This window comes from Pinus tabuliformis, chromosome 6, assembly GCF_031772625.1.
Source record: "Pinus tabuliformis cultivar Carrire ecotype Pingquan chromosome 6, CPIR1, whole genome shotgun sequence".
Lineage (NCBI taxonomy): Eukaryota > Viridiplantae > Streptophyta > Pinopsida > Pinales > Pinaceae > Pinus > Pinus tabuliformis.
The window spans coordinates 1896270136-1896414314 of NC_142292.1; the positions used below are offsets into that span (position 1 = coordinate 1896270136).

General features: G+C 36.2%; 1 protein-coding gene across 1 annotated transcript; it reads right to left on the minus strand.

The window, feature by feature from the left end:
• Positions 1-19332: 19332 nt before the first annotated feature.
• Positions 19333-20174, minus strand: LOC149266766 (uncharacterized). Its single transcript, XM_089397384.1, has one exon. The coding sequence runs from the start codon at positions 20000-20002 to the stop codon at positions 19613-19615; it is 390 nt and encodes a 129-aa protein (XP_089253510.1). The 5' UTR covers positions 20003-20174; the 3' UTR covers positions 19333-19612.
• Positions 20175-144179: the final 124005 nt, after the last annotated feature.

Genomic DNA, 144179 nt, shown 5'->3' on the forward strand with positions numbered 1-144179 from the left:
TTTCTGACTAGAGTGAGACATAGTTTTGACGAAGAGAGAATGGGCTCTAGAGAATGTTAGGCTCTGATATCCTTGTCAAAATGCAAAATAAGATTAAATGATAACCATGAGATTTTTATTCACATGGTGTATATTTTTTAAGTACAAAGGTCATCGTCATGATAAACCCTTTGAGGACACCCTCGCACTTGGAAGTTAGATTGAAAGGTCACCATGCCTCAAATTTTGAGCCTACCAAGTATTTAGAAAGAAAATTTAATAATTTTATAGGGCAGTCATCTAGCGATTTAGAGACCCTAACCCCTACTCCAATTGTGCACTGTTCAGGTCCTCTAGTTTTAGCCAACCCAAGGCTCGAGGCCATTTGCGAGGGGATGAAAAACTCTTCTTGGGGTTGTCTAGATTTGAGTTTGGTTTCCCTTTCGTCCTAGAGATCAGAGAAAGGCATGAAATGTATTATGACTTTCTTAGGGTTTTTAGAAGTTTTAGAAGTTACGAATTTCTCCAGTTTGTTTTTTTCTTGTCCTTCATCTCAAGTGCCACTGGCCTTGCCCTCCTTGGACGAATTGGTGAAGGAGAGCCTTGCACCAACGACGAAAGAAGGTCAAACCGATGTTGAGAATATCTGAATCCATTTCAAAATTTAGAGACAAAAGGGTATTTAGAATTTTAACACTGTAGATGGATTCAAAGACCCCCTTTTCTCTAAATTTTAATGCTGCAAGTGGATTCAAAGACCCTTGTAGTGAAATGAAACACTTTAGTATCAAAATTGCAATTTTCCATTTCCAGAGTGACACAATTAAAAGTTACTAACATAAATGATTAATTCATATACTTGTTGTACTTATTATTTGGTCATATTTTTATTCTTGGACTATAATAGTCATTTACGTTAATCATTATTAATTTTGTCCCTTATTATCTAGTCATATATTTTATCCCTAAACTAAATTAGTCGTTTAAGTTAGTCATTTTTAGTTCGGTCTCTCAAAATTGCTCAAATTTAGTGGTAATTTACTTGAAATAATTGCGGTGACTAACATTTTTAGTCACCTAGTCACTAATTTCATCATTTTCTACTAGTGTAGGAAAAACTATATAAACACATATTTGTCAGTGTCTCCCAAATCCCCATTGAAATGTAAGCCAAACATTCAATTGCATTCAAAATTCAAACACCATGGTGTTTATCAATTATTAATCTCATTCTGATGTAGGAAATGTTCCCTCTACGGACAGAGGCAACCCCTCTAGCCCTAAAGTGGGTCTAGTCACAGCAAAACAAAACAACAACTTATCTCCTTAAACAGTCATTGTTGAAAGAGCCTACCTCAAATCGATTTTCGATGGAGCTTTCATTGCACTGCTTCAACTATCATTTCCTTCTCGTCAATCAGCAGTCAACCTGAAACAACACAAGAGAAGAACAAAACACGTAATCGAGAACAACAATGATCTATTTACTTTAGAGTCAAGGAACCATAAGCTATCAATTATATTTTACACAAGACATAGGAAATCATCATTGATTGTATTAAATGAATCAAAAGCAAAGCTTACAACCAAGCCTTGACGTCACAAGCCTTCTCGAAGGGTCCAGTCAGTATGTTTCTTCAAGTATTCACTCTCATAAAGGGTCTCCCAATGGACGATAACTCTCTCTCTCACTCACAAGCTCTAGTACAAAGCTAAGGAAATCCACAACCAATTGCTAAACCATCAGAAATTCACACTACAAACTCACACCAAAGGACACAACCTTCATGTAGGGATCACTGGGCCCCACATCGAGACCCACTCTCTAGGCTTTACTGTACTTCCTATCTCGGGACTACTAGACCCAATAGAGAGCAATCCACCTCTTGGATTTACCATATATCCCGCCATCCACCGGAAAAGATTCCTAGGCCCACGAGGCACATAATCTTGGATTTACCACAACCCATAGTCTGGCTCAAGGGTTACTAGGCTAGTGGCTTTACCATGATCCACAGTTCAGTTCAGGGACCACTGGGCCATGTGTTTTTGATTTCAGAGATCCACCCCACTTAGCTTCGAATTCATCTAGTGATCCAACTCAACCGAAGTATGACAACCCATCTCATCAAGGCTATCCTGATATGGCATGGCTAAGCTGAAAATACTATAACACTTAGCAAAAGCCATGCCACGATAGAAAAGAATCACATGCAATACCATGCATGCCAAATATAGCATGGAAATCACACATGCAAATCAATACCTTCAAAGAATCCTATTGTAGTTGTTTGATCCTACTCTTCCTTGCTTGCTTTTTCCTTCCTCTTTCCTTCATTTAATTTCTTTTTCCAATGCCAAAGTGCTCCAAGAAAACTCTAAGTTTCCAAGAGTGAGAGAGAGAGAGAATAATTAGAAAACTCTAAAACTGAACTAACCAAAAGGTTACACTAACTAAACCTACCCACTAATTATCAGAAGCCTTTGTATTAATGAGGCCTTATTTCCTTCATTTTCCATTATTTTCCTTCAATTTTCTCTTCACATGAAACTTGTGACCTTTCACCTTCCTTTTTTCCTAATTCCCATTATTTTCATGAATAAATGTGCTAAAAATGCCTCATGCCTTTCCAAATCTTTTTCCATTGCATTTTCCAATTTCCTTAGCCATAATAAGCCAAATGAACACCCACTATGATGTTTTCCCCCACCATTCATCTTGGAATATGTGTCTCACCAACCGTGTTCTTATATATTTTTACATGAGCTTTTAACTAGGGTTGTTAAAGCTTCAGTCACTACATCTTAGCGAAAGGGAGGTGATCATGTCTTCCCCCTTCAAGGGTCATCTCTATGTCCTCTTATTGCAATGCTTTAAGAACTTAAAGAAAATGATATTGGCAATGTAATTGTGCACGAGACATTCATCACACTCAGTCAATGAAATTCAAGCTCAACAAAATAGCTGAGAAATGTCGAACACACATTTTATTCCGCTAATTAATATTCTAATTACACATTGCAATTTTTTAATATTAAATTGATAATTAATTAGTTGATTTGATTAATGCCCTTAATTCTCCATGTGGAATGCAATATGTCGAGGATAGCTATCCTACTCATTTTGGACAAGTTCGTTTATTTCGCACTAGATATGAATTAATAAATAAATAACAATAATTATAGTGGGCCATAAATCTACCTTGTGCTTATGCGGAGGAAGCTCTCTTGTGGGTAGGAAGCATTCCCTACACAATAAAAAAATCTTCCTCCAAACTTTAGCACAATTAAATTTTTAATCAATTTTGTTGAAAATTGGCAACAAGAAATTGCTAAAAATAGAAGTTCTATTTTTAGCAGTTCAAGTCGGATTCCTATTTTTAGACAGTCCCTGGTCTAAAATAGGAAGTAAAATTCGAATTTGGTCTTACTAGCAATTTGAATATTAATTAATTAATTCTCCATGAGTTAATTAGTTAAGGGAAATCAAACTTGAAGTCTTTGTGAGAACATGCAATAATTTCTCTGCTAATTGGGGAATGCGTCCTTGATTTGCTCTACTAATTGAGGAGTTATGGATGAGTTCTATATTGAGAGGATCAGTTGACATAGTTTAGCTTAGTCAAGTTCAGTTAGATTAATTTAACAAGTTGCTAAATTAATGAGATATAGTTTGTTGATGCTTGCATGCATGTGACAACTGTTATTTTCAGATAACTGAGTACTTTATCATGGATAACTGATGCATGGCAATTCAGACAGAGACCCAGTTGAGATCAGATGAGGGACAGTGTACTATCAGATGCTAGGATCTTCCTTGTGAATATTCCTCGCATGCAGGAGGAACTTGAGTCCTCAAGGATTGTGTAGTTGGACATGAGGTTGACAGCAGGTATGACTGGGGCCAATTCACATATGTTATGTAATTGGACCCAAATCAAAATTGTGCAAGGAAATAGGGGCTTGGAGGACTTGTGAAGGCTATAAATACAGGCCTAGATAGTCCATGAGCTACATCATTAGAGTGCAGAGCGAGCAGAATAGCTTTTGAGCTGATTCTTTTTGTAGGTTGTTGAGGATTTCCACTTGATTGATAATACAGTGTTGGGGTTTTATGTTGGTGCTTTCCCCAGTGATATATTATGTGTTATATGTGATTGATTCCTTCTTATCAATTTTATGTGTTCATGCTTGATATTGCTCATGTTCAATTAAGCTTCCGCTAAGTTTATGGTAGATGTAGATATGGTATTATGCTTTAGTACATTGCATATATCAGTTGGATCTGCAGGTGAAATTTCTACATGATATCAGTGAGCTAGCTGATTTGTAGAGAAAATTCTACATGGTATTGGAGCACAGGTGATCAAGGAAGAATAATATACAAGAAGGAATTTGAAGTTTATTATTCGGGATATATATCTCAACTTCTTATAACATCTATTTCACTGATGGCATTCTATGGTTTGAGGCTTGAGTATGTCCTTGAGGGTAGCTCAAACTATATAGCTTGGAAGGATCAAATGGAGGCAGTATTGGAAGATAACGACCTTAAGGACTTCATTGATCAAGAAGTCCCTAAGCCTATTGATGCTGCTTAACTGACGGAATGGAAGAAGTGTGTGGCTAGAGCTAGGAGAATTCTCTTGTGAGGGAGTGCGAGATCACATTGTCTTGAGCCTCCATGGGAAGGAGACTCCATTTGCAATGTGGAAAACATTGAAAGATTTATATCAGAATAGCAGTGATCAGAGGAAGCTCACACTGAAGGACAAACTTCGAAAGATCAAGTGTGAAAACGATGAGACGATCTCTATGTATCTGACCAAGCTCATGACATGCATGGATAAGCTTGCAAGTGTAGGGGTCATGACAGCTGATGATGATATGGTGAGTCTAGCAGTCCTTGGCCTTCCTAAGAGCGAGCATAGCTACCAAGACTCGGTTAATGGAAGGGATAAACTACTAGATTGGGAATGACTATGGTCGGATTTAATGCAGGAGGAGATCAGACGGAGCACTAGAGACGGTTCTTCATCCATGGGAGATGAGGAAAACTGTGCCTTAGTGAGTAAGGCAAAGAAGGGGAAGGAGAAGGTTTCTCTTTCCAAATCCAGTTCTTCCAATGGTGGGAAGAAGGTTGAAAAATCAAAAGTGCGATGCTTTCGTTGTCAGGAGGTGGGCCATTATGCTGCAAATTGTCGACAGAGGAAATCCAAGGGATCCGAGGAAGGATCTGAAGGTGAGGCACTTGCTTCACAGTTTGAGTTGGATTTCACACTCTTAGCATGCATGGTTTCATCCATGGTGGGAAGTGGTTGGTTTCTTAACAGTGGAGCTTCTTTCCACATGACCAGCGACAAGAGTTTGTTCAATACTTTGGAGGAGAAAGATCTCCAGATACTCATAACGATGGGTAATGATGAAAAATATAGTGTCTCAGGTGTAGGCACGGTTATTTTTCAGAGGGAGCATGGAGCTCGCCTTACTTTGACCGATGTCAAGTATGTACCGGGACTAAAGAGAAACTTGGTGTCAATCGCGATGCTGGAACATTGAGGCTATGATGTAGTCTTCAGTAAGGGAAAGGTTTTCCTTAGACACATCATCACTAGATAGGTGAAGAAGATTGGTTCACGGGTCAAGAACCTGTATGCTCTTGAGGTTCAAGATGCATGCAAAGCCTTGAGCAACACGACAACTGATGGAGACTTGGTGGTTGAGAGGGAGGGTATATTACCTCTCAACATGCAGTGCCAGAAGAAGTCTCAGATGATTGTCGAGGAGCTACGATTGGTGCAATAGCTTCAGGAGGTTGTGGAACAACCACAACAGGAGAAACTGAGTGGAGATAAAGGAGAGACATCTACTCATGTAGAGACCTCCAGTAGGGGGAAACTTCGAGCCAAGTGGGCAGAGGGATCACATGCAGCCATACCTCCAGGTAGGAGGTGGGGCGATATAGAGTGATCGTCCCAAGGAGGAGGGGCAGGATCCTTGAGGTACCCAACCTCTTGGATGAGACCTTGCTACAAGAGCCCCGATGTGGAGTAGCAGGAACTAATTGATTGGGGAGAGACAGATGCGGATGGAGCGGAAGAGAGAGCTACAGTGCAGGGAATCCCGGGATAGCGCAGAGCATGCAAGCTGCAGCAATGCGAGAGGCACAAGTGTGTTGCATAGTGCAGGGTAGCACATAGAAGGGTGCAACGGTGCGAGATGCATGGAGATGTTGCAGTAGCGTAGAGGTCAGAGAGGGAGCACTTGTCAGCAATAGGTAGAGCTTCAGAATTAGAGTATGTTTCTAGCCCAACAGAGAGGTCAGTTGGGAGTTTTTTTTGTTCTGAGAGTTGCTGGAGCAACCACACTTGGTAGATGTGTTGTATTCAGAACATTTCAGAGGTACAAGATCAGGTTCGAGAGGAAGCCTTTCTTGTTGAGAGGGAGTGTTGAAAATTGGCAACAAGAAATTGCTAAAAATAGCAGTTTGGGCATCAGTGCTGGATTGGGCAACAGGGAATGAGAAATGGAAGTGCTAAAAATAGAAGTTTTATTTTTAGCAGTTCAAGTTGGATTCCTATTTTTAGACAGTCCCTGGTCTAAAATAGGAAGTAAAGTTTGAATTTGGTCTTACCAACAGTTTGAATATTAATTAATTAATTCTCCATGAGTTAATTAATTAAGAAAAGTCAAACTTGAAGTCTTTGTGAGAACATGCAATAATTTCTCCACTGATTGGGGAATGTGTCCTTGATTTGCTCCACTGATTGAGGAATTATGGATGAGTTCTATATTGAGAGGATCAGTTGACTTAGTTTAACTTAGTCAAGTTCAGTTAGATTAATTTAACAAGTTGTTAAATTAATGAGATATAGTTTGTTGATGCTTGCATGCATGTTGTTAGCACCTAAATCTGCCCTAGGCTGAAGGAAGGCAAAATTCAGGGTAACCACAAACCACGCTCAGTTTGGTAGCTAGCCCTACCAAAACAGGAGAGGGCTCTCTCCGAGTCACACTCAATGAATAGGTAAGCAAAAAACGGTCTGAGATGACTTACAATGAAATATTGATCTTAGGCTAGTAAGTGAATATGGATACAAGAAACATTTTTTATGAATGACTGGGCTTCTGGGATGGTAGGGGACCAACGGTCAGCAAAGAACAGAGAATTTAATACAAAGGCACAGATTACTTCGTGAGGCAAGGCAGGCGGAAAGTGTAGCAATTTATTTTGGAATAACGCGGAATGGAGAGATTTCTGAGGAGTGTGAAAAGGGCATAGGAACATGATTCCTTTTCAACAGAAAAAGAACACTGAACATGAAATTTTCCCACAGGAAGAGCAATAAAATTGAATTCTACCTAATCTCACTAAGAAAATTTCACTGGAAATGAACATGAATTGAATTATGAAACATAAAGAAATACATATGAAAACATAAGAGACACATTTGCTACACTCACAACCACAAGAATCTCATGAAACAGAGCCGCTCCCTTTCATTAATTCTCTGTCAAAAATACACAGTGAAGAAACAAAGTTTCTTTCCCATAGTCTCCCAGAAGTTACAAATCAATCAACCCTTTTCAAATAGCTTACATACAATATATAGAATGTGCCATGAAGAGATAGAACACCCAAGTGTTGGGGAGTTACTCGAATCATTACAAAATGGAGATGAAGAGCCAACCATCAGCTACAGGTGCAACGCTACAAACATGACATTTGGCTTCGGTGACCGTTTGCCTTCCTTCGCCACTTGGATAGAAGTCCATCTGGAACGAAAATGCTTTAAATGTTGCCTTTGGTGCCAAAAAACCGAAGTGTAGATGAGTGGGCCCACTTGGAGAAGTCGCGAATCGAAAATTCGCGAAACGGAAGCAAATTTGGCAATTTTTCCTTTGTGCGCCGCGCCATTTTCTCTGTGCGTCGCACTACTTTGGGGCCTATTTTGGGGAACTTGCAGGTGTCCAAAATTTGCCCAAGTGGGCTTGTTGGAAAGCTTGTCCTGTCTAGTTTCTAACCCAACTAGAATTTCTGAATTTGGTGCTCATTTTCCCCTCCAAATCTTCATTCTCCCAAGACTGCTTCCTGTGTGTCAAAAAAGGGGCAGAGAGGCCATTTTTTGGTTGTTTTTTTACCTCCTGGAGACACATATCTTGCCCAAATTTCTTGTCCGGGCACTAGTAGTCATGATTTTCCATGCTAAATCCAAAAATACAAACCATTCCTCATTTGGAGCTCTAGATTTTTAGAGCCGTGCGCACAGGGAGAAAAACCCTGTATTTTGCCCAAACATTTGTCATGTGACCCAAAATGCCCCAAAAATGCTCCAAATTTCTTGTCGGGCACCAGTGGTCATGATTTTTCATGCTGAATCCAAAAATGCAAACCATTCCTCATTTGGAGTTCTGGATTTTTAGCGCTACGCACTGGGAAGTGGCGTAGCGCACTGGGCTTGAGGCGCGACGCATATAGCCTGTGCGTAGCGGTTTTTGCAGGAGACTTTTGGAGGCCTTCCTGGTGTCCAAATTGGGTGAAGGGTAGCTCGTTGGAAAGGAAGTTGAGTCTACTTTCCAACCCAACTAGAATTTTTCAATTTTTAGTTCATTTTCCCTATCATAAATCAAATCTCCCAAGACTGGTCAAAATGTGCCAAATGAGGCTGCCTAAAGGCAGAGTGTTGTTACAGTCAACTTTTGAATGCCTTCCTCAACTCCAAATTTAGCTCATGAAAGCTCATTGGAAATCTCTTTGTGTCTAGTTATCATTTGACTCATCAAACAAGTCATTTGGCCAATTTAGCTAGGAGAAAATTTGATTTTCCCAAGGTCAATTTAGAGGTGCATCAATTCTCCTGAGGCAACTATATTTTTTACATTTCTCCAAAACCATGACACCTGTGTAAAACGTGAAGGAGATTTTCCTTCCCTGGCATGTTGTGGACAACTGAAACATGAACAAGGTGTAAAATGACCCAGTGGAACTTGACATGATGATGAAAACCCTTTGAATGATGGTACACTCAGTTGAATGGTGACATGGAATGTCATTTGGACAACTTTGACAAGGGTAAAATCAAACCCTAGACCTAATGCCTAGTGACCAAATTTTGCTTGAAGACTCACTGAAATGACAAAATTTGACCTTGACAATTTAAAATCACTTTGTAAGAGCATGTTTGATCACTGGAGGAAGGCTGCAAAGACTGACACTAACACATGTGACAACTGTTATTTTCAGATAACTGAGTATTCTCTCATGGATAACTGATGCATGGCAGTTCAAACAGAGACCCAGTTGAGATCAGATGAGGGATGATGTACTATCAGATGCTAGGATCTTCCTTGTGAATATTCCTTGCATGCAAGAGGAACTTGAGTCCTCAAGGATTGCATAGTTGGACCTGAGGTTGACAGTAGGTATGACTGGTGCCAATTCACACATGTTATGTAATTGGACCCCAATCAAAATTGCGCAAGGAAATAGGGGCTTGGAGGACTTGTGCAGCCTATATATATAGGCCTAGACAGTCCATGAGCTACATCATCAGAGTATAGAGAGAGCATGATAGCTTTTGAGCCTATTCTTTTTGTATGTTGTTGAGGATTTCCACTTGATTGATAATACAGTGTTGGGGTTTTACGTTGGTGCTTTCCCTAGTGATATATTATGTGTTATGTGTGAGTGATTCCTTCTTATCAGTTATATGTGTTCATGCTTGATGTTGCTCATGTTCAATTAAGCTTCCAATAAGTTCATGGTAGATGTAGATGTAGTATTATGCTTTAGTACATTGCATATATCAGCTAGATCTCCAGGCGAAATTTCTACATGATATCAGTGAGCTAGTTGATTTGTAGAGAAAATTCTACAAATTTCAAGTATTCCGGTTGTTGTTTTAATTAATTGCAATTTTTTCAATTTCATTTGATAGGTTTTCGCTATTGTTATCCTTCAACTATTTATCATCCATCAAATCCCCCTTCCCAACAAGTTAACATGGACTTTGGGTGTTTCATTTTTAGTAAATTCCAAAGAATTTAAAATTTGAAGATCACAGGGGTGAAACACAAGTTGATGTGCTAAATTAAGAAAGAAAAAGTAGAGCTCATTAATTTAGGTCGAGAGCTTCCAACGAACGACTTTTGTTCACAAACTCAAATTATAAAATGAATATTGAACATTGCAATGATATTTGCAATGTCATTGTGCACGAGACATTCATCACTCTGACAATGAAATTCAAGCTCAATGAAATAGTTGAGAAATGTTGAACAAAGATTTTATTCCGCCAATTACTATTCTAATTACACATCTCGACTCGTGTATGCACAATTTCTTAAATATTAATTGAAACTTATTTTTAATTAATCTGATTAATAGCCTCATTTCTTAGTGGGATGCATAGGAGGTGACCTTTCATTGTTGTGCAAAAAATTTTGTCCATTTTTTTTTTTTTAAATGGGGGTGGCTAGGCCCCTCAGAATCATTATAGGCCAACTGTACAAATTTATACATATGAATACATCTGAATACATCACATCATTCAAATTGACAAATGTGATGACTTTTTCTCCGTGTGCGGAGAGATTAAAGTAAAGATAAATGGTGAGGTAAAGGATTGTACATATTTGTTTATAATATGTCTATAAACAATATTTGTTATGAATTCCTAACCATTTATTTAATTAAAAAGCCCTAAATTCTAACCATGAACTTGAATTCTGTAGGCCTGAAAAATATTTAATACATTTAGGAAACCCACATTCTTATTCCATAAAAATATATATTAAAAGTTGAAAATCAAATTAAGAGTGAGCGGAGACTATTTTTCTATGAGATTTGCCGATATATCTCTATAATGTTAGAACTAGCATTTTCACCTTATGTTGCAAAGGAAACGCCGTAAGGCATAGAATGGGGAAGAATAGCATAGAGTGGGGAAGAATAGGTAATCAAATTCGTCAAAATTAAGATTAAATTGATCTATTAATTTTTCATTTACATACACTGAAATCGTATGCAGCATGGGATAAGAATCTCAAGAATCTCAAGTTATCATTCAGATAAATTTCTATAGTCCATGCTCTATTTTAAATATTTTACTCTTTTGTCATAATTGGAAGAATCTCAAGTTATCATTGAGATAAATAAATCTCCATAGTACATACTCGTTATATATATATATATATATATATATATATATATATATATATGAATGAAGATCTCTGCTATGATTTATATTAATGTGGCAATGCCATTTTTCTCTCGCAAAGTTGCATCCATTGGTTTTATTAAGACATTAAAAGAATCTAGCTGCTATGGTTTGTTATGATCGATGGGTTATCTTTCAGATTATATTGTAGATGATGTTAGATACATTAAATCATTTTGAAATAAACACGGAAAAGAACTCGAAACCTGCTAAATAAATAAATATGTTACATCTTTGTAGTTGCATATTTAAAATGATAAAATAAATATCTTACATCTTTGTAGCTGCATATTTGAAAGGATAAATGAGAATTCGAAAATATCGAGGGCATTGCCCACACTTCAAAAGATAACAACAATTAAAATTGCCTCTGGGGAAAATTTTATTAACTTGTCGTATGCTTAGGGCCAATGATCTTCACATTCAATCTTGCTTAAAATGAACCAAATTTTGATATACATCATGGCCTAAAATTATGGTTTAAAACCCTATGTATAAGGAGGATAACTTTTACATATGAATTGAGAAATGGTGCAGATGCATAGTTGGATCTTGTCACATTTTTCCCTATTATATTGGTTCCTTTTGTTACAAAAGGAAGCTTCACTGAAATATTTTGAACTTAGTATCCATATCACTTTTCTAATAAGATCTCCTTCTAGAGTGAGTTAATATGTATAAAAAAGTAACATGTCTTATCCTTTCTTCGAAAAGAGATTCTTACAACGCATTACTATTATGTCAGTACAATATCATACCAGCTATAACATCAACCAAAACCATGCCTGAAAGAAATTCTGGGTAGAAAGGAGCATGTGGAACTTCAACCCATTTCATGATATTTCTAATAGCCAAATGAAACATTTCTACCATGGTAGGTCATGGTAGGTCATAGGGAGTGGGATTATTCACATGATTAGAATCCAATTTATTTTTATTTGTAGTAGATATCCTTGTAGGCTAATAAGGACTGTGTAGAAATCCAATCACCAAATTAGTGCTCATCATGTGGGGTTGATTCCATCATGGTTACTCTTCGAGTGCCTCTTAAAAATATGTAGGTACTTGACTTCAATTGAGGATATGAAAGTGGGAACATGCCAAGCCATTTCAATCAATTAGATAACCTCCCTTCGTGGTAACTAAAACTCTAAAATTATTTCCGTTGACTTGAACAAACCCAATGTTACCTCTGCTTTCAAGAACAATTGTCACAGTATTTGGTTTCATTTCATCAAAAGATACCATATTAATTTAAAGTATCCATGAAAATAAACGCATAACCAAAAAAATTTCTACATCAATCATCAACAAATTTACTCATTTAATGATTGCATAATATCATTTCAGTAGGAAGCCCACAAACCAACATTACTGAAAAGACAATAAAGATTACCGATGTATACTTTAGCTTGCACAAAACTATACTAATAGAAGGATCCTTTAGGCAAAATTTGCAAGTTTTTCTCTGTTCAAGAGTGGAAAATGTGCCAATTAAGTCTACAATTGGATTCTAGAAATAAAAATAAGGTAGGGTCAGTAGGTGACAACATCATGGTAGTTTCCTTTTCACCTAAGTGAATGAAGCTAGAAGAAGCCAATGTTTACATTTATCCTTGTTGATATTTATGTTATAAAGCAAGGAATCATTGAGAAATAGCCACAAATATCAAGGAACACCAAGATTTTGCAAAAGTACTGATATTGATATTTTCCCACCTTTGTTTGCACTAACTGAAATGTGTGATCCATGTTACATTTCCTATTTTTTTGTGATTGATTGCTTGTACTGGTTACTACTAGTGTACACTTTTTTTGGGGGATGAAACTCAATGCTCACAATGATGACTACTCTACATTTCTTGGGACTCATTTATTGCAACTATTGGGTATCGTGTTCCCTAGATTTGTTAAATTTGCAAATTTGAGTAGTACACAAGTTTTATTTCTTATAAAATTAATGTAAAATTTAATCTTTTCGACTTGAAATAAATCTTTATACTCAAATATTCATATGATATCACATAAGGATTAAATTTTCTAAAAGTTTGGTTTGGAGACTATTGAACACAATTATCTAAAGTTTTGTTTGGAGACTATTGAACACAATTATCTAGATCTCTCTCCTAATTGCACACATATTCCTGGATAAATGTTAACCTTAAGCCGTGACATGATTTTTCCAAACAAGGTCAAAAGTAAAGTGTACTCACCCACCATGCTACTTAGTTTAAAGAAAATGAGAAGGTCACGATCATAAAGTCACTCCATTGAATGGTCCATGTTAATGAAAGTGAGGATTTTGTAGTCTTTTCGCATGGCTAATTACCTTGAAGATTGTCTTGACTTGTATGTGGTTGGGAAAAGATGGGGAAAATAATTAGGTACAATCAACCAATGCAATATCAGAAGGCACTCACACAGGAGAAAATGCATTTCTGTTTGGTGAAATGTATTTCCATGTATGCTACGGCTAGAAATGTTTTGGTTCCATATAATATACGATTGAGCTCATCTAGTAAGTTCGTTCATGACTGCCCAGAAGACTTAGAACAAAGCAATTGTGTCAAGAACATGTGTACACAAAAGAGGTATGGGTGCCTCTGAAGGTAACTTTGGAAGATGCGGAATAGGGGAATGCATCTTCTTAAAATCATTGCATTCTATTACTCTTGTCGGGTCCTGACTGTTTAGGAAGAACTATCAACCTCCTTCGCATATCAATTGAAAACGAAGTTGGAAGACTCCACGTTTATGAAAACTCAAATATTACTGTGAACATGCTTAATGGAAAATCTGCTTTGCGAAGAATTCAATCTGTTATGGATCACATTCTAGAAATGAAGACCAGATTACATTCCATCTCCTTTACTCATATTTTCCATGAGCCCAACTCCCAGGCAGATTCCTTATCCAAAGGTGGAGTGGACCTAAAACCCTATGTATAAGGAGGATACCTTTTACATATGAATTGAGAAATGTTGCAAATGCATAATTGGATCTCGTCACATTTTTCCTTATTATATTGGTTCCTTTTGTCACAAAAGGAAGCTTCACTTAAATATTTTGAACTTAGTATTCATATTACTTTTCTAATAAGATCTCCTTCTAGAGTGAGTTAATATGTATAAAAAGGTAACATGTCTTATTCTTTCTTGGAAAAGAGATTCTTACAACGCATTACTATTATGTCAGTACAATATCATACCAGCTATAACATCAACCAAAACCATGCCTGAAAGAAATTCTAGGTAGAAAGGAGCATGTGGAACTTCAACCCATTTCATGATATTTCTAATAGCCAAATGAAACATTTCTACCATGGTAGGTCATGGTAGGTCATAGGGAGTGGGATTATTCACATGATTAGAAGCCAATTTATTTTTGTTTGTAGTAGATATCCTTGTAGGCTAATAAGGATTGTGTAGAAATCCAATCACCAGATTAGTGCTCATCATGTGGGGTTGATTCTGAAGATCTTGCTTAACCTTATTATAGTTGGGTGGTTCTATTCATTTTTCATGAATGAGAATGTTCGTTTGTAGATCCTATTATGATTCTTATTTTGTGTTGGCAAAGCTTCGAGGTCCAATTGTATCTCATTCCCACCTTAGCTTGGGAGGTCGACACCACTCACTTCCAAATTTTTAACGTCGTAGTCTATCCCATTTTTTCATGCCATTTATGTCCATGCAATTGTGGTTTTGTAGATTAATCCCATGCAACCTTCAATGCAATTTAGCTAAGTTGAGTCATTCCAAATTTGATCTCCTCAATTTACTCCAGACACACCTCTCATAGAAGCACTATCTCACATCATTGCAAATTTATTCCTTGTAGAGACAATGATTGATTCCATTGACTATTGCTTGCTAGAAGAAAGCATTATCTCACATCATTGCAAATTTATTCCTTGTAGAGATAATGATTGATTCCATTGACTATTGCTTGCTAGAGGAACATTTGCAATTGCTTTTGAATATTAGTCTGAGTCTGATCACACTCCAGGGTTTCCTATATGGTATATCTTGCTATTTTGTAATCCCTGATTTCATGTAGATACATAAACATCTTGATGACTTTTCTTATAACTATTTGTAAGAAAATTATGGCTTTATTTAGATGTCATTCTAATTTGTGTTTTAATGATGGTTTCTTAGTAATAGATATATGTAAAAGTTTAATGGTAGTTTTTGTTGAAGATGATGTCATTCTAATTTGTGTTTTAATGATGGTTCCTTAGTAATAGATATATTTAATGGAAAATCTGATTTGCGAAAATTCAGTCTGTTATGGATCACATTCTAGAAATGAAGACCAGATTACATTCCATCTCCTTTACTCATATTTTCCATGAGCCCAACTCCCAGGCAGATTCCTTATCCAAAGGTGGAGTGTACCTGAAGGTTGGTATGATCGAGATCTCTGAAGTCAATGACGGAGTATTAATCGATAATCCTTTCCCTTTTTCTTAAGACTACTAGTCTTTGTATTGTTCAAGTTCTTGTTAGTGTTCTGCTATTTTAGAAGTTCTATATGGACAATAAGTGCTTCAAGGATTCGTTCACGACAATCGAAAATGCAGAAAAAGGATAATACTAGCAATTGTCCCAAAAGGTACAAAGAGAGGCCGATAGGATTATTAAATTGGAATTGTTGAATTTTTCTAGAAGAGATGTTGGTTCAAGCCTAACGGATGAGAAATTTGAGCTGGCTGAAGACTTTCTAATTGTTTTTTATTATGGTAAAATTATATTGATAAGTCATTGGTTTTACTTTCAAAAGCTTGAAGGAATTTGAAGAGCAGGTATAGATTGCTTTGTGGGATTTGATCCCAAAATCATTGATTTGTAAATACATACTCAATGAAATGTTAATTGGTTGAAACCCTGCACAAATGTTTGATATAAGCAAATAAGCCGAAAAGGTTGAAAGGCTTAATTGGTTTGTAGAAAACCTTGTTTTCTTGGACTGGATCATTGTGCAATTACTTTTCTTTAGATGTTTTGTTTATATCTATATTACAAGGAACACATTGAATGTCTTATTTCATTTTAGAGTAAGTTAATTACCCAAAATCAAGAGGTTAAGTTAATTACCCAAAATCAAGAAACCTCTATAGATGGCCAAGCATATACAAGAATATACGAAGCTTGCTAAGGCAATAACCACCATGACTATTCTCTACCAATATATTTCATTGAAAACCATAATTGTATATTGCATTTAGAAAGTCAAAACATAATATTAGAAAACATGTTGATATATTGCTATTAAAAAGTTAATTCCATTAGAAACCATGATATTATTATTATATTTTATAAAGAATAATATACATATATAGAATGATACTACATTGAAAACCATAATTGTATATTGCGATTAGAAAGTCAAAATATAATATTCGAAACCATGCTAAATATGACATTACAAACCTTGAATGTCAAAGGGAGAACTTAGAAGTTGGAAATTAAATGACCACGGCCATTCTGAACACCATGTCTATAGAGACGTTAAAAAACCATGGTCAATGCCAAATTAGGAGGCACCATGGTCAATGCCAAATTAGGAGGTCGGAAGGCAAAAAAAAAAAAGAAAATACCAAATCGTTGCTAACATTACATGTAGCAAGAATAATAGAAGCACTTCTTCCCCATGGATGCCTTCCTGATTGTGATCTCACGCTGGCCTGAAGACGGCCATGCCTGAAGACGACCATCTAAACATGATCTCACGCTGCCCTGAAGACGACCATGCCTGAAGACGACCATCTAAACATGAACACACACGCTCGCCTGAAAATAACCATGCCTGAAGACGACCATCTAAACATGAACACGCACGCTTGAAAGGAGGAACAACACACCAGACACTATTCAGATCAGCTAATGAAGTGAAGCAGTGATATATTGGAAAGTCTCAAAGATGCCGACTTGAACAACGTTTCATGAAGGACAACATAAAACCGATATCCCAACTCATTCATTTCATTATCCCAACTGATTCATCTCATGATAAAACGAGAAAATACATTGTCACTAAAATCAATGGTTTCAACATTTCCCATTTAGCAAAGTTTTTTGGTGTTTATGCTCCTTTTCTCTTTGACATTTCATAGACATAGCTATGTAACTAATGACATTATTTTTCATTCTTGACCAACAATATTGATTTCTTATGATTGCAATAGTCTTCTAGTAACTACTGGTATACATAAGCATTCCATCTACTTTATCTTTATCTTGTACTATCTATATTTATGTCAGATTTTCCATATTTTCAACACACATTGTGGTAACAATCTCCAAATCAACACTGCAATAGTCTATCTTCTAGTAACTAGTATGTCCACGCATGAAACATTACAAATTTTTTTAATACTAACTTCCTTAATTAATTAAAATTAGAAACATACACTTTATTCTATACATAAGCATTTCATCTTCCTCTATCTTATACTATCTATATTTATGTCACATTTTTCCTATATTCAACACATACACTATGGCAACAAGCTCCAAATCATTACATGTAACTACTTAAATATAAATTCATAAATTCATAACAAATCACATATCTATTTTAAATAAAGAATCCACAAAATCTCTCTTTAAATACATGTGGAAACACCACATAATTTTTAAATACATGTGCAAACACCACATAATTTTCATTTGAATTAGTAATCTTCAAAATGAGTGCACTAGTATTCAATTCATTAATAGTTGCAAACTTTTTTCAAACTTTAATATCCATTCAATTTAATTCCCTTATTTTTATAAAATATAATAAAAAAGCAATGTTAGAAAATCCTTTTATGAATCTCTTATACTATCTAGCTGCAAGCCCATGAATAACATTATTTAAAATTGTTAAAAAATAAATTTAATACTATTCAAAACTATGTAAAATTAATTACATTAAAAAATTTAAAAAATACATTCATGAAATATTCCAACAATTCTCACCTATCATACATGATTTATCTTTTCCAGCATATTCAAACCCAAAATTTTAAAGTAAAGATAAATGGTGAGGTAAATGATTGTACATATTTGTTTATAATATGTCTATAAACAATATTTGTTATGAATTCCTAACCATTTATTTAATTAAAAAGCCCTAAATTCTAACCATCAACTTGAATTCTGTAGGCCTGAAAAATATTTAATACATTTAGGAAACCCACATTCTTATTCCATAAAAATATATATTAAAAGTTGAAAATCAAATTAAGAGTGAGCGGAGACTATTTTTCTATGAGATTTGCCGATATATCTCTATAATGTTAGAATAATCACACCGTCCGTCTGTGTTCCCATGACGGCTAGTCGGTGTTCCTCGCCATCTATTTATTTAAAAAAAACTAAATTAAGGAAGCGCTAATTCTTATTCCATAAAAATATTTATTAAAGCGTTGAAGATTAACTTAACTTATTCCGCAAGAATACTTATTAAAGCGTTGAAGATTAAATTAACTTATTCCGTAAAAATACTTATTAAAGAGTTGAAGATTAAAGTATGAGTGAGTGGGCAATATTTTCCACGAGATTGGCTGAAAAATCCACACAAACCCAGATTCTTATAATCATTCAATTAACAAATTAATTATGAGTTACCAAATTAAAGCAAATGAGCGGCAAAATTTTGCATTGTGATTACTGGTATCAACCTTCTTTAAACATTTAACCTGAAATTTTTTGATTTAGATTAATAAAAAATCTTAGTTGCATTGTCGCGACATTCTGTAATTTGTTGGGGTTCCAAAGGATGCTTCGCTCCGTACACTTTTTATCATCTAGATGCTTATAACTTTTTAAATAACACATACATAGCCCCAGCCTTGTCCATTTATAGGTTATTGTATTTCACATTAACCAATTATTTGGCTACATTGACGGACTGTAATAAAAACACATCCACAATTATTGCTTTATTACTTTACAGGAAAATTTTCACATCATAAAGATTTTATTCTACATATATATAGTGAATAGAAAATCGTTGACACAGAGTCAATGAAAGTTCAGACGACTGCCGTCCAGTGGTTTATGTGAATGATCCACTTTAAAACTGAGCACAAAACCCTAATTTACAACCATGCAGAGCCGAACTTGAAGATGAAGGAAGGATATAAAGAATAATTATTATGTATGAAAAAAATTATCATATCCAGGAATTATACAATAAAGAATGCCCAACGAATATGGGGTTTATGCACTCTATGAAGCCTATTAAAAAAGAATATGAAACACAAAAAATAATATAGCACTCAAGCAATAACCAGCAGCAGCCGTAGGTCGAAATGACATGAATGAATCCCATCACCATACATCTGTACCTAATTCACCACGCTTCATTTCGTCCTTGAAGAATATTGAATGGTTGTTTCACATCATTAGAGATGATAGTGCTTAAAGAAGGAATGCAGCTCCTCCGACCAAGGCGGCCCCAAAGATTGCCATCTTCCCTACGGTTGCGGTAGAGACAGCCCCGCTGTTAGCGTTCGGTGGCCAAGCAGTGGCTGGGCCTTGAGCCATAGGGCCAGATGCTAGAGTTTGAACTGTGGGAGAGGAGGCTGAGCTTGGTGGGGTGGCCACTTTGGAAGGAGCAAAAGCGGGAGAAGAAACAGTTGGGGAAGTCGCAGGAGGAGGCGAAGCCGGTGATGGCGCTGCTGGAGATTGAACGGGCGACGCGTTGGGAGCTGCTGCAATGGGCGATGGTGCTGGTGCCCGTGCGGGAGAGGCTGAGCTCATCAATCCCAGCATGAAAACGAAACAGAGAAGAGTATTGAATCCAGCCATATTATGTAAAAGTAGGATACTGGGGAAAATTTGTCACCGAAAATGTAAAAGTAGTATAGTAGTGCAAATTTGTATCACCGAAAATGTATGTAGTGGATTTTTTCGCTTCGTTAGAAATGAAGTGAAGCGCTATGTCGAAGAAGATAACTGAATGAGAATGGTTGTGAAGGACGGAGGAGAGTATGATATATAGGTATTGTCGCGAGGTCGGCTTCCGGGAATGAGGTCGGCTTCGGACACGGTATTTCATGTAATGAGAGGAAGGCCACTACAAACCTCTTCATTTCGGTGAAGCAACGCCGACCATTTCCTCCTTCTAGTCTTTCGTTGCGGTTTTATGGGCGGCCCTACTTCACCGCGTTTAGTTGTTGGCACCAACCATCTCATCTGAGCGTACAGCTGTACACTAGGAGCCTCATTTGGTCCTGACGTCTTGCCAGAGTGCGTAAATTACGGAGTGATCCCTGCCACTACGTCTTTATTGAAAGTGACGTGTTTCTTTTTCCAAAAGCAACCCCAGCCGATAGTATGAGCCGGGATGCCGGGAAGCTTCGATCGTGTTAGAATGTTTCTCGCTCCGCAGAATACTGATGCACATGCGGAAGCGGATGGTCGTAGTGATGAGGCGTGAACCCGGATAGCTTCTAAACTTGATCAAAATTCTAAAGCTTTCCGTTAAAGTCACCGCCATAAGTATCCACACGTTTAAAGTTGTACCGGCATGAATGATCATGCAATACGTTTAAACTCCCCCGGCATCAATGGCGGGAGACTTATTGCCCGCATGGAGAATTTTATTTATCTATTATTTTTTAATACAATTTTTACAACAAAGTTATATATATTTTTTAAAATAGCGGGAAAATTTGTTATAATTGAGTGGCATAGCTATTATTAGCCGCTATCTGTAAATGTAGGTTGATTCATCATTGTTATCCAAAAAAACTATGTCATTTGTAATTATCTGTTAGTGGTCCATAAAAAGGCATGTCTTCATTCCTAGCAGATGCCGGTCTTAACCTCTTCACTTAGATTCCATACCCAAACAAAAGTTATAGTTACCCATTAATTGATACTAATATTGACTTAAAATTCTATTTTTTAATTTAAACTTTATCCTAAAAGTTAAAGCTGTCTATTTATTAACACACTTTAGTAACAGTTCTATACAACACACCTTCAAATACCGATTAAGGAATACCTCTCTTTGTAGTTGATTAACAATGAAACTTTAAAATGGCTAGGTTGAGATAACGAGGCAGCTCAACTGTAACAAATCTCAAAGTTGTGGTGCTTGTTTGGATAGCAAGCGAATTTTTGCTTATGAAATTTTAGAATCGAGTTCATCATTTCTTTGATGTTATCCATATAACAACTTGGATCTAGAGAAATTCCCCGCCAATGCTATTTGTACCTTCCCTGTTCTCTTTTGGCAAATTTGCTAGTGCTGAATATTCAATCTATTAGGATTATATAAAGTTATGGTATTTTTTAGTTGGCTATTTCATGGAGGATTTGATTTATTAAATTTTTAATAAGCATATTTTAACAATATACCTAATTAATGCAAATTCAAAACCCCATAATAGATTCAATTTTTGTAGCATGCATATAAGTTATGGCAACTTCATAACTTCTATTTCTGGATATTGACACATATCCAGAGCCTTTAGGGTAAAGTTCTTCGAGAGAAACATCATGTCTTGTAAAAGATTGTGAGCTAAACATATCAACAGATTTTGATGGTAGAGGACTATTATAAAGGTATGCATTATGAGTGTCAGCGTATGTCCATGTATCAATAGTGCTTATCACAGAAAAAATTAATTAGTCAAAAACATCAGAAACCAAGTTGGAGAACTCTGAATAAGATAAATACATCATTTTATTTTTCCCTGCACCATACTAGAAAAATTGAGATGAACAAGATGATCAAGATGATTAGTAATACATACTTTGAGGTTCTTGTGCAGAGGAATTTTCAAGGCTAGGTTGTTGAGTGATAATCTCCACTTCCTGTGTCCAATAATGTTCCTGCAATTTCTACACAAACAATTATTTTATCATTAAATTTATACAAATTCAAAGCAAACATGCAAACAAAATATTGAAAGATTCACCGACTACCTTAACTTCAATGACTCGAGTACATTTTGGATAGATTTTCATAATTTAGAAGCTCTACTTAGCATGTAAGTTCATTTTCCAGAATTTTCAGATTACAGAAATCTATTAATGAATTACCTAAATACTGAATATGTGTTTTTTAAATATTCCTATGGTTATGTCTACCGATTAGAAGCAACTAGCTTCACCTACTTATGCTAGACGAACAATATATTTTGTAAATTTACATCAGCCCTAAGGATTGTGTTTCCCCTGGTTGGGCCTTCAAAATACTTTTTTTGAAGAATATCCCAAGTAAATGCGTCACTATTAAAGAGTAGCCACACAAAAAGTTATAAATTCGTCTGTGTTCTATGGGTTGTATTCTATGAATCCTATATCTCTAGAGCTTGGAAGAAATATTGATCCATGCCTTTGCAAAGGCTTTACAATAGTTTATCAACTCTTCACAATCCTACAAGCAAGTTGCAGATCAGTTTTCTGAGTAAATGTAAGACTCGATGCATGCTATCCTGGTCTATGGGGTAAGGCTTATCCAAAAATAGAAATCGTCTATGGGGTAAGTATTATCCAACAGTAGAAATCCACCATGAAGCTTAGTTAATAGAAATCTGAAAAATGATGAAATCATACGCATATGTCCAAAGTGGGGAAGACCTAATAAAATGATAATACCCTACTGAAATAACATACTTGACTAGGATTTCTAAACTGCATCCTCATAATCGTCAACTAATGTCTTGTTCTTTCAATATTGGTTGAAGTATTCTTTTATAAATTGATCTGCGTTCTATGGGTTGTAATCCAAAAATCTCATATGTCTAGAGCTTGACTCGTTCAATCGCTCACACTCATGTTTGAAAGAAAGTCTAAGATCGATAAGAAAGAAACCCCATTCTCTAGGTCATAATATCCTCCTTCCTGGTCCAATATATAGCTCTATATGGCTCATTTATTGGAACCATTATCTGATGGGATCACTGAACTGAAGGAAAATGAGATTAGGCCCTTTGCTCACACCACACAATGAGCTTAAGCCCTTTATTTCTCCCTTTCTGTTGGACCCAAACCAACTGAATGATTGAGAATCATATTCTATCCTAAATAACACCATTAGAAAAGGGTAATATATTTAGCAATTCCCAATGAGCAAAGTGATTAATAGGTTCCCATGTCACCTCTCCCCGACTGGCATTGAGGGTCATGTTCCCTACTGTTATTCCTCGAATCATTGATTGTTGATAGAACCATAGACCTTCTTCTCCAAGAATGTATCCAACCAACTATTGATTCGACATTATCATAAACTAATAGTTTAAGAATGAACCTCATGACAAGGGAAGATGAACCCAATACAAATTGTCACAATAGCCCCTATGTACTGAAATTCATCCCAAATACTCGCAATGAATGATGCCACGAAGAAAATGGTTGCAATTAATAATCATTTGTTTAAAGCAAAGAATCCTATTGTATCATAATTTCATCTTGGAGAAAGAAATACAACAGTGAATAGACAAAGCAAAATATGACAAGTTGTTCTACAGCTTCAAGCTTGATCAGAACCAGGTGGATAACCAAAAGAAGATAAGAATAAGAATAAAGTGTCAAAACATTTTTTGGCTTTGTCTTTATATGATTTTTATCAATTTTTTCACAATAGTTTGTACTATCATGGATGCTATATGAGTTGTCTCAGAGTCTATGCAATTTTCTTACTCCAGATATGGACCTTTCCCATTCATCAAAAAAAGGAAAAAATAATTTATGGCTAATAAATCCAATTATGCATGGTTAGAGGTGGAGGTAGGGTCTACTTAATATATGCATTATATTCCTTAGTATACACGTTCTATTTATGCAATTAATAATCATTCATTTCATAAATTCACTCACTAATTTCATTTACAATCTCACAATTAGGTATTGTGTACTCTTTAGTTATTGTGAAGTTAGGGAGAACCTGTATGTGTCTGGGCAAAAGTGATGACATGAGTGATACTTCAAATAAAAATAATTCTAAGATAAATACTAAGTATAATAACCCAAATATTAAATATGATCTATCATTTGTTTCAGAGTCTATGGAATTTTCTTATTCCAGACATGGACCTTTTCCATTCATCAGAAAAAGGGAAAAAAATAATTTGTCCCTAATAAATCAACAAAGAGAAAAGTTTTTATATTCTATAGAATTATCTAAAAGACAATCTATAGGACATACGAAAAACCTAGAGTGACAATATGTTGTAGACAACTTTTAAGGATTGCTTATATCATATAGTTTCTAGCCCAGAAAAGAAGTGCGTACTCATTGTTTTAATTTCCCTCTCTGTTTGACATATCATAGTATATTTCATTTAGGTTTGTTTCATTCATTTGGAGAAATATCACTTAACTCTCTCAGTGTCACCTATTTATTAGCATAGCCCCAACAATTTCGCTACCTGTGGTCTTTACGTTGTTTCTAAAAGATCCTATCTACAAGGATTATCCATGTAATTCCAGTGATCTAAATTCCAAAGGTTTTAATTTCAATTTGACATTTTTTTATAAATGACCTCTTCTAAAGTTACATTTGGCATGTACTATTCTTTTAAGGAGTATTGGTAATGTTTGATTCAAAGCTTTAAAGTTTGCCACCTATAACCAATCCTATAGTCCAAGAACATATGTATGCAATAATTTTAGCAGAGAGTGATAGTAACATTACCAGCAACTCCATATGACCTCAAAATTTAAGATAAAGCTACTTTTCATGAACTTTATGGGGCAAAAAGCCAATAAAAGCATTCCGTATCGTATCTTTCAAAATCCATAGAAGGATTTGAATGTCTATTAAGAGGCATATATTGCATTTTATTGAAAGAAATGTTTAATGAAAGGGGAAATATAGGGCCAGAGTAGTGAGAAACGTATAAAAAAAGTAGAACAATGAAGGGAAGAATTATTTATAGGCTATGCACATATTTTGAATCCAATATTGGCCCATTGTTTGCCTTGGGTATGTTTATTTTTGTGTCAAGTGGGTTGTTTAGTCTAGGTTGTTGGGAATGTCTATGGTCAATTTAGGTTATGGAGTATAAAAATTAGCGCACGATCCATTTAATTTTGATTGGTGGGAATCTATTGTAACCCATCCAAGTTCAAATTTCAGGGCATTCCTCTAAGGGCTTTACCTGGAAATTATTAAAATGAATCTTATTTATATAGGTATCTATGATCAATGATTCAATCACTTCATGCAATATTAATGAATAACAAGTCCCAATATCCAGAGGAAAAAAACAAAAGAAAGGGAAAATTTGGGTGTTGCGCGTGATTAAGAATTGTAGCAGTTCAGTTCATGTTCTTTCTCATTTCTAAAATGACATGGAATAAATTTTGAACACAGGGAAGTTAATAGGAAATATTTGCTAAAGATATCATTGGAACTTGGGGTAAATAGACTTGATCAAAGAGTTGTGTGGCTTCCAACTACTCATTGTTGATATGGATGCATAAGTTAGGGCATTGTGGTAAACAGAAGGAAAATGAAAACTGCATGGATCTAGAAGATGATGAAAGTAAAGATCTCTCTAAGCTCTCAGTTAATTTGATGTCATTGTTTAGTTTAACATTAGTTATGATTTATATGTTAGTGACCACATTATGGTAATTCACTAGATACAAAAATTGGTATAAAGCGTTGAGCAACCATAGTATTCATTAAACTATGGTCCTCTAAAATTCCTATTAGTAAGGGATTATTTGAACCTCTTTGAAACTCATACCATAATATTCATTAAAATGTGGTCCTCCAAAATTCCTATCAGTAAGAGATTATTTGAACCTATTTGAAACTCATCTACTACAGCTAATAGTGAGTACTAACATTACTTAATTTTATTGGGGAATGGGGCATTTGATGTATGTTAAAGTAAAACCTTATGTAAATATTCCCATTCAAGAGTACTTTGTCTATGATGAATGTTCATAATGTTGGTTGAATGACTCCAGTGATCTGCGTTAACCAAAAAACCCTTGCAATGTGTTGTTCTCCCTTTAAAAAATGATTTGATCATAAGTTGGATGCACAATATTGCAATATCATTTTCATCTAAACTTCTCTTGCCTATATGATTTAGCACTAGTATAAAATGGCTAATTAATTACTAAGAAAATCACTAAAATTTGCATATAAACCACTATTTTTCAGTCGATGACCAGTAGTAGCTAATTTACAGTATCTTATAACGCGACCCTTTTTTAGTCATTTTTAACTTAGTCATTAATTGGTTGTCTCAAGTTTATCGTCTAGTAGCATATTTATTCATAAATTTGGTTATTAATTTAATCATTGAGTCATTAATTGCCACAAATAATGACCAAATATACAACAAAATATATTACTATATGATCATCCAAGAAAACCAATTAATGACCAAAGAAATATGACCAAAATTTTGGTCGTGTTATAAGATACTGAAATTATCTACTAATAGTCATATATATGAAAATTTTAGTCATCGTTTGAAACCAATTAATGACCAAAGAAATATGACTACATTTTGGTCGTGTTATAAGATACTGTAAATTAGCTACTAATAGTCATATATATGCAAATTTTAGTCATCATTTGTAGTCATAAATTTATCATTTGCAGTGATCATTTATGTTTTTTGGTAGTTTCATATTCATTATATAAATGACTAATTTAGTAGTTTATATTCATTTCATTTACATTCATTAATAATAATTATAAATGACTAATTTAATCGTATATTCATTTTATTTGTGTTCATCATTAATCAATATAAACTACTAATTTAGTAGTTTTAGATTCATTTTATGTATTCATTATTAATCAACATAAATTAATTAGTATGATTTTAAAAATGTCATACAATGTTCATGTTCATGTTCATCTATATGAAAACGCAAAGTTGCATATGATAATTACAATACTAAATAATATCAAGTGCAACCATAAATAATTTCAACCACATAAATTATATTATATGAAATGTTAAGTATTACAATATAAATTTCCAACTTAATATTGGTTGGACTACAATTTACACATGAAATGATGTTTCATCACTTCAAAACATTATCATTGTGTTGCCAAGGCATTGAAGGTGAATTCACCAACTTTGAAGACTTGACCAATAGTCTCTATGTGTGTGTCTTATGCGGGATATTGGTTCTAAGTGTATCACCAGACCAGATCTCTTCCCTCTCTCTTTGCATTTGCCGCTCTAATGTTATTGCTCTCCTCTCTCTTCAATTCCTGCTTCTTACCATCAATACTGAGTTCATTTTCTGAAAACAAATGAAAATACAATGCATAGTGTAAGACATGAAAAACAATGAACATGAGAACATAAACTAAAGTAGACTATATAACACAACACTTAATGAATAACCCAAAAGATTGCTAAGATACTCAATGTTTTGGCTTCCTGACTCCGGTATCTAGATGAACAAAGAAAATATGGAAGTCAATCAAAATCACATCAATACAATGCCACATAAACATTATCACTTCCAAAGAAATAGCAGACAAGAGCTCCACATCGATAATTTGAAGGAGTTATTTTTTCCAACTGAGGAATTAGCGAAAGAAGCTCATCCCTGACTTCTTTCACAAGTCCAACAACCCAACTGTAATCAGGATTATCCTACGCAAGGGACTCTTCAACACCATTCCAAAAATCTTTCTCCATTGTTGACGTAACCTATGCTTGCAAAACATATGTGAAGGAACTAAATTATCTACTTACTTCATCCCCGCTGTTAGCATTCGGTGGCGAAGCGGTGGCTGGGCCTGTTAGCATTCGGTTGCGAGGTCAGCTTCTGGGAATGAGGGATTCGTTTTTGACATGGTATTTCATGTAATGAGGGGAAGGCCACTTCAAACCTCTTCATGTCTAGTCTTTCGTTGCGGTTTTATTGGCGGCCCTACTTCACCGTGTTGAGTTGTTGGCACCAACCATTTCATCTGAGCATCATTTGGTCCTGATGTCTTGCCAGAGTGTGTAAATTATGAAGTGATCCGTGCCACTACGTCTTATTTAAAGTAAGGTGTGTCTTTTTCCAAAAGCAACCCCAGTCGATAGTATGAGCCGGGATTCCAGGAAGCTTCGATCGTGTTATAATAGACGATTGGGTAAATGGCTATGGTGAGAATGTTTCTTGCTCAGGAGAATACTGATGCACATGCAGAAGCGGGTGGTCGTAGTGATGAGGCATGAACCCGGATAGCTTCTAAACTTGATCAAAATTCTAAAGCTTTCCTTTAAAGTCACCGCCATAAGTATCCACATGTTTAAAGTTCTACCGGCATGAATGATCATGGAATACGTTTAAACTCCCCTGGCATCAATGGCAGGAGACCTATTGGTCGCATGGAGAATTTTATTTATTTATTATTTTTTAATAAATTTTTATAATAAAGTTATATATATTTTTTAAAATAGTGGGAAAATTTATTATAATTGTGTGGGATAGTTATTATTAGTTGTTATTTGTAAATGTACGTTTATTCATCATTGTTCTTCAAGAAAAATCATGTCACTTGTAATTGTCAGTTAATGGTCCATAAAAGGGCATGTCTTCACTCCTAGTAGATGGTCGTGGGTCTTAACCTCTTTCCTTAGATTCCATACCGAAACAAAAGTTATACTTACCCATTAATTGATAGTAGTATTGTCTTAAAATTCTATTTTTTAATTTAAACCTCATCCTAAAAGTTAAAGCTATATATTTATTAACACACTTCAGTGATTTAATGGATCAAAAAAGAGATTAGTGATAAAAATATTTTATAATAGTATGGATATTTCATTTATAGTTATGTTGTAAGGCATTTCCTTGTGATAAGAACTCCCCCAGTTGCACTCCACAGTAGTCTAGACCATCCGATCAAATGTTAGGCAATTAAGAATTTTCTCGTAATAGATCTCATTGCTTCAACAGTCAACTGATTCTTGATTTAAGCGGGTTAACTAAACGACAAATAATATTAATTATATGGGAATGCTTCACCAAATCTTCCCCAAATTTCTGATAATGAAAGAGAACCTAGTGTTGAATTTATTTGTTGACTATGAACTATTTCCCTCCAATTTCATGGAGTTTTCCCTCAATGTTGCATTTCCCGTTTCGTCTCCTTTGGCTTAGGGTATTTGTAGAACCCTCAGCCCTCTATTGTTGTGTCTATAATCTACAATAGAAGAACAAAGTAGAGCATGAGAATCCACAATTTCCTTTTTCTAATTCAATTTCTCTCTCTGTACGCTTGTGCCTTGCTATTGCATCTATTCTCCTTCTCCTCCTATATTCCTCAACTTCATGTCTTGACACTAAGTACCGTGATTGATTTTCGAATACATATACATGTGAGGACGTTGAATTCGGGTATCCTTTTGTGGAAAGTGGCAGCTGGTGCACTGATCGTGACTTCCAGCTACACTCATGTGATTCAGAAGCCCATCATCTCATCAATATCAGTGGAAATGAATATCACATACTGGGACCCTCTATCTTGGGGAATGAAAACAATCACGTCATGATAAGCCCTAGTGACAATATCTGAGTCCCAGTTAATAAATGAAATCTTTCAAGTAATTACATTAAATCGTGGTGGTATGGCTCTAAAATATTTGATATGATAAATGGATACACCAATCTGACATTTAAGAAACACCAAAATCAAATTCCCGGTAATAAACTTGAATTAGGGGTGTTTAATTTCAGGTTTTGTGGTGATGTTTAGTATTACAGTTTAATTCCACAATTAGACACAAAGGGGGCACAGTTTTGTACAAAACATCTTCAACTACCCATTAAGGAATACCTCTCTTTGTAGTTGATTAACAATCAAACTTTAAAATGGTTGGGTTGAGATAACGAGGCAGCTCGACCGTAACACATCTCGAAGTTGTGATGCTTGTTTGGACAGTAAGGGAATTTGTCGTTATGAAATTTTAGGATCGAGTTCAACATTTCTTTTCTATTATCCATATAACAACTTGCATTTAGGGAAATTCCCCGTCAATGTTATTTGTACCTTTCCTATTCTCTTTTGGAAAATTTTCTTAGTGGTGAATTTTCAATCTATAAGGCTTATATAATGTTAACGTATTTTTAGTTGGCTATTTCATGGAGGATTTGATTTGTTAATTTTTTAGTAAGCATATTTTAACAGTATACCTATTCACTGTAAATTCAAAACCCCATAATAGATTCAATTTTTGTAGCATGCATATAAGTTGTGGCAGTTTCATCACTTTTATTTCTGGATATTGACACATATCCAGACACTTTAGGGTAAAGTTCTTCCAAAGAAACATTATGTCTTGTAAAAGATTGTGGGGTAAACATGTCAAGAGATTTTGATGGTAGACGAATGTTATAAAGGTATGCATTATGAGTGTCAGTATATGTCCATGTATCAGTGGTGCCTATCAAACAAAAAAATAATTAGTCAAAAACATTAGAAACCAAGGGGGGAATTATGAATAAGATAAATACATCATTTTATTTTTCCCTGCACCATATTATAAAAATTGAGATGAACAAGATGATCAAGAGGATTAGTAATACATACTTTGAGGTTCATGTGCAGGGGAATTTTCAAGGCTTGGTTGTCCAGTGATAATCTCCACTTGCTATGTCCAACAATGTTCCTGTAATTTCTACACAAATAATTATTTTATCATTAAATTTATACAAATCCAAAGAAAACACGCAAACAAAATATTTAAAGATTCACCCACTATAACTTCAATGACTCGATTATATTTTGGATAGATTTTCATAATCTAGAAGCTCTTCTTAGCATGTGAGTTCATTTTCCAGAATTTTCAAATTACAAAAAACTAATAATGAATTACCTAAATATTGAATCTGTGTTTCTTGAATATTCCTATGGTCATGTCTACCTGTTAGAAGCAACTACCATCACCTCCTGACGCTAGACGAACAAGAATTTTTTGTAAGTTTACATTAGCCTCAAGGATTGCGTTTCCCTGGTTAGGCCTTCAAAATACTTTTTTTTGAAGAATATCCCAAGTAAATGCGTTGTTGTTGAAGAGTAGCCACACTAAAAGTTATAAATTGATCTAGGTTCTATGGGTTGTAATCTAAGAATCCTATATCTCTAGAGCATGAAAGAAAGACTGATCCATGCCTTTACAAAGGCTTTACAATAGTTTTCCACACTTCACAATCCTACATGTTGTAGATCAGTTTTCTAAGTAAATGTAAGACTCAGTGCATGCTATCCTAGTCTATGGGGTAAGGCTCATCCAAAAATAGAAATCTTGTATGGGGTAAGGATTATCCAATAGTAGAAATCCAACATGAAGCTTAGTTAATAGAAATACGAAAAATGATGAAATCATACACATATGTCCAAAGTGGGGAAGACCTAATAAAATGATAATACCCTACTGAAATAACATACTTCACTAGGATTTCTTAACTACATCCTCATAATCGTCAACTAGTGTCTTGTTGTTTGCATATAGGTTGAAGTATTGTTTTATAAATTAATGCATGTTTTGTGGGTTGTAATCCAAAAATCTCATATGTATAGAGCTTGACCCGTTCAGTCGGTCATACTCATGTTTGAAAGAAATTCTAAGATAGATAGGAAAGAAACCCCATTCGGTAGGTCATAAAGGATTGCTTATATCATACAGTTTCTAGCCCAGAAAAGAAGTGCGTACTCATTGTTTTAATTTCCTTGTTTGTTTAACATATCGCAATATATTTCATTTAGGTTTGTTTCATTCATTTGCAGAAATATCACTTAACTCTCTTAGTGTCAACTATTTATTACCATAGCCCGAAAAATTTCCCTACTTGTGGTCTTTACGCTATTTCTAAAAGATCCTATCTACAATGATTATCCATGTAATTCGAGTGATCAAAATTCCAAAGGTTTTAATTTCGATTTGACAATTTTTTTATAAATGACCTCTTCTAAAGTTACATTTGGCATGTATTGTTCTTTTAAGGAGTATTGGTAATGTTTGATTCAAAGCTTTAATGTTTTCCACCTATAACCAAATCCCATAGTCCAAGAACATATGCATGCAATAATTTTAGGAGAAAGTGATAGTAACATTACCAAAAACTCCACGTGACTTCAAAATTTAAGGTAAAGCTACCTTTCATGAACTTTATGTGGCAAAAACCCAACAAAATTATCGAGGATCGTCTCTTTCAAAATCCATAGAAGGATTTGAATGTCTATTCGGAGGCATATATTGCATTTTATTGAAAGAAATGTTTAACGAAAGGGGAAATATAGGGGAAGAATAGTGAGAAACGTACAACATAAAGTAGAACAGTGAAAGGAAGAATTATTTATAGGCTGTGCACATATTTTGAATCCAATCTTGGCCCATTGTGTGCCTTGAGTATGTTCATTTTTGTGTCAAGTGGGTTGTTCTAGTCTAGGTTTTTGGGAAGGTCTATGGCCAATTTAGGTTGTGGAGTATAAAAATTAGCACAGGATCCATTTAATTTTGATTGGTGGGAATCTATTGTAACCAATCCAAGTTCAAATTTCATGGCATTCCTATAAGGGATTTACTTGGAAATTATTAAAATGACTCTTACTTACAATAGGTATCTATGATCAGTGATTCAATCGCTTCATGCAATATTAATGTATAACAAGTCCCAATATCCACGAAAAAAAGGAAAAATGTGGCTGTTTCGAGTGATTAAGAATTGTGGCAGTTGAGTTCATGTTCTTTCTTGTCTCTAAAATGACATGTAATAAATTTTGAACACATGGAAGTTACTAAGAAATATTTGCTAAAGATATCATTGGAACTTGGGGAAAATAGACTTGATCAAAGAGTTGCGTGGCTCCCAACTACTCATTGTTGATATGGATGCATAAGTTAGGGTGTTGTGGTAAAGAGAAGGAAAATGAAAACTGCATGGATCTAGAAGATGATGAAAGTAAAAATCTCCCTGAACTCTCAGTTCATTTTATGCCATTGTTTAGTTTAACATTAGTTATGATTTATATGTTAATGACCACATTATGGTAATTCACTTGATACAAAATTTGGTATAAAGCATTGAGCAACCATAATATTCATTAAACTGTGTTCCTCTAAAATTCCTATCATTAAGGGATTAATTGAACCTCTTTGAAAATCATCTGCTACAGCTAATAGTGAGTACTAACATTGCTTAATTTTATTAGGGAAAGGGGCATTTGATGTATGTTAAAGTAAGATCTTATGTAGATATTCCCATTCATGACTATTTTGTCTATGATGAAGGTTCATAATTTTGGGTGAATGACTCCAGTGATATTTTTTAACCAAAGAACCCTTATAACGTGTTTCTCTCCCTTTAAAAAGTGATTGGATCATAAGTTGGATGCACAATATTGCAATATGATTTTCTTCTAAACTTCTCTTGCCAATATGATTAGGGAAAACCTATATAAACAAATATTTGTCATGGTCTCCCAAATCCCCATTAAAAGGTAAGCCAAACATTCAATTGCATTCAAATTTCAAACACTATGGTGTTTATCAATTATTAATCTCACTTTCAAGTTACACGATAGAATTCACTTAAGAAATCAACATATAGTGGAATTCTACATGTTTCAAATTCCATTTGTTTAATCTCTAAAGCCTCTTGCAATAAAAAATGCATAGAGCAGTTCATTCCATGTGTTTGGCACTCCAAAAGGACACAATTGGCTACAATCCTACCTACTAAAGGCAGCAAGTGCAGATCCATTATCTAAATAGTATAGAGATGAGTGACCATCTTTCCTTAGTTGACTCAAATATGTAATGTTTAGTAGTTGACCATTATTTTTGTAATTAAGTTCCTCTAGTGCTTCGGAGATAAGAAGAATGTTGCTCCATAGATGTGGGTCAAGGAAATCAGCTAGATTTAGTGCTGGATGGGTCTCTATTAATCTATAATAATAAGAATAACCACAAAAAAATATTTTTCTATTATTTTAAACAACTAGAATGATATATATATATATATATATATATATATATATATATATATATATATATAACTTTTCAATTAACAATGTCAAATGGGGTTATCTTGAGTGGTTGGGAAGAATGGTTTTTATCTCCCGCACCTAGATTCATTTCCTTATGAGTGACATGATGATGAGAGAGGATTATTTCCCTTAAAAAAAAAAAATTAATAACAAAATTTTTGGGTGTAATATTTGACAAGGAAATTACTTAACACTTATTTTGTCATTCCAAGAGTTATAGAAGTATACACAGTTTGATCCGAGACATGACCCACAAATACGTGTTAATTAAGGTATATCTATATTCGTAGTAGAATTTCATATATAACAGCATCAAGACAAGTAACCATTGAGCTCTTAGTGTTGCCTCCTCCTAGGCTGGTTGACCTAATGTCTCACTCAGTTCTCCAATGAACAAAATGAGCCAACATCTCACGGTGGGTTTTAGAAACAAACGACTTCCATTGAGTTCTTACTATTGGCTCCTCCTAGGTTGGTGGAGCTAATGCTTCACTCAGTTCTCCAGTGGACAATGACACTCAATAGATTGTTGGGGTTTTTTAAAACACAAGGAAAAAAAAAACAACTATCTAGGTTTGATAAAACATTCTTTAACCTCTAAACAACACTGCCAATCTCACATAGCTCAAGAAATTTCATAAAGGAGTCAAGCCTAAATCCTCTGAGTACAAAGACTATTGTTTGAGTTATCAGGTGATAATACTACAAGACTAAAAGTTATACATCAACTCTTAATGGTGGTGAAACCAATCTCTATTTTGAATTCTGAAAAATAGAAGATAACTCAGCATGTCTATACTTTAGGAAACAAAATCATACATTATATAAACCAAAAAATAGAGTGTTTTCTAGTATACAAATTCAAACCACAATGACTATTAACTTTGTTGACCATATAGAATCTTAATCAAATGCATGCCTTTGGATCTCAATATCTAGATAAGAGAAACAATGAGGTATGCCACGGATCAACACTCTATTTTGAATTAAATATTCAACATGGATTAATTAATATTTATACAAGGAAATACAACCAATGTTTGAGCGATCTATATGCCAATATGAAACAAAGCTTGTATATTGAAATGGGCTTGTACAATGATTAGAAAAATTTGATCCAAGCTTGATAAACCAAACATACAACACACAGATATATAAAACCACTATTCCATAAACCATTATGATTGCTACAAAGTAAGCGTAAAATTATGATATCGAAACATCTACATTAACCCTAAAGAATCATCCAATTTTATCAGATCTATGCCTTTAAATCGAATGTGAATACTATGAAATAGTAGATCTACTCAAATATGGTAACAAATAAGGATTATTAGCAAGAAACCCTCGTATCAATCAACATGGCTATGAAAGAAATCAAATGAACAAAGGAAGAAAAGGCACTCACAAACCAAAATACACACCACTCTTGTACTATAATTCACATTGTAATAAAATGGGAAGCACGCTCGATTCGTGGGCCCAAACCAACTAGGAGGTTGCCTCGTGAAAGAGCTAATTACACCCACAAACTTATTTAGTGAATAGAGTTTGTATCACTAGCAGACTCTTCTAATTGATAAACCATAGTGTTTACATGAATAAAATCTTAAAAGTGATTGATTCCCAATGAGTAATATTTTAATGATGTCAATCTATAGTATAATGGGATAATCTTCTGTTTAGAGGATTATTTTTAATTTAAAGCTCCAAACATAAGGTAATCCTAGCAACTCTTACTGTTGTAAAATATGAACATCCAATGCTCTGTTTTAGTATTTCATGTTTTAATGCCCACCTCGACCAATAAGGCCCATGGGAAGATCAATAAAATTGAGTGTTTAAATATTTATGTTGAACTCCCACAATTTATAATTTTTGTGACTGATTTTTGAAATGTTTCGATTTCAACAATAATTTTATGATTAAGCTTTTGATTTTCACAATGATTCAGTACTAATGGGAGGCAAGAACAACATAATTAGATAAAAAAATATGAAAAACCTGATAAAGTATAAGCCCTTAATTACAATTTATATGCTCTATGATCATTTGAGAAACATATGATTTGTGTGCTTCAAGTATATCTTATTGTGTACAAAGCATTCTAAACTATGTGCTGATCCCTGAGCCCTGAAAAATATACATGGCTTAGAGCTTTATCCAGATGTCAAATACACAACTACGGGTTCCTCCTTTAAGTGTTATGTGTAATATTTTATGATAATCCTCACTATTTTCAGCTGCACCCATTTGGAATTATTTTCGAGATGTCATCAAGGAAAAATATTACCCAGTCAGGAGCTATGAAGATAAATACATAAGGTGGACCATGTTGCAGCAGTGAAGGGACCAAGATGTGCCGAAGTTCACAAATATTTTTGATACCCTTCACACGAAGTTGGGTATCAAGGATTCTGAGTGGTATTTGTTACTTAAGTACCATGACTGTTTACATAAGTACATCCAGGATGACATGGAGTTCTTGGACATCTCCTCGCTTGACGCCGCCTATTGATATGCTATCAGGAACGAGCATAAATTTAATTAGAAGAGATACTTTAGATATGTGAATCCGACGCAAGGGAAAGGTGCCCCAAAACCAAAGAACAAAGGGCAAATCCAAGGCAAGGTGATCAAGACAACCTGCCAAAGCCACAACCAAATAATAACACCACGAAGATAAAGAAAGACACACGCAAATCGTGTGAGTTCCTGTTGACGGTGTTGGACCCGCCAACATGTCAGGGCATATCCCTGGTAAGAATTCCTAATTAGACCTTAGACTGTTTGGTGTAGAATTCCTAGTAGTGGGTCGTATGGTAATGCTTTGACCGCAATTTCACACAGAGACAAGTACGATAACTTTGTTGGTAGCAAGGGTGTGAAATATGCAGCGATCCAAGGAAGGTGCATGAGAGGTTCTAACACACGGGGGTTGAGATGAGTGTGCCCCTTGCAAACCTGTGATAGCACGGAGTTAAGAAGGGAACACACGAGAGAAGATGCATCAAAACATGGAAGGAAAGTTGGCTAGCAATCCAAAGTCATGGTTAAACCAACAAAACATTTTAGAAAGATTCATATATATATATACATAGAAAGTTATACATGCATGCATAACAAAACATATACACATATCATTTAGAGTAAACTAGATAGCATAGAATATAATACAACATACGCGTGAAACGTGATGGCTCTTGTTATATTAAGAAGTGTAAGTTCCAGTCATACAATACATCCATGTCCAACCACTAGTTTCGATAACGGAATGTTACAGCCACAACCACCTACTCCTCCAAAGAGATGTACAAGCTCTGCGTAATGGAGAAGCCAAGGCTCATTAAAATACTGTCCAAGCTCTCTCCAAGATAGTCTTATCGAAAGCTTGGCTAACCAAACACCTATACAATGATTTATGAGGGACTATTTATAGCAAAGGATGGGGTGACCCTTGACATTCCCCTTTATGACAGTTCATCTACCCTCATGACTCTTGATCTTCTCTATGACTATTACATCAACCTATCGACACTTGAACTTACACTTGACAAGACGTTACATTACAATGCATATGTACCCATGTGAGACAAAATGGCTTGAGCACGCCATGCTAGCCATCACTATGACTCGGACAACTCTTGGAAGACCAACTCTTCGACATCTTGATTGTGGTTGACAGTAGCATACTAATGCCAAGACTGGCAGTCCTTGATGGTGTTCGTGTGCTCCAAGGTGACAACTTTCTCGAACCTTACTGTTGCCTCCATAGCATCCAGGTACAATGCTCAGGCTCCTCTGTTCAACGCGTCTGAAAGCATGCACATCATTGTCTTCAATGCGTCCAGATCAGCAACATACTTTTGCAAGGTGTCCTCACTGATGGGAAAGCTTGGGCTGGTGGCAATGCACATCAACTCGTCAAAGTATGAGTCAAAATCTAATCAGACTTGTGCCTTTGTCTTCACCCCTATGAGAGTCCCAATAGATGGGATCGCATGTGCATGCACCATAACATCTATACTCTTGAATACATGTGCATGGGAAGGTTGTATACTAGTGATGAGCTGTGGGAGCTCTTAATAGTTTCGGATCTGACTCTGGATACGTGCCTTCAGCTTGACCTCTCTGGGCTTCATCATCTAAGGCAAGTGAAGTGGGGCTCCCTTGTATCTCATCATCCATGTTTGCATGTAATCAACAACAACATGCACATTTGCCAAGATACGTGCTCTTCTAACACATCGCTACTGCCATCCATTTAAATGGATGACTGCCTTGTGCACAGTACCAAACTTGGAATACAACGCCTGCATGACTATGTCAAGGGACAACACTTCATCTAGTATTGCCTACTTTAGTTCTGCTCAGGAGGACTCTAACCAACTCTCCTCCTTGCTGGGTCGTTTGTAGTTACTTAGCCATTCGCTCACTCTGAGGTATCAGAAAGTGAACACTTGAGATAGTGGCTTCGGAATATAGTCTAGTAGCATCGTCCAAGGTTGTTGGATGTTTGCGCATGTTAGACACTATCACTCGTTCCTCCACTTGCATGGGAGAAGTATGATCATTCGGAGTCGACTCTCTGCAAGACTGCACAACTCTATGTTGAGACTCGTCAAATGATATGCTGTGCATCTCTCCTTCTAGATGATCTCCAAGAATCTCAGTGCCTCCTTGGTCACTTGAGACTTGCTCATCTTCTGGATGCGGTGAAGCAGGTAAGTCGACCTCTTGGTGATGAGGCATGAGGTCAATGTCTTGCTCCAATTCCTGTTCCCGCATATCTGTATCCAATTGCTGAAGTGCTTAGTCTATCTCACGAGCAAAGTCTTGCTCCCGCGATGGTTCACCCTGTCTCCTTGATGCCAACTATTCTGATGAGTGCACTACCTGTATGGGCGTTGTTTCATTTGTTTGCACATGTTGTGCCCCCTTCTGTACCTGTTGCTACTGCGCTTCCCTCTCTTGTTTTCACAACTCTTGTTCCTTTCATAGTTTCTCCTTCAACTCATGCAACTCCTTCTTCGTCTCTTCCATCCTATGTTTCTTCCTCTGCCTTTGCGCGAGTCTCTTATTGTGTTGTTGCCTTTTCACCTCTATAGCCATAGTTTCTTTCTCTACAAGTGGATCTGCATGAAACTTGTAGCTTTGCTCTTCCTCCATGCGATCGACAATATTCCTCTTGCCCTTGTCACACACTGGTATGTTCACCTCTACTATTGATGCTTCTAGTGCTTTCCAAGACGCTGCTTCATGTTGCTTCACTAAACACTCCACAACGAAGCCGAACTGTTCATTGGGTCTGGAGAAACTATAGCAATATCTCCATGGGTCCTCCTCCATCCAATGAAATGCCCCGTGGATCCAGTTGAACTGTATTCTCATGCAGTGATCCTTCAAAATACAATGTGGGTCATACGGATTGTAACTTCGGAGGTCGAATGGGTACTTCTTCTTTGTTCTGCTTCGACATCCACATGCTTGAAACTTCAGATCTCGTCTATCCAAATCCGCAATAGAAGAGTGGGCCAAGGTGCCAAGATGTCACATGCTACTTCCTATATGACGAGTATGTCCAAGGAAAACTTCGGTAGAACATGCGGAGGCTTCTCTGCACTGTACATTCATATGAAGGTGTCGAACAGTGAGGCACACCAATCAGCAATGTCTATCAGTGCCTCCATTGTTGCCTTCAACATGTAGGGTGGATCCTATTCGAATATCATCTTGTAGACCGAGGTGACAAAATTATTGGACAATTGTGTGATAACTCCTCCAAAGTTGCATTCGAACAACAACTTGGTGACCATGCCCACTTAAAGCTCGGGAACTCCTGTCGAGCACAAATTGTATCCAAGATGTAGGCAGACATGTAGATCCTTGTTTACATAGCTTCGGGTGACTGAAAAGCCTTTATTACTTGTTCCTTCAGCCGGTGAGCCAACATGCCAGACAAGTTACATGGTTTTCCTTCTCTGGCTAGTTGGTCTAGCGCAATCACCCAACTCTGTGGGAAGGTTTCCATGCTTTCTTGGCCATATAATAGACATTCGAAAATGGCCAAGTATTGACACACCTTCCGCAGTATCTTCGTCTTGTAGATCTGGTTGGGTGTCATCCTAAATCTAGCCAACTCCTTTACCCAGTTCTTCAGAATGTGTGTGGAGTTGGCATTGCTGTTGGGTAAGCTAAAGGGGGTCTCCATGAGAGTCACGGGCTTCGACATTTGATACATCTTGTCATAATCCTCTTCCATTAATGTTGCAATATTTATCCCGCTGACACTGCTCAAGGTCATCATCTCGGGATCAGTGTGTGAGATGATACAATGTCTCATGTTTGTTCATGGGAACATGGGGAATCTACATGCAATCTGGTACAAGTCAGACTTGTGAATGTTCACGTACACCTGGCGGTCTTTGAGGTCTTCCCAAAATGTGCCTGTAAATGGATCATTGACCTCTTAACATTTCAATTTTATGTCCTTGTTTAGAATCAATTTAGTATCTTCATAGATCGATAGAATTGAGGACACTTGCTCAACTGTTGATCCAGTTTCACTTCCATTAGTGTCTTTTGATCCTCCTCTCTTACAGGCCATTGATCCTGCACTACTAAGAGGTGGATGAAGACCTAAAATATCTGGAGACAAAGCGACATGTATACATGGCAAGAAATTTGTCAGCGAAAACCAAAGCAAATTGGAGGAATGACATAACACATCTCTGGGGATTGATAGGCAAAGATTGTGCAATTTCTTCTAGGAGGCTGGGTGACTGGCTTCCATAACTGTGAAAAAGGTAGTCTAGGTTGTATGGGAGCCAAGGCTCGCTATTGGAATTGTGCAGTGCGTAATCCAGGCTCACTGCTGATTGCTGGATTTCTGCAATGCACAATTATAGTTGGCAATGGCTGTCGACTGAGTGACTACATTATAGAATTTTTTGGTCCAACATTCACTGTCCCTCAGGATTGTGTAAAGTAGGCCCAGGGAATAACTACTAGGTAGAAATGTGCATTTTTGGAGAGGAAGGCAAAGTCTTCCCTCTTAGGATTGCACAATGCTGTCTTGGTGAGGCATAGTCCAGGCCAAGGCTGCCTAGACCTGCCGATGGGAAACTGAGTGAAAATGTGAAGGTGATTGAATGGTGATACTAAGTGTAAGTAGAAGAAAATGATCATACATGCAAACAATGAATGAAATATTCAGAAAATGGAAAAACATGCATGTGGTTGAAGCAGGTCGCCGAATTGGCGGCCATTCGTGCAAAACAATTTCATGCATGTGACAACAGTGAGATAGAAAAGAAAACTGAAACGGTGCTAGTACAAGCTAGTATGCATGTAAATGAAAGTAAGCATTCAAAGGAATCAAGCAAAAAACACTCACACAAGTGAAAACACAAAAAGTGACAGAAATGCTGAGAAATACAAGTTGAGACCACCTACCTGTGAATAGTTGAGTTAGATGTGTCGTAGAGCCCTCGATGTGCTATGGGATGTCAGAGCTCCAAGATTGATGTGAAAGAATGAGCTCTGATGTGTTGAATAAATAAGTTTGGGCTCATGACGTGCATGTTACAAATCTAGGAAAAAGTGACACTTGGAGGAAAGATTCTAAAAAGATATTTGCATGTAACCCCCAGGTGCTAAGGATAGCTCCCTAAATCAAGTGATGCTTTTTCATGTTTCCTTTCACTATTCCGAGAAAAAGCAAGCCATGCATGCAAGTCAAATTTCCTTTGTTCCGGTGGAACTGTTCAACCTAACTGCACATGCAAGAGGCTTCTCAACTACTGGGAGAAAATTCTCATTTCTGGATGGGAGTTGGGCTAGCTGCCCAGCAGATTTGTGCAATTTTTGGGTAGAGCAGCTCACTGCTTCCCAGGATCGCGCAATTCCTGGGCTGAGCAGCCCTGCTGGGAAGAATTGTACAATTTTCTCGATGAAGTCTGACTGGCAGAATTGTGCAATTATGGAGCCTAATAGGCTCCCAGACTGAAATGTACAATTTCTAGAGGGAAGGATGGTTTCCGTCCAGAATTGCACAATTTCTTGAAGGATTTGCTCAGCTTGCAGTTGGACCAAGTCCAGACAAACATCCTATGAGGGGAATGCATCAAGCTCTGATAGATAGGTTTCCTTTATGCAAGAAAAACACTGAAGCTTGTGTACGTGATGAAGCAAGACATGCTACTATGAAAAGTTGGTAGGGAGGCTCCAAAATGAAGCTAAGGCAAAATTTTGGAGGGTGGTTGTAGCCACTACAACAGTTCCATAAGAGCCTGACTCACAACATAAGTGAGTTTCAAGCCAAGCAGTCACTGGTGGTCAAGCTGAAGGCTTCCAAATTAGATGCATGTTCTGACTCTGAGTCAGAAATCAATAAGGGGAATGACAAAGGGAAGTAAAATATTAATGGGGTGCCTAGTGCCACTATTGTTCTCCATTATAGTTCATTGTCGATAGCAGAAGCCAAAATAACCTCATTTCAGAAGAGGTCGTGAAGGGGTTGTGACTACCGACCACACCACACCCACAATCGTACACCATCAAGTGGCTTCACAAAGGGCAAGATCTCTACGTTAGCCAATAGTGTCGCCTTCACTACAATATCAAGCCCTTCCCGTATGAGGTACTGTGTGATGTTGCTCCTCTTGAAGTTTGTGATGTATTATTTGGCCAACTATACTTGTGGATGTGTCATGTTGTGTATTATTCTAGGCCTTGCATTGTCTTATTTCTTTGGGAAATAAGTTATATAGGATATGAGAGGTAGCACCTCCTCACACCATCTCTTTGATCTCTATGAAAAAATGCATTAAGGTCATTTCCTACACTTAGAAATTTCTCTTGCTTATGATTCTCCATCAGGGAAAGAAGAAGATTGTGGCCACATCCACAACAACAACAGATGGAAAAGGTCATGGAAGAGTACAAGGACACCTTCACCACAACCATAGGGGTACCCCTGCACTGTCACATTAAGCACTCCATCGATCTGACCCCGAGTACGACGCTACCCAACGAACCATTCTACAATTTATCTGTTGTGGAGAACAATTAAATTAAGAGGCATATTTAGGAGTTGTTGCAGAAAGGGCACATCAGGCCAATTTCATCACCCTATGGGTGCCCGATCGTGTTGGCACAATAGAAAGACAATACCTGAAGACTTTGTATTGATGATCAGATGCTGAATAAGATCATTTTCAATAATACGTATCTAATCTAATGGATTGATGACCTTCTGGACCAGCTTAAGGGGGCCAAATATTTCACTAATAATAACTTGAAATTCGGTTATCACCAGGTACCAATTGAACCCTCCGATGTCTCGAAGACTATCTTCAAATTCAAGGAGGGCCTTTTCAAATGGTTGGTCATTCCTTTTGGGTTAACGAATTCACCCATAAGATTCGTGCCACTGATGGACGTCATCTTGTGGCATTTTACCAACTTGTTCATGGTAGTGTACCTGGAAACATCACAATCTTCATCCAGAGTTGGGAAGAGCACTTACACCATATTTGATAGGTCCTCCAAACCCTGTGACGACACAAATTATGTGCCTGTTTGGAGATATGCACTTTTGGTATGAGCTAGGTTCAATATCTGGGTTACATCATTAATGTGAAGGGTGTGCGTTTGGATTCAACCAAGGTACAAGTTATTCGAGATTGGCCATCCCCAACCACTCTAATAGAGCTATGCAGCTTTTTGGGTCTTGCCAATTTCTATCACAGATTCGTGTTGGGATTCTCTCAGATCACTTGACATTTGAGTCAAGTCACCAAGGGGAGAGTGAAAGAAAAGTTCTTTTGTTCTTCATCCCAACAGAAGGTATTTGTCAAGTTGAAGCATCTGTTATGCTCTGCACCAGTGCTCACATTACTAGAATTTCAGAAACTATTTGAAATTGAGGCACACACCTTCAACTATGTTATTGGTGCAGTTCCTACCTAATAGGGGCATCTGGTGGCATATCACAATCAGGCACTTTCAGATACAATTTGAAAGTATCAAATTTATGAAAAAGAGATGTATTCTATTGTGCAGGCCTACCACTAATGGAATAATTACACTGTGGGGAAGGAAACGATCATCCATAGAGACCACCAACCCCTACATTTCATACAGACACAAGGGAAGTTGTAGAATGATCACCATCAGAAATGGTCCACATATCTACAACAGTTCCATTTGAACATCAAGTACAAGAAGGGAAACACCAATAATGTTTCAGACTATTTTAGCTGACCACCGGTTACAGTGTTGCCCATTGTGCTCGACTCTTGTGACACGACACTTCGGGGTGGTTGCATAATTACAACAATGATCCAAAATTTGGCAACGAATATGATATTCTCTTGAAAGGCAAGTGAGTTCCATGTTTTGACCTCTAGGGTGCACTATTATGCCACCGAGGACACCTCTATGTTCGTACAAGCGAGTGTGCGAATATGATTTTGGAGGTGCACTATAGTTGGGTCGTTTGACATTTCAGAGTAGAGAAAATGGTGGCAGTTCTGTAGAAGTATTTTTATTGGCTAACCCTTCGATAAGATGTTGGGAAGTACATCAGATCCTACAGTGCCTGTGTCATTCCCAAACCAACAATCAAGAAGAAAGGCCTATATAATCCTATTCCTACTCGTAGTTGTCCTTGGGAGTCATCTCCATGGATTACACGCTGGGCCTTCCTTCTACTAAGCATGGCAATGACTCTTTCTTCGTGATTGTCGACAGATTCTCTAAGATGGCCATTTTGGCGGCTTGCAATAAGAGTATCACAACAGAAGCCACTATTAAGCTCTTCTTTGAACAAGTGTGGGTATATTTTGGGATCCCAGAGTCCATTATCTCAGATTGGAACAACAAGTTCCTAAGTACATTTTGGTCAAGCCTCTTGTTGATGCTAGATAGCAAGCTCACTAAGTCAACGGTCGTCCACCCCCAAACTTATGGCCAAACAGGGGATGTCAACAGGATGATCATGCACATTTTGTGCACATACAACTCAAAGAATCCATGCACATGGGATGAAATCCTCCCCTATGTCCATCAAAGCTACAATATGGCTCTTGATAGCTCGACTAGCCATAACCCCTTTCAAGTGGGGTTGGGATTCCATCCACTACGTCCCATTGACGTGGCCATATCATTTGTAAGTACTCAAGCAGATTCGCCTCATGTCCCATCCAAAGTTGACTAGGCTAACAGTTTCATTGAGTGCATTCAACACATCCACCAGTAGGTCCATGACATATTGGAAAAAGCCAATGTTAAATACAAGCAACATCATGATCAACATCGAGTGCCACAGAAGTTCTAGGTGGGCGGAAAGGTTTTGTTACATTTACAGAAGGAGAGCCTTGTTGGGCCGTATCACAAGTTTTGTTCGCTTCGATATGGGCCATAAACCATCACTAAGGCTGTAGGGGACAATGCCTTTGAGCTTAGCATTCCACTATTCCTTGGTCTACACCCAACATTCAATGTGAACTCATTGTGACGATACTTTCCTCCATTTTTTTGACACATCCAACGTTGCTAAGCAAATGACACCAATAGAGCTCAACCCAAATTGCATCATGCAAGCCACAACTCACAGGATCACAAACACACATATCAAGGACACTCTCCAACAAAATATCTAGCTATAACGACTTGTCAAAGCAGATGATGGTGAATCCCACAGTGAAAAAAGACATGTGGATGATGACTATAAAGCAAGATGTGCATTGCTGCATCCAACCATAGCTGGCGAATTTGGTGAAGTTGAAATTGTCAATGAGCACATGCATGCTCAAATGTCCCACAATAGAGTGGATGAAAATTATGTTGATGTTAACTTTGATGAAGAACAATTAACTAGTGGTGAGTGGTTGCATATGATGCAACTGAAAGCTCTTATTGATATGTTGTTATTTAGAGAGAGAAGCCCACTTGTGTTTGGAAGCCAAGCGGAAGACAACATGTTTGCAGCAACAGAGCTTTGTGAAGAAGCAAATCAAGCAGAGAAGGAATAGGTAAAGAAGGAATCTCTCATTGAAGAGCATAATGAAAATGTTTTTAACTTTGATTTTGAGTGTGTAGGAAATAAGCAACAATGCCAGATGATGAAAGTGAAGAGAATGATATGGAAGTTTCTGAAAACAAGGAAGAATGCATTGAAATGATTTTTCAGCAATGGAGTTAAGAAGAGATAAGATTTTCTTGTGAAGAAATATGGAATAAAAATGTCAGGAATATGAAGCACAAGAAGCATAACAAAGAAGACAATTTGAAGATGAAGAGTTATGGTAGTAGTCCATGGAACAAATATTTGAAGAGGAAGGTGTAGAATAGGAGATCAGATTATGTTTCAACACAAATTCAAGAAAATTCAAAGAAACATTGTAGCAACAACAAGTAAAGAAATATGGAGTCTGGAGTAAGAACGCGCAAAAGGGAATGAAGAAATTTCGAGGATATAGAATATGGAAGCAAAGAAAAAGAAAATTCAAAATTGTCAAAGTTTTGAGCCATTGTAAGCCTAACTGAGGCATAGACCAACAAACATGTTTGAGTGATAATTGAGTCAATTTCTATTGTAAGCCTAACAGGCATAGTTAAGTCATTTTAATTCATGTTGAGTCAAGTTAAGTTATGTTGAATCATAAGGTCGTAATTAAGGGCGAGTGTTGGAAAATCTGGTTAACTAAGTTAAGTGTGAGTGAGGTTGAGTTTAGTCTATATTTGGAAATTCCAAATTTAGTGAGTGTTTTCATGTTGAAGTTATTTTGTAAGAGTGGGTAGCTGAAAAAAATAAATACCTCACTATGGGTTCATAGTAAATCAAGTCTAATCAACTTTGTGTGGTCAATATAGAAGACCAACAACTCATATTGTTTGTGTGTTAATTTTTGTGTTTCTCCTCTAGCAACAAATGTGAGGATATTTGCAACAAAAGTAGTTCTTAAGCTGATCTCAATTTCATCTGTGGGTTAGAGTATATCAAGAAAAAATAATTGCATGTATGAAAGTTGGCATACTTCTACATTGACAAACTACAACTTATAATTGCCTTGCAGATTAATGGGGTTACAGATTGAAAGTAATGCCGATAACTTATAGCTATTGTCATAAGAACATAGAATTAAAGAGATAAAGCTATAGACAAATATAAAATATGTAATAACAAGAATTGGGAAGACCAATACACCAATATATTCTACAGGACTGAGATACGTTGAGATACACATATTTTTTCCGAGTTGTGAAAAATGGCTATGGTGGTCGTGTCATCGTGGAATAATTGGGTGAGATCAACATATTTGTTCAACTTGGGGAAAATGGCCATGGTGGTCTTGCTCCTGAGATTCATCATGGGAATAATTGGGTGAGATCAACTAATTGGGCTTGGAGGTGAGACGTCAAAATGAAATGAACTATAGTGTGAATGGAAACCGTGCGCATCCTAGTATGTCCCCACACCAAAACTGACCTAGTGAAGCAGTAACCACATTATTTATTTTATTAAATGATAAAGTAACTTGCAAAATTAGAGTTGTGGTTAAACAAAAATCTCACTCTCCATTTTCTTAAGGTTTAATATGAAATGCTATCCATTTATTTAATTAAAAAGCCCTAAATCCTAACCATCAACCTGAATTCTGTAAGCCTGAAAAATATTTAATACATTTAGGAGACCCACATTCTTATTCCATAAAAGTATGTATTAAAAGTTGAAAATCAAATTAAGAGTGTGAAGAGACTATTTCCTCTGAGATGCAGATTGAACTGGCGACGCGTTGGGAGCTGCTGCAATAGGCGATGGTGCTGGTGCCCGTGCGGGAGAGGCTGAGCTCACCAATCCTAGCACGAAAATGAAGCCGAGAAGTGTATTGAATCCAGCCATATTATGTAAAAATAACAGTTCTGAAAGGATACTAGTGCAAATTTGTGTCACCGAAAGTGTATAGAGTCGATCTTTTCGCTTCCTCAGAAATGAAGTATGTGAAAGAAGATAACTGAGTGAGAATGGTCTTGATGGACGGGGGAGAGCATGATATATAGGTATTGTCGTGAGGTAATGTGAGGAATTAGGGATTCGTTTTTGACACAGTATTTCATATAATGAGAGTTCAAACCTCTTCATTTCGGTCAAGGAACTCCGACTATTTCCCTACTGAAAAACCTTCAGTAATTGGCAGCAACCCTTTCACCTGAGCGTTCAGCTCTAAACTGGGAGCGTCATTTGGTCCTGACGTCTTGCCAAAATGCGTAAGTTACGAAGTGATCCATGCCGCTACGTCTTTATTGAAAGTGACGCCCACTATAATTCCCAAGTTACTGTGTTGTGTTTGATTGAGGATGTAAATGCTTGAATAATTTTGTTTTTAATTACACATGAAAAAAGGGAAAAATGCCTAACCACTACAAGACCATAAATGACTTAAATGTGTAAATATCATAATTTCACAATACATTTTTATATATGGGGAGAAAACTACATTGAGAGAGATAGGAAAAGTAATATCTTAATAATTTTATATTGTGAACGAAAACATGCGTTTTTAACCATTTTAATATGTTAAAAGTGATGTTAAATTAATTTTAAAATAAAACAAATATATAACAAAATGCGAATAAAAATATAAAAATGTTATATCTTTATAAAAATATATATAATAATATAAATTATAATATACAAGTAAAATGTAATATTTAGAAACATAATAATATAGATTCAAAATATCATAAATGATTTCAATCTTAGTGTACACTAATCATTATTATCATAACCATAAATATTGGATGTCAAGTTTGGGGTTGCAATATTTGTAGAGTCTTGGAGGAAACTACAACAAATCCAAACCCAATTTATAACATGCAAATTTAAAATTAAAGGAAATAATCTTTATATTTTTCTTGAAGTAAGTCATCCCCTATTGAAAGCATGGCTATGACTAGGTATCTTGTGTACACGAAGAGGTTAAACAGTATAGAATCTAGGAGGTTTTCTAAAAATTTGTCTAACTCTAGTAAAAAAATTCCTTCTTGAATTCAAATAGGAATGCTGAGTATTAGGTGGAGTGTTGGGGGATAAAAGATGATATTATTCTATAGAATAAGGATAATATAAAAATTATTATTACTTCAAAATTATAGGAGAAATTGTTAGGCGATAAAGAGTAAGAGGGAAAAAGAAAACTAAGATATTATTAAGAGATAATCAATTACAATTCTGAAAATCAAAGAAATAAAAAGTATCTATTTGTCTTGTTCAATGTTAAGAAGAAAATTAAAATTGTTAAAATATGAACAAAATTTTATACATCTCAATAATGAAATTGAACATTGGTCAATTCTCAAAGCAACAAGAGATGTCACACTTGTGAGCAAGAGAATTGAAGATGAAAAGTGCAATATGTTAAATTGTTAATCCTATACTCAAACTCATCTAAATTTGGAAAACCTACAAACCTTCTTGATCTTTTCACTAACCAAACCATATTGATATTGGAACAAGTTTCTTAATGTTTTTCCAACATATAAATAATTTTATAAAAAATTCCATGTAATGACATACATTCTTCAACTCTAATAAACTATATTTAGTCTCAATAGATTTTGATTATCATTATTATCCTTACTATTATAATTCTATATATAAATAAAAAATATTCCTAATAAATCTAATTTGAATAATTATGATTTTTTTATATAAATTTTATTTTTCTAAAACAAAAATTATAAAGATAATACTTTTAAATTTAGTTTTCAACAAAAATATGATATAAAAGTGCAAAGAGATATACTTAAATGCATTACTAAATACGATAAACACTTCAAGATATATTTTTATTTATTTTAATAAAACTAAATTTAAAAAAACTAAAAATAAGAATATATTAATTATACGACAATGTAAAAGGAAACACGTATTCTTAGTGAGATTGTGTGATGATAAATTGTTTTAAATATATAATAAAATGTAAATAAAAATATTAAGAATATCATATAGGTATAAAATATATATAATAATATAATTTAGAATATACAAATAAAATATAGTTTTTTATAAATATAATAATATAAATTATAAATAACATGAGATATTTTGATTTTAGTGGAGATTAATCATATTATTATCCATATAAATATTGGATTTATGATTTAAAGTTCTAATAAGAGAGATCAAAATTAATTTATAACCTCTATTTTTAAGATTAAGGGAAATAATCTATATTCTATTTTTCTGATTGAGGCAAATCATTCCCGGAGTTGTAATAAGAGAGCATCATTATGACTAGGTATCTTATTCAAGTGAGAGTGCATTCTACATCCAAGTAATTAAAAGCATTCTAAAATATTGATATTTCCACTCACACTAACTCAGTAGATCGTTGAAAATGAATCAACACAAAAAAGATGTGGTAAAATATTTTGACCTTGGCAAAATATTTTCATTTCCATGTTTAGTGACATAATTTTATATAAAACATTTAAGAAAAAATAATTAAAAAATCTTAAAAAAATATATTATATTTCCACTCTTGAACATGAGGAAGATGTATAATTCTTATTCTTTTTTAAAATATTTCAATATAAGACTTCAATAAACTCTCTAAATATCTATTCTAATTAATTTATTCTAATATGAAACTTCATAGAGAGAAATTGTTATAAAAAATTTCTCTAATTTTTTCTATAATAAAATATTTTAATATCTACTTTAATGTTTTCGATAATAATATATTTTAATATTTGAAGGGAAAAAACAATTGAAAGTAAAATAATTAATTACTCTTTAATACAAAAGAAATGTGTAATTCATTCAACTATGAATCTAAAAAACTCAATACGTGTGATAAATAAAATATTTTAATATATATAGCTAAATAATGTTGACATATATTTCAAAATATATTAATAAGAAAATAAATCTTTTAATGGAATAATGTACTTAATTAGAGAAATTCAATGTTTGTGATAAAATAAAATATTTAAAATTCTTATTCTTTTACATTTTCCCTTCTTTTGGAAATGTTTTGGTATCTTTTTTTTTTTTAAATCAATCAAATATTTGATGTAATTTATAAAATATAAGTGTTAATGAATATTTTGAGGGCAATGAATCCCTTTATATACTTAAAAATTCAAATTAACATTTCAAGTCATTTACACATTAGTTTATGCAATTTCCCTCACACACACACACACACACATATATATGTATACAACAAGCGGGATCAAATCTCTGTAAGTGTAAATCATTTTTCAAATTTTACACTCTAAAATAAGTTTGCATCTTAAAATCGTTGATCTTTTTGGGTACTTGGTAGATTTGTGGTCAAGATAGATCTTTATTGGTGTATATGAAGAATTCAAACAACATAGGAGGCAAGAGATTTCCAAAAATTGATTCCAACTTTTCCAAAAAAATAGCTTTCGATGTAGCTCCGTAAGTTCCCTTTGCCATAAGCTCATTGAGAGCAGTCCCATCACTCCTAGGAACTATGGACTTCCAAAGATTCATAAGGAAAGAGCTCCCCTTAGGCCCATTGTAAACACCATTGGTGTTCTGACCTACCTTCTAGCCAAATACCTTGCCTCAAATCTTAAATCCTTAGTCGGCGTTACGGAATCCTTCGTAAAGGACTTCACGTCCTTTGTTAAAGAGCTCAGAGGCATAAAACTTGAACCCGAGGACGCTCTTGTGAGTTTTGATGTTGTTTCCCTTTACACTTGCATCCCTATTAAGGAGGCCATGGAGGTCATCAATCGTCTCACAGATCTTGACACCGCTCAATTAGTTGATCTGTCTCACTTCCACTTTTTTCAGTTTTGATGGCGAATTCTTTGAGCAAACCCGTGGCATTGCCATGGGCTCCCCCTTGTCCCCTACTATTGCTAATATTTTTATGGAAGATTTTGAATCCAAAGCTTTAGCCTCTGCTTGTCTCATTCCCAAGCTTTGGAAGAGATTTGTAGATGACACTAATGTCATCTGGTCTCATGGCCAAGAAGAATTGAATCTCTTCTTCAATCATCTCAACAGTCAATCCTCCACTATTAAGTTCACCATGGAACAAGAGGTTAATGGTTACCTCCCTTTCCTTGACATTCTTATTTAGAAGAATTCTGATGGTTCCCTTTCCCACTAGGTGTTTCAGAAGAAGACTCACAATAAGCAATATCTTCATGCCAGTTCCCATCATTTCCCAGCCCATAAGTTGGGCATTCTCAACACCCTCGCTACTCGTGCCCTGAGAATCTCCGATGAAAAGAGCTTCGAAAGAGACAAATACCATCTCCTTAGTGTCTTTGTTGAAAAAGGTTATAGCAGACACCTCAGTCAGAAAGCCTTCCTTAAAGCCTTCAAGAACTCGATGGTCAAAAAAGAACCTAAAAGTTGAATCCCGAGGGTCCATATGCCTTTTATCCAAGGGACCATTGATAAGATTGCTAGGATCCTTAAGAAGCATAATGTCCCTTCGACCTTCAGCCCCCTTAAAACCATTCGAAACTCCCTCCGATCAGTAAAATATCCCATCAACCCCAAGGACATGAAGGGTGTCTATATGATTCCTTGTTCCTACAGAACCCCCTATATTGGTGAGACTTGACGCTCTATTAATCAAAGGATTAATGAGCACGTAGCTGACCTAAAACATGGGAGAACCAAGTCCTTTGCACTAGCAGAATATGCAGAGAAAACTAAGCATCATGTCTGTATTGAGGGAGCCCGAGTGAATGCTAAGGTTTTGCAATTTCATCATCAAAAATTTAGGGAAGCTATTGAGATTGAAAAATGACCTAGTAATCTTAATAGGGACGACGGTTGGAAGATCAGTAGTTGATGGATCCCTGCCCTTTCTTCCCAGTCATATCTCCCCTCTTCAACACCTCCCCCCTATATTAATGACTTGAACTAATTTCGTAAATTACTCTTCCGTTGTATATTTCCACCCCTCCCTTTTAATAATAAGTTTAGTTCTCTTTAGATTACTTATTGAATAGGTTACATTAAAATGTTTCCTTGAACCATTATAGATAAAATATTACTATTATAATATTATAATAATAATTTAACAATGCAGTTATGATTTAAGGATAATATTAAAGTAATACTATTCGCTCGGATTAATAATTATATTAGTGTTTTACATTGACAATTCTAGTGAAATTACCATTGGCATAACTAACTAAATTTAGTTAATATTACATTATTATTTAAATAGGAAATTTATTACTACTATAACATTATAATATTTTAATAATTGTAATATTTAAGACTATTATAATACTAAATACATTCCTTAATAACATTAATATAATTCAAATTGCCTTTGTTATAACTTACTAAATGGATTAATATCACCCATTATAAGATTATTATTTAAATTTATAATTTATAATGATAAAAATATTACCACTATTATATAATGATAATAATTCAATAATATTATTTAATATTATATTATCTACTAATTTCTAAAACCAATCATTATTAAATGGCGTTAAAAATGACATGGGTCCGATTGAGTCCAATATAGCTATTTTTTTCCAGTCAAACCTAACCGTTGGAAGATTTGCAATCCCTATTTAACATGTAGCCTTGATGTAATTTTTTCAACTTGTCCTGATGATGAACCACACTTGTTGGTTGGAAACGAGTGCGAAAATATTTCTATAAATTCAAATATTAAGCAAACATGCCCAATATTGTGTGGCTCATTAGAGGATAAAAGAGGAGATTTTTCTACATAATAAGGATGATATGAAAAATGTAATTACTTCAAAATTCTAGAGGAAATTGTTAGGTGACAAAGACTTAGAAAGAAAAATGAAACTAAGATATTATAAGGAGGTTGTCAATTCCAATAGTGAAAAAATAAATAAAACATAAAAAAATAAAAAAATTATCTATCTTGTTCAATGTCAAGAAGAAAGTGAACATTGTTACAATAAAAAAAATTCTATAGTTTCTTAGTAAAACTAAGAGGGTTGAAAATGAAAAGCACTCTCTTAAATTGTTCATGTTTAACTCAAATTCAATCTAATTTTCTTGAGGTTTTAAGTCAATAAAAATATGATGAACCTAAAAAGCTTCTTTGAGCTTTTTTGAACATAAAAATAAACTGTTAAAGACTTTTGAGTAAACTCGCACCTTTTTAAAATCCAACTAACCATAACAATCTTAATAAAAATTAAAAATCATTACCATCATAGTCATCATATTTATAGTTAATAATTAGTTGTATAATAAATATATTAGCTTAACAAATAATATTAATAGTATAAATTAATAACATTGTTTTTATAATAAGTTTTTTAATTATAATTAATTAATATATAGAAATATTTACATATTATTATACAACCATTTATAAATTCTATTTTAAAAATAATATTTTAATAATAATTAATCTAAATTTGCATTAGTTAAAAATTTCCAACATCGTATCTCCATATCTAACATAGAATCCTAAAATAAAATAAATCAAAACTATTTCTGAAAAAATCAAATGTTTATTATAATTGATATGAAAGGTTCTGACGTCATGTCCGGCAATACCAAAAGGAAATTAAGTAAACAACATTCTTATGATGGAGGCTGGAATTTGAATACTAAAGGGAAATTAGGTAAATGTCATCTTTATTGAAGTTTATGACGGAGGGTGAAATTTGATAATTCTGGTAACATGAACAAGTCTAATGATATCTTACACTATAACATAATGGAGGATAATTCTGGTAACCGCTTTTGAAATGATTTATGTTATCTTTAATCAATTACAAATATACACATTTAGGAGGAAGAGAAAATTAATGTCAACTGTCGTCAATGAGGGATTCTAATTTAACCATGAATTCTGTGCCAAAATTTAGATAAAGGTTCATTGGTTATGGTTTAATCCCATATGACTACTCTTCTTCAAAATTAACTCAAACAAAGGGGATTGGATTTACACCGAATCAGTTCCACTACCATGCATATTGAGATTCATTCAGGTTTCTTGCTTATAGACAGAGTATATGACCTCCAGCCTTGTTAGAGTGTATCACATAATTCTATACATTCTAGTATTCGCAGTCCATCGTCTATTGGAAATCAATGATTTAATGAAGCTCTAAATTTTCTTGTTCCGGGTAATCCTTTTCCCCAACATGGACTTCAGATATTCGAAAGAAACTTCGTCACAGAAAAGGGTGAGCCCCATTTGGATACTAAACCCATACTCCTCTGCGGCCTTCTCTAACAATGCCCGGAGAAAAGGCATATCTTATTGTCTTATAGCCCTTTGCAAAATACCCTGATTTTCTGCTTCAAAAGAATAGCTTGAGAGTTAGATCAGGTTTGAGGATAGAAAATCAAAATCAAATATCTTGCTTAAAAAGCTTGCACAAGACTTGAGGAAAAATTGGTCAAAGAGAAAGAGGAAGCTGTCAAGAGGAAGCTGTCAAGAGGACTCAAATTCCAATGCATATAGTTCCTCTTTCAGCAGTCTCAATAACCAGAGTTTCTACTTCAAGCACATCATCAACTACACGTACAGCAGAAGGAGCTGAACAACTTGCAGAAGCTGTTCAGAATCTGTCCATTTAGACAGTTGAAATGAAAAAGTTGCAGGATGAACTGAAGGAATTAAAACATATGAAGGTAGTTGCATACAGTTTACATGTAGCCGAGTTGCAAAGGACAAAAAGTCAAATGAAGTTTTGCAGAAGGAAATCAAAGAGTCTTACCTTGGAAACAAGCTAGGTTTTGCAAAGGAGATTCTATCGGAAGAAATCACTCAATCAGTCAAGGATATATGGCCCTTTATCAAGATAATCTTTGATAAAAAAGACATGTTGGAGAAAGCTCAGGAAGTTGTTGAAACTATTTCTAAAGAGCTTGAGGACATGCCAAAAATTGCTTCTGAAATAATCAAGTTCCTGAATTCTAAAGATGACTATGAGCTTGAAGAATTAGGTATAAATGACAGGACAAAAAATATACTGGAAGTAAAGAAGCTCATTACCAAGAAAAACCTCATCCTTCAATTGGAGGAAAAGTGCAGTAGTGTGAATACCATAGTTCAACGATTTTTCATCATGGTAGAACCCATGACTAGCAAGGGTTTTCCGTCTATGCTTGTGATAAACGGAAAATTAATGTGTATTGAAGATTATGTTCGAAATCTTATAGAGGTAGGCACCAATGCAGCTTCAGTTTCAAACTTAAGAGGTGCAACAACACCAAGGGTTATGCTGAATGAACTCAGAGATTCCTTTTTCATTCTTAATGAAACCAGACATATATTTCCACTAAAACCCACTTTTTCTAAATATACAGAGATAGATGAAGTTTATTGAAGGGTAACTAAGTTTTCTATCACGGATAAGAAACACTGGAAGACTTAACTGATTTACTTGACTAAAAAGGTGATCAAAGACCATTCATTATTTTCAGGAACAAGCATCTCCATCTTAACAATTTTCAATTTTTCCAGCAACAGTCATCAACAGCTTAGCACCAAAATAGAGACATTTCGAATATTAGTTTATACTCCTGATTTTGTATTTATTTATTTTTGTAAAATAGTTTAAGATATTTTCTCAATTCTAAGATTGTATAAATAACTCTTTTTCACGAGTTCTAATAAGAGAGATCAAAATTAATTTATAACCTGTAATTTTAAGATTAAGGGAAATAATCCATATTCTATTTTTCTGATTGAGGCAAATCATTCCCGGAGTTGTAATAAGAGATCATCGCTATGACTAGGTATCTTATTCGGGTGAGAGTGCATTCTACATCCCAGTACGAGGGTAATGTGTTATTATTTCAAGGCTCTCTTATAAAATATAGATATTTCCACTCACATTGACTCAGTTGATGGCTGAAAATGAGAATCAACACCAAAAAAATGTGGTAAAATATTTTGACCTTGGTAAAATATTTTCATTTCCATGTTGCTTGACATAATTTTATATCAAACTTTTAAGAAAAATAAATTAATTACAAAACTTTAAAAAAAAATATTATATGTTCACTTTTGGAAATGAGGAAGATGTATAATTCTTATTCTTTTTACAAATATTCAAAATAAGACTTCAGTAAATTATCTAAATATCTATGCTAATTAATATATTTTAATTTGAAACTTTATAGAGAGAAATTGTTATAAAAAATTACACTAATTCTTTCTATAATAAAATATTTTAATATCTACTTTAATGTTTTCTATAATAATATATTTTAATATTGGAAGGGAAGAAACAATTGAAAATAAAAAAAATTTAGTTACTCTTTAATACAAAACAAATGTGTAATTCATTCAATTATGAATCTAAAAAACTCAATATGTGTCATAAATAAAATATTAAAAGGTTAAATTTGCTAAAAGGAAACTAACAAAGAAACATACTATTTATAGAGGATTGCTACAAGTTTATTGGAAAATGGTAACTTGCTACAAAAATTTATATTGAAGTTTCTATAAACATAAGTCCCTTAAATAGTAAAAAGTGAAATACTTATTTCACAAGGAATATCTAGGTAGTGAATAATATCACCCTTCCTTGTATATTGCTAATGCTGACTCATCCAACCTAGTTTGATTTTGGTACTAATAAACTAGAAAGTTATCTCAGATCATTAACCATAGCACCAATTATATTACAAGAAACTATTGGACACCCAATCCATTAGGGTTTGTTTGGACGAATCTGAACTATGATGGAAGTCCAAGAGACCTATTGGAATATGAAACCAAGGGTCAAAACATATGTATTAATATTTACATCATGTGAATAGAATGACATCACATGTTTATCTATTTTTTGTGTATTTGCGTAAGCGTTTAACATGCTATAGAGTAGGCATATTTGTGGCTTGAATGATTATTTGTGAGCCATAATGTTTGGTTTTCTACAACCTCTAGTTTGGTTGTCATCAACCTATTATACCTGTAAGGAATTAGATATTCCTTGAATGGTTTATTTTTTATCATCCGACAACACACATTTTTATTAGAGTCTGACCACTCAAAGCTTGTTAATGTTGCCCATCTATGCCTCACCTGTTCCTTTTCCTATCATCTTTGTCATTCTTATTGATTAGTTATGTCATTCACATTTACAATTATGAATATCCTTTGGGCTAAATTTGAGTTCGATCCTCTGTTCATTATCCTGAAATACTAAGAACAATCATTTTTGTCAAACTCACTCATTTACAATGTAGAAAATTTCTACAAATCTAGGTCTAATACCATGTAGAAATTTCCTGTAGATTCACAAGCTCATGTAATCTACTAAAACAATAAACAAGAATCTACTTCTACTTTCAACCAGTGGAAGCCAATAGATTGATGAGAACAATATGAACAAGAATAAGATAAATCAATGGCACATAACACAATAAGTATCTAGAGAAAGCCTCAGCTGAAAACTCCCTACTATCTGTATTGCATTAAATCAGAAATCCAAGATGATAATTCAATTCTTGTTATCACAAGAACAATCCCAACACTTAGTATGATCAATCACCCTGGTCACAAGCAAGCTCAAGCCAATCTCTAGCCTCTTCTGCTGCTCTCCAAGCCCCTGATTCCTTGTGCCCTTGGTCAAAGAATTTGGATGAATACAATATGCTTTGCTCAACCTTGAGCTTAACCTGCACACGTATTTCCTATCCTCCGCCTGATGACTTCATTTGACCAACACTTAGTAAAATTTCCAAGCCGTCAAGCTTCTAATTCTTTGGACCCTTCATCAAAGAATTTGGATGAATACAATATGCTCTGCTCAACCTTGAGCTTAACCTGCACAACTATTTCCTTTCCTCTGCTTTATGACTTCCTTTGGCCAATACCTAGACAAATTTCCAAGCCTCCAAGCTTCTAATTCTTTGCTCAATTCCTGAGAGAATTTTAGCTAGTATTTAAAGGGAAATTCCTGATCCATAACTACGCAATCCAAAATTAGGTCCTTCTCTGATTGCATGCATGATATTTACAACTCAATAAATCATACAACTGATAGTACAGTGTCCCTGCACTCTAGTCTCAACTGGGTCTTTCTCAGAATCAACATGCGTGAGTTTCTGATGAGGGAATATTTAGTTAACTAGAGTGACACTTGTGGATGCACTAATGCACCAACCGACTGTTAACTCTCCATTAGTTCCACAAACAATTAGAACTAATTTAACTGAACATAACTTAGTAAACTGAGTTATCTAATTACAACTCATAAATAAATTTATCCTGGACCCCTAAAACTTAGGGAGAACATATACATGAATTCTAAATGACTTCTAACTTGAAATTCATAAGTTAACTAAGTCAACTTAATTTAGTTAACTATTACAAGCTGCTATGAGAAAAGAATTACAATTTTAATTCACAATTTAATTCAAGGACAAATTAAATTGTTCATTATCTCTCTTATCTCTAATCAAATACTCACATTATATGGCATCGACTTGTAGTGTTGGTATGCCAGTTCATGCTTGACACCTATTTCTAAGCGAGTCTACAGTGACATTGGTCTTGTGCGACCTTATAGCTTCAATTATTTGGTGCCAAGGTATTCACGTTTGAGTGGGATTAGCTTAAATAAGAGTTATGTGATTATGTGAACCTGTTCAAGTCACATTTTTGAGCTCACCCATCAATTAAATTCGTTGACGTCACTATGAATGATTTTGTTCATGTATATCCAAAGAAACTAGTTAATAATAAGTCTTTAGTAGGACGAAAAAGTGTTAGTTGATGCAGAAACATTTTATTTCATTGCCAATAAAGATTTGTCCTTTCCATAAGAATGTTGGGGTTAATGAGAAGAAATTAGGCTCATAAGTTCAAACATTCTCATGCATCTTGGTGAAACAGCCTAACATAAAAATTGTACAATCCATTCTCTTTTCTATTGAGAACTCAATCTCGGTTATGGTCTAGTTGCCTTACAAGGTCATGCATCCCTATTTTATTGCAAATGAAATTGAAACGATAATGTTATGCAACCAACTCACAAAATAGAAGAAAAGATAGATCAACAACTTAGAAAATATCCTCTTCAAGGGGAAGACCTCCTTTACGTTACACAAATGAACAATTCTTGGATGATACAAATGACAATACCTCTTTTGTATATATAGGAGTCTAAGGGGTCACAATATAATCAGAACCTACAAAACAATAATAATGTAGGGGAACAACAATAACAATAGTGGGCTTCAATGGGGCACAAAAATAACAATATGGGGGTTGCATGGGCACAACAATAAAAATAAGTGGGCTATAATAGTATTATAGGGACCTAACATGCCCCTCTTCTTCAAAAAGGTGTTTTCCTCAATGCTTGAGTCGTTTTGGATGCTTCTGTATAAAATTCTCAACCTCCAATGTGGAATCTTTAGCAGGTAAGTTCTTCCATTTAGTGAGATGCTCTGAAATTGATTGATCCATAACTATCAGGATCTTGTTTCCTTGACTGCTTTAGGCTCAAATATGATTTTTCCTTCTTTGTGAAATTCTCAAACCATTGTTTGAACTGGAAGCTTGTCACTGATAAACTTATTAAGCATGAAACATGGAAAAGTTGGTGTACTTGGGAAGGTGTAGGCAACTCCAATTTGTATGCCATAGTACCAATTTTATGCAACACCTTGTAAGGACCCTAGTACTTGGGTGATAGTTTATTATCATTCTTAGATTACTTGAGGGACATTTGTTTGTATGGTTTTAGCCATAAAAATACTCAGTCACCTACCTCAAAACTTCTTTCACTACGATGCGAATACAATCCAAGATCATAATATAATGCTTGTCCTCAAAGGAACAATCCCAACACTCAATATGATCAATCTCCTTGCTCACAAGCCAACTCAAGCCAATCTCTATCCTCTTCTGCTACTCTCCAGCCCTTGATTCCTTGCACCCTTGGTCAAAGAATTTGGATGAATATAATATACTCTGCTAAACCTTGAGCTTAACCTACACAAGTATTTCCTATCCTCCGCGTGATGAGTTCCTTTGGCCAATTCTTCACCAAATTTCTAAGCCTCCAAGCTTCTAATTCTTTCCACCCTTGGTCAAAGAATTTGGATGAATGCAATATTCTTTTATCAACCTTCAGTTTAACCTACACAATTATTTCCTATCCTCCACCTAATGACTTCCTTTCCAATACTTAGCGATTCGAAATTTGATCTAAGACAAACAATTAAGGTATTACAGACTCATGTGCATGATGTGCCTATGTTATTTTATGCAATGGATCGATAAGATTGCGAAATACACAGGCACTGAAGCAGTTAAGGAAAACATAACAGGAAAACATATAAACACAACAAGTTTAATAAGGAGTTCACCCAATACTCCTAGGCTATGTCTCCTGGTCTAGCCTTCAGTGGTGGCCTCCCTATTTGGTTTTCAAAGAAGAGTTTTTACAACAGTGAGCTCAATTTGAGTCTCACACAACAGATATTCAACAGGATTGTACTTGGATCTCCCAAGTCTCTATAGTACACAGACTCTCCTTACTAACTGTCAACCTCTATTGGTCACAGTAGTATGAGCCCAATCTGAGACTCATACATGACAGGTATTATATAGGAGTGTGCTTGAACCTCTCAAGCCTTCTCTAGAGTACACAGTCTCTTTGACTCTCTCTGTCTCTATCTTGACTCTGGTTCGAAGTTGCCTTTGATTTTGTAGGTCAGTTCAGATTCTTCTCTCTGCTCTTAGCTTGCTTAACTTACCTTCTTCTCTCTCTGTCAGTTCGTGGCTTTAAAGCCAATCTGCATTCTGACTATTCGTTTTCACTTCTTGGCTCTCTGGTTCCCCTGCCTCTATCTGTCTGAATCCCTTTGTTCTACGTAATCATCAATATATAACGCCTCACAGGGAGGTGGCCACCTATTTCATAATGAACTGAGTTTCAGTTCTCTTGGACGTTTTCGAAACGACCGTTTATTCCGTAACTACAAGAATGCCCACGAATCACGACCTTCTGCCAATGCATCGTCCATGTCAAACTTCAAATCCTATACAACTCTACCCATTAACCTCATCAAATCCAATCATCCATCGAAACATGTCTTTGTCATTTATCTAAAGCTTCTAAATCCTACGGTCATCATCCATATCGGGCGAATAAGTAACATGATGTTTACCCATCTGATGTGAGTGGTTTTCTCTCTCTTCTGCCAGACGCATGGTAACCATTGTGTGGCATTAGACAGGACTTGGTTGAAACCGCTTACCACTCGAAGCCCTTTCGATATCTTGTTAGTTTTTGTGGGACTCCGCTTCTGATGAACTCGAAACTATATCCATCGCATTTTATGATTTTTTGGGTCTGGGTGCTTGCGACCTTTTCTTCTTTGAGGGCTTGCCCTGCGATATCATAAACTACCCCCGTTTCTTGAATTGACCTCTGGTTTTGCTAATTTGCGACAACGCATGTTACCATGGGCTGACGGTTTGTGGGCTTGACCGAGGGTCCTCGTTGCTCTGCCCTGATCACAAATTGCAACTGTTATGAGGATATCTCCGATAAGCTTGATATTTACAAGAATTTGAAACTTTGGCATGATTTTTAAAGAGTTCATGAAAACTTAGAGGGTGTTCTAGGATCCAATTTGGATCACAGCCTACCCACTGAAATAAATTTTGGACCACCAAAAGTTGGTTTTTAAGCATCAATCAAGTGAGGATATAGATTCCTCGATTGCCCAATTTCTATCCATCTTGCACTGCTTCGTTTTGAACCTTTGAGCCCAATCCGGAGGTACTCAACATCCCCTTTGCATGTAGTTCTCACCTTCTTGTACATAACTATATCTTCCTGCAATTCATTGAGATATTCAGGCAACAGATCATCAATAGAAGGCAATTGAATCTGCTCTTTGGTATCTTCATTAAATGAAGGTTCAAACAGTCTCAAGCTTTCTCCATTAACTACTAAATAGATGTACATGTAAGCTGGCAAATCAAGACGAAAAGCATTCTCACCAATTTTCTCAAGTATCTTGATAGGTCCATACCTTATTGGCTTTAGCTTCTTACCTTCACCTTGCATTATGTCTTTGCTGATATACAGCCAGACTTGATCACCAACTTGGAAACTATGCTCAATCCGATGCTTATCATACCAAGTTTCCTTGTACTTGGCTTGACTCTTTTCCAGCTATTCCTGTACTGCCTGGTGAATCTCTTGGATTTGTTCAATGAACTTGGTTGCCTTGTCCACATCATTGTGTTCATCGACCACTGTGTCTTTACCAAAGACAAAATCCAAGGGGGTCCTTGTTGTGAAACCAAAAGAGGTCTCAAAAGGAGATCTCTGTGTAGAAGAATGTTTAGCTTAGTTGTAAGCATGTTGCACATAACACAAATGTTCATCCCAAAGCTTGGGATGCTTGCTGCAATAGCCTCTGAGCAACTGGATCGCTGTCCAGTTGACCACATCTGTTTGGCCATCTATTTGTAGATGAAAAGATGTGCTCTTCTTTAGTTTGGTGTCCATCAATTCCCACAGACCTCACCAAAACTTTCCAACAAATCGGGAGTCTTGATCAGATACAATGGAAGTGGGTAATCCAAAATGAACCCATACATGCTGAAAGAACAACTTTGTCGTTTGTTCAGCTGTAATCTGTTTGTTACAGGGTATTAAAATACACATTTTCCTGAACCTATCCACAATAACATATAAATAGTCATGACCTTTTCTAGATTTAGGCAGTGCCCCAACAAAGTCCATGGAAACACTTTCCCAAGGATGAGAAGGAACTGGTAGTGGAGTGTACAAGCCTAGTTTTCTATTGCTGGGCTTGCTTTTAGCACACATGGTACACCCTCTTACATATCTAGAAACTGTTTCATTCATTTTGGGCCAATAAGAAAATCTTTGCAGCTGTGCAACTGTTTTACTTACACCAAAGTGACCTGATATTAGAGAAGCGTGTGCTTCTCAAATTTTCTTTACTCTTTCAGTTTGTGGAATGCATAACTTTCCAAAATGATACAAGAGTTGGTCCTTAACATGATAATCTAATTCTTCTACTTGTTTTCCATGACTTAAAGTTGCATATACATCTTTAAAATCTATATCTTGAGCATACTGTTCAATGTAGCTTTCATGCAATACTGAATTATGCTTAAGTATAGTAGATGCATTTATGATTGGTCTAGACAACATATCTGCAACTTTATTGTGTATGCCCTTTTTATATCTGATGACAAGATGAAACTATTGTAGAAAACCCATCCACCTCTAGTGTCTTGATTGCTACAACTTAGTTTGTGAGTGTAAATATTGAAGTGGTTGATGATCAGTATGTATAACTGTCTCTTTGCCCATTAGGTAATGTTTACACTGTTTCACACTCTGTGCTAATGCATACAATTCTTTATCATATGTGGGATAATTAACTATTTCGAATTAAATGTCTCAGAATGATAACATATGGGTTTACCGTGCTGCATCAACACTGCTCCCATGGCATAGTCACTGGCATTTGTTTCAATCTCAAATGGTCTTTGAAGATCGGGCAGTGATAGTATTGGTGCTGTACTAATCATTTCTTTTAAGGTGTCGAAGGCTTTCTACTGTTTGCCTGCCCACTGAAACACATTGTTCAATCCTGTTAAAGCATGTAAGGGAGTTGTAATCAAGGAAAAGTTAGAAATAAACTTTCTCCAATACCGTGCTACTCCTAGGAAGCTCCTAACTTCTGTAGCAGATTTGGGTTTAGGCTAGTTTACAATGGCTACCACCTTAGAGGGATCTATCTTCAATTCACCGCCCCCTACAATATGACCCAAATAATTCAAAGATGTTTTGCCAAATTCACATTTTGATAACTTAACATAAAGATTTTCTTTTTTCAAAACATCTAGAATCTGCTTTACATGCTTCAAATGTTCTTCCCATGTTTTACTATATATAAGAATGTCATCTAGATATATAATGACAACATCATCACTGAAAGGCCTAAATACATCATTCATTACTCTCATGAATGTAGTGGGAGCATTAGTTAAGCCAAAAGGCATGTCTAACCACTCATACAATCCCTGCATTGTTTTGAAAGCAGTCTTCCATACATCTTGCTCTGCAACTCTCAACTGATGGTAGCCACTATGCAAGTCCAACTTTGAGAAGTAAACAAATTCTTTCTATTGATCTAGTAGATCATCTATGCGAGGAAGGGGATAACGATTTTTTTTCATTATCTTATTCAGTGCTCGATAATCAATGAACATTCTCCATAAGCCATCTTTCTTTCTCACCAAGACAATTGGAGACCCACATGGCGATGTGCTAGGTCTTATGAACCCTTTCTCGAGCAGCTCCTGTACCTGCTTCTTGATTTCTGCACTCTCTAAAGTGGACAACCTATACATTCCGATGTTAGGCAATGGAGCATCTTGTTGCAAATTAATATCATGCACTATTTCCTTTTTGGGTGGCAGACTTTAGGTTCTTGAAATAGTATATCATATTCTAAAACAACTTTTCCTTAATTAGCTTGCTGTTTAGTATTACAGCCTTCTACATTGGTTTTATCGGGTTTATTTTCCTTTACAACCATTTACAATTCTTTTCATCTGCCTTGAGTTTATGACAGTGTAATTATTCTTGAGTTTATGAGCTCTTACAATATATTTGATTCCATCTTTAACGAGTTGATACTTGATTTCTGCTCTATATAGAATAGCTTTTCTATCATACAAGTAAGGACTTCCTAAAATAATTCCACATATATCCAAGGGAACAATATCTAACTCAACCTCATCTACAAATTCTGACCCAAAAGAAAACCTAAGTTTACATTATCTAGTCACTTGTAGCTTTGCTTTATCACATAACCAACCTAATGGATATGGCTTCTTATGAGGTGTGGTTTAGTAATCCCAGCTTGTTTACAATTGCTTCGGAAATTAAGTTTACTTGTAAGCCACTATCAAACAAAGTATCATTCTTTTGATGCTTGGAAATAACTCTAACATGAAAATGCTCATGTCTTTTCCTCTCATTTTCTTCAGTAGATTGTGTAGAATTATTAGTAGATGCTTCAGAATTTTTACCTCTTATACCTGTGGCTATGATTGTTGTTTCATCCCCTAAGTCTGACCCCAAATCCTTCTGAATAGCTGCAACAGTCTTATTTTTTTTGCCATCAACCTTCTTAGGTTTCAGCTCTGGATGTAGAATCCAGTAGTGTTCATCATCATGCCCATCCTTCTTGCAGTGAGTGCATGAAGGCTTGGTCTTTTGTACACCATTTGTCTTCCTCTCTTTCCATTTTTGCTTTCTCTTTTCCTTATTCTTGCTTGTAGTGGGTTTTGATGATCCCCCAACTTCTGGGTTCACATTCTTGCCTCTAGCCTCTAGATGTGTAGCTTGAAAAGATACCTCATCTATGCTAGTGGGATTAAACATGAGAATGGTGTGCTTTAAATAGCTGTGTAGACCACCTATATACTTCAGTATAGTTTCAGGTGAGTCTAAAGAAATTCCTAGAATCAAATCTCTCTTTCTAAATTCTTGGGTGTAACTTTGTACACTTTTCCCTTTCAATTGGTGAAGAGTTTTCCAACTCATCATAGCTTGCTACATATAAGCTAATGGATAGAACTGTTTTTTAATTGCAAAAACAAATTCACTCGAGATAGAAAGAATTTTACCATGCTTCTTCATGTTAGCTTGTGTTCTGCCTTCCCACCATACCAAGGCGGTGCCTCCAAGGCGTAGGCTGGCCAGATGAATCTTACTTTTGTCTGAATCAATGCTCTAGAACCTGCAATATACATCAATCTGTCTAATCCAATTATCCATCTTCTCTGCATTCAACTCTCCATCACATATTGGCAAATCAAATTTAACGTCTATTTTAATTAAAGATGCCTTCTTCTTTTTATTTTTGGGACTATCAGGAGGTGTAGGAAGTTTTCCTTCTTTCCCTTTGCCTTTAGAGAGGTCATTGAGGAGAGATTCTTCTGCTCCTTTATCTTGTTTCGAGTTTGATGAATCTTCATCTCTACCTTTCTTAAATTCTCTATACATTTCCTCTACCATGGCTCTCATGGTCATGATATTGTCCATGAACTGGGAGTCTGATTCCAAGGGACTTTCTTTTTACATTTTCCTCTTAGGATAGACTCTTCCAATTTCTGGGTTAGTTTCAAGCAACTCTCCTTCTCCTAATTTAAGATTTGATCTAGTTATCATTCAACAAAAAAAATCCATCACAAGCTTGTCTAACCTTAGTAACCTAGAGCTCTGATACCACTTGATCCAAAATTTGATCTAAGACAAACAATTAAGGTATTACAGACTCATGTGCATGGATGTACCTATGTTATTTTATGCAACAGATCGATAAGATTGTGAAATACACAGGCATTAAAGCAGTTAAGGAAAACATAACAGGCAAACATATAAACACAACAAGTTTAATAAGGAGTTCACCCAATACTCTTGGGCTACGTCTCCTGGTCCAGCCTTCAGTGGTGGCCTCTCTATTATGTTTTCAAAGCAGAGTTTTTACAACAGTGAGCTCAATTTGAGTCTCACACAATAGATATAAATCAACAGGACTGTAGTTGGATCCCCCAAGTCTCTGTAGTACACAGACTCTCCTTACTAACTCTCGACCTCTATTGGTCACAGTAGTATGAGCCCAATCTAACACTCATACACGACAGGTATTAAAAAGGAGTGCACTTGAACCCTTCAAGCCTTCTCTGGAGTACACAGACTCTCTAACTCTCTATGTCTCTGTCTTGAATCTAGCTCAAAGCTGCGTTTGCTTCTGTAGGTCAGCTCAACTTCTTCTCTCTGCCCTTAGCTTTCTTAACTTGCCTTCTTCTCTATTTGTCAGTTCGTGGCTTTAAAGCTAATCTATTTTCTGACTATTTGTTTCTGCTTCCCGGCTCTCTGGTTCCCCTGCCTCTATCTGGCTAAATCCCTATGTTCTACGTAATCATCACTGTATAAAAAACTGAGTGTCAGTACTCTTGGACATTTTCGAAACGACCATTTATCCCATTAACTCCAAGAATTCCCATGAATCACGACCTTCTACCAACACATCGTCCACGTCGGACATCAAATCCTATACAACTTTTCTGGTTAACCTCGTCAAATCCAGTCATCCATCGGAACGCATCTCCATCGTTGATCTAGACCCTCTAAATCCTACAGTCATTGTCCATATCGGGCGGATAAGTAACATGATGTTTACCTGTTCGATGTGAGCAGTTTTCTCTCTTCTGCCAGACGTGTGGCAACGATTATGTGGCATCGAGTGGGACTTGGTTGAAACCGCTTACCACTCGAACCCCTTCCGATATATTGCTAGTTTTTGTGGGACCCCGCTTCTGAAGGACTCAAAACGATATCTATCACATTTTATGATTTTTCGGGTCCAGATGCTTCTGGCCTTTTCTTCTTTTAGGGGTTTTCCCTGCGATATGCGATTATAGACTTGTCGCTAATCGGATATCAGAAACTACCCCCGTTTCTTGAATTGACCTCTGGTTTTGCTAATTTGTGACAGCGCACATTACCATGGGCGGACAGTCTACGTGCTTAACCAAGGGTCCTTGTTTCTCCGCCCTGATCACAAATTGCAACTGTTACGAGGATATCTCCGATAATCTTGATCTTTATAAGACTTTGAAACTTTGGCATGATTTTTAAAGAGTTCAAAAAAACTTAGAGAGTGTTCTAGGATCCAATTTGGATCACTTAGCCAAATTTCCCAGCATCCAAGATTCTAATTCTTTGCTCAATTCCTGAGAGAATTAGCCCATATTTAAAGGGAAATTCCTCATCCATAACCACACAATCCAAAATTATGTTCTTCCCTGATTGCATGCATGATATTTACAACTCACTAAATCATACAACTGATAGTACATTATCCCTGCACTATAGTCTCAACTGGGTCTTTCTCATAATCAACATGTGTGAGTTTCTGATGAGGGAATCTTCAGTGAACTAGAGTGGAACTTGTGGATGCACCAGTGCACCAACTGATTGTTAACTATCCATTGGTTCCACAAATAGTTAGAACTAATTTAACTGAACATAAGTTAGTAAATTGAGTTATCTAATTACAACTCATAAATAAACTTCCCCAAAACTTAGGGAGAACATATACATGAATTCTAAATGACTTCTAACTAGAAATTCATAAGTTAACTAAGTCAACTTAATTTAGTTAAATATTACAAGTTGATATGAGAAAAGAATTACAATTTTAATTCATAATTTAATTCAAGGACAAATTAAATTGGAATTTCTGGATTCTATTTTTAACATTTCTTCTTGTTATTTTCAACATGAAATTCAAGTGTTTTCTATCATGGAACTTTCCTTTGGTTGTTCATTGTCTCTCTTATCTCTAATATCAAATGCTCACATTATATGGCATCTAATTGTATTGTTTATATGCCAGTTCATGCTTGATTCCTATTTCTAAGCAAGTATATATGACATTAGTCTTGTGCAGCCTTATAGCTTCAATTATTTATTGCCAAGGTATTCTCGTTTTGTGTGGGATTACCTTAAATCTGAGTTAGCTGATTATGAAAATGATTTCAAGTCACATTTTTGAGCTCACCCATCAATTAAATTTGTTGACATCACTATGGATGAGTTTTTTCATGTATATCCAAAGAAACTAGTTAATAGTAAGTCTTTAGTAGGGTAGAAAAGTGTTAGTTGGTGCAGAAACATTTTCTTTCATTGTTAATAAAGGTTTGTCCTTTCCATAAGAATGTTGCGATTAATGAGAGGCAATTAGGCTCATAAGTTCACACATTCTCATGCATAATAGTGGAATAGCCTAGCATAAAAATGTAGGTTTCAACCATGTACAGAAATTACCTGCATACGAATTCTAAAACACATAAAATAAACAATGTGAGAGCATAACACATAAAACACATATACACAGAGATTTTCCCCTGGATCCCAAAACAGTGACTACCAACTTGATTTTTCATTATGTTCCTTTCAATGTACAATACATATTTATACATGCCGAAGCATCCAATAGCATGGACCGAAAACCATCGCATCCAAAACCATGGACTGAAAACCATCCCGTCCAAAACCATGTGCGACAAAAACCCCTTAGAGTGGGGTTACCTACACCCCTCAAACCTCCTGTGACTCCCCCCACTACGCAATCGGCGCAACGAAGGGGGGCTTCGCCCCACTTCTAACTCCCTGGTTAACTACGTGGGCTAGTCGTGGAAAGAATATAACACAACCCAACATTCTCCCACTTGTTGTTTTCTTTCCACAGGGGGCACAAGAGAGCTTAGTCATTTATCCAACCCTACAATGTCCATTATTTCTCTACACCAAGAAAACTTCTCAGAGCTCACAGATTTTGTTAATGCATCTGCAGTATTCTTCAAATTGTTTGCCTTTACCAGCAACACCTTTTTTTCTTCTGTCATATCCCTCACAAAGTGATACTGAACATCAATGTGCTTTGTCTTTGAATGATATGCAGGGTTCTTTGCCAAGAAAATTGCACTTTGGCTATCACAGTTTATCCTTATAGCTCCCTATACTAACGCCATACATAAACACAATCTCTGCAACCAAACTGCTTCCTTCCTTGCATAAGTGGCTGCCATGTATTCTGCCTCTGTAGTTGATAGTGCCACTATAGATTGTTTCTTACTCATCCAACTGACTACACCTCCAAATAGGTTAAACACATACCCACTTGTAGATCTTCTCTGATCTAGATCTCCAACCCAGTCTGCATCAACAAAGCCACAAGTATCCAACACTTTTTCCAATCTTGGTCTTCCTTGGTAGCACAAACCATAATCACTAGTGCCACACAAATACCTGAAAACCTGCTTCACTATTGTCTAGTGCTCCTTCCCTAGTTTTGACATAAATTTGCTCAATACTCCCACTACGTGTGCAATGTCTTGTCTAGTATAGACCATCGCATACATCAGGCTACCGATTGCACTTGCATATGGAACACGGGACATGTCCTCTTCCTCTTCTTGTGTCTTCGGACACTGTTCAACAGATAACTTTGCACCTATAGGAATAGGAACCTTCACCAATTTAATATCCTGCATGTTAAACCTCTGCAATATTGTGTCAACATACTTCCTCTGATTTAACCAGAGCTTCCTCTTTGTCTGATCTCTTTTAATTTCCATGCCCAAAATATAGTTTACAACACCAAGATCTTTCATGTTGAATTTGGAGGACAAATGGGTCTTCAAATCCTCGATAATTTCTTTGTTATTTCCAACCAGCAACATGTCATCCACATACAAGACCAGATAAATAACACGGTCACCAATTAATTTAAAATACACACATTGATCTATTTTTCCTCTGGTGAAGCCAAGTCCCCATATAAATGTATCAAATTTTTGATACCACATCCTCGGTGAGTGTTTTAACCCATACAAAGTCTTCTTTAACTTGCATACTAGTTCTTCCATACCCTTCACCACAAAGTCTTTAGGTTGCTTCATGTAGATCTCCTCTTCCAGATCCCCGTGAAGAAATGTTGTCTTCACATCCATCTATTCTACCTCAAAATCAAAAGCAGCAACAACAGATAAAAGTAATCTAATAGAAGTTACCTTGGCAACAGGAGAAAAAATATCACCAAAATCAATTCCCAACACCTGGGAATAACCTTTTGCTACCAATGGAGATTTGTATTTCTCCACCTTTACTTCTGCATTTGTCTTCTTCTTGAACACCCATTTTTTGCCAATGGGTTTCCTTCCAGTTGACAACTCCACCAGATCCCAAGCCTCATTTTTGTGCAAAGATGCCATTTCATCAACCATGGCCTCTTTCCAGAGTTTTCCATCCTCTGAATCTACTACTTCCTTCATAGTTCTGGGATCATCATCAATAATAGATAAAGCAAAATTTGAATAGAAAGAAGATGGACTATACCTTTCTAGTTGCCTTCTTTCTCGAACTGATCTTCTCACACCCAGAGTTTGTGGCTCTTCATCCTCTGATTCCTCCTCTGTTGTAGAGTCTAATTCTTCCTCCTTTAGCTCAAACTCTATCTTCTGAGGTTCATTTGGTTGGACTTCATGTTTAATAACATCTTTTACCTCTCTGAACACCACATCTTGGCTATACACAACCTTCCTTGTTACTGGGTTCCAAAGCTTATAACTCTTTAAACCATCCTTATACCCAATAAAGATGCACTTTTCAGATTTACTATACAACTTGGTTCGTTTCTCCTTTGGAACATGTACATACGCATCACATCGAAATACCGTCAGATGTGAAAGAGAGGGTTTCTTACCAGTCCATACCTCTTGTGCAGTCTTATCCTCCAACGTTGATGAAGGTGATCTGTTGACCAGGTAACATTTTGTCTCCACCGCCTCTGTCCAGAATTCCTATCCTAACCTGGCACCACTGAGCATGCTTTCCATCAACATCTTGTCCATTCTTTCTACAACTCCATTTTGCTCAGGTGTGTATGGAGTAGTCTTTTGTCATGCTATACCACACTTCTTACAAAATTCTTGAAATTCCTTACTGCAAAACTCTCCACCATTATCTATCCTCAGCACCTTTATCTTCTTCTATGTCTGGTTTTCCACGAGAGCCTTAAATTCTTTAAACCTATCAAAGAATTCATACTTCTTCTTAAGGATATATATCCATGTATTCCTTGAGAAGTTATCTATAAAGGATACATAGTAGACAGACTTACCCAGTGAAGGAACCTTCACATGTCCAAACACATCATTGTGCACAAGCTCCAATATATGTTTTGCCCTCTTACCACCAGTGGGTAAGCTCACCCGATTCTACTTCCCATATACACAATTTTCACAGAAATGAAAATCCAGAGAGATATTACTCATACCTTCTACCATACCTTTACCATGAAGTATTCAAAGGCCCTTCTCTCCAATATGTCCAAGCCTTTGATGCCACATCATGGTCTTCTCTCAAAAGACCACTATATTTTCTGCTCCACTTTAAGGAACCACAGAATTGTTGCATCCATCAACAACAACGCTACCTTGTAGCTTGTACAGAGTTCCAATTCGAACTCCTCACATCAATACCAGTGCCCCTCAAACCATCTTGTAGGTATCCTTCTCGAACACTATTTTTACACCTAGATCATCCAGCTTGCTTACAAAAATTAGATCTCTGGCTAATGCAGGAATATGCAGAACACCCAGAAGTGTTCTAACATTTCCGCCTCGCAACTTCAACTTTACTTTTCCATGACCAATGATTCTAGCCTTCCTGTCATCCCCCATGAAGACGTCGCCACCATCATATTTCTCATACTCGCAGAACCACTCTCTATGGGGAGTGAAGTGACAGATGGCCTCGTGATCTACATGTGTACTTGAAGAAGCCAAGTACACATCCCCACCTTCATCTGAGGTGGTTTTTGCCTCTGCAGAAGGAGCATCATCAGATCCCTTTGCTTTATCAGGAGCTTTAGATTTACAGTCCCTTTTGTAGTGCCCTTCCTTTTCGCATTTCCAGCACACCACCTTTACAGGTTTTCCTGAAGATTTATATCTCCCTCTAGATTTAGACTTCCCACTCGATGACTTATTTTTGTTTCTGTTCTGGGACCATCCTCGTATAAACATGGCATCACCATTCTGACTCCATATTTTTTCATCTCATTTCCTCTGTTAGCAAGGATGACACTATTTGATCAAACTGTAAGGTAGTTGCATTGCTACCTATTGCAATAACTAGACTATCCCACGAATCTGGTAGAGAACAAAACAAATTGATGCACTTATCTTCATCTGAAATTTTAATATCAACAGATTATAACTAACTTACCACTGTATTAAATGGATTCAGATGCTCTATCACTAAGTCTCCATATTTCATCCTCAGGTTATACAGCTTTTTCCGTAGGAATAGTTTATTCACCAAAGACTTAGATTGGTATAAAGTCCCTAACTTGTCCCACAAAGCCTTCACCGTAGCTTCCCCTGATACATTCAACAATATTGAATCTGAGACACACAATCGTATTGTGCTCTTTGCTTTCTGATCCAACTTCTTCCATTCTTCATCGGACACTCTCGTTGGTTTAGTACTTGTATCTATCGCAATCCACTGATATTTATCCACCAACAAATCCTCCATCTTGAGTTTTCATAACTCAAAACTCTGACCATTAAATTGTTCGATCTCTATCTTTCCACTGCTCATCATCTTCTTTCACCATGAGAATCGATCCCGCAGATCTCCCAGTGAACAGGGTCTACCACAGGCCCGAGTGAAACCCCTCAGCAACAAAGGTGTCCCCTTGAAGCAAAAACATCTTTGGTACCAAATGTAGGTTTTAACCCCGTACAGAAATTACCTGCATATGAATTCTAAAACGCAGAAAATAAACAATGCGAGAGCATAACACATAAAACACATATACACAGAGATTTTCCCCTGGATCCCAAAACCGGGACTACCAGCTTGATTTTTCATTATGTTCCTTTCAATGTTATAGTACATATTTATACATGCTGAAGCATCCAATGCCATGGACCAAAAATCATCGTGTCCAAAACCGTGGAGCGAAAATCATCCCGTCCAAAACCATGTGCGAAAAACATTCACAAAACCATAGGTAGGTCTACCCAAAGAAACTAGTTTACACTAAGTCTTTAGTAGGGTGGCAACGTATTAGTTGGTGCACAGACATTTTCATTTCCAATAAAGGTTTTTCATTGCCATAATAATGTTGGGTTTAATGAAAGGCAATAAGGCTCATATGTTCACACATTATCATGCATTCTGGTGGAATAGCCTAGCATAAAAATTGTACAAGCCATTCTCTTTTCTATTGACAACTCAATCTTGCTTCTGATCTAGTTTCCTTACAAGGTCACGCGTCCTCATTTTATTTCAAATGAAATTAAAAGGATAAAGAATACCAAATTTGTCCCTTGATTCATACCAATGTAGAAGGTTAGGATAATTGGAGCATAGGCCACAAGTCCCATTTGTGTGTTCCCTCACCATCTGATCCCATAGGGGTGAAGTGAAATTCTAAGCCTAGTCCCCACCATTTGAGAATTCAATTTTAAAAGTTGTTCACCACTCTGTTGGATCATACTTGTAGAATATGAAGACCAAATTCAACCCTATAGAAAGGGTGCCCAAATACATTCATTGGAAAGATTAGTTTACCTTTTGTTGAAAGTTTAGCGGTATTTGTTGAAAATGCAACAATAAAATCCTAATTTAATTTTGTCCTCAAATTAAATTCGGAATAAAATTGTAATTCAACATCTCATGACAACTTGTATTATTTAACTAAGTTAATTTGACATAGTTGGCTCAATTAAATTGAGTTTAGGGTCTATCTAGAGCCATGTAGAGTGTCTCCTACATTTACGAGCACTGGTTGAGTTTATTTTGAGTTGTAATTAATTAATTCAGTATAACTGCGTTAAAGTTTGTTAAAATACTTCCAATTATTACAGGACCTAGTGGGATGTCTAATAGCATGGTGGTCCCTGCACTCCAAGTGGGGTCATTCCTGCAGTCACGTGTGGTGCTGCCTGAAGTGCAGTGTCGTATTGCCTGAAGTGAAATGTGGTGTTGCCTAAAGTGCAGTGTGGTGTTTCCTACAGTGATCAACTAGTAAACTGAGGATTCACTCATAATTAACTCATGCAAGTTAGATCAGAAAAAGACCTGGTTGAGATTGGAGTTGAGGGATAGTGTATTATCAGTTGTATAATCATCTAAATTATAAAAATGGTGAATACAGACAAGGGAAGGCCTATGAGGATTGTTCAATTCATAATTGAGGGATTTCCAAATTAAATAGGGGTTAATTCTTTGAGGATCTGTGCAAGGAAATAAGGACTAAGGAAAGCATAGAATTGGTTAAGTATTGGCCAAGGCTTTCCTAGGAGGCAGAGAGATAGATAGAGATATTGAAGAGGTTACTCGGGCTTGAGAAAATCATTGTAATCTTCTCATATTTTCTGACAAATGTAATATACAAATACTTGCTGTTTTTTGTTGTTGCTTTCCCCAGGTAATCATTGTGTTATGTGTTCATTGAATTCTTTCTCTTGTATGCTTCGTGATTTCACGATCATTTATTTGTTTTCACTGATGAGCAGCGTAGATTCAAGTCTATTGTTTTAGCATATTACAATTAGAAATTTGATTCTACAAGGAATTTCAATATGGTATCAGAGCTAAAATCACTATAGAAGAGGAGAATACAAGTTTTTCTTTTGTAGGTGAAATTGAATTTGTATTACCATACTTCAAAGACAACAAGATGTTGTTCTACGGATTGAGACTCAAATATTCCCTTGAGGGTAGTTCAAACTATATTTCTTGGAAGAATAGGATGGAGGTAGTGTTGGAAGACAACGAGATTAAGGAATTCATAGACAAAGATATTCCTAAGCCTCCACGAGCTAATGCTCAAGATCTAGTAGAGTGGAGAAAATGTGTGGCAAAGGTGAGAAGGATTATCCTAGAAAGAGTTCGAGATTATATTGTCTAATACCTCCATGATAAGGAGACTCCATATGCGATGTGGAAGGCCTTGATATACCTAGTTCAAAACAACAATGATCACAAGAGACTGGCACTAAAGGACAAGCTCAAAAAAATCAAGATCGAGAAGGGTGACACAATACCAAAGTACTTGACCAAGTTCACCCAATGTCGGGATGAGCTTGGAAGTGTTAGTGTTACAGTTTTTGAAGACGATATGATGAGCCTAGCACTTCTAGCACTTCCCAAGAGTTGGAAAAACTACTAGGACTTAGTTAATGTGAGGGAGAAATTATCAGAGTGGGAGAGTTTGTGGTCTGACTTGATGCAAGAAGAGATTTGATGGAACACCAGAGGTAGATCCTCATCCAAGCATGATTAGGAGGATAATTGTGCCTTAGATGGAAAGGAAAATAAAGGGAAGGGGAATTCATCCCATACCAAATTAGATTCCAGTTAGGGTGGAAAGAAGAAGAACATGTGAAATATTAAATGTTTTCACTATCACGAGCTTGGACACTATGCCATGAAGTGTTCGCACAAGAATGCCAACAAGAAGCCCTCAAGAGGAGTGGTAGGTGAAGCTCTTGATTCAAAATTCGAGATGGATTTCAACCTGATCGCTTACATAGTGACATCGGTGATGGGTGGTGTGTGGTATGTGGAAAGACAAGAATAAGAAATTCAACCAGGCAAAATGGAGGTGATGTAGATGATTCTTATTCACCTCTTGATATGGATGTTTATTATGATTGTGAACTGAATTTGTTTATAGATTTTGAACCAACTTGTTGAACACCTAATCCTCTAAGGGTTGGTGTGGAAGCTGAAGAGTCTAAGGAAGTCTAAGAGACCTTGGAATATGAAACCAAAGGTCATATGAATGTACTATAAATGTATATCATTGTCAATAATAGATATACTCTCATGCTTATCTTTAATATTCTGTTGCTGCCACGTATGTGTCTAACATGGTATCAAAGCGGGTGTACTCCTACCCTACTCCAATTTGAGCCACTTGTTTTGTGGCATATTTGTGCATGTCAATTTTGCATTTCATGAATATGCTTTCAGCTAAATTCTAGTTTCCATCTCTCCCAAGTTCTGTAGGAGCTCTAAGAAACGTTCCCTTCATAATTACACCATCTTGCAGAAATGTGCCTGTCTGTGGGGAATCACGAATAATGTCTTTTGGTCTGCACTCCACCCAACTAGAGAAATTCTTGTAATGCATGAATCCTTAACATTCTAGCCAGGCCCACACACCCTCAACTTTGTGAAAATCTGTGTATGTTGACCATTAAGTTTTGACCGATGAGGAGGAGGACAAAGACGTGTTCAATGTCTTTTGTGTCAATAGCACCCGCAGGATTGAGTGGGTTTGTCTGTAGAGTCTTATGAGAAATGACATCACCACCACATGAAGCTCCATTTATTTTAGATATATCATTGTGGCACCAGTTCAAATTGGTTGTAATCATGGCATGGGTATGAGGAACTATGATAAGGACTCAGAGTCCTCAGATTAACTGAATCTTTCTTCCAGTGGTAAATTGCAATGAAAAGCAAAAAAATACAATGAATCCATTGGAAGCTCATATGCTACCTGAACGCTGGATTATGCACACATTTGTTGAGCCCCATGGTTTATTCTCTGTGTGTTGATTCTTAGTCTCCATGCCTCTGGTGCATTGTTGAAGGTGGACTGGCTCAGAGGGAATTGTTAGGTTCTAAAAGACTATCCCAAAGGGTGTTCTCGACACACAGTTCTTGGCCTCTAGGTCTCCATTCCACTATGCTCAGCCTCCAGCAGGCCTCCATGACTCTACATTAAATCTGATGAAGAATGTGCATTAGCGACCACTCTTCTTGCGAACATTTCAACTTCCGTAGTCCCTTCGGTTGTCCCTAGTTTGAGTCCTATACAGAAACATGAAAAGCAATGAAGCGAAAGCATGGTGATACCTCTCGTGTGAATATAATTTAGAGATAGACTAAACTTGGTGGAAGTGCTAGTCTTGGTAGAACAAGGAAACCCTAAAAAATTTGTGAGAAACCCAGGAGAAGATTTGAATCTTCCGATCGAAAAATCTAATAGATCTAATGGTCATCACGTGCCGACAAGCGCAAACGTTAATTAGAATAAAAGAGCTGTCTTCGTAGGTGTAAGTAGTATCTCACGCGGTCTCAAAGTGGTAAATGGTATTTTTCAAATTCATGCGATTAGGCATCTTGCAAGATTTCATGCAAGATTATGCAATAACCGTTGGATCAAGTGGGATTGATCGACGGTGGAGATCGGCCAACCTAGTTGGCAAGCAGGTGACATGATAGTCATTCGATTAGACAGGTCATATCTGACGGTGATCGCGTTGGAAGATGCATGTGAGCTAATTGAAATTTTGGATGTGATAAGGTTATGAATTGGGGTTTGAATTCCTTTTGGTTTCATGGAAAATTTGAAGGTTTGCCATATACCGAGTAAATTAAATAGTTTTGCTATTTTAGAAGAATAACTAAAATTAGAGGTTGATGATAGATACTCCAAAGGAAACCCGAGAAGAAGTTCCACATGACATCAGTGTGATACTCTTGGGGACCATCAGAATCACTGTCGGAACCAGAACCCGAATGGCGATTGAGGTCGAAGAGCATCCTAATGCTGCAGTAGCTTGGCCGCTCGCCAGAGGTTGGTCTATTAAACTTATTAGCACATAAATATCAACAATCCAAGTCATACAAAGTGGGTGTTGATATACTTTGTCCCGGAAAGGATCTCTGTTTTGTTGGCATCAAGAGACATTGGGAAAGGCTTATCAATTTCTGAAGGCGAAGGGTGGAAAGTAGTAGATATGTTGTCTTCAACATTACCTCTAAAATTGGAACATAGAATATCTACTCAACTATGCATTAATTCTCTATTGAAGCATTGAAGTTTGCACACTCGTCTGTTGGATAAAACACTATATTGTGAACGCATATTGTCAAGTTGATTGAAGGTTGGTGTTATATGTGCATTGGAGCTACAATATATTTGTGACATGGGTTGCAGAGTAAATGTGTTTATATACAGTGCGAGTGTTTAGGAATGTAGGTGCATCTTTCTGCATTGTGTAGGTGCCATTCTTTGCGTTGTATAGTTGCAAACCATGGTATGTGCATTAAACACTAATTTTGGATTCATATTTATTCTTACTGAGTGCTGGTGCACTAGTGTTGTGGGTCAAATATGCCTCTACTATGTATTGGAAAAGATATATGATTGCACCAATGTTGTTTATAGAGTTGTCTCTATAAATAAATAGAACCATTGTTAGTGTATTCTCTGCACTTTATACAAAAGAAGTATTTTGTGGAGGAGAGAAGACATTTGTATTGGCTATAATATTGGTACATTTGTTGTGAAATGGTTCTAATTGGTGAAGTATTAAAGTTCCTCAATACTATGGTACACTGAACAACTGACAACACATTTAGAATCAACAAAGACTCTCTCTCCAAAATTTGGACCTGTCTACAACATGCACAAGAAAACGTTGCCTTTTTGCAGCTTGAATCTCAACAATAGTAGGAAGAATTACAACAGTGGAGTCATCATTTTGAACTTGTTTCTGTTCAGAAGATTGAAATAGACTCCCATAAACAACAAGACAATAATGTTACAATTGATTCAGATCCAGTGCCAAATAAATCGGTAGAGTCACATGCAGATGCAGAAGTTCAGTTTGCACTTCCCAAGCCCATCATTAGACCTTGGGAAGAGCTTGTCAGCAACAAGCACAGAACAGGTTCAGTTTACTCAAAGCCCATTCAGTTTTAGAGTGCTGGATTCCTTCATGACAATTCACCTCCAGCTATTCCAAATTCTGCTCCTCTTCCATAGCAACAACAACAAATTGTGAAATGGCAACACTGTGACCAAGTTGGCCATGTGAAAGATCACTCTTTTGATCTTCGCCCATGTAAGCACTTTCATAAAACCAATCATTCTTCAAACAAATGCTTCATAAGAAAACTTCCTACAAGAACAAAGATTCATCTTGGATGGATCACTTCTTGGCAATGGGCTTCAACAACCAAGAAGATATTTCGCTCATACAACAGGATTTTTTCTCAAATATTGAAAACTCTTGTAGTTAAGATCACTTCGTCTTCTCACCTTGTATCTGACAAGGGGGGAAGTGATGGTCATCTACAAGCTTCAAAGCCACATCAAGGAGCTTGAGCCACAACCTGCCATACGAGATTTAGAGTTGTACCCTAAGACAAATATACCCCTCAGCATGCCTTTAGTTGGTGATGCCTCTTCAAAGAATTTGGGACACTTCCTCTAGCAGAAGACTTCAGCTCCTTGCCAGTTTTGGAAGAGTTCCAGGAATTTCATTAAGCATTCCAGAGTTTTTGGTCATCCTTAAACCATCACAGCTTGAGACCTCCCTTTTCAGGTTGAGGTTCTCCCTTTTATGTGGCGTGAGACCTCCCTTTCATGGTTGAAGGTTTCCATCTTCAAAACATTAGGAGCACTTCCTCTAGCAAAAGACCTCAACTTCATGCCAGATTTGGAAGAGTTCTGGGAACTGCACTAAGCGTTCCAGTGTTGTTGGTCATCCTTAAACCACATCCCTTATACCAACATTTGAGAGAGAACAATCAACCTTGTGTTGCCATGCATTTTTTACACATTTTGTATTACAGCTCTCTTCTTGGACTCATACATACCACTTTAGATTAATTGGGGGAATTTTGGACACCTAATCCTCTAAGGGTTGGGGTGGAAGCTGAATAGTCTAAGGAAGTCCAAGAGACCTTGGAATACAAAACCAAAGGTCATATGAATGTACTATAAATGTATATCATTGTCAATAATAGATATACTCTCATGCTTCTCTTTAATATTCTATTGCTGCCATAATGTTCCTCTACGGGAAGAATGTTTTTTTGTATCTTGAAGAGTATCCAGGAGCCATATTGGTCTTTTAATTTAGTTAAATGGATCACAAGGAGGTGGATCAAGAGGATCCAGTGGGCCATTAACATCGAGCACAGGCTCATCCATAAGAGGTTCTTCTTGTTTTTCAACAACATCATCATTAGAGAAATTTTGAGGTAGAAAATGGGCCTCAAACCAAAAATGTACAACAAAAATAAACTTTATAACAACTAATAGGAGTCAATATTTTTTGAGTAAAAAGGTTAAATGATTCAAGGTATGTCCATTGGACAGACATTTTGGAGGGTGAACTATAACAAACTCCATAATAGATGTGCAAAGATTCAACATAGATTGTGAGGACTCAGCTTGTCATCTAGCCCTCCTTCTAGCACCAAAATGTTGACGGTGTTGGACCAACCAACATTAGGGGATCTCTTAGGTATGAAGTCCCAACTCGACCTCACACCATTTGGTGGAGTCCCATTTGTTACGATGGTCCGGTTTCCTTTATCTTAAAGATATGCCTTAGCTCTTTCTTGTTAGCACAGGAAAGTGGTATTTTTTGTCTCTGAATAGTGAGGTTCACGTGCCTCTTGAGCACTAGTGTTACTTGTGTCAAGGTTCTTTCAATCTAGAGAGAAAGGGTGGGGGTGAGTCTCAAGTCAGATGGGAGGAAGCCCCAACTCTGTTAGAAACACACAACACAACAAGACGTGCATAGCTTCCAAAGGAGAAATCCACATGGATGCGGCAGTCACAACACACAAGGGAAGATAAAATGTACAACCCTCAGGAGGTCAATCTGCACAAGTGTGACAGTCATTATAGCAAGTTTACGTGAAAGGTTTTGTCTGATGTCTGGGGAGGTAACCCACATGGGCAGGACAACATTAACAACTTATACAACACATTTTCATTAATATATGTATTAGAATAGTTGAATGAATTCAAGTGTTAAAGAAGCGTTAAAGAAACATGTATTACAAGTGTTCAAGATTAATCTCATAAATAGTTACAACACATGTGTGAAAATGTGTTGGCCTGTTAACAAGATTTTGAATTAAGCGAAAGTTTCAAGACACTTTGATACACCATACATCACTAACCCTGTAGGCAGTGCGTTGGAGCCACTACTCACTCCTCAAAGAAAATATTACAAACTCTCAAGGCTATGTGGGAGGAGCCAAGGTGAGAAAGTCCTTTGCATGTACAAATGAGGAGGTATTTATAGCAAAGGGTGAAACTGACCCTTGTGATTGTTCAACTTCCCTCATGACTGTTTGACTCTCATGACTTTTCTCTTGAACTTCAACATCAGATTACATTGATTGACAATAGTATGGCCCAAAATAGTGATGTGTCCGACATGACTCATGACACGACTCGACATGACAGTGATGGTATGTTCATCTTGTTGATGTTGTGCATGTCGAGGTGCAGTGTTGTTGAGTGATGGATGTCCTCTTTGTGTATCACAGCTTCACCTCCGCATGACAAGGTCTGCAGAGTCCTCGATGGTCATTGGGTTCGCTTGCATGTGCACGTTGCTCCTCGCTTGTACATTGGCATGTTTGACATGTACTTCCTTTTGTGATAATATCTCCTCGCATGTTCACTCATCTGTCTATCTACGAACGCATCCTCCATTCATGAACACATCTCCTCACATGCACCATTCACTCATCCGTTCATGAACACATCCTTTTTCATGTACTCTCCTTGTTCATCCCATTCATCGTTATGTCATGTATGTTCATGTACTTGTATCTACAATCACTCATGATGAGACGACTTCAAATCCATAAACCTCATAGTCTACCATGATGCATGATCATTCGCTTTCGAATGCAGGTGCCTGGTAGAGAGGACAAGGTTGTGAGACTGCACGGGGCAAGTTTCAAGATAAGATGCGAGCTCATAGCACTGCTCGTAAAAGTTGCACATATGTCACTAGGAGACTGATATGGACAATATAGATGGGTTGGAGGGAAGATTTGCACAATTTTTGGAGGGAAGCAATTCGGGCATCAGAGGAGTTTGGCAGCAAAAACTACGCAATTTCTAGAGGGAGCTGGATGTGTACTTCAGGAGACTTGGAAACAAAAACTACTGAATTCCTAGAGGGAGCTAACAGTGGGCTACAGGGTTGCTAGAGACAAAAAGTACGAAATTGCTAGTAGGCTAACCTGTTAAAATCTTTTGCGCAGTTTCTAAGTTGAGCGGGATGCTGAGCTACTGATAGGATTGCTCAAAAGTCTACGCAATTTTCTGGGTGAGCAGTTTGTCGGCTGATTGGGTGACTAGCTGGAAAACCTGCGCAATTATAGAGGGGAGACAAGGATGGACAATTGGTGTCTATCTAGCCTCTCTACGCAGTTTTCTCAATCAGCGAAGCGGGAAAGCTTTACATCTTCTGCGCAATATTTGAGGGGAGTGACTCCTGGGGTCACTACCCGGTCAAACTCTTTGGTTAACCAGTAAGAGGGTTGGTTGATTTGCTTGCTGGTAGTGTAGATTGTGATGGATTGCTGAGGTACTTCTGCGTTGTTCTAGATGACAGTCAGTTTGGTTGATTTCAGGATTGCACTATGCAGGTTGCTTGGGAGATAGCCTCAAGCTCTGCGCAATTGTGGGCAACTGTACATGTTCACTAAGGGATGAAACTATGCAATGCAGCTCAAAGAAGATCTGTTTGTTGGAGGGTGATCCGGTTGTCATAATTTTAGCAAAATGACTGTGTGTGAGTGACTGAACTTGTGCATACACGACCTTGCAAACACACACTCAACCGTACTTGACGACAAGAAACCTCAAACCATCAAGACAACATATACTCAGTGTCACTAACCGATGGTGAGTGCAATAGATGTTTACTTAACAAACACAACTCAAACAAAACCTTCAACATCACCAGAATGAGGTCGCAAGAATGACATAGCAATCAACATTGTCGAAGACGTAGTTGGTCGAACAAGTGAAGAAGAAGCAAGACATGTAAAAGAAACACATAAGATGATTTTTGCGCACATGCATGTTACTAAGGACAGGGTGATATGAGAATGACAAGTAGTGTTGCAAACTCAACTAAGAAGTGTACTTCGAAGGATGTTCTGTACTTACCATACTTACCCTCAATATGATCATGCATCCGATGGAGTTTTCATGCAGTCCTGATCTTTTCCATTACTCGATTCCTTGGTCTACTCCTCAACTCCTTGGAAGCGATTTCAGCATGTCACCTTTTCCTATAGTCAATGAGGTAGAACTGCGCATTTTCAGACGGACATTGAAAGTTGCTGGAATGAGGTCCTTGGAGGCCCGTCTATGTAATTTCTGCATGCAAGACCGACAAGACAATTTGGACAACACTATGTAGTTTTGAGGCTCAAAACACTACTGTGGAACAGGGGTCTCGGGAGGACATCTCTTCGCAATTTTTGAGTGTAGTACAACTGGACTGCTCTACACATTTCTGGAGAGCAATGTTAGCTGGGGCCTCTACTGGCTGCGTGGTTTTAGCAGGCAAGGGAGGTTGGTGTCTCTGCACACTGTGGGGTTTCAACAGGCAAAGGAGGAAGCTTGATGGTTGCAGAAACAAACCACATAGTTCCGGCAAGATGGATGAGGTTAGGTTGCTTGGGAAAATGGCTAAGATTGAGATCATTGAAACATATGCAAACATTGATAGGACTCATCTGTGATCAGACATTGAAACTTAGTGACACAACGTAGACCATCCAGAATACAAAAGACATACTTCGCTTCATGCAACAACCTTTGTGACATGATTGTGTGAGGTGAGTGTGAAACATGTCTATGTGATGACAACCACTCATACGCACACAATTTCCTTGAAGCAAGACAACATGCCCTTTTCATGACAAACAACAACCCCTGTTCCCAAATATGACACATGTTGCATGAAGATGAGAACGCAGACAACTCTTGAGATCAAGGAGGGGAGCTTGAAATGATCAGCTTACCAATCAAGCTACCAAGGATAATTGATTGCAGGATCCAAGATAGTCTCTAAAATTTGCATGCGAGCAAAAATTTGAGAGGGTGGTTGTAGCCGCTACAACATGACCATAGCACTATAGATGGACACATCGTGTACTGTTGTATTCTCTATGTCTAAGATGCATGATATGCAAAACTTGATTGCTCAAGATCAAGTTTGATTGGGGTTCTGCCCCTGATTATGTGGATTGACTTTCATCATTGGGAAGAGGGTGGTAATGTCTTGTCACTCACTCTGTATTTATCCTTCTTATTGATCATTATATAAATCTTCAGCAGAGATGAGACAAGATGCAAAGATAGTACATGATGTTTAGGGTGGCATGATAGTGTTTGGATATTGGCAGGTTGAATTGTCCCTAGCTGAGAGGGAGTGTTACAATTGGCAACTAAGGATAAATTCCCTCATTTGAAAACTCCTCTTTTGATGGCACTCTTCACCTTTGAAGCACACTTGATGGCATCATTCTTCATTTGAAATTTTGGAATTTTTGTCCTACAAATGCCTCTTTTTCATGTCAGCTTAGATTTGCCACTATTCATGTCATCCCTCTTGATGAAAAGACATGTCTCTTCACCTCCACCAACCACTATAAATATAACCTCATGTTCACCTTATTTGGCACATTCACAACACATCATTCTCTATATGTTTTCGAGTCTGCACTAGTGTGCCTAGTCATGTGATGCATTTGCATCTCATAGCTAAACAAGCCCCTGTATTCCATTGATATCAAGGGATGATGGATGGGACATTCAAAATGAGGGACATGTCATCATTTAAGCTTTGTGTTCAAGTAAAAAACTCCAAAAAACACATAACTCCAACCATGGTGGATATCAATAAACACATATAATGGAAATGACGTAGCACTAATTATTAAAAGTTATCCCTAGATCATAAACTTAAAAGCCAACACAAAGGAAATAAAGCACCGAAAGGTACAAAACACTTCAAAGATAAGCCTTAAAGGTACTAGCAATCACAGGAAGTCTCGTATGCATATTATTAGTCTAACACATATAATATTAAGGTATTAACACACTAATGTTATTAAATAATGTTAATTAGCTTGACTTTTCTTTTGTTGCTAAATCATTGTGTGCCCTGATTAGTTCACTGAATACCATGGATTCATGTTGCGTTGTTATGAAATGCTAGTTCTAGTTCTATTGTGATCAGTTGGTGTTACACTTCAATCACTACATCTTAGCAAAAAGGAGGTGATTATCCCTTCCCCCTTCAAGGGTCGTCTCTTTGTCCACTTACTACACTGCTTTAAGCACTTAAAGAAAATGATATTGGCAATGTCATTGTGCATGAGACATTCATCACACTCTATCAATGAAATTCAAGTTGTGTCCAACATAAATTTTATTCCGCTAATTACTATTCTAATTACACCTAACAATTTCTTAAATCTTAAATTGATAATTAATTAATTAATCTGATCAATGACCTTAATTCTCAATATGGAATGCACTAGATATTAATTATTAAATCAATAACAATAATTATGATGGGCCATAAAAGCTCAAGCTTTCTCTCGCTAATGAAAGCACCTTCCTCCACACTTCAGTACAATTAAATTTTTAATCAATTTCACGTATTCCAGTAGTTGTTTTAACCTGTTGCAATTTTTCATTTTCATTGGGTAGGTTTTCACTATTGTTATCCTTCAAATATTTATTATCCATCAAATCTCCCTTTCCAACAAGTTAACATGGCCTTTGCGTGTTTCCTTTTTAGTAAATTCCCAAGAATTTAAAATTTGAAGGTCCCACGGGTGAAACACAAGATGTGTTAAATTAAGAAAGAAAAATTGAGCAAATTAATTTACGCCGAGAGCTACCCTGAGACGACTTTTGTTCACAAACCCAAAATTCATCACTCTCTTTCAATGAAACTCATGCTTAACGAAATAGTTGAGAAATGTTGAATGTTCACAAACCCAAAATTCATCACTCTCTTTCAATGAAACTCATGCTTAACGAAATAGTTGAGAAATGTTGAACAAAGATTTATTCGCCCATTACTATTCTAATTACACATCTGCACTCATGTACGCGCAATTTCTTAAATCTTAAATTGACAAGCATTTTCTTAAATTTTAAATTGACAATTAATTTTAATTAATCTGATTAATAGCGTTATTTCTTAGTGTGGAATATGGGACGTAGAGGAGATCTGTAATTGTGTGGAGAGTTTTTATTGTGTCAAGAGATTTCATTGTGCTAAAAATCTTGTGCAGAGAGATTTTATTATGCTATATTTTTTTTCTTTAGATCCAAAAAAAACTTAAAATAAACATAAATGGTGAGATAAACGATTGTCCATATTAATTTATAACATGTCTATAAATAATATTTGTTACGAAATCCTAACCATTTATTTAATTAAAAATCTCTAAATCCTTATATCGATGATATCGATCTGCCCATCTGTTATTTGTTAGGGTTCAATGGATGTGGCTATCTTTGGAATCCAATGTTTGCATTTTTTATCATTCAGATGGTCATCACCTTTTAATTAACACATAGCCCATCTTTGTTCATTTATACGATATTGCCTTTCACAATTCTAGAGGGGAGACAAGGACGGACAATTGGTGTCTATCTAGCCTGTCTGCGCAGTTTTCTCAGTTAGCGAAGTGGGAAAGGTTTACAGCTTTTGCACAATATTTGAGGAGAGTGACTCCTGGAGTCACTACCCGGTCAAACTCTTTGGTTAGCCAGCGAGAGGGTTGGTTGATTTGCTTGCTGGTAGTGTAGATTGTGATGGATTGCTGAGGAACTTCTGCGTTGTTCTGGATGACAGTCAGTGTAGTTGATTTCAGGATTGCACTATGCAGATTGCTTGGGAGATAGCCTCAAGCTCTGTGCAATTGTGGGCAACTGTACATGTTCACTAAGGGATGAAACTATGCAATGCAACTCAAAGAAGGTCTGTTTGTTGGAGGGTGATCCGGTTGTCATAATTTTAGCAAAATGACTGTGTGAGTGACTAAACTTGTGCATACATGACCTTGCAAACACACACTCAACCGTACTTGACGACAAGAAACCTCAAACCATCAAGACAACATATACTCAGTGTCACTGACTGATGGTGAGTGCAATAGATACTTATCAAACACAACTCAAACAAAACCTTCAACATCACCAGAATGAGGTCGCAAGAATGACATAGCAATCAACATTGTCGAAGACGATAGCTGGTCGAACAAGTGAAAAAGAAGCAAGACATGTAAAAGAAACACATAAGATGATTTTTGCGCACATGCATGTTACTAAGGACAGGGTGATATGAGAATGACAAGTAGTCTTGCAAACTCAACTAAGAAGTGTACTTTGAAGGATGTTCTGTACTTACCATACTTACCCTCAATATGATCATGCATCCGATGGAGTTTGCATGCGGTCCTGATCTTTTCCATTACTCGATTCCTTGGTCTTCTCCTCAACTCCTTGGAAGCGATTTCAACATGTCACCTTTTCCTGTAGTCAATGAGGTAGAACTGCGCATTTTAATAGGGACATTGAAAGTTGCTGGAATGAGGCCCTAGGAGCCCGTCTATGTAATTTCTGCATGCAAGACCGACAAGACAACTTGGACAACACTATGCAGTTTTGAGGCTCAAAACACTAATGTGGGACAGGGTCCCAGGAGGATACCTCTTCGCAATTTCACAAACCCTGAGACGACTTTTGTTCACAAACCCAAAATTCATCACTCTCTTTCAATGAAACTCATGCTTAACGAAATAGTTGAGAAATGTTGAACAAAGATTTATTCGCCCATTACTATTCTAATTACACATCTGCACTCATGTACGCGCAATTTCTTAAATCTTAAATTGACAAGCAATTTCTTAAATTTTAAATTGACAATTAATTTTAATTAATCTGATTAATAGCGTTATTTCTTAGTGTGGAATGTGAGACGCAGAGGAGATCTGTAATTGTGTGGAGAGTTTTTATTGTGTCAAGAGATTTCATTGTGCTAAAAATCTTGTGCAGAGAGATAAACGATTGTCTCTCTAAATCCTTAATTAAATTTCTATTTATTTAATTAAAAATCTCTAAATCCTTATATCTATGATATCGATCTGCCCATCTGTTATTTGTTAGTGTTCAATGGATGTGGCTATCTTTGGAATCCAATATTTGCATTTTTTATCATTCAGATGGTCATCAACTTTTAGGGATTCGTTCAAAGTTCAAACCCCTTTATCCGCGTCCCTGCTGAACAGCCCCTTTAGTTGTTGGAACTTGGCACCGACCATTTCCTCTGAGCGTACAGCTGTACACTAGGAGCGTACATTACGAAGTGATCCGTTCCACTACGTCTTCATTGAAAGTGACGTATTATAATAGACGATCGGTTAAACGGCTATGGCGAGAATGTTTCCTGCTTTGCAGAATACTGATGCACATGCGGAAGGGCATGGTCGTAGTGATGAGGTGTGAACATCCGGGTAGCTTCTAAACTTGATCAAGTTTAAAATTCTAAAGCTTTCCTTTAAAGTCATCGCCATAAGTATCCACAAGTTTAAAGTTCCACAGGCATGAATGATCATGGAATACGTTTAAACTCCTCCGGTATTAATGGTGTTCAATTTTTTGGCTCGAATGAGGAATTTTATTTATTTAATAATGCTTTCATACAAATTTTACAACAAAGTTACCCTTTTTTTAAATGGTGGGAAAAGCTATTACAATTGAGAAGGATAGCTATGAATGGAATAGCCATTATTCGCTGCGATTTGTAATACTTACTCAAAAGCATTTTTATTTCTAGTGTTTAAGGAAACCCTAGACTCAAAAGCATTTTACAAGAGTGAAAGCTTGCCCTCTTATGACCACTAATTGGTAATTTCATCATACATGATTTTCCTTGAATAGAGATGTGATGAATCACTTGTATTCATGAATCATAGTAATTTGGCACTAATTCATGATAAACTTTCCCATTATTTAAAAGAAAATCTTATTTCTAGTGTTTAAGGAAACCCAAGACTCAAAAGCACTTTGCAAGAGTGAAAGCTTGTCCATCATACATGATTTTCCTTGAATAGAGATGTGATGAATCACTTTGTATTCATGAATCATAGTAATTTGACACTAATTCATGATCAACTTTCCCATTATTTAAAGAAAGTCGACACATATGTTAAAAAAAATAAAGTTAAAATATATCTCTTTTTTTATATTATTAGTAATATATTATTATTCATTTTTTTTTCTAGTTTGATTTCTATTTTATGTTATGGTAAATTATACAAAGCATTTGCATTCCTTTTAAAAGCTTAAATTTACTAAAAGGAAACTAACAAAGAAACATAATATACATCATTAACGTGTGGAATTTACATAGGATTGCTACAAGTTTGTTGGAAAAGGGTAACTTGCTACAAAAATTCATATTGAAGTTTCTATAAACATAAGTCCCTTAAATAGTAGAGAGTGAAATACTAATTTCACAAGGAATAGGTAGGTAGTGAACAATATCATCCTTCCATTGCTAAGAGTGACTCATCCAACCTAGTTTGATTTTGGTACTGATCAACCAGAAAGTGAACTTAGATCATTAACGAAAACACAAATTATATTACAAGAGACTATTGGAACTGTGAACTGTGATGGAAGTGTAAGAGACCTCTTGGAATAGGAAACCAAGAGTAAAAAAATGTATTAATATAGTACATCATGTGAATAGAATGACATCACATGTTTATCTAATTGGTTGTGTATTTATGCGAGTGTTTAACATGGTATTAGAGTAGGTGTATGTAAGCCTTGACTAATTATTTGTGAGCCACAATGTCTAGTTTTCTACAACCTCTATTTTTGTGGTCATCAACCTATTATACTTGCAAGCAATCAAAGATTCCTTGAACGATTTATTTTTTTATCATACAACAATGCACATTTTTATTAGATTCTGGCCACTCAAATCTTATCAACATTTCCCATGTATGTTTGACCTATTTGTTTACTTGTCATCTCTGCCATTCTTATCCATTAATTATACAATTATGAATATCCTCTCGGCTAAATTTGAGTTGAGTTCTCTGCCCATAGTTTTGAAATAGTAAGAAAAAGCATTCCTATCAAACTCACTCGTTTCAAAAATCAAGTGTTTTGTATTGTGCCATTTTCCTTTTGTTGTTCCTTGTCTCTCCTATATTTGGTATCAAATACTCACATTCTATGACATCGCCTTGTAGCGTTGGTATGTCAAGTCATGTTTGACTCCTATTTCTAAGCGATCCTATAGTGACATTGGTCTTGTGCAACCTTATAGCTTCAATTATTTAGTTCCAAGGTATTCCCGTTCTGTGTGGGATTACCTTAAGTCTGAGTTAGGTGGTCATGCTAACCAGTTCAAGTCACATTTTTTAGCTCACCCATTATTAAATTTGTTGACACCACTCTGAGTGAGTTTGTTCATGTATATCCAAAGAAACTAGTTTACAGTAATTATTTAGTAGGGTGGAAAACATTTTCATTGCCAATAAAGGTTTGTCCTTTCCATGAGAATGTTGGGATTAATGAAAGGCAATTAGGCTCATAAGTTCGCACATGCTCATGCATCATGGTGGAATAGCCTAGCATAAAAATTGTACAACCCATTCTATTTTCTATTGACAACTCAATCTCGCTTCTAATCTAGTTGCCTTAGAAGGTCATGTGTCCTTATTTTATTGCAAATGAAATTGAACGGATAAAGAACACCAAATTTGTCCCTTGACTTATACCAATGTAGAAGATTAGGATGATTGGAGCATAGGCCACAAGCCCCGTTTGTGTGTTATGACACCATCTGATCCCATAGGGGTGAAGTGAAACTCAAATCCTGGTCCCTGCCATTTGAGAATTCAATTTTAAAAGTTGTTCACCACTTTGTTGGATCATACTTGTAGAATATCAAGACCAAATTCGACCCTATAGAAAATGTGCCCAAAGACATTCGTTGGAAATCTTAGTTTACCTTTTGTTGAAAGTTTAGTGGTAGTTGTTGAAAAGGCAACAATAAAATCCTAATTTAATTTTTTCCTTGAATTAAATTGGGAATAAAATTGTAATTGCACATCTCATGACAACTTGTATTAGTTAACTAAGTTAATTTGATATAGTTGGCTCAATTAAAATGAGTCGAGGGTCTATCTAGATTCATGTAGAGTGTCTCCTGCATTTACGAGCGCTAGTTGAGTATATTTTGAGTTGTAATTAATTAAGTCAGTCTAACAGAGTTAAAGTTAGTTAAACTAGTTCCAACTGTTGGAGTAAGTAGTGGGAGGTCTAGTAGTGTGTTGGCGCCTACACTCCAGGTGGACTTGATCCAAAAATGTAAAAAGGTATTATAGACTTTATGTGAAGCTTGATTATGTTACTTAGTGCAACGGATTGAAAAGATTGCGAATAACATAAACACAGAAGCAAATTGAAACATAAACATACACATCAACACAATGACAATTTGATAATGGAGTTCACGAGACTTCCTGGCTACCTCTTCGGATCCTTAGCTTCCAGTGCGACCACTTTATTAGTCTTCAAAATTCTTTTACAGACATGAGCTCAAAAACATGGACTCAAATGAGAAAAAGGATCTGACCATTGCATTCAGCTCGAAATTTCTAGTCAAACGAGTATAAACTTGCCCATATTTGGCCTATGTGCCCTCCAAACCCCCTAGAATGCGCAAAACCACCTATTCCTTCTACAAATACAGTTTCCATTGACAAAAACTACCCTTTGTGTTATGGAAACCACCTCGGTCCCCGTGCCCTAGATTTGGTAGGTTCGGCTCTGCAATAGGTTAAAAGTATTTTGGTTCGACTCTGTTTCAGGTCTGAACGTATGGGCATATTGGCTAGCCTGAAGCTGTAAAGGCGTGGTATATATTACAATGTTGGAGGTCAGCGGGTCGAAACCTCCGCCCAAAACTCCGACGTTTTGATATGGGTTGATATACATATATAGTAACATATATCTGCATTAAACTTTGAGTGACATGTATCTTCGCGCTCTGTTGGCTTATACATTGGATATATGCTAATATATACCATATATGGTTGTCTGTTGCGGTGGATGTGGGATAATTTTGTAACCAAATAAGGGGTCTGATGGCTATGGGGTTGACCCCGGTTGACGACCCTTTTTTCCAGCGCCTTCAATCTCGCAACAATAAATATAAAATCAACAAATCCGTTAAAAAGCACCTTTGTAGCCCGACCGGTGAGTGGATTCCGGTGAAGTCTTGGTAGTTTCGGGAGGTCAAGGGTTTGACTCCCCTTGACCCCAATTTTTTGGGATTTCATGCCAACATTGGGCAAATCTCGGCTAACACGTGTCAGGACCAGATTGGCCCATTCTATCCAATCATGTGCCGCCACGTCACTACTTCTGCTGACATCATCCCGGACGGGTGGCATGTTCCTGGGATGCCACGTCTTGCTAATGTCACCCTGCGTTGACCGTTGACTTTGACTTTGACCTATTGACTTTGAATTTTTGAATTTTTTGCCATTTGCCCTAATTTTTCCCAAAAACTTTGACTAGCCATAACTTCTTCATCTTAACCCAAATTTACACGTTGTTCACACTGTTGGAATCGTATCAACGAGCACTTCGTTTTGATTCAAATTTCAAATGAAATTTGAATACTTTTATCTGGAGGCAAAATTGAATCCATTTTGGATCACTCCTCCACACTGGAAGCTTTTGGACCACCAAAAGTTTGGTTTCAGCTATCGAGTAAGTGACGCTAAACTTCCTTCACTTTTCCAATCTTGATCCATCGTGCCTTACTTGGATTTGTACCTTTGAGTCCAACTCGAAGATACTCAACCTTTCCTCGTCGCAAAGTCCTTATCTTCCTGTCAAGAAATATGCCCTCAAATTTTATAATTATTTTCAAATTAATTTAAGTTTGACTAAAACCTTACTTCAATTTAATTTTAATCATTAGAATTAATCTTAAATTTTAAATTTTGAAATTTAATTAATTATAATTAATAATGAAATAATAAGTCTATAAGCATTTATACTTTGGAATAATCATTAAAAAATATTACTTAGTCATTATTATTAATTAATTATTTTTTTAATTTCAAGTTAAATTCTAACAAAAGTTAAAAAATTACAAATTTTATTTAATTTTAAAACATTAAATTCATTTTTTTTATTTCAAATATTAAAAATTAATAAATATTAATTAATAATAGAAAGAAATAATAAGTTTGTCCAAAATCATCAATAAATATTAGTTATTATTTATTATTGTATTTTAGTCATTCATTATAAAAATTATAATAATTCAGACAACCTATTAAATACTGTTATTAAACATTAGTTACCACGTCTAATTATTAAACATCATGAATTATCGATAAACGAAAATTTATTTATTAACAATTAATTTACGAATTAGCTTGCATAAAATTTTAAAAAGAAATTAGTAATCTTTAAAGAAAACAAGAGATTAAAATTAAAACTAAAACTAAATTAAAATCATTATCAAATTAAAAATTAAAACTAAAAACTGAATTAAATCATTATCAATTAATTCATGCACCTTCCTTCAAAACTTGTCGGCTTCCATTCATTCACATCCTAGCGCTCACCTTTATTTATTGATGCTATTGAGTTCTAACTTATTCACTCATGGATCTGTCCTGATGATGAACCACAGAGGATTGCTCGAAATGTCGATTCCAAAAATATGAATGCAATGGCTGCAGAAGATAAAACCACACAAAATATAAATTGCAGAAGCATCAAATCAATAGTTTTTTTTTTATCATTTTATCTTTTTACTCCAAAAATATTGGATCCTATTGGTTCTTATAAAGTTGACTTTTGATATACAACTTTGGCTTGAGGCCCATCTTTTACCTCAAAATTTCTCTAATGATGATGTCGTTGAAAAACAAGAAGAACCTCTAAAGGATGAGCCTGTGCTCGATGTTAATGGCTCGATGGATCCTCTTGATCCACCTCCTTGTGACCCCTCTAACTTAAATAAAAGACCAATATGTCTCTAGGATACTCTTCAAGATCCAAAAAAACATTCTTCCCGTAGAGGAACATTTCGAGAAAGTAAGTAGCCTAAAAAATATCAAGGATACTTGGTTTCCATGAGTACTACCATTCAAACTAAACTATGAACTTTTGAAGAAGCTCTAAAGGACAAGATATGGAAAGATGCAATGACTGAGGAGAATGATTCAATCGTGAAGAATGATGTATGGGAAGTGGTGCCTAGACCCAAGGACAAGTCTGTGGTCACTTCAAAATGGATCTACAAAACGAAACATCGAGTTGATGGAAGGGCTGAAAAATATAAGGCAAGGTTCTTAGCTCGTAGTTTCTCTCAAAAGGAAGGAGCTAACTATGATGAAATATTTGCACTAGTTTCTTGCTACACCACTATTTGATCCATAATTGTATATGTTTCAATGAACTCACACTTCCTAGAACTATGTGCTTTGTTTCTGCAACTATCAAGCTTCCTCCCTTGCATGCTGAAACCGAGCAGTGCAGAGACACACCAACCTCCCTTGCCTGTTGAAACCCCACAGTGTGGAGAGACACCTACATCCCTTGCCTGCTGAAACCCCACAGCCTATAGAGGCGCTAGCCAGCAGTACTCTCCAGAAATGCGCAGAGCAGTCTAGCTGCACTACACTCAGAAATTGCATAGAGGTGTCCTCCCCAGACCCCTGTCTCACAACAGTGCATTGAGTCTGAAAACTGCGTAGTGTTGTCCAAGTTGTCTTGTCAGTCTTGCATGTAGAAATTATGGAGATGGGCCTCCCAGGGCCTCATTTTGGAAGTAGTCACTGTTCGCTGAAATTGCATAGATCTACCACTCAGTGACTACAAGAAAAGGTGACATGCTAAAATCGCTTCCAAGGAGTTGAGGAGAAGGACCAAGGAATTGAGTAATGGAAAAGATCAGGACCGCATGCAAACTCTGTCAAATGAATGATCATCTTGAGGGTAAGTATGGAACATCTTTCGAAACACACTTCTTAGTTGAGTTTGCAGGACTACTTGTCATTGTCATATCACCCTGTCCTCAATAACATGCAAGTGCGCAAACACGAAAAGTCATCTTATGTGTCTCTTCTACATGTCTTGCTTCTTTCTGACTTGTTCGACTAACTATCATCTTTCACATGTTTATTGCTATGTCATGCTTGCGACCTTGTTCTAATGATGTTCAAGGTTGTGTTTGAGTTGTGCTATGTAAAAATTTATTGCACTCGCAAATGATTTTGTATGCGTTGTCACGCATGCATCGTCGCGGTCATTCAACGATCTATCATAATTGTCGCACTTGTCGGTCGCACCATCGGTCAGTCACACTGAGTATATGGTGTTTTGATGGTTTGAGTTTTCTTGTTGTTGAGTCATGTTGAGTGCGTGTTCGCAAGGTCTTGTATGCACAAGTTCAATTGCTCACACACTTAGTCATTTTGTTGAAATTCTGACGACTGGATCACCCTCTAACAGTCAGACCTTCGTTGAGCTGCTTTACGCAGTTTCAACCCTCAGTGAACATGTACTACTACCCAGAATTGTGCAGAGGTTGAGGTTGTCTCCTAGGTAGCCTGCACAGCACAATCCTGAAATAGACTAAATCGACTGTCATCCAGAACAACACAGAAGTTCCTCAGCAAGTCATCTCAATCTGCGTTGCCTGCAAGAAAATCAACCAACCCTCCCACTAGTCAACTGGAGAGTCTGACTGGGAAATAACCTCGGAACTCACTCCCCTCAAAATTGTGAAAAAGTTGTAGAACTTACCTACTCTGATAACTGAGAAAACTAGGCAGATGGGTCGGACAGACACCAAGTGTCCATCCATGTCTCACCTCCAGAATTGTGTAGTTTTTCCATCCAGAATTGCATAGTTTTTGTTGCTAAGGCCCTCTGCTGCCTGAACTGCTTCCCTCTAGAAATTGCATAGATCTTCCCTCCAGTCGAGCTTGATCCTGTGGACAATCACTGTTGATCCGGATTTTCCATCTCAGTCTCCTAGTGACCTCTATGCAATTTTCACCAGCAATGCCTAGAGCTTGAATTCCATCTTGAAACTTTGCCCACGAAGTTTCACAGCCTTGTCTTCTCTCTCGGTCAACTACATCCAAAAGCTAATGATCATGCATCATGGTAGACTAGGAGATTTATGGATTTGATGTTGTCTCATCATCAATGATTGCAGATACAGGTACATGAACAGAAATGACACGACAAAAGATGGGATGAACAAGGAGAGTACATGCACAAGGATGTGTTTGCAAATTGATGAACGAACGATGCATGTGAGTATATGTGTTTGTGAATGGATGAGCATGCGAATATGTGTTCATGGATGGACGAATAAACGAAAATGCAAGGATGTTTTCATGGATGGATAGATAAGCAAACATGAGAGGAGATATTTTTGTGAAAGGACGGACATGTCAAACATGCCAAAGTACAAGTGAGGAGAAACACACACATGTAACATCAAGCAAACCCAATAACCATCGACGACTCTACACACCTTGTCATGTTGAGGTGAAGCTGTGATACACCAAGAGGACATCCATCACTTAGCAACATTGCAACTCGACATGCGCACCAGCAGTAGAATGAACATACCAACACTGTCTTCTCAAGTCGTGTCATGATTCATGCCAGCCACATCACTACTATGGGCCATATTGTTGTCAACCAATATAATCTAATGCAGAAGTCCAAGAGACCCACTTGTAATCTAAAGAGTCATGTAATCTGAAAAGTCATGAAAGTCAAATAGTCATGAGTGAAGTCGAACAGTCACAAGGGCTAGTTTCACCCTTGGCTATAAATATCCCCTCATTTGTATATGCAAAGGACATTTTCACCTTAGCTCCTACGACATATCCTTGAGAGTCTATAATATTTCCTTGAGGAGTGAGTAGTGGCTCCAATGCCCCACCTACGGGGTTAGTGATGTATGGTGTATCGTTGTGTCTTGGAACTTTAGCTTAATTTAGAAGCTTGTTAACAAGACAACACGTTTTCACACATTGGTTGTAACTATTCGTAAGATTAATCTTGAACACTTGCAATACATGTTTCTTTAACCTGTGCTTAACACTTGAATTCATTCAACTGTTCTATTATATATATTAATGAAAATGTGTTGTATAAGTTGTTAACATTGTCTTTCCCATGTTGGTTACCTCCCGGGACATCAGATAGAACCTTTCATGTAAACTTGGTATAGCGACCGTCGCACTTGCACGGATTGACCCGCTGAGTGTTGTACATGTTATCTTTCCTTGTGTGTTGTCACTGCCACATTCATGTGGATTACTCGTTGAGAAGTTGTGCATGTCCTATTGTGTTGTGTGTTTCTAATAGAGTTGGGGCTTCCTCCCATCTGACTTGAGACTCACTCCCACCCTCTCTCTCTGCTCTAAAATAACCTTGACACAAGTAACACTAGCACTCACTAGGCACACGCACCTCAATTTTCAAAGACAAAGCATACCACTCTCCTATGCTAACAAGCAAGAGCTAAGGCATATCTTTAAGATAATGGAAACCTAGCCATCATACTGGATGGGACTCCTACACCAAATCATGTGAGGTCTAGTTGGGAGTTCATACTGGGGAGATCCCGTGATGTTGGCAGGTCTAGCTCATCCATAAGAGGTTCTTCTTGTTTTTCAACAACATAATCATTAGAGAAATTTTGAGGTAGAAAATGGGCCTAAAACCAAAAATATACAACAAAAATAAACTTTATAAGAACTAATAGGATTCAATATTTTTGGAGTGAAAAGGTTAAATGATTCAAGGTATGTCTATTGGACAGACATTTCAGAGGGTGAACTATAACAAACTCCATAAGAAGACATGTGTCTTATCAGTTTCTATTTTGATTAGGACTCTAGAGGTAGAGGGAGAGATTCATGGACTCTCATTAATGAGATGGCTTCTCATATTTTTGTATAAATAGGAGATATCTCTCCTTCATTTGAGAGCTTAGGGTTTGGAGTTCTTAAGTCTTTTTAGCTTGTGAGTTTGTAGTTCTTCCTTGATGGCTTTTGAAAGCTTTGGAGAGCTTTGTCGTACTTTGTAATTTTGAAGAATTTGAATAAAGCTTTGATGTTCTCAACATGGAAGGAGATGTGAAGTAGATGTCATGGAGCATATTAGAATGTAAGGTAGAGTAGATTTCATTTTGTAAATTTTGCTTTGATTTCATTATGTCATTTGATTGCTTTCAAGTTGGTAGATTAGATTTTTCATTCATGCAATTTTAATTCATGCAAGTGTGTTCAACCGGTTGATTGTAGGTTAGTAATGCACATAGCTTTTTAATGACTAATGACATGATGGAATCATCTTGTCCTTCTGCTGATTAATTTTTTTTGAGTTCTAATTGCAGCATTGTTATTTCAATCAGTTTTGTTTTGCTCATTTACTTTCCTGAAATTTAGATATCATATTGCTTAACTTGTTCATGATTGCTTCCCATAAGGTAGATTGAGTTGAAGGGTAAAGGATCAGAAGAGTTGAAGTAGTGTGATTAGTTTCCTTTATGCAATTCAATTTCTTGCAATTTAGATATCATATTGCTTAACTTGTTCATGATTGCTTCCCATAAGGTAGATTGAGCTGAAGGGTAAAGGATCAGAAGAGTTGAAGTAGTGTGATTAGTTTCCTTTATGCAATTTAATTTCTTGCAATTTAGATATCATATTGCTTAACTTGTTCATGATTTCTTCCCATAAGGTAGATTGAGCTGAAGGGTAAAGGATCATAAGAGTTGAAGTAGTGTGATGAATTAGTTGCCTTGCTTTCAGTCTTTGATTTGCTTTAAGTTCAGTTTTTACTTTCTTTTTCATACAACAGCAAGGATACTGGGTTTCATAGTCACTAGCTCATTGATTGGTTGTTGCATTCCATTTTGATTGAAGTAGTTGCATATTTACACTTTTGTTCAAGTACTAATTCCACCAATAACATGTTTTGAGATCTTTTGAAGTGCTAAAGTTTTGGAAGTTACCATTAGGGACTTAGGCCTTAGGCCTTGTCTTGAAATCTCTATCCATACTTGTCCTTTAAAAGTATTCTTAAGAACTTAGAATAGGATTTCCATTTGCATTAGACACTTTAGGAAACCAACAAAAACAAAACCCCAAAACAAAATAAAATCTATAAAACAATGAAGTAAGAAAAAGGTTAACTAAGCACATATGGTGCACCACACTTCATCAGTTTACGATACCTGGATTGATAATTTATGTAGAGCAATTTTAGACGTTAATTGACTAGGCAACAGGTTTGTCAAAAATTGCATAGTAAATGGGTAACATAAATCCATTGCAAACTTGATATAGGTGGTGCTTATAATGGGTTTTCCACAACTTCTGGTGATAGATATGAATGGGCATGGGGTCCTGTGGAGTCCATCTCCACCCCAGCACAGGAAATTCGTAGTTAAAATAGAGAGTATCTAAGATGTAGGCACTAAAGTAAAATGGAGTAATGAACCTTTCAGTAACGCGGGATTTGTTTCTGAACTCAAGAATAGCTGTTGCTAAATTATCAGATAATATATTCCCCCAATCCAGTATTTCACTATTGCATGCTGCTTCCATTAAAGGTACCATCTCTATGGATAATTTTGAGGAATCATGCAACCCCCAAATCCTACACATCATCGCTCCAGCATAATAATAAGGAGAACACAAGGAATCGACAGAGTACTTATCCGAGGACTCATGCTTGTGTTTCGCTTGGTTTTGTCTCCATTCTCGTATAGGTGCTGATTCAGTTTCATTTTCATCACTGAAATTCTCCAGAAATGCTTTGTTATACCTCTTCTCTGGTTCAGGCAAATGGTATATTTTCTCAAATCATTGCGCTGAAATGAACCGAATACTCTCCCATCGATAGTGCAAAATGTTATGTTTGGATTTGGAATTTCCTCAACCGCCCATCTTACCACATCTCTGTGTGGAAGAATTTGCTCTCAAGCCACTATCCAGTGTAGGTAAGAATCGGCCAAATCCTTTAGAGTTGCCTCAGAGTTCCGGTTCGAGTCTGCTGTAGCTTGTACTGATGTTTCCCGAGGCTCTTCGGCCTCAACCAGATTATAGATGCTCTGCCAAGTAGTATTACCGAGACCAAGACATGTGGTGTCTGAGATTAATCCCTTTTTACTTGGTCTCAGATCGGTAGTGTGTTGTCCTGTTACTGTGGAAGCTGAAGCTGTTCCAAATTTCTTAGACTTCTTCCCCATTCGGCCTAAATTCGCTGCTTCGGAGGAGCTCTGCATAGGAGATAAAATGAACGTAATGTGGAGAATAGGTAGCGCAAACCAAGTATGAAAGAGTTATATCAATCAATGAATAATGGAGGATTAACATAAGACTGTCGTGGATACAATCTCTGAAGAGATTTTGGCATAATTGCTCCATTAATTGGCCGTTTAAACCTGTCAATCATTTAAATGTTCATCATATCGTTTATTGGCCGAATAATTCATTTAAGCGTGGCTTTGACGTTTTGGCGGTTGAGCTCAAGTGAATCACTATCGGGAAGATAAAGGCTTTTAATAATAATTCAACACAATATACCCAAGCCTTATCAATCCTTTTTGAAATTCGTGCTTAGATTTATCGCAATCGAGGATCGGATGAATGTTTAAGTAGTTATATTGGTGTCATTACAGAATCCTTGATCGCTGATAGCGATATCGCTAATTCGTATCGGGAGCTTTTTAGAAGAGGGCTTTTAGTTGCATGCATGTTACATTCCCCAATCACTGATAGCGATATCGCATCAGAGCAAAGAGAGGGGCCTTTTTTATGATTGCTTACCTTCCCGATATCCGATAGTTATTCGCGCTTGTCGCATCGGGGAAAACCAATGGGTCTTTTGTTATGCACCCTTTGTTATTGCGATATGCGATCTTGCGATTGCTTTATCGCAATAATAAAGAATTATTCATTTTTTATTATAAGACCGATTATATACTGTCTCAAATTGAGATCACTTTATCACAATAATAAAGAATTATTCATTTTTTTTATAAGACCAAGTATATACTGTCTCAAAAGGTTTATAATGTTTTATTTCTTTTCAGACCTTTTGAGGAATGATAAGTTGATACCAATTTAATCTAAAAAGGGACCCATTTCATATTATAGTTTTGAAAGTAAAATTTTATGAAATGGGGGGTTGTTGTACAACACAACAGTCCGATAGATTTTAGCATTGAAGCTAAAAAGAAGCACTAGAAAAGGATGCCAATTATCATTAAGGAGTTGAATGTTTTTCCGGAATAAACTCCAGGATTAAATCCATCTTGACATATAGATTTTACTCTAAATTTAGTACCTGCAGTTGTTCCTGTGTCCAGAACCCCATATCGTATGACTACCCCAGAATTATTGGAGCTAAAGATGCAGTTACAAGAATTGTTGCATAACGGATATATTAGACCCAACATTTCTCCCTGGGTGGTTCCAGTACTATTTGTAAAAAAGAAGGATGACACATACAAAACGTGTATTGACTACAGGTAACTAAACAAATTAACAGTTAAAAATAGATATCCCCTACCAAGAATAGATGATTTATTTGACCAAGTCAGAGGAGCCACTATCTTCTCAAAACTTGACTTGAGAACGGGCTAATATCAATTGCGTATAAAGGAGGAGGATGTCTAGAAAACAAAATTTAGAATGCGGTATAGGCATTACGAGTTTGTGGTGCTACTGTTCAGCCTCAACAATGCACCCACAACCTTCATGTGTCTTATGAATAGTGTACTACACAAGTACCTGGATTGATTTGTGCTAGTATTCATTGATGACATCCTTGTGTATTAAAAAAAAAAGGAAGAACATCAAGAACACATAAGGTTGGTGTTGCAGATGTTAAGAGAGCACAGAATGTACGTAAAACGAAGTAAGTGTGAATTTTTCAAACCCAAGATACAATACTTAGGACATGTCATCTCTAAGGAGGGGTTGGTGGTTGACCCAGAAAAAGTTAAAGCTATTATAGAATGGCTAGTACCAAAAGATGTATCTGCAGTTCATTCATGTATGGGAATTTCTAGGTACTATCATAGATTTGTGAAGGAGTTTTCCAAGCTAACATACCCCATCACCTCATTGCAGAAAAAAAGGAGTGAAGTTTGAGTGGATGGAAGAATTCCAAGAAAGATTCAATAAATTGAAGGAAACACTAACAATTACTCCTATCCTACAAATAGAAGATCTGGAAAAGGAGTTTATGGTATGAACGGATGCATGTCTAGAGGTTTAGGTGGGGTACTTCAACAGGACAATGTTGTTGTAGCATATGAGTCCTAGAAATTAAAGAAACATGATGCATGTCTAGAGGGTTTAGGTGGCGTACTTCTAAAGGACAATATTGTTGTAGCATATGAGTCTCGAAAATTGAAGAAACATGAGCAAAATTATGTTGTTTATGACCTAGAATTAGTTGTAGTAATTCATGCCTTAAAAATATGGATGCATTATTTGCTGGGAAAGAACTTTGTTCTGGTGACCAACTACATCATTCCTAAATACTTTTTCTGTCAAATTGACTTGAATGTAAGATAGGTTAGGTGGTTAGCCTTCCTTGGTGAATTGGAATTCGAAATCCAACATATTAAAGGGAAGGAGAACAAAATTATTGATGCCTTAAGTCGGCATGCTCATGCTTTGATCACATATATAGGAACAAATGTAAGGACAAATTTTGAGGAACATGTCACACTAGCAGGGCAACGGGATCCATAGTATTAAGGGTTGTAGAATAAAATACAGCAGGGAAAAAATCTGAGTATGGTGTAAATTCTCAAGGATTGATCACCTACCAAAGTAGATGGGTTATTCCCAATGTGACTACTCTAAAACAAATTATTTTAGATGAGCAGCATAAGAAACCATATGTTGGCGACCCTGCATACCAAAAAATTATAACTACTCTTCGAAAATAGTTTTTCTGGCACAGAATGAAAAAATAAGTAGCTGATTATTTAGAAAAATGCCTACAATGTTAGTAGGTGAAAGTAGAGCATCAACATCTGACGGGTTTATTAACTTCATTACCCATTCCAAAATGGAAGTGGGAAGTGATTTCCATAGACTTCATAACCAGATTGCCAAAGACCAGGTACCAACATGATTCCATTAAGGAAGCACACTTTATTCCCATGCAATGTACTTTTAGTATGACACAAATTGCAAATATCTTCATGAAAGATATTTTTAGACTACATGGCATACCAAAAATGATAATATTAGACAGGGATTCAAAGTTTACCTCAAACTTATGGAAAGCATTATTTGGAAATTTTGGTACTAAACTAAACTTCAGTATTTCCTACCATCTATAGACAGAAGGGTAAACCGAAAGAATGAATCAGGTTTTGGAAGATCTTCTTTGAATGTACGTAATGGATAGATTTGCAAAATGGGAAGACTTTCTGCATCTACCCAAGTTTGCCTACAACAATAGTTAGCATGCCTCCATTAAAATGAGCCCATTTGAAGCCCTTTATGGTAGAAAATTCCATACCCCACTCAGTTGGAGTCAACTAGAAGACAGATTGGTCCTTGGACCAGAGGTCTTCCTTGAAATGGAGGAAATAGTGCATAAAATTCAGCATGAACATTAAAATCACTCAAGACAATCAAAAGAGCTATGCAGATAAAAAAGGGGTTCTTAAAGAGTTTCAGGTTGGGGAGCATGTGTATCTAAGGGTCAAACCTCACAAAAGCACCTTGAGCACTAGCAGCTATGCTAAAATCGCACCATGGTTTTGTGCATCATTTGAAGTACTAGACTGAATAGGTCCAGTAGCATACCAATTAGCTTTACCTTGTTGAAAATAAATATAGAAGTGCTAAAAGTAGCATTGCGACAAATAGCATTTCGGGATACATTCCAATTTTAGTTAGTCCCTAAACTAAAACTGAGAATTAAAATTCGAATTTGATCTTAGCAGCTATTTGAAAAATAATTAATTAATTCACCTTGAGTTAATTAGTTGGAGAAAATCAAACATGAAGTCTATGTGAGGACATGCAACAATTATCCCTTTGATTGATGAATTTATCCCTTAGTTAAAGAGATAAGGATCAGTTGTAATTTGAGTTGTAATTAGTTAGCTCAGTTAACTGATTTAAGTCCAGTTAGATTAGTTCCAACAGTTGGAGGAACTGATTGTGAGTTTAGTTAGTTAATGCATGCATGCATGTAACTACTGCAGTTCATATAACTGAATATTCTCTCATAAATAACTCATCCATGTCAGTTTAGTCAAAGACCCAGTTGAGATTAGATGATGGGACATTGTACTATCAGTTGCAGGAATATTCCCTTGAGGATATCTCTTGCATGAAAAAGGAATTCATTCCTTGAGGATTGCCCAACTACTTATGAGTTTGATGAGTGTGTGATGAGGCCAACTCACACAGGTGGTAGCATTGGACCCCAATAGAAACTGCGCAAGGAAATAGGAGGCTTGGAGGGCTGAGGGATTGCATATGTTGTGTCTATTCAGTCTGTGAGTTGTGTTGAGGGATGTACTCAGAGCTAGATAGCTATGTGAGAGCTAAAGCTTGTGTAATCGTGAGATAGTTCCACTCGTATGATAATACAAATAGCAGGGTTTTTAGCTGAGGCTTTCCCCATACTATTCTTCTCTGTTCATGTTTGATTGATTTCTCATTCTCTGTTATATGTGTTCTGATTAATCTTGCTCAAATTGATTAAGTTTCCGCAAAGTTTGATTGTAGAAGTAGATCTGGTATTTTGCTTTAGTATATTTCATTATTAGGTGATCTACAGTGAGAAATTTCTACATACCTACTCATGTTAAAGTAAATAATGTATTTCATGTGTCATTATTAAAAAAATATGTGCATGAAAACTCTCATATAATTGATTGGCATCTCATATAGGTGGAGCTCGAAGGAGACTTCTTTCCCGAACAACTCCGCATTTTGGAGTGGAGGGAAATAGTACTGTGGATCAGGTCATTGCTCAGGTTAAAGTGCATTGGCATCACTTCATGCCTAAGGAGGCAACCTGGGAAAAATAAGATTTCATTAAAGCAGCGTATCGAGGATTATTTTCACAGGAATAATAAACATCGAGAAGGGTGTTCAATTTTAAGGGGGGACGATGTAAAACCCCCGATGTAATTAAAATAATTAGTCGTTTGATTGTTTCCATTACTAGTGACTTTACTAGGATGGGACAAACTGATTATATTTGTGAAAGGATGTTTAAATTAATAAATAGAGTAGTTGGTTTTATTTATAGAAATCATGATGGCTGACACCAGAGTAGATGAGACTTACAAGAATCTAAGAAGAATCAGATTCACTTTGATTTTCCTAAATTAAAAAATATATGGATATATAGGATATCTCGGTGGGAGATAAAGACAGAAGATAAACGTGATGCAAAGAGAAACACATGCTTTTTCTTTTAGGAAAAAGAATTGAAAAAGCCTAGGCTAAGTGGAAACAGATCCCTAGAGGGCAAGACACTGCTAAGGAAAAATGCGTGTTATGGTGGATTGCACTTATATATTGGTTATAGAATGCGTAGGCTGAAAATTGTATGTTGAGAATGTACTGTAGAAATTAAGCTGAAACTATTACGAAATTTCTTGATAAATGGATAACAACATGTATAGGTAGGTTATTTATGTGGGATTTTTGCTTTGAATTAATTGTTAAGTTTATGGATGCATGATGCAAGTAATTAGTGTGCAAGGAATATGCCAGCAAATGTTTTATAAATTTCATGCATGCCTAATACAAGTAGTGGTACTGAAACAAATGAGCTAGTGAATATCCTTAATATTATGGATGCATGATTTCAAGTACTTATATTACAGTGAATATCCTTAGGTTGCATGCACATATGAGTACTTACTGGAAAGTTCATACTTGCTACTATAGATGCATAACATAGAGAATAATTGGGTGAAGCCTAGCATGCACCACGAGTAAGAAACTATGTATGTAGATGGTGAAATCATTTTAAAATATTATACGAAATTACAAGCTGGGTTAGGAGGAAAGAAGAAGAAAGAAAATATAGTGTGCAGATAGTGAATACTTAAATAAAATACACAGTAAAAAGAAAATCATCTGGTTTCTATGATAGATTTCATGACCAGACTAAATTCCCTACTTAATCTAGTGAGCCTATCCGAGTTATCGAAAATTGACTGACATTACGATCTAGTTCCTTTCCTTAGGCATAATCACATGAAATCAAGTTACATATTATATTTTCCTGAGATCTTAATTCCTTAGAACTTTAAAGAAAATTGACACAGTGACCATTACGAAATGTATAGAAAGTTAAACCATTCTTGAACAATACCACGTGATTTTAATTAAACAATAAAGATAAAGTGAAAGAAAATTAACAGTAAGAAGAAAGTAAATTAAAAGTTCATAGTTTTGTATACAGAGTCTTACATTCTAGTTAGAGTTCAACCAATGAACCTAAGGCCTGATATAGCCCAGTAAGATGGCGGAAGGGAACGAAAAACATTATATAGAGATTCCAGAGAATTAAGGCAGTCACCAGACTATGAATGTAAATCAATAACTTAGTCACTCATGAAGAGTAGAAAACATATACATAAAATCCTCCAGCATGCCTCAAGATTGTCGACCAAGCAAGGTTCGAATGACTAAATGGAGGCACAAACATGCAACAAAAAAGCACAAGGGATATCACAGACATTATTTAAGAAACAATGCAAACCTGAGGTATACATTTGTCCAGTTTCCAGTGGAATAGAGATGATAGGAATAATATTCGCAAGCGGTAAATCCCACGGAATGGGGAAGTTGTAAGCCAAGAGATCACATACCTAGGAAAAAAAAGGTAAAAGTTAAAAGAAGAGCACCCAATTTCCGTTGAGAGTGTTCGAATAACATTCTGCCACTGTGCTTACCTGTAACATCAACACAAACCATGTTACCTGAAGAAGAATCCTTAAGACTTTAATGAATAGGATAATATGCAAGCAGAATGAAGGCTACGAAAATAATTTTACTTGAGATAGCATAAGGAATCAAGGTATCATTAACCCTCCTGGAGACAAGAGAAAAACGTTAACCGAGTTAGATATCAGGGAACCAAACACTAGAACCCAAAAACATGTAAAATAAACTGCAAAGGAAATTTACGTGGGTCCTAAGATGAACTATCTAGGCTTCAAGAAAGCGATGGTGTTTGCAACGCCTTCGGGTTCACCTAAACTAGGAAACAAGAAATTGTCAAACTAGGTAATAAATCGAATGACCCTTCATGAAATCTGGAAACTAGCAAGGATATGAGGGAAAAATTGACAAAGACTTTAAACTAGGAAAAACTACCTGATTCCTAAGTGGATGATGACCGAGCCCAATAACAGACTTCGCCATAGTTCCTTTGCATTCAAACCCTCCTTCAAAAGATAGAGGAGAAATGGAGTCTGCTAACATAGAAGAGGAAGTCGTGTTATGCTCTTGTAGCAGAGCTGAGCCAAACCCTTGCAGCAACAGCAAGCAAAACAACATCAGGAAGTTAGGAATCAAGCAGAAGTATCAAAGGGAACAACAGGAGCCACCGCTCTATCAAAGTCCTCAAGGAAAACATAGAATGGAGTGTAACCACGAGTTTAGGTAGCCAAAGATGGTTAGGGTTAGGTCTAAAATGCCAAAGCTCTAGATATTTACCAAGTGGATCTCAACCATTGATATGTCATTGAAACTATAAATCTTAAGAATTGTGCCCACATACTAGGTTCACATGAGCATATGTGTACAAGGCTGACAAGAATTTAGTTGACAAGAGGTTAGGTACCATGGATAGTTAGCTAAAAGCGAGTCAGCTAGTGGGAAGGAGAGATCATAGAGTGCCAACTCACTGAAAGGAGAATAAACGTGTCTACCTTCATACAGGATACCCAGTTGTAAACACCAAACGTAACTTGGATAGAGTGTTAATGGCCAAGAGTGGGGCCGAGGGGTTGAACATAAAGGATGGGTAGTTAGGACAAATTACTAAAAGGTATAAATATTAACAATATAATGGGTTCAAAATTCTTAGAATGTGTATGTGTAGGTAGACTCGTAATAAAAATGAAAGAGAAAGAAACAAAGGACTCCATTTAAGTTGTTATACATTAACCTAATACTTGTAATAATATTCACCATGAATACATTTGACACTATATAGAAGTGGGGAAAAAGAAATAATTTTTTTTTTTGGGTATGTTTTAGAGGTTCGTTACAGGAGAACTATGACATGACGACTTTTGTTTAAATCCCATAACCAAAGATAGAGGTGTCATGTCTATATAATAGCCTTGGTAAAGGTCTTGTGTCAAAACCTTTAATACGGATGGAGGTAGAGTACGCTGGAAAAAACATATTCATTTTCTTTTAGCCTTGATAGGAGTCCATCACTTAACATGAGATGGGAAATATAATTGCAAAGTTCTATGAAATGAACTTGTTGAAGGAATAGACTCCCCACAGGTTTAAGTGTGTCGCAAGGGAAAGAACTCAGGTGATGTCTCCAAGAAGTCTCATCCCTGGAAGCTCAAAGGAGAGTATGTGAAGGGGAGAATCAGGATTATTAGTGTTGGTATCTTCATCCCTCCATAGTGATCAAAATTTCTCTTTTTGCATGCATAATAGGTGTCCCATCTGATCAACTACATTCCATTAGGATCATGGATCATCTGATGGTAGTGGTTCATTATCAAAATTTCCCTCATGGTCTTTACCTGCTGGCCCATTTTAACAAGTTTAAATCATTTACAGTCATCTTTTGTCATTACATTTGCAAAAGCCATTTTTAGGGTTTTAGGTCTCATTAGGTCTAGGGTTTGCCACCATAGTCATGTAAAAGCTCAATAATGGTCAGCAGGCACATGAGGAGGTCTAATAAGGTCTCAAGATCAAAATTTCAATAATGATATACTCAATAAGTGATTTTTTCCTCAAAACCCTGTTTTGAGGTAAAACAGAGTTTTTATGTTCTATGTATAAAAATTTCATGTAATTTTAATTTTCCTATATGTAATAAGTTCAGAATTGCTGCCCTTGGTCACCTTGCCAACTCCAGCCACTGCAAGCAAAAACACAAGCATCAATGCATCAATTTGTCAAATGATTAAGAAAATTCAATTTCAATGGAAAAACAGAGTTCAAAACCAAAAGTGACTTGAACATTAGAAAAGTGGGTTTGAGATGAGTGAAAAATTAAAGTCATTCATATTTAAAGTGAAAAAGGTCCTCTTGGTCATTTCATTGTGAAAATTTACTCTTGGAGCACAAAAATCACAATTTCGGAGTATAAGAGGCAAAACCCCTATTTTTTAAGGCAACTTGGCCTAGTGCCACGCAGAGGCAGAACTGCAGTGTAAATTTGAACTGGCACTGCGCATCAAGAGGGCGTTGTGCATTGGGCCCATTACGCTGCGCATCAGTCCAGTTTGCTCCAAATCATCCCAAATCGTGCCATAACCCTCAAATTTGCTGCATTTTCCCTTTACAAGTAACTAATCATCCTCCTAAGGTTGAATTTGAAGTCACATTAGTGTTTTGCATAAATCTTGCATGTGAAAAATGAAACCCAAGTTTCTCTTCATTGTTTGCCATCCAATTGTGTAATTTTCATCCCACCTTCACAAAAACTTCATCAAACCCATTTTCACTCTTTATTTACCCTAATACACTTCATTCATCTCATTTTCCCATACCCAACTCCCCTAAAGCAATTATTTCCCTCACCAAACCCTAAATCCCTCACTAAACCCTAATTTCCCAAAATCATTCCCTTCACTCCCCAACTTCATCTCCCAAGAGTAAAATCTCTTCATACTTATCACTATTTTCCTCTTTCATAACAATTTTTCATCATACCTTCATTTCATCATTTTCCCTAAAACAAAGCACAATGGCAAGAAACAGTGACTCAAGCTATGAGCAAGAAACACAAAGTGACAGTTCAGGAGACAGAAATGTATAGCCTAGGAGACCTCACAAGGGTGGGAAGATCATCAGAGAGGAGCCTATTAGTATTGCTGAACTTCTTGCTTGTCCTCTTTCCACCACTTGTTTTAGATACCAATCTTGCTTTGAGTTTTGTGAGATGGTAGAGAGGGTTAAGTATCATCATGAATTGGCTAGGCAATTTGTCATCAACATGGAGGACAATATGGTATAGCTTGCTGGCATCAACTTCACTCTTTCACCAGCCATTATTGCAAAAGCAACTAGGATGCCAGATGTGGGGGAAAGATGGAACAAGAGACAAAATATCAACAAACAAAACTATGAACCCTACATTAAAGCTAGATATCATAGCCAATTGGGCAGGGTGTTTCCTTTCAAGTTTTTGGAGGACCGATATGTGCCATTAATGAAACTCATCATTAAATACTTCACATGTGAGGGAAGGTTCTCCCGACTCTATGCTTATAATATCAGGTTGCTTATGCATTTTACTAGGGTTAGAATGATGAGCATACTATACTTCATTTGAAAAAACATAGAGAGGATGACTGTAATTGCAAAGAGGAAACCCTACCCACAACAACTCAATAGAATATCACTTTGCTGTCATCAAAATTGTTGTTTTGCATCAGTTGACTCAGTTGGGAGTGCCATGGGAAACCTTCATTTCCCATGAGATTTTCAAGGGACCTCAAATGTTTGCAGAACCTCAAGAGGAAGCTGGACCTTCTGGGCAACAAAGAGAGCATGAAAGAAAAATTGAAGAGGCTCACATTCCTGTATTTATCACTTATGAAAAGGGGACAAGAATACTTTTTGCAGCTGCAAAATGAGTATTATCTCCACCAGGGGTGGAAGGGGTCTCGTTCTCTTCACCAGACAATAGGAAAATGTTATCTTCACCCGGGGTGAAAGGGGCTTTGCCTTCTTCTTCAGCAGAGCAGGTACAGGACAGAGGAAAGAAACCATTGCATGATGAAGGGCCTTCTGAAGGCCAAGATAGAGATTTCATTTTGATTGAGGAAGAGGACACTGATTTGATCTCCCAAAACTCAAGGCTCAAGGAGGTCATTAGAGAGAAAGAATATGACATCCAGGCCCTATCACTTAACCTTGAGAGGAATAAGTGGATTACCAACTTCCTTGAGCAACAAAACAAGCAATTGGAGGACAAACAAGAAATCTTGGAGCTGCAAGTCATTAAATAAAAGCAACAAACGTCCAAGAGGGCAAAGGGTGAGTCCATTGAACAAAAGGACAATGACCAGGAATATGTGTTGGAAAAGGTGAATGCTCACCTTGAGAAGCTGCTGGACAAGGCAAACAAGGAAAAGAACATGTTGCGCCACATCGCTTATCACTACTTGGCCTGGAATAAAATCTGCAAGACAAGGATAAGGTACCTAAAAGCCAAGCTAAGGAGAGAATTAGAGGCCAAAAAGGAGCAAGACAAACTTAGAATGTTGGCTGAAGCTTCCTTTGCCTAGAAAAGTAGTTAATGACCTTGCCTCTTGCCAATTTTTAAGAAGTTTGGAGAACTTTTTGTCATTTTCAAAGTTTTAATTGCAATACACAGGAAATTTCCTTTGATGTGCAACACCACTGGCACTGTGCAATGATCTGGTAAGGAATTTTGAGGAATCGATTACATTTTTGGATTTCTCATGAAAAAATATGAAAACCCAGAAAATTTTATGAATTTTGGAGGAGTTTTGGGTCACCAAAAGGGTAAAAACCACTTCAAAAATGCCCTCTCTGCCACCTTTTGGACCCACAGGAAGCAGTGTTTGGAGAACTAATGTTTGGAGGGAAAAATGGACACCGAATTCAAAAATTCCACTTGTCCTAGAAAGTAGACAGATAGACCTTTCCAACAAGTGAACTTGGAGCAAATTTGGTGAAGGGGAAGGCCTCTAAATTCCGCTGGGAAAAGGCGTTGCGCATCAGGCACAATTTGCTCAATTTTGCTCAAAACTCAAAATTTTCACCTAGTTTTTTCTTAGTTTGACCTTTTCTCTCTCGTGGTGAAACTCATGATGTAAATTGTTGTAAATTGATGTACTTTTATGTAAAAATGATGTAAATTGTTGTAAATTGATGTACTTTTATGTAAAAATGATGAAAATTGACTCAAGGAGGTAGATACATCATGTATAGGTGGTTTTGAACTAAATGAATCAGTTTCCATAGTTTTAGAGGCAAGCTATTCGACTGCCTATTTTTTAGTTCCTAGTTTAGATCTTGTTGAAATAGCTCCTAGACTCATGGATTCGACCCCTAAAGGCTAGCATGGGTGGTTTTTTTCCTATATCTTGTACTTTCTTAGTCATTTGTCAAGGTTGGACTCTTTTGAATGCTTTGAGCATTATTGTACATCATCTCTATAGTTTGGCAAGGAAATAGACCAGGGTTTGCAACATTTTGTGGGATTCTTGTGGCAAGGTGACTTAGTATTGTTTTTCCTTCAGTGATTCAAGTTATCATATGTTTATGTGTGCCATTATCTCTCTCTTTTATGCTTAACTGAATGAAATCAAGTATAAAGGTGGAAATCATTGATGTTGTAGTGCTCTACCTTAGGGTTTCATTAGTTTTACATGTTTTCTACTATATGGAGAGGATTCATGACACATTCATGACCTATCCAACTCCTCACCAGTATCAAGACTCACCATTACACCTAATCTGAAGTACTAAAGCATTTTCCTACCTCGCCCCACAGAAACCTCTGCAAGACTGAGTTCATTCCCTAGACCCAAAACTGCCTTTCATATTTGATCCAGCAAACCAACATAAAACTCAATCAAACTCCTCTGAGCACATACCTAGCCTAAAATTAGTCTTTAAATCAGTCATCTCAAGTCTCATTTGCTATATTTTGCTAATATTGACAAGGAGAGAGCCCTCTCCCAACCTGGTAGGGCTAGCTACCAGGTTAAACGTGGTTTGATGTTACCCTAGAACTGCCTTTCTTAACCTGAGGTAGATTTAGGCCATAACAAGGATGAAAAGGACCGAGAAAGCATGGAACCAGTGGTGTGAACGAGGTCAAGCTGAGTTGGAGCCTACACTAAGTGTCCTGGAAGGGAGAGATTTGGGGTGACATGTCCCAGAAGTCTCATCCCTGGAACATCAAAAGAGGAGCACACAAAGGGATCATCGAGATTATAGGGACCGGAATTACATGGGGGAGATGGTGACATGGAAGAGGTTGGGGGGAGTTAGATCCTATGAATAAATAGAGTGTCATTGCTACAACTAATGGGAAAATTTCCATCACAGAGTATATCACCTAGAGGTATCCTTTGTGCACTACTTATGGAAGAGTCGAGATGACTCAACACTTGGGTGACATGTAGAGGGTGACAATGTGGATTGGAGTGATTAGTTGATCAGACCACCAGGAAAAATAACATGTATCGAGAAGATAATAGATTGGATAAGGAATTAAAGGATCGAGAGCCAAGTATTAAGGTTGGTCACACTTCATGAGCAGAGAACTTAAGCACTAGGGCTAATCAAGTGGGGTCACACCTATATTTTTGTGTGTGTGTGTGTGTGTGATGGTCTTAGGTTCTATTAGAAGGAATGATCATGTGGTTGCATTAGCAGGAATCCCCTCCTCTTTTGATTTATATATTATAACCTCCACCACATAGGTTGGGACGACCACTTCTCTTTGGGAGTTTAACTCTAGTTCTGACATAGTTTGAATCTAGGAAATTTGTAAAGGAAGTCTTTGTTACGATGGTTTTATGGTGCTTTTGAGTGTCTGTTTCAAAGATGACTGGGCATGAATCTATATTAAATAGATAATAATGTAACCAAGCATGCCATGCAGGCACCACATGTTCTCCACGTGGGTTCCACATGGCAAAGAAAAAGAGAGAGGATATATTTTCACTAATAAGGATTTCAATGTTCATAGCTTAAAATATTGGAGTCCAATTGGTACAAAATTTATATTACTCGAAAATTATCCCTCATAAAAATGTGATTATGACATCCATATTGAGTTTTGGAAACTTGTAAGAAGTAAAAAAAATATTAATTACCCCATTTAATCTAACCATACTAGGGAAGTTTGGTCAACATAGCAAGCACATCCCCAAGGGTAACGTGGTGTGTTTACAAGAAACATCATTAACCTCTACGCACGTTAACACTCCATCCACCATTCATGTGATTTTCAATGGCTAAGTATTCCCTCGGATGCACGAGCTTTAATCCAATTAACCATATTTGACTATGTTCGATTATGTTTGACTATGTTTGATAGTCAACACTCTTCAACTTGGATCAAACATAATCACCTATTAATATTATTGATTAATCTTAATTATCAAGCATAGTCAACCACATTAGTAAAACATAGTCAAACAAAGTCAACCTTTATACTCAATTTTTAAAAGGTTGACCATGATCAAACTTCATCAACCCTATGTTTTCCATATTTAATAAAGGTCGATATTTTTCCCCAATCAACATAACCTGACCATATTAAATTATAGTCAACCAAGATTGATGCTAGTCAAACATTGCCAACCTTAGTCAACTAAGGTCATCCTTGGTGAGTCATTATCAATATTTTATAATGATAAAAAAAATAAAAGAATACGTACATTAACAAATTAAAAATAGTAATAACCAAAAAATGAATGTTGATCATATATAAAATACTTCAATTTCACCTTAATTTTAAATCAACTTTATATGAAGAGATAAAGTAATTGGAGAAAAAAATAAACTTAAAATTTTTACTTTTGAGTATGATCAAGATACGTTTTTTCTTCACTACTTAATATGAAGTTGACAAAAAATATTATTCTTGATATTGCATATTGTGTACTCCATTCTATCTTCAATTTACATGTAATACTTAAAATAAAAAAAAATTTAATAACAAAAGATACATTTTACTGTCAGTCACCATTAACATTAAAAAAATTATAACTAACATTGGTTAATGCTAAATTAATAGAATTCAATAAACAAATCAAATCCTATAGGTTTTCTTTGGCAAGAAGTAATAAATTGAGATGTGAAGTGGATAAATTAATAGTTTGCTCAAGCACAGTCACTTGTATAAATATTGGTAGGTAGTAACTACTAGTAAATCGACACATTATATTTTAAATAATGATGGAAAATAACTTTTTTATTTTTATGAAGATATTTTTTTAAATTATGGTGGGAAGTAAATAATGGTAAATATGTTATTTTTCAAGGATTTTATTCTTTGATGTTTTTCATGCAAAGCTTAAAAATAAACATCACTGCACATATATCTAAATACCATGCAATATATTTAAAAATCATGCAAGAATATTACAACCATATCCATAAATTATGGATATATGAAATGATATGCTAACGTCCACAAGACTACTTTTGCAATTCAATCTTTTTCTTATTCAAATAGATGATGAGTTGGTCCAACCCTCTAACAATCCCCTCCTTGAAAAGATAATGCCAATTGTAACTATCTGTGATGTCTTTGAACTCATCACATTCCAAGATGAAATTTTTTTCTGAGTCCAGTGCCCCACACATGAAAAATGTACACACCCGTTCTTCCAAAGCTAATTTAGGCCTTTTCTACCATATTTTTTCACATCGAAGCTTATGCGAATTGGTTCTTAATTTAGCAATAAGAACCTTTTCCCTCCATGGAATGCTACCTCTATTGTACTCTTTTTGTTAGAGATCACATGTAGGATTGAATTCCTCAATGTAGTACTTCTTCTTTCTACCCAACTCTTTACCCCGTACTCATTTACAAAACTTCTCCATAACAAAATTGTTTAGCTCCTTGATATTTGTAGAGAATGCATTGAGGTGGATATTCCACTTTTGCATCCATGTGTATTTTGTCTCATCCATGTTTTTTTTCTTTCACTCATTCCTTCATTGAAGATAACATTATGCCATCTACATACTCCCATTTTCACAATCCTTTTTAGATATCTTATGAGCCTCACAATAGCAATTGCTTCGATGTGAGTTGTTCTTGTTTCACTCAACATTATCTCATAGGTTATCAAACTTTTTATTTTCAGCTTTCTCATGATCAAGCATTTTTGTATTTTTTCGATTTGTTTCCATTTAGAGATGGGGGTGTTGATAGCCCACATTTCACACCCATATAACATCATTGGACAAACTAGGAGTCCAAAAATCACTTTAATTGTTTTCCAATCCCATAACTCTACCTCTCTACATCTGTTTTGAAGAGAATATAATGCTTTCCACCCTCCTAAAATTCTCTTCTTTCTGTAGTCCCCCCAATTAAGTTTGTTGTTGAAATCAATCCTAAGGTGCTTGTACTCATTTACTTCTTCAAGAATGTTGCCTTCAAAGAAGAATGTATGCTAGCTCTACTTCCCTTTATTAGAGGAAATCATTATTTTGCTCTTGCTAATATTGACTTGCATCCTCACTGCTCTACAAAAATTCTCAAGGGCATATAGGTTCATTTGCAATCCATGGGTCGATTTAGAAATCAATACAATATCACTAGCATATAAAAGAACCTTTATCACAAACTCCCCCAACCAAACACCATCTCCACCTTGCAGATTTAGCGACTCTTCCAGTTTATCAATATATAAACCAAAAAGAGTAGGGGATAGAGGGAAACCTTGGTTGACTCCAATGTCACTTCTAAAGCTATCTAAAACACCCGTCGAGTTTCTAATTTTGACTTTCACCTCTTCATAAATTCTATGGACAATGACTCTATAATGCAAACGAATTTCAAGTTCTTCCATTATACGCCACAACTTATCTCTAGGGATTGTGTCAAATGCATTTTTGAAGTCAACAAAGCAACAAAATCCTTCTTCTTTGACTCCCCAAACATTTTCAATAATGTTTCTCAACGTGATATAATGATCCACTGTAGAATGCTTCGACTTAAAACCCAATTGTCCTTTTTCCTTATTTTCTTTTACTTCTTCCCACTTACCGATTCACGATTGATCATAATGGTTCTATAATTGGAAGGATTATTAATGTCTCCACTTTTAAAAAGCGGTATTTCTAGGCTAGTTTTCTAGTCTCTTGGGAATCCTTGTTGAATGATGTTGTAGAATATTTCCTGATGTGCAGTGCAAGAGCATTCATTCCCCATTTTAGATACTTTGCTTGAATTTCAACCAAGTCCTTTGCCTCTCCACTTTCCAGCGTCTTAATTCCAGTCTCCACCTCGTGTAATGTGAATATCTTTGTAGTTGTGTTGATCCTTGTTGGGGGGGGGGGCTCAACCTATAATTATTTTTCATAGAGTTATCTTGCATATTCAAACAATTGATTGGCAATAATATTATTTTCGATTTTCTTCTTCCTTGGTTGAAGTTCCTGCTAGAAAGTCTTTGGGCTATTCTTGCCTAGATATATTCTCTTCTCGCCTTGTTTGCGTGAAATTGTCTGTTTTCCTTTTTAGTATATCCTTATATAAATTTACATTCATATTCTCCTTGCATGTATTTTTCAAGGTTCTCCTTCCCATTTTTCATTCCTCATCAAACCAAGCATTTATAGAAAGACAATTTGATTTTGATTTCCTAATTTTTGCTCTTTTGCACTTCTCAAGTGCACTTTGAATTATATTTGTTAACTCATGACTGTTGAAACTTTGGAAACTAATTTTCTCCTTCTGAATTAATCTCTCTTGCATTTTCTTAAAGATAGTACAATGTTCTTATGTTAGAATAATGTTTCCCCTTGATAGTGATTGCCGATAGAATTGGGTTTTTCGTATAAATTGGGTTATGGTCTAATTTTAAGTCCCAAATATTCACTTTTATCTTAACTTCATCTATCTTTTCTATCACGCTTTGTGAAAAAATCGCATAGTCAATGACACTTGCCCCATTGTATGTGTTGCAAGTGAATTTCCTCGACATTTTCCATATATCTAGAAAATTGAAAATAATTAAGTTGAAATCACCACAGATTGTAAGCAACTGCTCCACAAAATTATTGCTAACTTTGTCATCTTCTGAACATCTCACCCATTGGTGATGCTCCTCTTTAGTGAGCCATATAGGATTGTGATCTTCTTTGCAACAAATAATACTAGCTTGTTGATTTGTTGTTGTAGCATTTAAATCTCTCACTAAAAGAACTTCTCCCTGCTAAGAGTAACCGACAATATCTTGCTTTAAAGATGCGTATAGATACTTGTTGTCTAGCCCCTTATTTTTGAATTTTTTTTAGATTTGAGAGGCAAAATAACATGCTCCAATTCTTATGTGGTTCTCATTCTTTGATATTTTGAACCATAAATATTTTTTATTTGCATCTTCTTGTTGAAATTTCTAAGCCTAACATGTTAGAAATCCCTATTGCATTATCTGGTTTATTTCACCTATTTGTTTATTCCATTAACAAGTTATTTATACATATAAATACTGAAAAATAAACACAAATGTAGCCTTAACTCATCTACAGATCAGAAACTTAAATAATAAACAAACACACAAGGGACACCGTTATTTTTGGACAATCGTCCCCGAAAAAACCCAATAAGGGAATACTAGTGAAATGGTTCTAAGGGTTTTATTATTATGCAGATTTCTCATGTACATCTAGGGTGCCAAACTGGCTCACCCAATAGAGATTGTTACGCGGTAGTAATACCTCTTCTCGGAGACATATATTCAGCAAGTATGCCCCACGAAAATCCTTCTGGCGGTTCTCCTAGGCTCTGCGTTAGCCTTGCTAGCCTCAAAATAGGTCTTGAACCCTCTACGTCAGCCTTCTACCTCTCTGTGTCATCTTTCTGGCCTTTTATGTCACCCATGTAGGCCCCTCAGCCTCTGGGCAGTCTCTAATTGCCTCTGCATGGCTCCTACTGCCTCTGCGTAGCTCTGGCTGTCTCTGCATCAGCCTCTTCAGCCATTGCACTAACCCTTAGGCACTATCTCTACCTCTTTGCTATGTACTCATTGCTCCTCACTGCAACAGATCACTTGTTCAAATTTTCTTAGCCAACCCCACTGTATAAAATCAAACTCACTAATCAATCTTGGTGTATCTCCAACTGACCCTCAAGCCTCCTCTTATACTTTTCCTATTGAGTCTTCGATGACTGAGATTAAGTCTCCAATCAAAGGCTAATATTAGAGTTGGCTTGATCCACGTCATTTAGAACATCCTCACCAAATTTTATATTAATAGCCATTAATATTTTAATTTTCCTATGTTTAAACTTAGGAACTCCATTAAAAACATTAATTGTTTAAATATCTCTCCAACTAGGTGGAATTTCTGCAAACCATTTCTGAGTCCTGGAGATCTTATGTGCATTAGCCTCTCCACCAATTTTCATGGTAAGAACACCTCCGATGCTACCACAAATCAACACTCACTCTTAGTGAGGAATGTGCTCTAGTAATGCTCCACCACTGAGCATCACACTGATCCTTCTGCACCGGTACCTATGTTGATGTTTGGCTTGCTACCCAACATTTACTGCACTGCTTCTTCTTGTAATGATGCCCATGGCTCTTCCACTACCACTGCTACATATGTACCGCAACTCCCTCTCATCATGTTAGATTGTGCTACCCGTAGCACTACCACTGTTAACTGTTGCACTGCAACTCAGTTACCAAGATGTAAGTAACTGATCTACCCAAGTCCTAACATCCTTGTCAATCTACAGTTCGCCTAATGCTGAAGCTACCTCTGCTACTATCCTGTGCTCCCTCTGCACTGCTGCAAACACCTTTGTGCCTCTTCCACTGCTTCAACCTCCACTGTGCCTTTCACACTATTGTAAACATCTCTATACCTCTCGCACTATTCCAAACCCCCCTGCACTTCTATAGACCTTTGCACTCTATCACTACCTTGTTGCTTCATCGCATATTTCTTCTACCCACATCTGTCATCTTGCTACTATCATTCGAGGCTCTTGTAGCCAGATATGATCTAAGAGTTTGGGTACCTCAAGGATCCTGCCCCTACAAATTTTGTAGTCCTCCTAACTATAGCTCAATGTCACCCCACCTCTTCTCTAGAGGTGCATGAATACTCATGGCACATTTGTCATCAGTTTTGACTTCTTTTTTCTGCCTTAGCTGGAGCTACCAGTAATAACTCTTCTCAAAGACAGATATTCAGCAAGTCTGCCCCACGAAAATCCTTCTGACGCTTCTCCTAGGCTTTGTGTCAGCCCTTCTAGCCTCAGCATAGCTCCTGAACCCTCTACCTCAGCCCTATTACTCTCTACGTGAGCTCTTTGGCCTTCTGCGTCACCCACGCAGGCCCATCAGCCTTTGCGTGGCCCCTGTTGCCTCTGTGTAGCTCTGGTTGCCTCTGTGTTAGCCTCTTCAACCACTGCGCTAACCCTTGGGCACTATCTCTACCTCTCTGCTATGTACTCACTATCCCTCACTGTAACAGATCACTTGTTCGAATTTTCTCAACAAACCCTACTCGAGAAAATAGAGCTTTCTGATCAATCTTGGTGTATCTCCAACTGACCTTCAAGCCTCCTCTTATACTTTTCCTGTCGAGTCTTCAACAACTAATATTAAGCCTCTAATAAATGGCTAAGATTATATTTGTCTTGATCCATGTCATTTAGAACATTCTCACCCACTTTTATCTTAATACCCATTAACATTTTAATTTTCCTAAGTTTATACTTAGGAACTCCATTAAAAATATTAATTATTTTAATATCTCTCCAACCAGGTGGAATTTCCCCAAACTATTTATGGGTCTTGGATAACTTATGCACCTTAGCCTCTCCACCAAATTTCATGGGTAGATAACATCCGATGCTACCACAAATCAACACTTCTTTAATTAAATGAATATGACAACCTTTTTATTTGAAAGAATAACTTCGGCGTAAATCACATGTGGACAGACATTTGTCGACGCGTTTCGAACCAACTAGTGTGGCTCATCGTCAAGACAAGTTGGTTCGAAACGCGTTGACAAATGTCTGTCTACATGTGATTTATGTCGAAGTTATTCTTTCAACTATTATGGATCACAGAATCCTCAATTCAACTATCGATTCCCTGCACGGTAAAGCCATTGCTTGTAAGGTTCATCGATTTGAACGGGCACGCTTGCAGGTCTCGAAGTTGAAGTCTGATCTAACCTTTTTATTCTTTCACTAAAACTAGTATTCCCCCATACCCTTTTCCATTTTTTTCTACCTTGTTCCAAACGGCTACCTTCAAATAATTGTCAAACATAGGAGTTTTGGAACCATCATCTTCATGAGTTTCCATGAGAGAAATTATATCTCTACCTTCTATAATAGGCCCTAACCCAAGTCCCCTCCTCTGAGGGTAACCTCTACAATTTCAACAAACTAAACTTAGGTAGACCTAGGTAGGATTTGACTACTACACAGTTTGGAACATAAGACTCAAATTTGGGTCTTCACCCATTTTCATCCATGTTGATCTTGTTGTTTTCCTCCCTAAACTCGAATTCTCGGTTTTTTCTTTACTACTAACTTGCCGCCCTATTTTTCCATGAGGCCTAAAAACTGCAATAACTACTTTACCATTGTACAAAAATGCCCTTTTCCCTTCATTTCTTGTTGCTCTAATCTTATGCAGTTATTCCCTTCTCTCCTCTTGTTGTTTGTTGGTTAAATATTCATTTAGGAAGAAGTGTGAGCTTTTCAAGAGTTTCTTTTTTCTCAAGAGATGGTGTTTTTCTTGCATGCTTTCCATGGTGAATTTTATGCGCCAAGGCCTCTCTTCACATATCTTCACCACCTTCCTTGCTTGGAAAAATTTCCCTTTCCAGTGTAGTTTCTCTTTCATAAAGTCCCTTGTCAAATTGAGAGTACTTTCATTCTTCCCATAATCTCTTATTCCCCTGATAATAAAGTTTGTTTCCCTGTCTTTTATTTCTTTGTGTTCTATTTCCTAGGCTCTCTGAGAACTTGCATCTTCTTCTTCCTCTATCCTTATGTAAGCATTAGCGTATTCAAGTCTAGCTTTGATTACTTTTCGACTATCTTCCCTATTGTTGCTTTTTTCCTTCTCTTTTGAAAGGTTTGTTTGTTGAGATACTTGTATATCTATCTGAGTTGCATTAGAAATGATCACATCCCTGTTTGATATTAGTGATTGTTTCATGGCTTGCCACGTTGTCTTCATGTTTTGCCTTTATTTTTTTCATGTCTCTAGAGCCTCTTGTATCATTGTTACTTGTTCTTTCAAAATTCTATTACCTTCAATTAAACATCAATTTGCAAATGTGATCTTTGAAATTTTGCAGTCCCTTTCCTATTATTTGGCTTCAAAGCTCTCCATCCTCTTCCTGGCCTTCATCAGTTCTTGGACATAGAGATCTGATGACCAGGTAAGAGGTGTAGATGTCGTACTGTAAATGTTTGACTCTTCTTTATTTTTGTTGCTCTTATTTTTTTTATCTTTCTAGGATTGTTTTCCTCCTCTCTATTCCCATTTAAGGCGAGCAAGCCTACGCCTTAAAATGTTGTGATATTGCTTTGTATTTACCCAAATCCACTTTCCTATTTTGTTTGTTGAAGCAATTTTGACTTGAACCAAATTATTTCTTTCCACAAAACCTGAGATTTCCTTTCCATTTTTAACATTGGATTTGATTTCCATTTTAAGATAAGGCCACACACTAAATAAATAAATAACCTTAAGCTAAAGATTTTTTTTTTCATTTTATTATATTCGAACCAGAGATGTGTAACAAAAAGCTGAGACTATAAAAACAAGTCTCGAGGACTATTGAACTCACGAATCTAAAAAAACCGTGAGATTGTTCCCCTCGAAAATTCACACCCTTGATTCAAGATAAACCTAATTTAGCACAATTTCGAACCAAATTCAATTCCCCAAAAACAACAACGACCACCAAAACTCCAATCTTGTCGATCGCTAGCACAATTTTGTTTCTATTGCTCCCTTCCTTTGTAAATAGCTCTGTCCTAGTAGCGCTTGTGTGAAAATGCAAATGCTCAAACAACAGACACTCAAATGTCAATATCAGATCTTAAATCTAAGTGTGTCTAGGCAATAAAAATCAAACACAAAATTTAGAAATTCGCACTGCTTCACTAAAATTTCAGTTGTATGCACAGACTCTTGGTAGCATAGAGAGAGAGATTGTTAATAATTACCAACCTATATCCATATTAACTCCATATTAAACGTGTTGCAAGGAAGACTAGTCCTTTCCACTCAAGCTTATACTTTGCAAAAAATTGCATAAAAATGTATAACTCACAATAATCAATGTTAAGTTAATAGAATTCAATAAACAAATCAAATCCTCTAGGCTTGCTTTGCCCAGAAGTAATAAGTTGAGGTATGAAGTGGATAAATTAATTCTTTTCTTAAGGACTTGCATAAATTTTGGTGGTTGCTAACTACTAGTAAATCTTAACTTTTTCACAAACTTAAATATTATTTATTAATATCTAAATTTATGTTTTTGTGATCCATATTTTATTCAGTAAAGTCTTTCAGTGAAATCACATTCAAATTGCTGGGTCATTTCGAACTACAAGTGTAGTTCATCATCAAGTCTAAGATGGAAAGTCTGATTATAGTTCATCATTAGGTCGAAGATGATTGTAGTTCATCATTAGGTCTAAGATGGAAATTCTGATTTCAGTTCATCATTAGGTTTAAGATTGAAAGTTTGATCCCAACCTGAAAATAAATAATGTAGAGAGGGAGAGAAACTCTTTCGAACTACCAAGTTTAGTTCATCATCACGTCTAAGATGGAACGTTTGATTGTAGTTCATCATTAGGTCTAATATAGTTCATCATTAGGTCTAAGATGGAAAGTTTGACTCCAACCTGAAAATAAATAATGTAGAGAGGGAGATAAAAAATTTTCATATCACTTAGAATAATATAATAGTAAAAATAAAAATTAGTCAAAGGTTAATAAATAATGTAGGGAGGGAGAGAAAATTTATGTAAAACGTTGAGAAAAACACAAAATAAAAATAAATAAACAAAGAAGTAAATAATAATGAATACAATAACTTAAACAAATAATAAGAAATGGCTAAGAAATAAATATAAACCATAAAGATAAAAACCCAAAATATTAATAAAGAAGAATTAAAAGGTTCATATATATATTTATGATATTAATGACTAAATTGAGTTCGGATTAATCACATTGTTAGGATTTGGTCGACGTCCAACCATCTAATGTGGTTCATTCTCATGACAATGGTGAATAAAATGAATATTATTTAGGTATTAAAATAGAATCAAAATAAATAAAGTTAATATTTAATTATGAATTAGTAATTAGTCATTATGAAGTAGTTTGCTAGGAGATAACGGTTAGAAATTGGTTGTTCCAACCATTGAAACAATAATTTATTTATTTATTTATTAGTTAAATAATTTATTCTTGTTATTATTTTTAAATTAAATTAGATTGAATTAAATTAAAATTAATAAAATTAATATTTAATCATGGAATAAGAAAAAATATAATTATATATGTGTAATGGTTATAAAATCAGATTAATAATATTAAATCATTTTTTAGGAAAAAAATAAGAAGGGGGGCAAATAAGAAGAGAGAGCTAGAACCCAACTCTTGCTTAATTTCCAACCATCATCCATGTTGATAATTATTACATGTTTCTCAATCGCAATGGCTTCTCTTAGTTTCCTATGATGGAAGTGATCAACCCTTACGATGACCTTAGAATCATCAATGAAGACATGATGCTTAGATTTCTCCGCTTGTTCAGTTAAAGATGAACAGTGGAAATTATTTTGTTTAATGTCTACTGCATGTTCTTGGATTCTTTGGCTAATAGAGTGACCAATTTCCCCAATGTAGGGAATCCAACAGGAATAGGGGATAGAGTAGACCCCTTTCAAGTCTTTAGGATTTAGAGGGTCTTTAACAGAACTAAGGGAATTTATAATGGTATTAAGGGGCTTGAAGGTGGAAAAAAATTTATTCTTTTAATAATATGAGAAACCCTGTCAGTGGTCCCCTCGATAAACAGAAGTTGAATATTGGAGATAACATCATCATGGGCAAGTTTAACCCTGGATTCTTTACTAGCTCTTTGAAAAATCCCTGAGGCCTTGATGCTTGCTAGAGCCATTATTTTCAAAAAGTTTCAAAAGATGAGACTTTTATTCTTCTAGGTGATCCTTATCCAAAATCCTCATAGCACGACTCGCAAGAGTGTTGAGAACTATGAATTTCTACGTCGGAAAATGATGAGAATTGGCATGAAGGCATTGTTCCATGTGAGTTTTTTGCGATAAACTTGGTGAGAAGCAGAACCGTCAACCATTATAGATAGGACAATATCAAGGATAGGAAGGAACCCATTTACCTCAACCTCCATCATCAATTTGATGGAGTCTGATTGGTAATTAATATGGTTTAGAAATAAATCTAATTTCTCACGACCATGGGGCCAAACAACACAAGTATCATCCACAAATATCTTCCATCACTTAGGGCAAAATTAAGTAGAGGCTAAAGCTTTGGTCCCAAAATCTTCCATCAATAAGTTTGCAACTATAGGGGAAAGAGGAGAACCCATCGCTACCCCACAAGTTTGTTCATAGAAATCACCCTTGAAACTGAAGAATGTAAAAGTAAGACGAAGACCAAACAATTTGGCCGTGTCATTATTAGTTACTCAGTTTATGACCTTGATGGATTTTACGTTGTTTCCCTTTATACTAATATTCCTATATCCATCCCTATCTCCTCTCTCCTTCTCTTCCCCATTCTCTCGATCTCTCCTTTGTCTCTTTATCTCACCCCAAAACATACACACACACTCTCTCTCTCCCTCGTCACTCCCTCTCTCTCTCCACTTCTCACACTCCATGATTTTTTTCTTCCCTCCCACTCTCCCCCTCCAACTCTATCTCCCTATCTCTCCCTCTCGCACCCTCTCTCCCTCCATATCTCCTCCTCTCTCTCAAGTAAGCTCTCTCGTACTTCCTCTCTCTCCTTTTCTCTCATACCTCATTCTCTCTTCCCCCATTAATCTCTCTCTCTCTCTCTATGTCTCCCCCATCCAATCCTCTCTCTTCCCCCATCACTCTCCTAGATGGATTTTACGTTATTTCTCTTTATACTAATATTCCTATATCCATCCCTATCTCCTCTCTCCTTCTCTTCCCCATTCTCTCGATCTCTCCTTTGTCTCTTTATCTCACCCCAAAACATACACACACTCTCTCTCTCTCCCTTGTCACTCCCTCTCTCTCTCCACTTCTCACACTCAATGTTTTTTTCTTCCCTCCCACTCTCCCCCTCCAACTCTATCTCCCTATCTCTCCCTCTCACGCCCTCTCTCCCTTCATATCTCCTCCTCTCTCTCAAGTAAGCTCTCTCGTACTTCCTCTCTCTCCATTTCTCTCATACCTCATTCTCTCTTCCCCCATCAATCGCTCTCTCTCTCTCCCCCCCCATCCAATCCTCTCTCTTCCCCCATCACTCTCCTACTCTCTCTTAAGTCCCATCTCTTATTCTTCCTCTCTCTCTTTCTCTCCTACCTCCCTATCTCTTCCCTCATATATCTGTCTCTCCAATCCTCTCTCTTCCCCCATCACTCTCTCTCTCCTAAGTTTACTCTACCCTCCTTCTCTCCTTCTCTCTCCTTCTCTTCCCCATTTTCTCTTCATCTCCTTTTGTATCTATCTCACCCTAAAACATACACTCTCTCTCCATCTCTCCCTTGTCACTCCCTCTCTCTCTCTCTACTTCTCACTCTATCTTTATTCTTTCCTCCCTCTCTATCCCTCCCTCTCTCCTCCTCTCTCTCAAGTCCTCTCTCTTCCTTTCTCTCAAACCTCCCTCTCTCTTCCCCCATCTCTCTCTCTCTCTCTGTCTCTCTTTACCCTCTAATTCACTCACTATCTCCCTGCCTATGTCCTTCTCTCCCCCCCGCATATTTGTGTCTCCCTCTCCCTCTCTTACCCTTCTCTACCTCTCTCATTCATCTTCCTCTCTGTCTCTTCATTCCTCCTCTCCCTTCTCACCCCCCTATCTCTCCACCTCTATCACTTTGTCTTTGTTCTTCCCACCCATATATATCTAGAGTTAATATATATCATGATATATTAATATATATTATATAGTAACAAATCTAATATTGTATTAATCCCAAGTTATTAAATTTAATAATATTAATATTATAATATATTAATATGAATATTAGATTTAACCATAAGAATAGTAATCTTTTAATATTAATATTAGGGTTAATAATGTTTTTTTGTATTGTATTAATAATTATTTGTCCCATAGGCTTCACCTAAATAAAACCTTTTTTTTTAGTTTTGGTAAAAATAAAGAGGTTTATGGAGTAAAACCTCTTTTTGAGTGTTCCTAAACCTCTTTATATTTTAAATTTATATTGTGTTTATACTTAATAATAATTACATTGATCCTCTTTATATTTTAAATTTATACTGTATTTATGCATAATAATAATTAGATTGATTTTTAAATAGGCCATCATTAGATTAAAAATGTTAAATGTTAAATGTTAAACATTACATGTTTACATTTGCATTTTTACGAGAGCTCTATGCCCATACTGGCTCAGCACCACTGAGCAGATACGGGTCTTGAAAGGCCCTTTTCTCCAATTTGTCAAATTCTCTCACGTGGATGATTTATTTATTTTAGAAAAAGCCACATGAACAAGATAGGTATGGGAGGGAAGTTTAGTTTCCATATTGTTTTCCTCCAAAAGAGGTAAGAGGGAGCATGAGAACCTCAATGAGTTAAGTATCCAAGCTTTGGAGTTTTTGATCCCCTTCGGATTCTATGGCTAGATTTGAAAGAGTTAAGTATCCAAACTTTGGAGTTTTTGATCCCCTTGAGATTCTATGGCTAGATTTGAAAGAGTTAAGTATCCAAACTTTGGAGTTTTTTATCCTTTGCGATTTTATGACTAGACTGGATTATCTTCCAGGTAAAAAAGAGATAAGTTGGAAAATTTCAAAGCTTGATTTGAAAGAATTAAGTATCCAAACATAGAGTTTTTGATCCCCTTGAGATTCTATGGCTAGATTTGATTGTCTTCAAGGTGAAAAAGAAAAGTTGGAAAATTTCAACGCAGACTTTTAACTCTTGCTAGATACCTTTGGATGGATATTCGACACAACATATTTCTTTACCTCCACAAAACTATTAAAAACTATAATCTTTTTTATTAATTTTATATATTTTTAAATTACATTACTATTTTTTAATTAATTTAATTAATCGTTGTATTGAGGGGTTTCATATTAGATATCATTTTTGGATTCAACTACTTAAGTCATTCATCTATGACCATTTCCATGAGAGGTAGTGGTAACTGACTAATTTCACATGATTTTTAAAAGAGTTCACTTTGCACTCATTACATCTGACTAATTTCAAATGATTTTTGAATAGTTCACTTAGCACTCATTGCATCCGGTGATTCAATGAGTTCTAAGTGAACTATTCAAAAATCATGTGAAATTAGTCACTTACAACTACCTCTAATGGAAATGGTCATAGATAAATAACTTAATTAACCTAATTGAATCCCAAAATGATATCTAATTTAATTAATTGTTTTTAATAGATTTTATTAATTGTATATCTTTAAAATTACATTTCCCACTTTACATTACCATACAACTTGAGTGGGCCTAATGGTTAAGAGCATGTGTTTCCTCGTAAGAGGTTACAAAACCAGAAAAGTAGAATATGTATGCCTTCCTGCCATGGTCTCTCACTGCAATAAAGGTAAGTATTAAAACTTGAAAATCAAAATCAGATTAACAGTACAATGTTTTCCTGACAAGAACCCAAATTCTTAGCGCCATTCAATTAACAAATTAATTATGAAGGAGCTGGTTATCGCAGGGAAAATATGACATTGTGATTAGCAACCAGCCATTTGTCATTGTGATTACTGTAGCGAAAATCCATCCATTTGTAAATCTAAATCGCATCGTCTTAACTTTACTGAAACAACAGCCCGCAATTTATAAATCTAGCAGCCTAGATTTACATTTTTGATGATTTGTTAGGGTTCCACATTTTTGATGATTTGTTAGGTTTCCAATGGATGCGCCAATATTTGAGATCCAGTGTTAGTTTTGCAATTTTTATCATCCAGATGCTCATCGCGATTTCATTAACACATAACCCGATCCTTGTTCATTAACACGCTATTGCATTTCACATTAACCATACATGAAAATCTTCCAATCATAAAGATTTTATTCTACATGAAAGTCTTCAAATAGGATGCGATGCAGTGATTTATATGAATGATCCACATTCAAACTCTGCACAAAACCTTAAATTATAACCGTGCAGAGCCTAGTTTGACGCTGAAGGAAATAAATAGTAATAATTCTATATTAAAAAAATTATCATATTCAGAAATTATACAATAAGGAATGCCCAACGAATATGGGGTTTATCCACTCTTTATGAAACAGAAAAAAGAATATTGCACCCAAAAAATAACAATCAGTAGACGTAGGTCGAAATGACATGAATGAATCCCGTCTCCATATATCTGTACCACTTCGTTTCACATCAGATCTGTTTCACATGGAGATGATAATGCATGGAGGCAGCTTAAAGAAGCAAGGTGGCCGCTCCGAGCAAGGTGGCACCAAAGATACCCATCTTCTCCAAACTGGCGGTAGAAACAGCGTCACTGCTGGCGTTCGGTGGCGAAGGGCTAGATGCTAGAGTTTGAGAAGTGGGAGAGGAGGCTGAGCTTGGCGGGGTGGCCGCTTTAGAAGGAGCAGAGGCGGGAGAAGAAACAGTTGGGGAAGTCGCAGGAGCGGGCGAAGCCGGCGATGGCGCTGCTGGGGATTGAACCGGCGACGCCTTGGGAGCTGCTGCAATGGGGGACGGAGCTGGTGCCCGTGCGGTAGAGGCTGAGCTTATCAATGCCAGCACCAAAAGAAAGCAGAGAAGCGTATTGAGTCCACCCATATTTTCAAAAGCAGCTGTTCTCAAAAGATACCAGTGCAAATCTGTGTCACAGAAAGTGTATGGAGCCGATCTTTTCCCTTCCTCAGAAATAAAGTGAAGAGGTTTGTCGAAGAAGATAATTGAGAGAGTTGTTGTGAAGGGGAGGGGAAAGCATGATATAATATATATAGGTATTGCCGCGAGGTCAGCTTCCGGGAATGAGGGATTCGACTTTCTTATTCAACACGGTGTTTCGTGTAATGAGAAAAAGGAAACACTGACCAGTTCATCCGCGTGCCTCAATTGGTTGGAACCGACCATATCAACTGAGCGTACAACTGTACATTGACAGCGTTATTTGGTCATGAAGCGTCCATCGATTGGGATTCCCGGAAGCTCCTAAACTTGGTCAAATTTAAAATTCAAGTTTAACTTAAAATTCATCGCCACTAGGTATAAATTATTCAAGTTTCACTTAAAGTTCATCCCCACCAGGTATAAATTTAAATATACTCATTGAGAGATAAATTTAACGAAGTTAAGATTTTGTCCGAAAATAGTGGAATTTTTTTCAAAAACTTGGGAGAAATTTTGGAAAACTTGGGTTAAAGCTATGGAGCTTTAAGGTTTTAAGGTTTTAGGTGGGGAAGGGGTTTTTTTGGATGGTGTTAAATCTATTTTTACCATAAAAAAAAATTGATTTAAATATACTTATGGTTAAGTTCTACTGCGAGGATGGATGCATTTTCTAAATATTTTTCTCATAAACTCAATACCTGTCCTCTAATTGAACCAAATATTGTGACAAGATCAAGTTTCCAAGAGGCTTATCAATTTTTCATGGATGAAATTACATTGCAATATTTTTCTCTTATCCTCTAAATATTTTTCTCATAAACTCAATCCCTGTCCTCTAATTGAACCAAATATTGTGACAGGATCAAGTTTCCAAGAGGCTTATCAATTTTTCATGGATGAAATTACATTGCAATATTTTTCTCTTATTCATCAATTCGTGGGTACTCGAGGACTTTGTAATCATTGTCGTAGTCTAACGAGAATGCTTTTTTGCCCTAAAAGTTATGGAAATTCCGTCCATATTTTGAGAGAATCTAGCTGTGGTTTATCGCTGTCAAACTTCAAGATTTGTTTTTGTAAATCCAAGTTATAGTTGTCAAACTTCAAGATTTTTGGTTCTCGAGATGTTTTGGATGGTGTTGAATCCATTTCCATCATCAAAAACATGATTCAAACAATACCTCTACAAGATTTTTTGAATTTTTTTTCTCGGATGCGGCCACTTTTGACCATCCAGGCAAATCCTCTGCCTCCGTAGATGACTCCTTTTAAATTGAATGCTCATTGGTTAAATGATGAGGCTTTTTAAAAGCTGGTTAACCACAATTCGAGCCCTTATAGTTGTATAGGTGTATATGTTGTAGGACAATTTCTGAGTTGGGGGTTGAAGGTTTTCAATCATAGGAGTCACATTATTCTTATCACAAACTTGTGTCTAGGTAGAAGGATATCTTAGTGTAGAAGGACGAGATGTGGAGGCTCGAAAGTAGGGCCATTTGGTTGGACAATGGCAATGAAAACACAAAATTTTTCCATGCCATGCTAAAGGTAGGATATTATAAAGCACTATCGGGGGGATGCTGGATGAGGAGGGGTGTGAGGTATTAAATTTTGATGGGCTTACTAATATGCGGTTGAATTACTTCAGGGGTATCTTTCAAGAGACCCAAGGGATTAACATTATTGAGATTATTAGTGTCGCACAATTCTTTCCGAGCTTTGTGGACGCTACTGAAAACTAGGACCTGATGAGGGATGTATCAGAAGTTGAGCTTCAAGCAATCCTTTCTAGCTTTCATAAAGGCAAGAGTTCAGGTTCGGATGGCTAGGATGCTAATTCTTTACTTCTTTATTTGATTTTATTGTGTCTAACCTTATCGTGGTTGTGAATGAGTCTCGCCAGGATGGGAAAATCCTCCCCACTTTTAACTCGACTTTTATTGCGCTCATTCCAAAGGTTGAAGACGCTTCATCTTTTGAGGATTTCGAGCCCATATCCCTTTCTAAAGTTGTGTTTATAAAGTCATCTCAAAGGTAATTTCCTAAAGGATCAAGCCTATCCTCTCGAAGGTTATATCTCAAGAACAATTCGGGCTTTTGGAAGGGTGTCAAATTCATGAAGCCATTGTAGTGGCGAGGGAGTGATTACATAGTATAAAGTTGTTGAAATTGAAGGGTGTGGTTTTCAAGATTGATTTTTTTAAAGCATATGAAAGAGTCAATTGGTCCTTTATTCGCCTTCTTACGTAGGTGGGCTTTGATATTCATTTCATAAATTGGATTATGGGGTGATTAACCTCTATCTCCTTTGCAATCCAGATCAATGGCTCTACCTCTCATTTTATTCAAGGACACTGTGGTCTTCATTAGGGATGCCAATTATCCCCCATTTTATTTATTGTTGTTTCCAAGGGTCTTACTCTTATGATTAAAGATGCATCTCATCGAAGGGAATTTCGAGGTGTGGTCATTGCTCAACTCTTGTCCATCACACGCCTTCTTTTAGTTGATGACATCACTTTTTTTGCAATGGATCGGGTTGTGATACAACTATATTGGCTGAGATTATGAGATTATTTGTTGTTGCGATGAGGATTGTCATCAATGTCAAGAAGTCCTCCATTACTGTACAAAATTTTGAGGGGCAAGAGATTTTCTATATTTGATGCATTTTCCCTTATGAAATATTGGACCTTGATATTTGGTTCAACTATATCAGTTCCCACTTAAAGTCAAATAGTTATCTTAAAGTTAACTAGCATTGGCTATTGGTTCAGTTCGAGAAAATTTTAAACATTTGGTGTTTTCGGTTTTTGTCTAGGGTAGGAAGACGAGTACTGGTTAAAATGGTATTGGAAGCAATACGAGTTTATTGCATGTCGTTAACTTACATTTCTAGGGGTATCATGGAGAAAATCGAGAGGTTGTTTTTCAAATGTCTGTGGGCAGGATCCATGGAACATTTTGTCTTTCCTTGGGTTCGTTGGAGCAGGTTGGTTATTACGAAACACCTTGGGGGGTGGGGACTAAAAATATTTTCCTATTCTCAAAATCCCCTGTTGCAAAAAGTGCATATAGATTCCTATTCACCCAAAGTCTCTAGAAAGAGGTGATTATTCAAAAATATGTTGCTCCATTGTCTCTAGAGGACTAAGAGTGCTACCTTATCAAGCTGAGACATAATATATTTTTGACCTCGCATGCAATTCTCCGTCACTCCTTCAATTTGATGGCTTTCGGTTTAGCATGGCGGGTTGGTAATGGCAACAGTTTACGCATTGGTTATGCTCTGTGGCCTGGATCTATGGAGGAACGCGTTCTCCCTCCACCTCTTATTTATTTTATGAGGGACCACGACATTACGCGCCTGACACATACTGATGCCCCTGCCTGCACTACCCTGTGGAGGCAGGGCTAGAAAGGTGCATGGGATCTTTGAGGTATTTGGATAGCACGAAATAAGGCGATTTTCTAGGACTCTCCTTCGTACCCAGAAAAAAATTCAGTTGAGGGTTTGGCAATTCTTTCACATTTTCAAAGGCATGGTTCTCCCAACTCGGTAGGCCTATTTTCATTTAAGATCCTAATCCATTGAGGCCATGGGGATTTTTTAACGATGCATCTCAAGACAATAAAACCACCTACGGTGGGGGATTTTTTCATCACCTAAACTAAAATCATATCTTTGATGTTAAGATGGGTTTGGGTCTGGGATTAAACAATTGAGTTGAGGTTCATGCTTGTCGTGCTCTTATCATTTTTGTTGTTGAAAATGGATTTTCACATCTTCAGTACATTGGGGAGTCTTTGGTTGTTGTTAAATGGCTAAAGAAGACTAAATTTCCAAGAATTTATTACTTGTTGATATTTTGGAGGACATTCAATATATCATATTATATTTTTACAACTTTCACATGTAGCCATGCTTACACGGGCAGGAATGGTACTGCTAACTAGATTTCTAAAAGAGGGCCTACTTATGGATCAAGGATTATGGTTGGTGATAGAGTTTCAGGGCACTGAACAGTTCCAGTCTTTCCATCGACCCTTTGTGGATGGGCACCACCTATCTATCTATCTATCTATCTATCTATCTATATATATATATATATATATATATATATATATATATATATATATTGCTACTCAACAACCATTTTGTATGACTATTATCATTGACTATTATTTGGGTATATTTTCATCACACAGTGATTGTTTAAAACAAGAATATGTTTTCTTGGTATATCTTTTGATGAACTAGACTCATTGTATACCTTGGTATACACTCATCTGTTTTTTTTTTTGTATTGAGATGGCCACATATGGATCTAGGCAGATCCACATAGGATGTACATGAAAATTGTGTATTTACAGAATGTATTTCTTTACTTATAATGAGAATACGAGTTTCTTTTCACAGGAAGAAAAACTTAAAACTTGGTCCAATTTTTTTTTTTTTTTTTTTAATTGATTATATTTTTTTTGCAAAAATTCATAATAGAACTAATACTAACAATTTTTTTTTCTTAATTTAAAACATCATCCAAAAAAGGTTAAGGTTATCCTTTATTAACCCACTCCACTAATTTAGTGAAAAAATAGATTAATTAATAAAGTGTTTTATCATAAAAATCTTTAATGATAATATGGATCATTTTAATTTATAATTTATTTAGTAATTAAATAAAAGAAAAATATTTAAAACATAAATTTATAATTTACATTGGTTTTGGAGTATGACTTAAATTTTTTTACTTGGTTAAGAGTTGGTCTTCTTTGTATGGATTAACAATCTAAGATTTAAAAGCATCTCCCCAACATGAAAACTTTCCTCTTTATAGACTAACAATAGATAACTCCAAGTGGCATGGTTTTCCACATAGAAATAGTGATGATGATCTCCACTATTAATTTAGTAACTAAATTATCATATGTTTTCCCAATAGCCCAAATATGATATACACACAAATTTATATATGTTCAACAAAATAAAGTTCAAATAAATTTATCTCTCTTTATTATTATCATTATTAAGAAGTAATTTTTCCTATTTGATTTTTACTTTATGATATCATAAATTATAAAAAGCATTTTAAGATTCTTCTTAGAAAATTAAATTTAGTAGAAATAGAAATAACAAAAAGACAAAATATTTATGGTTAACAGTAGAATGTGGATTATATCGAGGGTTGTTTTAAGTTTGTTGAAAAATGATAACTTGTTACAAAATCTTATATTGAAGTTTTGAAAAACATGAGTACACCTTACAATGGAGAGGGAAACTTTAATGTCAAGGGGAACCCCTAGGTAGTGAACAATATCACCCTCCCTCATACATTGCTAAGGGTGTCTCATCTAATCTAGTTTGTCTTTAATATCAACCAACTGGAAAGTGAATTTAGATCATTAACCATGGCCCCAATTATACCGCAAGAAACAATTAAACACTCGAGTTCCATCCACTAATTTGTTTGTATGCAAAATTATTGAGGAGAGTATAATTGATAATGTTGTTTTTTTCACAACCTTCTCTTATGGGAAAAGAGATTCCTCTAGCTTGGTCTTGAGCTATACTAACAATAATAAGATAGTGTAAAGCATTGATAGGTGAAACATAATGGTAAAGAGAAAGTGGATTGAATAGTTCCAATATAATGAATGGAACTACAATAATAAATAATAATAAACCAAAATATACAACCTAGAAAAATGTTGGAAGCACCTTCACACCCAAGGGATGGAATGGGGTAATTGATCATAGAAGATGGAGGAAGAAATCTCTATATATTTGGTACTGAAATCAGTAAACATAATTTCATTGTATTGGTAATAGAATGAATTGATTAGTATAGGAAGTGACCCATTTTATTACAACTCCCATATTAATGTCTCTGCAACAATATAATGGTGAATGATTTATGGATATATCTAGAGCATTTCAGCTAGTGTGTACAAACTTTGTTGTGTAAAGGTGCACAACATGGAAACCCTTGCATTAGATATTTTTTAAAACATTTCTATTTAATAAAATACCATTGATATGAATAATGGCTAAAGTGTTAGAAAATAGAATCTTCACCATGGACAAATAACCCGACCCGGATCCCATTTAAGAAAATATATCTATGATGAAAGAACAACCAACCCTATTATAGGAATTTTAATACTCAACTCTTATCAAAAAAAATATTATCAAGGATATTTAGGACACAATACTCTCCCTATACATCAATATAATGTAATAAATGAACTTTTGTTGAACAAAATTAGGGTTTTGTGGTTGAACTATTTATGTTGTGACTCATTCAATCCTCAATATTATGACTTTGACAAGAAGGTTCCATGTCTCTTTAATCAACTCATAAAGAATACCATCAATGCTTGTTTTCCATTTTCATTCTATTTAATAATCCAAAAAGAATATTTTTAATTATAAACACTACTAAACATGCTCCACAACTTGGGTAAGACAACCTTATCACAAACTTCCCAAGAATCTATAACTTTACTTTACAAGGATAGTTTAAAAATATATTTTTGAAAATGAAACCTATATGTCTTCCTAATATACATATAACCTTACACTAGAACATTGTCAAACATACTTAGTGCCTTGATTATTTTGGAAGGATTCATGTAGTTAATGTCATCAATGGAGAAATTCATTGCTTCATCATCTTATCTAACTCACCATAATATGCCTAAATAATAGCTCCATGTGCATGATATTCCTCCATCCATGAAAATGTGTGGTCATCCTTATTTTCTTCTTGCTATAGAATTCTTATTACTATAACATAACAGTATCAGCATATTTTTAATCAATGTGTGCGTTTCAACCAAAATTTTCCTCTCCTAATTGTCTCTTTTTCAAGTTCTAGAGCACTCCAACTCTTCTTATTTGGAAATTTTCATAATGGATTGTTCTTACCATAGTATCCATGCAATATTGATCTAAATTCTCATGTTCAAATGCCACACCTTAAAAACCATAGCACAACTATTCTCAAACTTAATATGGAAAAGATTGAATTTAAAGGGGAATGTAGTGTGATAGGGCATGACATCCCCAAGATTCATAGTGGGAGTAAAAGGAAAATTCATACAATCTATAATAGGTAAAATTATCGTTTCACGCCATATGCTTGATTAGGAAAAACATATAACCTACTTAGAGGAATAAATCATGTCAAGCCTATCTTAAATATTATCACGTGATCACTTATAGTTGGACCAATGAATCTATCCCCAAAATCCAATTTGTATGTTAGAAAATCACATCAAAGATTTAATTCATAGATTCCAACTAAGCCCACACATTTATCTACTCCTTGAAAATATTATAATTGAGTGTGCCTCCTCTCTTCCCATTCAACCATGTTAAAGATACAAAGAAAACTACAAGAGAAACGTAGTGATCGAATCGCATAGGAAAACACAACAGATAAGGAAAGATGGACTTTAGTTGGAGCATAAATAAATCACTCTATTTACAACCATACATGTAACTCACACATGCATATTATATAAATCCACACTTTTATAAGTAATAGTTCATATTAACAATGAAGGGACCTCATGAAAAATGCTCTTTTATCCTTGGTGATGATTAGGTTTAAAAAAGGAATTGGTCCAATGCCAAGGCACTTTTACAACTATATCAAAATCAAAAGTGTTAATCTTATATAAGCATAACGTAATTGTTTGGGGTTGAAATAAGGTATAGGATTAACACCTATTTATATGACAAAGTTAAGTCCCTCACATTTCATTAGGAAATGGGTGGGCGCAAGCTAATGATAGTCTCTCATCATGCATAGGTGGAAATGCAAACATAGAAAACACAAATATGTCAACTTGGAGGGATAATTAATGTACATACATAATGAATTGGAAGATGGTCTAAAAAGATGAAACATAGGAAAATTAGTTTTATTTTCAAATATATAATTTTATTTATAGAAATTGTGTTTACCTATGTCAATTTCAAGTCTTCTTGGCATTGATATGATATTTTTCATGTAAAATATAATGCATATGTTTCCATTATGTTGTAGAGAATAGATTTTTTTTCTGCACAACTATTTTCCAAAATTTATAATCGTAATTTTATGTATATTTTTAAATTATGAAAGTTATTATATCCTTTATATTAAAATTCCTTTTGTTAGTGAAACCTAAAAGGGTCTTACAATTGTAAACAATTCCTTCATTTTCTTAAAATATTTGTCTTAATGTCCTCTAGTGCACTCTATATTGATTTTTTTCAAATCGTTAAGGCCACAAAAAGTTATAGTAGGAACAAAAGAGGAATGTATTTTAACATTTTGATTCTCTATGGATGTTTTTATTTTCCATGGTAAAAAAATATAAGACCAAAGCAAGGGGATTTTCCATGCTGAATGTTGGGAAAAACATCCTAGTGGGTGATCATTTGGGTTATTAAGGGAAAAGAGGCATTAATTGGCATATTATTTATGAAAATAAAGGAAAATAGGAGAAAAAGGAGATGAAAGGTCACATATTTCAATGTGAAGGAAATTGAAGGAAAAATGGAGGAAATTGAAGAAAAAAGAGGCATCAATCATAAAAATTCTTATGAGGACCAGTTCACAAACATTTTTCAATGTTATCTTGGAGCTCTCTCTCTAGTATCTCTCTCGCATACTCTTGCACACTTAGAGAAATCTTGGAGCATTCTTGGAGCACTATAGCATACATTGGACTTAGAGAAAGAAGACAAAGGAAAGAAAGAAAGCACAAGGGGTAGTGATATTAGCAACTATAGAAGGTTTTCTTTGTAGGTATCGAGTTTCATGTATGGTTTCCATGCTAGTTTTGGCATACATGTTATATGCATGTGGTTATGTGGTTATGATTTGTCATTGGAATGGAGGATTTCCTAAGGTGACAGTGGTTTTCCTAGCCTTGCCATTTCTTGGATAGCCATGGTATTGAGGGTTTCCCACTTGATTGTTTCTGATTGCTGCTCATGTTCCTTATGGATGTGGGTTGAGTTATTAGCTCCTGGAGCCTTGGTTGGACAAACACTCTAGAGCCCTAGAACATCTTGGGTTGAGCTACTATTCTTGGAAGCCTTAGTTGGTAAAACACTCTTAAGAGAGATGTAGAAGAGTTCGTGGCTAGATGCTTCAACTATCAGCGAGTGAAAGCAGAGTGTAAACTTCCAAGTGGATTGCTATAGTAGATTGCAATTCCAGAGTTTAAATGGGAGGTCATTTCCATGGATTTCATCACAGGATTGCCTAAGACAGTAAAATGGAATGATTCCATTATGATCATTGTAGACAGATTAACAAAAGTTGCACACTTCATTCTGGTTAAGTTTACATTTTCATCTAGTGATGTGGCACATGTATTCATCAAAGATGTAGTTAGACTGCATGGTGTTTTGAAGAAGATTGTTCTAGACGGGGATGGGAAGTTCACTTACAATTTTTGGAAGGCGTTATTTGCAGGTTTGGGCATATAGTTGGCCTTCAACACAACTTATCATCCGCAGACAGATGGACAGACATAGAGGGTCAATAAGATATTGAAGGACATGTTGAGGATGTATGTGATGCATCAGCAAAGGAAGTCGGAAGACTAACTTCCTTTGGTAGATTTAACGTACAATAATGGTTATGAAGAGTCAATGATGATGATTCATTTTGAGGCATTGTATGGGAAGAGTTGCAGCATTCCCATCAGTTGGAGTGATCCAATTAACAGGTTATTGATAGGACCAGATATGTTGGCAAACATGGAATAGGAAATGCAGGTAATCAAGAAGAATCTAAATGCAACATAGGATATGCAGAAGAGTTATACAAATAGGAATAATTTTTTCAAGCAGTTTTAGGTTAGGGAATAGGTGTACTTGCTCATCAAACCGAAGAAGAGCTCCTTGTGGATTGGATCATGTGCCAAGCATCACAGTTTTGTAGACCCTTCAATATTATTGAGAGGATTGGGCGAGTAGCCTATCGAATTGCACTGCCTTTGACAATGAAATTCCATGATGTTTTCCATGTATCTTTGCTTAAGAAGTATGTTAAGGATGGTGATCATGTGATTGACTAGTTTGTATTGTAGGTGGAATCAGATGGAGAATTCTAGTAGGAAGCTCAGTGGATATTGCAGAAAAAGGTGCTCATGCTCCTGTAACCGAGAAATCAAGCAAGTTAAAGTCCAACGGAAGCACTTTGGGCCTGATGAAGCTACATGGGAGATGGTGGATCAGATGCAGGCTATGTATCCTTCCTGGTTTTCTAATTGAGGCAAAGCAGTTTTGGCTTGGTGTTTTGTTATATGCCTTATGGTGGTTTGGTATATGATTTATGATGGTTCATATATGCTTTATGATGGGTTGGTATATGGTATATGATGTTTTGATATATGCTTAGATATGGTGTTTAGTATATGTTTTGATATATGTTTTGGTATATGATTTGATATATGTTATGGTATATATTTGTGGTAATGTTGCTATATGTACACACGTATAGGGATGTAAATACGACCATGAACTATGTTATAAAGATCCACGATGTGGTATGGGTGTCATGTTATTATGATTATGTCATCATTTTACTATCATATCAAGTGGTTATGTTATCATGATGTTATGATGTCATATGGATTGGCACTCTGTAGGATGATCATTGTAAATACCGTAATGAACTGAGTTATAAGGCTCCACTATGCAGTATGTTGTCATGATGTTTTCTTTGGAATAGATCTTTCATTGTAAATACTGCATCAAGTTGTGTTATAAAGATCCATGACAAGTATGTCTTCTTTTAGCAGGTTGCTAAGGTATATGTGTGATTGAACACCGAGGATGGTTTCTCCCAAGGGGAAGGGTTTTGTAACATCCCTCGTGAAAATTCCATGTAATAAAAGTTAAAAATAATAACCACAGATGATGGGACACTTATTCTGAGCTGAATGCTGGGAAGAATTCTAATGATGGGGATCACTTGTTATTTTTTATGGCTAAGGAAATTAGTAAAGGAAATGGCTAAGGATTTGGAAAGGCAAAATGACATTTTTGGCAGATTTATTTATGAAAATAATGGAAATTATGAGAAAAAGGAGGTGAAAGGTCACAAGTTGCATGTGAGGAGGAAATTGAAGGAAAACAATAGAAAATGAAGAAAATAGACTCCTCACTCATAAAAAGGCTTCTGAGGATCAATTGGTAACCCTTTTGTCATTTAAGTTTTGCAAATCTCTCATTATTCTCCCTCTCTCTCTCTCATACTCTTGGAGACTTAGAGTTTTCTTGGAGCACTCTTGATGGGTGTGGCATACTTAGAGTTTTGGAGCAAGAAGGTAAAGGAAGAGAAGGAAAACAAAAGAAGGCATCGGGATGAGTAGCTGCATCAGATTTTCTTCGAGGTACCGAGTTGCATGTATGTTTCCTTCACTATTTTTTGCATGCATGGCATATGCATGTGGATTTCTTGTTGTGATTGTCATTGGAATGGAAGATTGTCTAGATTGGCAGTGGATTGCCTAACCTTTCCATTTCTTGAATATCCATGGTGATTACGGGTTTATTTTCATTGTTGTGTTTTCAGTTGGTTCTCATGTTTCCTTAGCTTGGGTTGAGTTACTATTCTTGGAGCCTTGGTTCGACAAACACTTTGGAGACCTACAAAAACTTGGGTTGAGTTACTAGTCTAGGAGCCTTGGCTAGACAAATGCTCTGGAGCCCTTGGTGGGTTGAGTTACTAGTCTTGGCACCTTGGTTGGACAAACTCTCTGGAGCCCAGTAAAAGCTATGGGTTGAGGTGGATGGCATTTTGAATCCCAGGATGGGTTTTGATTGATGTGTGTTATGTGATACAACATTCATCCTTGGAATATGGCATGGGGGTGAATGGATGAAGAGAGATTTGGCTCAGCCATTCTATGGTCGAGTGGAATGTGGAAGTCCCATCCCGGGTTTGGATTTTGCATCATTAATGAAAGGTTATTACACTTTTATTTCTATGATAATTTTGATGGATTATATGTTGTCTATATGGTTGTAATTTCATGAGTATTTATGTCCCTATTATGATGGTTATGTATGTGTTTTATGACAGCAACCATGCATGCCTTTCCTCATGTTTTTACTTGTAATTCAATGATCAATTTATCTATGACCTAATGGGTGGAATGGCAATTGGTGTGTCGAGGCATCAATGGTTCTTAGCAACTATTAGCTAAGTATGAGATCCTTATGCTCAGAACTGTTAATTACACTTGTAGATTACACATTTGCAATATGTTTGATGAAATGCCTATCATGGATAGTAGGGGTCTAGTCAAGGTCTTAAAGAAGTATTTTCTTTAACACTATCATTTCCATGTTATTGTATTGATATGAAGATATGGT

Coding starts and splice junctions, on each gene's coding strand:
- LOC149266766 (XM_089397384.1), bottom strand. CDS start 20,002: ATGGCTGGATTCAATACTCTTCTCTGTTTCGTTTTCATGCTGGGATTG.